General features: G+C 32.1%; 7 protein-coding genes and 1 non-coding gene across 11 annotated transcripts; 5 read left to right on the top strand and 3 right to left on the bottom strand.

Annotated features, from left to right (window-relative positions):
• The first annotated feature begins 44331 nt into the window (after nt 1-44331).
• On the top strand, nt 44332-62250 carry LOC25484310 (myosin-11). Of its 3 annotated transcripts, XM_024779855.2 has the most exons (27): nt 44332-44726; nt 46073-46201; nt 46626-46769; nt 46882-47027; nt 47103-47259; nt 48283-48341; nt 48793-48952; nt 49046-49195; nt 49309-49448; nt 49539-49685; nt 49835-49936; nt 50454-50511; nt 50602-50703; nt 51657-51694; nt 54364-54490; nt 54580-54750; nt 54851-54982; nt 55263-55372; nt 56806-56866; nt 57155-57332; nt 57575-57789; nt 57875-57979; nt 58273-58551; nt 59847-59986; nt 60986-61215; nt 61658-61678; nt 61749-62250. In XM_024779855.2, the coding sequence occupies exons 1-27, from the start codon at nt 44724-44726 to the stop codon at nt 61802-61804; spliced, it is 3360 nt and encodes a 1119-aa protein (XP_024635623.1). In that variant the 5' UTR covers nt 44332-44723; the 3' UTR covers nt 61805-62250. The 3 variants fall into 3 exon arrangements, with proteins under 3 accessions (XP_024635623.1, XP_024635629.1, XP_024635630.1); XM_024779861.2 differs by lacking the exons at nt 61658-61678; nt 61749-62250 and having other exon boundaries at nt 60976-61210; XM_024779862.2 differs by lacking the exons at nt 44332-44726; nt 46073-46201; nt 46626-46769; nt 46882-47027 and having other exon boundaries at nt 47230-47368.
• Nucleotides 62251-81002: 18752 nt separating this feature from the next.
• On the top strand, nt 81003-82117 carry LOC25484309 (transcriptional regulator SUPERMAN). The gene is made up of 2 exons (XM_013613085.3): nt 81003-81212; nt 81313-82117. Exon 2 carries the CDS (start codon nt 81356-81358, stop codon nt 81917-81919), a length of 564 nt encoding a protein of 187 aa, XP_013468539.1. The 5' UTR covers nt 81003-81212; nt 81313-81355; the 3' UTR covers nt 81920-82117.
• A 12191-nt stretch (nt 82118-94308) lies between these two features.
• On the bottom strand, nt 94309-95751 carry LOC112420441 (uncharacterized). Its single transcript, XM_024779822.2, has 2 exons — nt 95208-95751; nt 94309-95119 (listed from the first exon to the last, which is right to left on the bottom strand). Exons 1-2 carry the CDS (start codon nt 95721-95723, stop codon nt 94343-94345), a joined length of 1293 nt encoding a protein of 430 aa, XP_024635590.2. The 5' UTR covers nt 95724-95751; the 3' UTR covers nt 94309-94342.
• Nucleotides 95752-102952: 7201 nt separating this feature from the next.
• On the top strand, nt 102953-104071 carry LOC25484307 (zinc finger protein GIS). Its single transcript, XM_013613083.3, has one exon. The coding sequence runs from the start codon at nt 103181-103183 to the stop codon at nt 103754-103756; it is 576 nt and encodes a 191-aa protein (XP_013468537.1). The 5' UTR covers nt 102953-103180; the 3' UTR covers nt 103757-104071.
• A 2780-nt stretch (nt 104072-106851) lies between these two features.
• TRNAG-GCC (transfer RNA glycine (anticodon GCC)) lies at nt 106852-106922 on the top strand. Its single transcript has one exon. It is a non-coding gene; the product is annotated as a tRNA-Gly (tRNA).
• A 3855-nt stretch (nt 106923-110777) lies between these two features.
• LOC25484305 (bet1-like SNARE 1-1) lies at nt 110778-114172 on the bottom strand. The gene is made up of 6 exons (XM_013613082.3): nt 114044-114172; nt 113857-113926; nt 112492-112651; nt 111558-111614; nt 111409-111468; nt 110778-111015 (listed from the first exon to the last, which is right to left on the bottom strand). Exons 2-6 carry the CDS (start codon nt 113871-113873, stop codon nt 110926-110928), a joined length of 384 nt encoding a protein of 127 aa, XP_013468536.1. The 5' UTR covers nt 113874-113926; nt 114044-114172; the 3' UTR covers nt 110778-110925.
• A 1335-nt stretch (nt 114173-115507) lies between these two features.
• On the bottom strand, nt 115508-119533 carry LOC25484304 (outer envelope protein 39, chloroplastic). The gene is made up of 11 exons (XM_024769838.2): nt 119420-119533; nt 119052-119118; nt 118906-118944; nt 118656-118800; nt 118205-118363; nt 117421-117491; nt 117248-117326; nt 117045-117160; nt 116783-116930; nt 116568-116637; nt 115508-116210 (listed from the first exon to the last, which is right to left on the bottom strand). The coding sequence occupies exons 1-11, from the start codon at nt 119451-119453 to the stop codon at nt 116053-116055; spliced, it is 1086 nt and encodes a 361-aa protein (XP_024625606.1). The 5' UTR covers nt 119454-119533; the 3' UTR covers nt 115508-116052.
• Nucleotides 119534-132619: 13086 nt separating this feature from the next.
• LOC25484303 (LOB domain-containing protein 16) lies at nt 132620-135503 on the top strand. Of its 2 annotated transcripts, XM_024784144.2 has the most exons (3): nt 132620-133171; nt 134858-134952; nt 135058-135503. In XM_024784144.2, exons 1-3 carry the CDS (start codon nt 132869-132871, stop codon nt 135176-135178), a joined length of 519 nt encoding a protein of 172 aa, XP_024639912.1. In that variant the 5' UTR covers nt 132620-132868; the 3' UTR covers nt 135179-135503. The 2 variants fall into 2 exon arrangements, with proteins under 2 accessions (XP_024639912.1, XP_013468532.1); XM_013613078.3 differs by having other exon boundaries at nt 132626-133171; nt 134858-135503.
• Nucleotides 135504-144179: the final 8676 nt, after the last annotated feature.

The raw sequence follows: 144179 nt of genomic DNA, 5'->3' as shown, positions 1-144179 counted from the left end.
AGGGTTTGGGTTTGGGTCGACAAAGAAGGGAAAGTCTTTCGAGTGCCAAAAATAGGATAACTAGCTACCCAGCTATTAGTGATGCAATATTAATGAATAAGACTATGGGGTGGCTAGCTAGCAAAAATGATCATTATCAATGTCATCTTTTTTTTTTTTTAGTGAATCTTCCATATTCACTATTCTAAAGATATCTTGAATTGGCCTTTTATAAATAAAAAAAGATCTATATATAGATATCTTGAACCTGAATCATGAGATTCTTGCAATTTATTAATTCATTGAGCATTTAAGCTGAGTAGACCACAAATAATTTGATCATGAGATTCTACCGCTACTACAACACCTAAGCTTAACAATGTTGGCTGAATAGCGTTTCCTATGATGAAACGTTTAATTAACAAGTAATAAGATCTTGTTGGTATATCAAATGTGTAATTTATTAAGAGACTCGTTTGTATGACTTCTCAAAAATCAATGTGAAGATATCTTCTTCCCTTGAAGACACGAAAAACGACGAATACTTAATCACTGTTTATCTGTATTTTGATGAGTAAATAGGCAATTACCCCTCACTCCCCCTCTAAAATTGTAAGTTTCGTCAATTATCCTTCTAAAATTAACAAAACTTCAATTACTCCCTTGCAAAACGTTAATCAATTTACCCTCTCCGTCAAATTCTTCTGTTAGTCAACATGACGTTTTGCAAATACCCCCATAAAGTTTTGCACTTATTTGCAAAATGCCCCCTGAACTTAAATTTATATTTTTTTTCCTTAATGCTCCAACTTATATGCACACATGACGTTTTTTCTTAATGCTCCAACTTCTTAATGATCATTAAAAGGAAGGCTTAATGATGTGTTTCGTCCTTGCAATTAGACATCATTTAAAAATTAGTCAATGTAATCGATAATCTTGGCAATTTACCCTTGCATTGTTTAATCATTTAAAATTTCGTATTTTGACCAACTTAATCACTGCCACGTCATCAAATTAGCAAAATGGCATGGGAATGGACAAAAATACCCTCGTCATCCATTCGCGAAATGACATTTTTACCCCTGTCTTCATCTTCTTCTCATAATAAAGACGAGAGTATTTTTGTCCATTTGTTAGAAATTTAGGTCTTAATATAAACAGATTTCATAATACATGTTCAACAATCGTAAATCAATAGCGGAAGCAAACAAAACATTGAACATGATTATGATCGGATCTACGACATGTTTGATTTATCAAGATATTAAGAATTAGGGTATTAAGAATACTTGGATAAAACTTTTGTAGCAACCCTCTCATCAACAACGATAACCAAAGAGAGGAGATGATCTAAAACACACAATAGAGTTAGCGGCGACTGATTTGGTTCTTCCTTAACCGGTACCTTTATGCCTCAAGTTCTCTTCAGATGGGGAGAAGAGAGAGTATTGTCGTGTACGGTATATTGGGGATCATAGCCTCTTTTATATTGTATGGCCATTAGGGTTTCCCATTATTCCGTTAATGGGTCATCCGGACATCCACTCATTGAGTCCATATCAACTAATTAAATATTTAATTAATTATCCAATTAGAAATCTAATAGCCTTATTACTTAATTTGATCACTAATCAACTAAGGCCCACAATTGATAAATAGCTAATATAATTATTGTTACGATATTTGCCCACATAATGATATTGGAATATAATAAATAATAAAATATTCCAACAATCTCCCACTTGAGCTACATATCTTAATAATTATATCAAAATTCTTTAGGCGCGCAACTGAATGCTACTTATCTTTAGATTTCAACTTTACAATCTGGTCCACCTCATACATTAATAATGGGACCACCGCGGCTGTCGTCACTGACGTATAACGTGACGGAACCCCGACGACCACCATATCAATGCAGTTGATGACATAGATTGATATGGATGAGTGGCATGGAAATTTCATGTAATGTGATCTCCGAATCATGCCTATTTTCAACTGATCCAACTAAAGTCTTTAATGAGATCAAACTGAAGTTTTGCAAATTTAAAATTTGCACAAATGATACAGAAATGGTTATAGCAATAATAACCTCATGAATTTTATTTCTGTAGAAAATCATAACATAAAGTCTGTATCAATATCAAAACAAAAGTATAGAACATAAAATAAGAGACTCCCACTAATCCAAGACATCCTTAATGACAACAACCACATGAAAGACCTTATGTGTCATGTCTTTGATTAGTGGTATAGCTAGCATAAAGTTTGTCTCTTTGTGTTCTATCATTTAACAACAAAAGGTAATGAACCTTGTAAACTTTGTTATCAAATAAATATACAACTGAATTATGTCACTATATAACTTTAGTGGTCTTTCAATACCTTTAACAATATACAACCAAGTGACATAAATACTTACAGTAATTTCCTGAGTTGGATGTGTATTATATACAAACATCCAAAAGCAAGAGTCTGACACACTAATGATCTCCAAATTGTCAGATTTCTAATGTGAGTAATAACTCTCTTGTTCTCTTTAATAATCCTTATGGTTGCCTTTTCAACAATTCAAACTTTGAATTGCTCAAGTATCTGCCAAACAATCTTATTATATACATTATTTTCAAATGTGTATAATAAAATCATACATAAAAATCCTATAGGCAAAGTGTAGGAAAATACTTAAATTTCTGAATACATAAATTTCCTAATGGGCAATATTTGACACTGAAAAGTCTCTCTCGATGATTGAGATCATCCAAAAAATTATGTCATTTTATTTTCAACTTTATTGATATAACTCTTTTGTGATATCCGAATAATACCTTGAGAAGAATCTCTAAGTATTGAAATGCCTAATACAAAAGAGGCGTCCCAAAGATCTTTCATCACTAACTTTTATTAGAGATTTATTGGTTTCACATGACAAACATATATCATCGTTGACTAAATAAAATATAATTTACACATTAAACTTGAAATATAAATTTTCTCCCACTGAGCTTACTAAATCCACAATTCTCCATAATATTATCTCAAAACTAAATGAGACAATTGCTTCATGAGAATTTGTGGTTACACTAAAAAAAACAAATTTCTTAACTTATAAGTGGATTTCATGCCTTTTTAAACCATCTACTTTGTATCAATTGATCCAAAGTTTGATTCAGTTGCACCATATTGCATCATTAATGTCATCATTAAGAAACACTATATTGAAATCCATCTTATGCAGTTCCAAAATTATAACAATCAAACTAGTATCATGACTGTCCTAATAGAGTCTTTCATTTAAACTAAATAGAATTTCTCTTTTCAGTCAATTCTTGATGACACTAGAATCCCTAGTTCTTGAGGGTGTTGAGTTGATCTATATGAAATAATTTCTTAACTTGATTGAGAGGAAGAACAATAATGTCCTCATGAGGATCCAAAAATAATATAATAATAGTAACTATATGAATTAGTTTAGAACTAATTCTTCCTCATTCAATTTTGTTTTAAAACCATATCTCTCCCTCAAACTCAATATCCTAAAGAAAGCTTAACAATTTATGTCTAAAAAAATTTCTTAATTTGTGGGACGAAAAACTTATAGTATTCAAAATCTTAAACAATATAGAATGTCACAAGTCATAACTGAATTGACTCTAATAATTGAACTTAAAAGACACATTGAATCATCATTTGAAAATAGAACTCAAAATATCTTGACTTATTCAAAGAAAAATAAATAAATAAAATTCAAACGATGATTCACCAAATTGTCTTTTAAATACAAAAAAGCTAGTAACGACAATCTAAAATTGGTTCAAAAAAAAAAAAAGAATAAAGCAATCTTTATCGACTTTGTCCATTCTAAATTGATATATCTTTCAACATCATTGGACATAAGTCAGTCAAGACTACCTTTCTTTATTTGACCTTATCTTTTGAGGTATTTTCCGAATGAGCACTATTTTATTTTCTCTTGCTTCAGCCTTTCCTTATTTGCACACTTTATGAATTGATCATTTAAATGATCCTTTCTAACTGTAACAGTTATAAACTTAATTGTGCAAAGATAATACTAAATATTGAATTTTCGAACAAGTCATATGATAGTCGAATTTTTAGCGTCTTAGCAAGATTAAATGTTTACATAATGTGCTCCTAACATTTTCTTTGCCTAATAATCTTAATAGAATACTCACTCTCCAATGAGAGCTTGTCTTTCTCTGTATTGCTTCAAAAGCACCTTAGTTTAAGCAAAGGAAATATGACAAAAGAAATTTGTCATCTTAAACAACACCTCTAATATATACAATATTTTAGCTTAATGATCACACGTGACCTACGAAATTTGGTGTATACTCACTAGTCAAACTTGATTCTCACATTAGGTACTGAATTTGTGAGAGAATGTGAGTTTCACCACCCTTATCTAAGGTCTAGATCCAAGAACAATATTAATATTATTCTTTAATTCCTAAAAGAACTTTTAAGAGTTAAAATTTAACTCAAATTAACAGATACATAAACTATATTAGTTTAAAGAGAATAAGAGAAGCAAAAGTACTCACCAAAATACCTAGTGCACCATCAATATCAAGTCTTCTGACATTAATATCAATTGCTAGTGGTAGTTTACAACAATGATCAAACAATGACAATTTACTTTGACAAAGAATAAATTCTTATAATTGTCACATGTTTATCGTAATATATGTGAATGTAAACTCTTAAATAATTAAATAAGTTTACACTAACACAACATCAACACAGATGTCAGTAAAATATTAAAGAAACGTGCTTCTTTATTTGTAAATAAAAGACCTTAACAAGATACCAAGCGCACCATTAAAACACAATCTTTGGATTGCTAAGAATTAACTACAAGCGGTACTCTCAATGTAATGATCAAACATTGGTGATAAGTCCTGTCAAATAATAGTCACCTTTGGGCATCCTATTATCCACATGGATAATTACGTTATAATCACCACATATTTACCATCACAGGTATGTAACTATCCGGCCAAGTTGTGCCTTCCTTGGGGCCGACGACAACTCGCATAAATGATTACACACTATCTTTTGTAACTTCAATTAAGTCGAATCTACGCAACAGAGGTTACTTGGGCAACATTATTGTTTCAACCGCAGTCACTAGATAATCTTAATATATATTAAATGAGGTGATAAGTCCTGTCAAATAATAGTTACATATAGGTATCCTATTATTCACATGGAAAATTACTTTATAATCACCACACATTTAATATCACACGCATGCAACTATTCGGCCAAATTGTGCCTTCCTTAGGACCGACGACAACTCGCATGAATAATTCCATACTACGTCTTTTGTAAGTTCAATTGAATCAAATCTACACAACAGAGGTTACTTTGGCAACATGTTGTTTCAACCAAAACAACCGCAATTACTAGACATTTCACAGCAAATTAAATGGGAATGGTCTTAAATTTACAAGGCACTGCCGACATAATGTAAGCTAAATTAGTCCATTATGTTGCTAAGTAACCATAAGGTCACTCGACAACCCTTAAGTGTGAAGACAAATTCACGAATTTGAAAAAAATGAAAGTTACAAATCACACCAATGTGAGTATGACAATACTTTAAGTGTGAAGACAAACTCACAAATTTGAAAGAAGATGCAAGTCACAAATCACACCAATGTGTGTACGACAATACATTGAAATATATCGCATAAAAGCAACAACAAACATAGCATGAAATATATTCAAAATGCATGATAAGACAATATTATTGTAGAAAACTTAATAACAATAAACTCTAATATGATAATCATACTATAACCAAATATTCAATTTCAAAACAAAAGAAAATTGAATTTTATATGTATCAAAAATATTCAGGCCCACAATTGATTCACATATACACTTAATGATTCTTTAAATAAAGGAACAAATAATTCTAGAACCAATTATTTCCAACATAAAGAAAACAAATCTTTATATGCTTAAAAAAAAATAAACAAACAGCTCTAGACTCCATATTTTCCAAAGTTAGAAGAATCAAATCTTTAAATCATGTAATACAATTCTTACATAATATTTTGAGATTCATAAGTAAAAGACGACAAATCTTCCACAAGTATATATAATAACCAAATATATATAACAAATTTATTTGTTAATTTCTCAAAATAAACTGTTAAGTGCATAATCTATGTCTTGTCAAAAAAAAAGTACATAAATTATGTGAATCAAAATCAATTTCAAATAGAAATCAAACTACAAAATATGATAATGATATCTGAAAATCATATTAACTAAAAGATTTGATTTAAAAAAAGAAAATCAAATTACCAAAATAAAAAAAAAAACAAAATAAAAATTCAAATCATTATCAAATCCAGAGGTATTTAGCCAAATAATAACACATGATAACCAAAATCATTGCTTTCCAAACAAATATTCCAAATATATTTATAGCCAAATAGCATATGACAACCCAAAAATCATTGCTTTTCAAACAAATAATATAAGCAATATTTTCAAAATATTTGGAAAATAAAGATTTGCCTAAATTCAGTGTTGCATAACATAGAACTCAATCCAAAATCATAGATTGTTGCTTTATAGACAATCACGCCCAAAATAAGATAAAATTTGGCCTAAATATATGTTATATTATATGCTATGAAATATACTTCATAATCACACCAAATTGAGATTAATCGAAGCAACAGATAAAGTAGCACAAATTCCATAACAAAAAAAAGTAGAAAACCAATACACGATTTTGATTTATAAATATATATATATACCTTGAAATTGCTGGATCAAGTGAAGGAAAAATTGACAGTATATATGTTACTATAAAGGCAAGCTGAATCATCATCAATCCAGTATCAACAGTCGCAAAATATTTATTTATGATGATAAACTAAATTAATTAATACTGTCCAAGACAAATACGTGCCGGCAAAAACCAAATACGACACAAAGCAAATAATTTTCTCAATTTTTATCGAACAAAAGTAAATAACAATAAACACAGGCACATATTCCAAAAGTCAAAGTATGGAAACTCAATATTTAATCAAGATGGACATCGAGGACCGAAATTAAATGCACAAATGTTTGTTACTCAGGATCAATGAATATACAAAGGCATCAATGAATTAGAGAAACAAATAGGCAATTGATAAAGGCTTGACTCGGAAAAGAAAAAAAAATATTGACACCGATAACCAAAAAATCAATCAATCATCTATCAAAATTATGCTCTGTAACCGAAACAAGCAAAGGTCCAAATTAAAACATATTGGTTCATGAATATATTAGAAATATATGAAGGAGTATCAGTAAAACCAAGATTTCACATGCATAGGGCTTATAGCATCATGGTTTTAAACTTCTTAATAGCTACGGCAATATATATATAAAATCATCGATTAATAATAAAACAACAATCATCGTCGAAAAAAAATATCAGCCAAAACAATTAAAAGCCTAAACCAATTTGGGATCGATGATGGATGTATATATCAACCGATCGTGAAGGAACGAAAAATCTCAATAGATCAAACATGAAGACCGCTCTGATACCACTTGTTAGGAATTTAGGTCTTAATATAAACAGATTTCATATCATAATACATGTTCAACAATCGTAAATCAATAGCGGAAGCAAACAAAACATTGAACATGATTATGATTGGATCTACGACATGTTTGATTTATCAAGATATTAAGAATTAGGGTATTAAGAATACCTGGATAAAACTTTTGTAGCAACCCTTTCATCAACAACGATAACCAAAGAGAGGAGATGATCTGAAACACACAATAGAGTTAGCGGCGGCTGATTTGGTTCTTCCTTAACCGGTACCTTTATGCCTCAAGTTCTCTTCAGATGGGGAGAAGAGAGAGTATTGTCGTGTACGGTATATTGGGGACCATAGCCTCTTTTATATTGGATGGCCATTAGGGTTTCCCATTATTCCGTTAATGGGCCATCCGGACATCCACTCATTGAGTCCATATCAACTAATTAAATATTTAATTAATTATCCAATTAGAAATCTAATAGCCTTATTACTTAATTTGATCACTAATCAACTAAGGCCCACAATTGATAAATAGCTAATATAATTATTGTTACGATATTTGCCCACATAATGATATTGGAATATAATAAATAATAAAATATTCCAACACCATTCCCATGCCATTTTACTAATTTGATGACTTGGTAGTGATTAAGTTGGTCAAAGGACGAAATTTTAAATGATTAAACAATGCAAAGGTAAATTGCCAGGATTAGCGATTACAGAGACTAATTTTTAAATAACGCCTAATTGCAAGGACGAAACACATCATTAAGCCTAAACGGAATTATCTACTCTTGAGCTTGATTTATTTGATAGTGGAAAGGACTCTGATGAAGTTCAAGAAGCTGCTAAAAAGCTGGAAATGACAGTTAGAGTTCATCCAGCCCGTGATCATGTTGATGATCTATTTCATGAGTAGTTCAAGAACTACTTCAAACTATCAGTCTACCCATTATATTTGCAACAGACAGTAGAGGATGCATCAGCATTTGTACATCATGTAGCTTCTGAGACATAAGGTATTAAAATTATGTGTTATTAACAACAGTAGTTAAAATTTGTTTAATTTATTCCTAAAAGGTTGAAAGTGGTTTGCTCATTCAAATGTTCTCTTTCTAGTCAGGATAGGAATTAAAAAGTTTAGTGCCTTGAATAGATGTATGTTAAATAACGCATCTCTATTTAGCATCAATAAATGTTTGAGAATTTGACTATTTCACCTGAGTTGAGATGACCGGTGTAATTCATATTGTTTGTAGTAATAAGTTCAACTCTAGCCCCATTTAAATGAATGTGATGTAATAAATGATCCAAATGTTAAATTGTACTCCATCAAGTCCTTATTATAAGAAACAATTGACTTTTTAGGTTTATTGTGTAAGTGATGTATTTAGTCTATATTTACAACAAAATACATTAATTACACAATGAATCTAAAAAGTCAAAAGTTTCTTATAATAAGGACCAGAGGGAGTAATATTTATGAGTTTAAAATATTAAAGTTAATTGTTTGTCCTTAATATCTTTTTGAGTCAATGATAAGAAAAAAAATATAAATTTTCAAATTCGTGGGGCATTTTGCACATAAATGCAAAACTTCATGGGGGTATTTGTAAAACTTCATGTTGACTAACAGAAGAATTTGACAGAGGGGGGGTAATTGAAGTTTTGTTAATGTCATGAGATAATTGATGAAACTTACAATTTCATAGGGGTAATTTTTTATTTACTCGTATTTTGATGTTAGCCTTGTTTTACTTTTATTTATTTAAAAGGATATTAAAGCACTGCCAACTTTTACCGTGCCTGGGTCATGTGTTAAACTTTCGCACCATATAGCTAGTCCCTTGATAAACTATACCCCATCTGTTCCAAAATACATGTCACAATCAACGACACAGATGCCAATACATAATTTTGACCATTAATATCTTTAATTATATATAATAAAAAATTATAAAAATTTGATATTTTAAAAATATTCATCGAGACAAATCAAACAACATCTTTAGCCCAGCTAAACTGACACCAGAGAGAATCGAAGATGAGATCTTTAGGAGGAGCACACTCCTAGATCCCAAGCCAATATCAATAGCTAGGCCAACCTAAGTGGGTTTCATTTATATTTATATATTTGTTAAAAAAATATAATCAAAATAAGTTATGTTAATAGTGCATATCGTAAAATTGCGACATGTATTTTAAAGTGGAGAAAATAAACGAATAACATATAGATGTATATATCAAAAATTAGTCTCACCATTCTTTCAAAAATAAAATAAAATTAGTCTCAACATGCTCTTATATGCTGTGACCGTTACAAGACTTGGTCCTGTCCTCTCTTCTCTTTCCCGTGCTGTGCTACTTTCTTTTGTTTTCAAATTCAATTCAACAACAGATCAATGAATTTCTTTTACCTTGTTTTGAATTCCCCAAGTTTGTGTGACCAATTCGACTTTAGAACTACGTACCATTCTTTCTAACTCCATTCAATTTCAAAAGCTATAAATATGGCTCATTAGTGACGCAGTCATATTGCTACAACTATTATATTCTTAGTAAACTCACTCTTAGTTTAAACGTAGCAGTCAAAACAAAAACATACGTACAATTCGACCTTTTCTTAATTAAATGTAAATGAATTAATAGTAATTCTTCTACGTAGAATAATCCGATTATTGAAAGTTAAAACATCTCACCTAATTAATCAAAAGGATGATTTGGTCATTGAATTATTGAAAAAATAAAACTTCAATGAAATGTTCTTCATAAAAGACAAATACTTTTGTACAAGAAAAATGCTTCACTTGGGTGTATAAAATAATATATATATACAGAGATTAGGGAGGAATTATAATAAAATTTTAGTTGTTTTGTTCAAATTGTTGGGGTTTAGACTTGAATATCCTGTTATTTAGTGTAATCTTTAATATTTTAAGGATGAAAAATATAATGTGACACTTTCTCTCCATTAAAATATCTTTCATTGAATGAAAATCTAGAGCCCAATTACGTCTCATGTTTCATGTATATTCATTTTAACTTCAAAAATAAAACATAAGAAAATGTAGAATACTAATATTTTCCCAAACATATTTATGTTGGGCATTGGGCTCCTGTATGTGGAGTAAGATCCAAGTATTTTAGTTAAATATGTGAATGTCATATTAGATAGAATTGCATGAGAGATAGTTTTGGTGAGGAGAATTGAATAGCCACCAAAGAGAGAACACAAGAATAAAAAGTTATTCATAACTTCTTACTAAGATGTGACTTAGGATTAGTTCACTGTTGGATTGAGTTTATACTGAAAAAAATAGGACTAGAGCACGTGATTTTTTGTTTTCAGCAGTTGGATCGTCATAATGCAGTTTGGATTGTGTATTATATTCAGATTTTCTTGTGCCCATGTTTGATAGTGGAACAATTTCTTTGGTTGGGATAATTTGTGGGGTTTTCTCTTACTTTGAGAGAATTTTTCCCGTTAAAATTTTGGGGTCTCTTGTGCGTTTTATTTATTCTGTTTGCTACCATAAAATTGTTGTTGCTCCTCACAAGTGGGGAGAATTTTATTTTCGCTGCATATTTTTTGTTATTGTGTTTATGTGTTAATCTCCATCATTTCATCTACAATGTTTGAGAACAAAATCCAGCATTTTCATGATATTTGAAATTATCAAGAATGCTGTTGTATTAGACTCAAAATTGATGTTTTAGAATTTGTCAAAATTGACCTATGATTTGGAGAAACTGGACCCCGATTTTGGGACTAGTTTTGAGACTTTTGTCTCGTGAACAATCGGGCCCCAATTTTGCGCTGAAGGAGAAAAATAAAAGCGTATTTTCAGCGTGAGATTTGTTCCAAATTTTGAGGGTTTTATTTTTTTATAAATAGAGATTGTCAGATGAAAAAAAGGATGTAGATAGTAGAAAACAAGAGTTTAGAAGCCAACAACAAAACTAGGTTTGTAGAGTACTCTCTTGGCAATAAACACTAATATGATTGAGTCTCTTGGTCACGAGAAGAGAAAAGATTATCTTATATGTTCATATTTTTGGGTGTTGAGTTAAAGTTTAAGAATTTGATTTATAAATAATTATTATTATAATAAAATCTTAACCCAATTAAGTTGTTGCATGTGATACTGAAATGCTTAACATTGATATAGTAGTCCCTAAAAAAACCATTATTATAGTAGTAGTAGAAAAAGACTATCCCCGTTGCCCGTTGGAACCAAACTTTGAAAATTTTCTGGTCATTAAGTTAATTGACAAAAAATAAATAAATAATAGAAAGACATTTTATTTATTTTTTTAAATAATAAAAAATATAGATTTAAGAGGTGAATTTTTAACCACTAAATTATTTGACAAAAAATAAATAAAAATTGGGCTCATTTGCATGGGGCTCGGCTCGGCCTTGTATTTTAGTTTCATATATTAATTAATTAACTTTGCTATATGTATTTTTTAATAAAAATATTCAAACTAAAATATTATTAATAAAATATATAGAATTATTAGAAAGAAATTTTTTAATGTACTTATTTATATATTATATATTTATGTACGCATTGATTATGAAGACTTCCACTTCCACCGTAAATGTAAGAAGACAATTTACCCTCAAAAGTCTAAAATCTAAAATGTTGCCACATATGCAATTGTGATATAAATAAATTTTAATTATCAAAATTGTACCAAAAAAAATTAATTATCAAAATTCTATCACCTGTACTCTTTACTTTCTTACTTTACTTTAAAAACACATATTTTCTTCTATCGGATAAAATTTAAAAAACAGATCAAGATAAATATTCGTTACCGTATAAAAAAACACAACGCAAATCGTTGTCACTAACACATAAAGAATACAAAATAAATATTTGATATTTAGAAATATTAAAAAACACGTGTGACAAATATTTGTCATTGATAAACAAATAAAAATAGATAACAAACATTTTTAAATGTAAAGTAATATAAAACAAATATTTGTTATTGATAAATATTTAAAAAATAAAAGACAAATAACTTGTTGGTAGGTTTGTGGAGAACAATGTTAATTAGTAACTTGTTGTCGAGGTGGTTCCTCGGTTTCCCTTCCACGGGGTCTCATAGTCATTATGAATTTAGGACTGGGTATTTCTTGTATACTTAAGATCGCTTAAGTTAAGAAGAGTGCGACGATTAAGATCACCTTTTTGCCTATGTGGTGATTTTAATTCCTTCCCTTCCGGTCGACAAGGATGGGCAAACCATTATGAATGTTGAGATAAATCTTGATACGCCCGCAAGTGGACGAATATATTGTCGAATTAGAAAGTTAATGATTGTCGAAGACTTCTAATTATCAAGGTTGTTTTTCTACTGAGTTTAACTAGAAGTGGTTTTATCCTTAAAAAAAAAAAAAAAAAAAAAAAACTAGAAGTGGTTTTAATTGTTGAGAGTTTTGATTTGGTTTTGAAAATATGCAATTTATAAAATAATGTCTTGAAATCATTGGAGTTCATCACTACGGTGAATAATACTCTAAATCACAACCTTTTCTAGTCTTGTGGGAAATAATTGTCTAATAATAAGGTAACTCTTAAATAGCATATGTTCTCTTTCAAGAAACAAGGATGTACCTGACTATTATCTCTTGATTCTCATAGTTTTTATGTTGGTTTAGATTCACCAAACCGAAACCCTATTTACCTCATTTCATCACAAAAGTCTTTAAGATGAATATGGGAGGTTAAAATTGACCATTAAATAGAAATGACTTTATTTTTTTTGAAAGGGAAATAGAAATAACTTTAGTAATTATTCATATATGTATTTCGACATATATGATATATTAACCTTAAAAATAAAGAGAAAAAAAATTAATACCCGTGAAAACTTTTGGCGCTAACGTTGCTATATTTAAAGTTTGATTCGTTCAATTTTTCCACCTTCAACTTCAAACCATACGTATTACTAAGTCAAGCAATAAATGAGTTTTCTTGAAAATAAAACAAGTAAAAGCTCCGGTCAAGACACAATATATATACGTCCTTGAGTTGAGTACTATCCCCATCTCAAATCAACAAAATATATAAGAAACGCTCACCCAATACTCCCTCCGTCCCAAATTTTATGTCACTTTAGAAAAAATATTTGTCCCAAATTGTATGTCGCTTTACAATATCAATGAAAAATTAATGTTACTTTTCCTATTATATCCTTAACTATTTATTACTCTCTTTTCTTTTAATTCCTTCATTTATCTTTCTCATATCATTTATTGAGGACAATTTTGTAAAACAATTCATAATATCTCTTTAACACACAATATTAATTACATTTCTTAATATGTGTGAAATGCCCAAAACGTCATACAATTTAGGACGGAGGGAGTACTTACCAACCAAGCTAGTTAATTACCATTGTTGAAGATAAGCTTAAATTGATCTTAATTATAGTACATGTTTCACCATTCTTTTTCCTTGTACGTGTAATTTTTATTTTCTAATAAAAGATTATTTTATATATTCATATTTTTGGGTGATGAGTTCAAATCTAAGAATTTGATTTATAAATTAATCTTAACGCAATTAAGTTATTTCATATGATACTAGATTTTATTAAAAATAAACGATATTCATTGCTTTATTTAAATTTCCCTTAATTATAATGAAATTTCGCATTGTGATGTTAGTTTGGGATTTTGGAATGTGTTTCTCCCTAAAGACTCATGTTCAATTCTCCTTGGTATATGTGAAAATCACTTATTAAATAAAATGAACAAAAAAAAACGTTTTAGAGGGGGAGATTACAATAAAAAGTTGAACTTAAATATCATCTTTAATGAATGAAGCAGAAGAAACGCAACTAAGATTATAAAAGGGGTTACGTCTTGGAGAATTTTTCTTGCATGTAATACCTAAAACGCATGCATGTGTAATGATATCTATTGGAAAAGCCAAGTTAGCTAGCGAGTTTGTTATAACAAAGAAACACGTGGACACAAAGACAGTGAGGAGTATATAGCTAAAGTTGGGTAAGGAAAAAGGGTATGAAATGTATGTAATTTAGAATCATTTTAATTCAAATCTCATACGTTTAAATTTATGAGATTTCAATTTAGCCTGATTGGAATTTAGAATCATTTTACAATTTATATTCAATTCAATTCAAAAACAAAACAAAAAAGTTCGTCCTTCACTTTCAAAATCCACTGTTATAATAAATTTGTAAACCTTTTCTTCCGAGTAAGAATACGTTTGCTTCAAAAAAGATACAAAAAAAAAAAAAAACTAATAATCTTAACGCCATTTACTTGTTCAACACGGGAGAAAAATGGTTTTAAAAGGGAGCATGGTAATATTTTTCAAACTAAATGATTTTATCATCATAGTCAACAAGTACTGTTTCATGCACCGTCAGATGTGTACTAATAAATAATTTAAAAGTAACATTAAGATTTTTTTTTTTTTTTACGTTAACATTAAGATAATATTTAAGACCCTTTCAAAACAATATTTAAGATATAAATATTCAAATTATAAAAAAAAAATCATGTAAGAATCTTAGACATTCATGATTAAAAATGAATCTTGTTAACGAATGTGCTAAAAACACTGATTAAATAACTCATAAAAAGAAAATTTATCTTCAAAACATAATTTGAATATCTAACAATATATAATATTACATTTTCTCATATAAACTTATTTCTTTGATTGCTTAACTAATGCCGAAAGGAATCATTGGGTATTTTCCTTTAAAAAATTATGTGATTGTCTAAATTTAAGCAATACAACAAATTAAAAGTAAAAGGAAACAAATCAGTACAAAAATAAAAGATGAGATGGTGATGGAAATTGAGAGTCAGAAAGACAAAACCCATCTTTAATTTTGTTAAAGTGTGTTTATTTCAAGTTTACTAGATTTATTTATATAAATAGCTTTCCTAGGAATATAAGGATGATATTTTTTCTTAGCAAGGATGAGAGTTTTAAAGGTATTTTGTAAATAAAAAAAAAAATTGGTTTCGGACCTTTAAGTGTGATCCTTTCAATGTCTCAGTTTTGATTATCTCTTGTGTCAATTTTAACGAGTTAGTTTCGCTTTTTTTAAATAAAAACTCCAAGAAACTTTTATCATAGAGAAGTTAATATGTAGTTAGACATGAATTTATTCTCATATTCATGAGAACTTTATTCCAACCCTTTATTTATGAAACTTGTTTCATTCCCAGTAACATTATAGACCCAAAAATAAAATTTAATAAACTCAATGACTATTCATCACCATTCTAACCACTTCAATTAATGTTGATCACCCTTCAATCACAAATGCGACCACCATCGGCTACCACTCTGACCATCGTGATGATCACCATCATTATTAAAATTTCAGCACATAAGGTCACCAATCTTGGATCGATGTGGACACATTCCCTCAAAAAAAAAAAATCTTGGATCGATGTGGACACATGTGAAACATTAAGCCAACCGTTAGCTCTTCAATGGGCTCAAGATTTACATTTGACCAATGTGGATTTCAAACTAGATTCGAAGAATGTGATGACCGAATTTCAAGTAAAACTTTATGGGAAATGTTAACTAGTGCCCCGGGCATTAGTTAAGCATCTCAAATAGTATATTTCTTATGAAAGTTTGTGTAATCAATGCATTGAAAATTGAAAACTTTGACATTTTTAAAAAATAATTACTTAATTTAGAATGCTTAAAGACTGTGCCGGGGACATTCGTTAACAAGACCCAAACTTTATTACTCCCTCCGTCTCACAATATTAGTCATTTAAGGTTTGTGCATGATTATTAAGGAAATGATTAATTGTGTTGATTTCAATGGTAAAATTAGTATCATTTACTGTAATACCCTTATTAATTGTAGGTAGTGAAGTAATTAAGTTGAATGAAATTCAATAAATAAAGATATCATAGTGGAAAAAAATAATAAATGATGTATTGATATTCTAAAGTGACAATTATTTTGAGAAAGAGAAAAAATGATAAAGAGACAATTATTGTAAGACAGATGGAGTATATTAAAAACACAAACTCATTTAATATTTGTTTTTATATGAATTTACATGGTAAAATTAAATGTGAAATAGCCCAAAATAAAATAGATCATATCTAAATGCATTAGCATGCGGAGTAACACTAGCTTGATCACAGCCCAAAATAAAATTGATATGAACATACATAAAAATACGTATTATATAATCATTTTCCGAATCAAAATATAATGCAATTATTTTAAATGTGTATATTATTTAATTCATTTTGGTTTTACCTTTTTTTTACTTTATATATGTGTGCCAAATCTATTTGATATTTGAGATTGTGACCAAGTCAGGTATTGCATTGCATGCTAATGGTGCTAGCTTTCTGTGATTAATATCGATGTATTCATAACATAACAAGATTGAGCATGATACGACCATTTTGACTTTGTATCAGTTTAAAAATAGTTGACCACAAGTACTTTTCAAATGAAGAAAAAGGTTTTGTTTTAAAATGTAAATACTAAATAATACATAAAGTTTATTTTAATTTCCGTTTCCTTCACTTACAAGAATTGGTCTTGGAACAATCATGTGTGTATACCACTTTTGCTCAATATATTCAATAAACTCAGCATAATTATCAAAACACCGTGTCAGTTTGGAGGTATTAAAATGTGGGTATACATATCATAATATTTGTTTTCGTGTGTATAATTTGGGGCACAAGAAGTTTGATTCGTTCAATCGTCAACTTTTTCAAGTTCAAACCATAAGAAATTACAATTAGTCAAGCTCAACGAATTTCAAAACTTGTGCTTCATTCATGGAGTCACTATATATATCCATATATATGTTTGCTTCTTCCAAAACATACCATTCCCATATTAGCCAAGAAACTTGTCCTAAAGATATTATCAATAAGGCACAAAACTAGAAGGAAATTTTTTAATTATTTCATCCAAAATAATTACATTACTTTAATACAAATTAAACCTATATGGCTTTTTCTTATAATAACAAGAGGATCCTTTTTACGGTTCTAGTCATCATTTTCTTCATTCTGGTTGTTTCTTCTCAACATGGATTTGCATGCAGGCCTTTGCAAGATGAACAAAATTCGAAGGAATTTGATGGACTTTTGTTGCAGTTCCTTCCACGTGGTACTCCATCAAAGCCATCAACACCCAGTACAATTCACCCCTAAACAATGGACCATGCTTGCTGCAAACCGCAATTTAAAACCATATATGTTATCAACCTTACCGATACTATTAGATAGACTTACATTCTTTTTGTAATTAATCTTTAGTTTTTCATAGTTCACCAAATGCAGCTATATGTTATTTTCCCTTACAATGATTCTTTCATTCATATTCTTGTGTATGTCTAATTTATATTATTGAACAAAATTTCTTGACCAAACATTTTGATTTAGAGTTAATTATACTTTCACTTATTGAATTATTCTTAAATTACACCACAATCTCTCTTACGTTAAAACATACGCTCTTCTCTTCTTTTGTGCACAATATATTAAAAATAGTATATATTCTCCTTTGTAATGTTAAAATTTAAAATTTCCTCCCTTAATAAACACTTTATTCCATTTAATATTATCAAACTTTTTTTCGAACAAGCTAAAATGATGTATTATAAAAGGACAAGATTCACCCTGCACGAGAAATGCAAAAGGGGAACCCACCAAGAATATTTACAAAGTCAACGTGGCATAATAAAGAGGCACAATCAAAAGCAGATAACAGTTATATTTGGACACCCATACAAAGGAGCGGATGTTTCCACCAAACGTAATAACTATAACTAAAGGTGACAACTAGGGTACCCATGGAATAATGGTGGGTAATTTACCTCAACCAATACACATTAGCCACATAAGCATATTTTTAAGTGGTATCCATGAACTATCTTGACCCCACCAACAAATTGCTCATTTTCATTGGTTAGTGGGTAAATTACCCACCATTCTTCAAAGGTAATCTAGAAAAAACCATAACTAAAATTCACGTGCTTTACTTTCAACCAAAGAAAAGAATGTTGTTTAACTTTGTTGATGACAATAGAAGGATTTGTTACCGTATTTTGGAATATTCGGTTGTTCCTCTCCTTCCAAATCACCCACAGGGAAGTAAACCAAATAATTTTAAAGAATACATAAGTAGCTCGAGGTAATCCTGCCAAGTTAGTAAACTGATGGAATTGAAGTTTTAGATCACTAGGTTGAACCTAGGAAATGCCCAACCAATTCCACACCTGATGCCAAAGCGAACCAAAAATAGCACAATCCAAGAATAAATGTTTAGCTGTTTCCGACTGTTGACATCCTAAAGTGCAAGTCGAGTCATCTAAATGAAGCACGCGCCTTCGAACCAAATTGTCTTTAGTGGACAATCGATTGCGAAGTAAACAAACAATGACACTTTTGAGGGGATACACTGATGCCAAACGTTGTCAACAAGAGACCTGTCCGGTAGTACCTATGGAGTAGTAAGGAAGCGATAAGCTTTCCTCACCGTATAACCCTTAATAGGGTCTAAAAGCCACCTCCAAGTATCAGTGATATTTTTCCTGTAAAACAACATTAAGTAATAAGTATAAACACTCCCTCACGCTTTCCTCCTCCCAAGCTAGCAACCTACGGTGCCAACTCCAAGCCCCACCCCCCTCCAACCACCCTAACCTCCACATTTCCTCCACCATACTCTCTTTGTTCATGGCCAAATCGAAAAGGCGGGGAAATTTAATACTCAAAGGAACTTCCCAGACCCAAGTGTCGTACCAGAACAAGGTATTCCTCCTGTTTCCCACCTCCCTCCGAATGTTATTATCGAACCACCTACCAACACCCTCACCGAACCCTTCACGCACCCTACACAACATCCGCTACCAAGACGAACTAAACCTACCTCCCTCCTGTAACCTCCCCATACTCTCCGTAACGAGCTTTTAAAACTCGGTACCACAAACTCTCAAGTTCCATCAACATCCTCCAACACCTCTTGCCTACCAATGCAACATTAAAGACTCCCAACCTACCTCCCTCCTGTTATTAACGAGCTTGTAATGCGTTTTTTCTTCTTTATTTTTTATTTACATCATTAACATATAATTTTAAAGGCTATCATGAACTACAAATAATATAAGATAAATTAAAAAAATTGGACAAATAACTATTTAAAATTGATTTTTTATTCTAAAATCATATAATTAATAATAAAATTTAGATAGAAAGAAAAATTAATTTCTCATATGGTGGTTAAATATTTTCTTGATATAAAGTTATGAGTTAAAGTTAATTGCTAGCATAAAAATATTTTTTTATGTTAAAATAGATTAAAGTGTAATACATACTTAATTTTTAAGGGAGTATAGTGCATTTTTTTTTTTAAATCTAGGAATATAGTATACTTTATATATTTATTTCTCAAGGGAGTGTTGTGCATATTTTAACATAGTTGAGAGAAGAGTGAAATTTAATTTAAACTATTCTCAAGCGATGAGAGAATAAATTATTCTTATGATATAATTATCACTCTCTCTTACGAATTACTGCATTTTCATTTGATTCAGACTTGATACCATTGTCTAGGAAAGACTCGTATCTGACTCAACCATTTTTGTGTGGTTGCTTTTTTTGCTAGCAACCGCCCAAAGAGCGGTCTTTTTTAGTGTCCTTGTGTTTTGAGGTGACAAATATTGAACTCAAATCAGCGTCGTCTTAAACTTTCTTCTCCCCTCTTCATCCAAACACTAAACAATCAGATGTAGCCTTGGTGTGGGTGGTGCGATGTCTTTCATGGTCGTACCACCGGTTCTTTTCGTCGTCGGCTTTGACCCATCGCGGCAGGTGTTTCTTCACCCTCACCCTCGCGGGTTGAAGGGTAGCTTTTCAAACAGATCTGGTGGTTTCATCACCTTATCTTTTTCCGTGTTGGTTTGATTGAAACCCGAAAGGGTCTGATGCTGTTTTGGACTTTAAGGCCGCCGTGTGGATGGGTTCTGGTGGGTTATGGATTGTTAGTACAACCTTTGGTAGATGGTGGTTTTTGGTCTTTGAATTCTGATTCATTCCGGATCTGTTGATGTCCGTAGTTTCAAGGCGTTATGATTGCTGCCACCGCACCAAAGGGTTTTCACGTACGGTTTTATCAGATCTGTTGCTGACTTTGGTTCACATTTTTCGACTCCGATGTGGTTTGTTGTTTTATGTGTAGTTGAAACAGATTCCTATGGCTAGAAATAGCCCATGTTGCTTGCTGGTTGTTTTTTTTTTTTGTTTTTGCAGAGAGCTGACGGACCTTAAATCGGTAACCATGTTGGCGATCTGATTCATATGTCGTTCTTCAAGAGATGAGTTCTAGCTCTTCTTTGGTGTGATGAAAATCCTCATCAGTCTACCTGATGTTGGACTGTTTGGCTCGAAAGAGACATTATGCTTGTTGTTGTCGCAAGGAGTTGCTGGTTCTTGGATCCATTGCGTGCTGACGCTTTGTCCATACACCTCTTGTTAGGCATTCACCAGTGTTGTTTTTATTTCTTTGTATCACCCGTTTGGGTTGGCATACACTTTGTGTCGATTGACTGGTTAGGTTTATGTTCCCCAGTTCTATTTTGTATTTATTTTTTCGTTTTTTTAATAATATATATGAGCACCTGACATATACTGGAATCTGCAAAACATTCTAACTTTTGGTCTGTTTTTCTCTATTATCATAAGACAATCTTAGACCTTTAACTCCTTAACTCATTAGCTCACCATCTCGGTTGTATTGGTTTTGAGTAACATCATATTCATACTCAGTTTTTATATTGCTATATTGTCCATAACATAAACATTTTTAGGCATGACATTTACCTAGCTATTGTATTGTCAATCAATTTATATGGAAATATATTGACTATATAATTATTCAGCACTATTTAACGATACTTATAACATAATGATGTCGAGAGGAACTATGACTCTTCATTTAAATATCATTTAAGCTAGGGTTGAATATGTTTACAATATGTGACATGCAGAAATATATTTAAAGCCAAAAAGATGAGGCCTAACAATTTAGGGACCTAAAATCCTTACTTTAGCGGCAGTCCCCTTGAGCTGGCTCTGTCCGACATAGATTAATCACTATTAAGCGGCATAGATTAATCACTATTAAGCCCTTTAACTTGTTTGGGTATTGACTAACTACTTTTGTGTTCTTCTTTCGTTTGTGTTAAACTCTGTTATACTGTATTAGTTATCTAGGCACACCTTATGCTTGATAACTGCTTTTGGTTTCTTAAAAAAAAAAAACGGCAGTAAAAAATTTGTACTAATATCATGGTAAAAAAAAATATTTGCCGAGAATAATTTTAAAGTGTAATTCATAAAATGTTCATAGAGTTTTCAAGAGCACATGATATAAAATACACTATAATACTCAAAAATTAATTTCTAGTACTTATTTCGTGCTAATTGTTTTATTTTGCATGAAATGTAGTAAAAGGTTGAAAATGAAATGATGAATAATTGAACAAGTACGAAAAGAATCATAAAATATTAGGTGACTTTTTCTTAACTAGAAAATACTCCGGTAAATAGAATGGGTCTCCATTTAGCCGATTTTGAGACACAGGACTAAATGAATGCAAAATAAATAAATTGTCACCGTGCCTGTTTGGAGTATTAAAATGGATAATCCACGGTAAAAAAAGAAAATATGGGTATACATATCAACAAATAAATATATCTCATAATACTTGTTTTCGTGTGTATAGTTTGGTGCACAAGAAGTTTGATTCGTTCAATTGTCAACTTTCAAGTTCAAACCATAAGAATTGCAATTAGTCAAGCTAAACGAATTTCAAAAACTCGTTCTTCATGCATGGAGTCACTATATATATATCCATATATATGTTTGCTTGTTCCAAAACATACCATTCACATCTTCAAATCTCAAGCAAAGAAACTTGTTGTAATAAGGATATCATCAATAAGGCACAAAACTAGAAGGAATTTTTTTAATTATTTCATCCAAATTACATTACATTAATACTACAAATTAAACCTATATGGCTTTTTCTTATAATAATAAGAGGATCCTTTTTACGGTTCTAGTCATCATTTTCTTCATTCTAGTTGTTTCTTCTCAACTTGGATCTGCATGCAGGCCTTTGCAAGATGAACAAATTTCAAAGGAATTTGATGGACTTTTGTTGCAGTTCCTTCCACGTGGTACTCCATCAAAGCCATCAACACCCAGTCCAATTCACCCCTAAACAATCGACCATGCTCGCTGCAAACCGCAATTTAAAACCATATATGTTATCAACCTTACTGATCAATACTGTTAGATAGACTTGCATTCTTTTTGTAATTAATCTTTACTTTCATAGCTCACCAAATGCAGCTATAAGTTATTTTTCCTTACAAGTATTCTTTCATTCATATTTTCTGTGTATTTCTAATTTATATTTAACAAAATCTCTTGACCAATATTTCAATATAGAGTACATTATACTTCCGTTTCTTGAGTGATGATTAAATTACACTACATTCTCTATTATGTTAAAACATACAATCTTCTCCTCTTTTGGGCAAAATATATTAGGAAAAATATATATTTTCCACCCTTAATAAACACTTTATTCCATTTTAATATTATAAAATTTAAGAGCCTAAAACCCCTTGCTTTAGTGACAGCCCCCTTGGTCGTGACCTACCCGACATAGATTAATCACTATTAAGCGGAATTGTTCAAAAAATCACTATTAAGCGGAAGTAAAAATTTCGTACTAATATCATAGTAAAAAATATTTGGCGAGAGTAATTGGAGATTAATTTTAAAGTGTATTTCATAAAATGTTCGTAGAGTATAAAAGAGCACATGATATAAAATACAGGCTTAAATATATAAAAGGTCCTTATAAGTTCGCGTGTTTTTGCTTTTCGTTCATGTATTTTATTTTATTTTTTCAAAACCATCCTTGTAACTTGTTAACCGTTTGCTTTTAATCCCTCCGGTTAACTTCCGTTACAAAAATGCTTTGTTGACAAACAGAGCCGCACGTGGTGAAATGTGAGTTGGTAAAAACAGGCTTATGTGTACTTAGAGATGACACGTGGCTAAAACGGATGGACCAAAACCAAAAATGCAAATGTGCAGAGGGATGAAATTAAAAAAAAAAAAAAAAAAAAAAACCTTAAACATCAAAATTTGAAATCTAAAAACAAGAGATTTCATCTTCTTCATCCTTTTGTTTTTTTCTTCTTCATCTCTCTCCCAATTTCTTCTTCATCTTCATGCTTCATAGTTCATGTCAATCTTCATATCTTCATCTCTTCCAATCCAACCCAGAAATACCAACTCTCAATAATAGAAATTCATGATCTGCAACAAATTAACAAATTCATCATTCACCAGGAATTTGTACCTCTTGTTCATCTAGTTGTCTTTGATACCTCATGTGTTGTGGAGTTAATTGTGGACAATTCACGGTTACGACTTAAACATGATTGTTAACTACACACTCACAACAACAACAAATCTTCAATCGAGTGAAAGCCTTTCTCTCTCCGGATGAAATTACCCTTCTTTATCTTCAACACAAATATGAAAAAATTACACGGTCCACACACCATCAACAACCTCACCACAACCTCTTTCCATCACCATACATCATCCATCTCTCAATCGAACTCACAACAACAACTTCCTCTGAAATTGAAGAACCCATAATTCATCACTCAATTTGAAGAACCAAGAACACACAACAACAACTACCCAAATGAATCTAAGTTTGCAAGTTTATATTTTGTTTCGATTTTGAGGTTTGTTTAGTTCAATTTTGTAACACACAACATCAAGTTTAACAACAACAACTTCATATGAAATTGAAGAACCCAAAACCCATCTCTCAATTAAAGAACACAAAATACTCAACAACAACTACCATAACGAATTGAATTTTGCAAGGCTGGTATTTTGTTTCAATTTTGGGGAATATTTTGTTCGATTTTGTTTCAATTTCCGGGTTGTAAGAAAGTGTTGGAAGGAAGCCCATCGATTTTGGGGTTGTTCGATTTTGTAAGGTGGGGAAGAACAAAGAGATGAACAAGAAAAAACAGACGGATGAAGAAGATGAAATCTCTTGTTTTTAGATTTCAAAATTTTGATGTTTACGGTTTTTTAATTTCATCCTTCTGCACATTTACGTTTTTGGTTTTGGTCCCTCCATTCTAGCGACTTGTCATCTCTTAGTACACATAAGCCTGTTTTTGCCAACTCACATCTCGCAAACTGTGACTCCATTTGTTATCAAAGCATTTTTGTAACAGAAGTTAGCGGGAGTGACTAAACGGTTAAGAAATTACAATGATGGTTTTGAAGAAAAAAAGATACAGAGCAAAAACATACGAACTTACATGGACTTTTTACATATTTAAGCCTAAAATTCACTAGTACTAAAAAAATTAAAATCTATCTAGTACGTATTTCGTGCTGATTTCTTTTATTTTTTTTTGGTGCACTTCGTGCTGATTGTTTTATTTTGCATGAAATGTAGTAAAAGGTACGAAAAGAGTCATAAAATATTTGGGTGACTTTTCGTGACTAGAAAATACTCCGATGACTTGAATGGGTCTCCATTTATCCAATTTTGAGACACGGCTAAATGAATGTCAAAATAAATAAATTTTCTAGTTGTGTTAACAAAGAGCTTTTAAAAAAATAACTAGTATCCTCGAAGAAAATATTAAAATGTTATACAATAAATAAAAAATCAATGAAAATGTATATCTCAAATAAATAATTTTAAGAGTGTTCGACTCTCTTTCAAAAAAAAAAAAGTGTCTCCGACTCAGTTTATTTTAGGCATAGACGCTGCTTTAAATTAAAGGTATTCCATTTGATATATTCTAAATAAAAGTTCTTATTTTATAAGTATCCAAATAAAAAGTTCTTATTTATCATAAATTTATATAAGCAAGATATTTTAAAAATGAAGTATAAAATAACTCTTAGTTCATTTTTGTCATATGATGTTAAAATATTGGGCTGATCTTTCAAGATATAAAGAGTATGTCACATAGAAATGGACGTCTTTTCAGGTACATGGGTGGAGTGGTTATGTGTTGAAAGAGAAATTTAAACTGATAAGGGATGTCTGAAGAGTTGGCATCAAAACCATACCCAAAACTTAGAAGGTAGAATTCGGTTGGTTAAAGATCGTATGTCTTTCTTGGATATTAAAGGGGAGGTGCAAATGATTCAAGCGGATGAGATGGAAGAGTTTCATTCTTTATCAGCAGATGAAACAACTTTATTCAAATTGCATTCAGGTATTCAGTCGCAAAAAACTTAGAATAGATTGGTTAAAGGAAGTTGATGTCAATTCTAAATTTTTCCACGGGATGATGTCCTCTCAGAGAAGGTTGAATGCGATTATCTCTAATAATGTTAATGGTGTTCATATCGAGGGTGTGGAAGGGGTGAGGAACACAATATTTCAACATTTTCAGTCACATTTTATAGAGGTAATGTTGTCTAGATCAGGTGTAGGGGATCTATCCTTTAAAACAATTTCTATGGAGAATGGAGCTAATCTTATTAGACCTTTTGTGTTGAAAGAGATTAAGGCATAGGTGTGGGATTGTGACAGTTACAAGAGCCCTAGACCGGATGCGATTAATATTTGTTTAAGCAATGTTATATCTCTAGAAAAATATCATCAAGAATTCTTCAAGAATAAAGATCAGTCAATCACAATGCACTATTTGCCACAGTTCAAGGAGGTGTGGCTGAAAAATAGAAAGTGAACAAATAAATCATGCAATTAAAACTTGTCAACTGTATCTTGAAAAATTCTTGATGCTATTTTTCTAGAAAAATAACATTTTCCTATTGGTTTTATCAAAGTTTTTTGGGATTTGTTGAAAATTGATTTGTTGAATTTCTTTGTTGAATTCTATCACAACTAAGCTCACTAAAGGTTTACATAATACTTTTATACTCCATCCGGTCACATTTATAAGCAAAACTCAATTTTTTAGGTTCATTAAATAACTAATGTATTTGGTCTATAAATGTGACTAGATACATTAATTATTTCATGAATCTAAAAAGTTGTTTTTTGCTTATTAATGTGACCGGAGGGAGTAGCTTTGATTTCCAAAGTCGTAAGTCCTCAAAAGCTGGCAAATTTTCGACCTATTTCTTTGGTTGGCTGCTTATATAAAATTTTATCTAAGGTTCTTGTTAATAGGCTAAGGAAGGTGGTTGGTAAGGTTGTGTCAGAATCTCAGTCGACTTTTGTTCAATGAATTTTTTTTTGGATGATATTTTGATAGCCAACAAATTAGTAGATGATGCGCGTAATAATAAGACACAGTGTCTGTATTTTGATAGCCAACGGGGGAAAAAAATATGGGTATACATAATACATATATCAACAAATAAATGTAGGTTTTTTCTAGATTACCCTCTCTTATTTAGAGGGTATTTTACCCTCTCATGATATCAACCAATCAAAATGTAATATACATTGGCAACATGTCATAAATGAGTCAATTCTTTTCTAAAAAAAGAATCAATTATAATCATAAGGTAACTTTTAATACTTTTAATTTTTTATTTAATTATAGACATGATTACATTAGAGATCTTTTATCTTATTTATTTGTTACACTTGGGTCCTTTATCTTTATTTTTTCCCGCTCAGGTCTTTTATCTCTTATAAAAGCACATATACATCGTTTTTCTCATTTTTTTTAATAAAAAAAACATAATTTTATTTTTTAAAATATCTTTTTATTAAAAATGAAACAAATCCAGAAATATGATGAAGATGTTCATCATCTTCATCTTCTTTCTTTGAATCTTCATTATCTTCATTGAATCAAAAAAATTTCTACACAAATATATCTCCAAATATCATAAATTAATGTTATATTCACCTCAAATCTTCTTTTAAACACAAAAATCAAACCCCTATAGAGAAAGAGATTTAATTTCATCACAAAAAAAAAATTAGTTATATAAATTGTCACGCTGTATATTATTATTATTATTATTATTATTATTATTATTATTATTATTATTATTATTATTATTATTATTATTATTATTATTATTATTATTATTTTCTAACTCAATATTCAAGTCCGACATAAAAATAACCCTAAAATTGATAGTAGCTTTACACATCAATTTTGTTGTTTCTAGAACAATCTTAACTTTCGTAAAGCCTATCCCTTCCGCCAGTGACTAAGCCTCCACCATTCGCCTTGCAACATTTGTGAAATTAAAGTTTTGATTTTTGTGTTTAAATTAAGATTTGAGGTGAATATAACATTAATTCACGATATTTGGAGATTTATTTTAATAGATTTTTTATTTATTTAAAGAAGATGATGAAGATTCAAAGGAAGAAGATGAAGATGATGAACATCTTCATCATATTTTTGAATTTTTTTTTTCAGTTTTAATAAAAATATATTTTTAAAAATAAAATTATGTATTTTTTAATAAAAAAAAATGCGAAAAAAGATGTATATGTGCTTTTAAGAGAGATAAAGGACCTAAATGGGAACAAATAAAGACAAAGGACCAAAGTGTTACAAATAAATAAGATAAAGGACCCATAATGTAATATTGTCTTAATTATATTTAGGTGTTCAATCTTAATTAATTTACACTACATGACTGGCTTAGAACAATTAAAATTTCACATCAAATTTCTTTCATCTGAATGTCCTTAAATTTATCAGTTATATTCATAAAATTTATTCCTCTCATTTTGATTGTTCAATTTTGTCGTTCCCAACTGCCGCATTTTTCAATTTTCGTGAGAATCATCATGATTTCAAATATCGTGAGAATTGCCGTTATTTCCAGTACAACGTCAGGTATGATGACTTGATTTTTCTTTTTGATTTGATTTTTCTTGGTTGTGAGGTAGTTAATTATAACAATTGACTAAATCATATGTTGTACTTTGAGGGCTGCTAGCAGGTGTCGCCGCTGTGATGTTGTGGGAGTTTGCTAGCATTTTTTTTGTTGCTGCTGAAATGGTTATGTGATGATGCTTTTGTTCTTTTATTTGGACTTAAAGGCTTTTGCTGATAGTGAGACAGGCCTATGCGTGTTAACAGATTTTATTAGGTTGGCTGCTTAAATTAAAAAAAAAAAAAGTCACGATACCTGACGCGGTTCTAGAAACAACGACAATTCTCACGATAATTGGAAATTGCGGCAATTTGGAACGACAAAATTGAACAATCAAAATGGGAAGAAGAATGAAAAAGAAACAAAAATTGATCAATATGGAAGAATAAAGAAGAAGAAATTTGAAAGAAGGAGATGTTTTTGTTCTCACGTTCGGGGTTCTGGAATTGAAGAAATTTTATGAATGTAAATGATAAATTTAAGGACATCGAGATGAAATAAATTTGATGTAAAATTTTATTTGTTATAAGTCTTGTAGTGTAAATTAATTAAGATTGAACACCTTAATATAAAAAAAAAAAAATCATTTGTTTTTTGAAAAAACAAATTAAATAAAAATTAAAAGTATTAAAAATTACCTTATAATTAACATTAACTCTCCTTCAAAAAAAATAAAATTAAGAATAACTCTTTTATTTTTAGAAAAAATTTACTCATTTATTTGACATTTAATGTTACCTACGTATATTACATTTTGATTGATTGATATCATGAGAGGGTAAATTACCCTCTAAACAAGAGAGGATAACATAGACTTCACCATAAATGTATCTCATAATACTAGTACTTGTTTTCGTGTGTATAGTTTGGTGCACAAGAAGTTTGATTCGTTCAATTGTCAACTTTCAAGTTCAAACCATAAGAATTGCAATTAGTCAAGCTAAACGAATTTCAAAAACTCGTTCTTCATGCATGGAGTCACTATATATATATCCATATATATGTTTGCTTGTTCCAAAACATACCATTCACATCTTCAAATCTCAAGCAAAGAAACTTGTTGTAATAAGGATATCATCAATAAGGCACAAAACTAGAAGGAATTTTTTTAATTATTTCATCCAAATTACATTACATTAATACTACAAATTAAACCTATATGGCTTTTTCTTATAATAATAAGAGGATCCTTTTTACGGTTCTAGTCATCATTTTCTTCATTCTAGTTGTTTCTTCTCAACTTGGATCTGCATGCAGGCCTTTGCAAGATGAACAAATTTCAAAGGAATTTGATGGACTTTTGTTGCAGTTCCTTCCACGTGGTACTCCATCAAAGCCATCAACACCCAGTCCAATTCACCCCTAAACAATCGACCATGCTCGCTGCAAACCGCAATTTAAAACCATATATGTTATCAACCTTACTGATCAATACTGTTAGATAGACTTGCATTCTTTTTGTAATTAATCTTTACTTTCATAGCTCACCAAATGCAGCTATAAGTTATTTTTCCTTACAAGTATTCTTTCATTCATATTTTCTGTGTATTTCTAATTTATATTTAACAAAATCTCTTGACCAATATTTCAATATAGAGTACATTAGACTTCCGTTTTTTGAGTGATGATTAAATTACACTTCATTCTCTATTATGTTAAAACATACACTCTTCTCCTTTTTTGGGCAAAATATATTAGGAAAAAAAAAAAATATTTTCCTCCCTTAATAAACACTTTATTCCATTTTAATAATATAAAATTTAAGAGCCTAAAACCCTTGCTTTAGTGACAGCCCCCTTGGGTGTGACCTACCCGACATAGATTAATTACTATTAAGTAGAAGTAAAAATTTCGTACAAATATCTTAGTAAAAAATATTTGCCGAGAGTAATTGGAGAATAATTTTAAAGTGTATTTCATAAAATGTTCGTAGAGTATAAAAGAGCACATGATATAAAATACAGACTTAAATATGTAAAATGTCCTTATAAGTTCGCGTGTTTTTTCTTTTCGTCCTTTCTTTCAAAACCATCCTTGTAACTTGTTAATCGTTTGCTTTCAATCCCTCCGGTTAACTTCCGTTACAAAAATGCTTTGTTGACAAACAAAGTCACACGTGGTGAAATGTGAGTTGGCAAAAATAGGCTTATGTGTACTTAGAGATGACAGGTGGCTAGAACGGATGGACCAAAACCAAAAACGCAAATGTGCAGAAGGATGAAATTAAAAAAAAAAAAACTTAAACATCAAAATTTGAAATCTAAAAACAAGAGATTTCATCTTCTTCATCCTTTTGTTTTTTTCTTCCTCATCTTCATGCTTCATAGTTCATATCAATCTTCATATCTTCATCTCTTCCAATCCAACCCAGAAATCCCAACTCTCAATAATAGAAATTCATGATCTGCAACAAATTCATCATTCACCAGGAATCTGTACCTCTTGTTCATCTAGTTGTCTTTGATACCTCATGTGTTGTGGAGTTAATTGTGGACAATTCACGGTTACGGCTTAAACATGATTGTTAACTACACACTCACAACAACAACAAATCTTCAATCGAGTGAAAGCCTTTCTCTCCGGATGAAATTACAATTCTTTATCTTCAACACAAATATGGAAAAATTACGTGGTCCACACACCATCAACAACCTCACCACAACCTATTTCCATCACCAATAATTCATCACTCAATTTGAAGAACCCAGAACACACAACAACAACAACCCTAATGAATCTGAGTTTGCAAGTTTATATTTTGTTTCGATTTTGACGTGTGTTTAGTTCAATTTTGTAACTCACAACATCAACGTTTAACAACAACAACTTCATATGAAATTGAAGAACCCAGAACCCATCTCTCAATTAAAGAACACAAAACACTCAACAACAACTATCATAATGAATTTAATTTTGCAAGGCTAGTATTTTGTTTCAATTTTGGGGAATATTTTGTTCGATTTTGTTTCAATTTTCGGGTTGCAAGAAAGTGTTGGAAGGAAGCCCATCGATTTTGGGGTTCTTCGATTTTGTAAGGTGGGGAAGAACAAAGAGATGAAGAAGAAAAATACAGAGGGATGAAGAAGATGAAATCTCTTGTTTTTAGATTTCAAAATTTTGATGTTTACGGTTTTTTAATTTCATCCATGTGCACATTTACGTTTTTGGTTTTGGTTTTGGTCCCTCCATTCTAGGCACTTGTCATCTCTTAATACACATAAGCTTGTTTTTGCCAACTCACATCTCGCCACCTGTGACTCCATTTGCTATCAAAGCATTTTTTTAACAGAAGTTAACGGGAGTGACTAAAAGCAAACGGTTAACAAGTTGCAATGATGGTTTTGAAGAAAGAAAGATACAGAGAAGAAAAGCAAAAACATACGAACTTACATGGACCTTTTACATATTTAAGCTTAAAATTCACTTGTACTAAAAAAATTAAAATCTATCTAGTATATATGTATTTCGTGCTGATTTTTTTTTCTTTTTGGGTGCACTTCGTGCTGATTGTTTTATTTTGCATGGAATGTAGTAAAAGGTACGAAAAGAATCATAAAATATTTGGGCGACTTTTTCGTGACTAGAAAATACTCCGGTGACTTAAATGTATCTCATAATACTAGTACTTGTTTTCGTGTGTATAGTTTGGTGCACAAGAAGTTTGATTCGTTCAATTGTCAACTTTCAAGTTCAAACCATAAGAATATTACAGTTAGTCAAACTAAACGAATTTCAAAAACTCGTACTTCATGCATGGAGTCACTATATATATCCATATATATGTTTGCTTGTTCCAAAACATACCATTCACATCTTCAAATCTCAAGCAAAGAAACTTGTAATAAGGCACAAAACTAGAAGGAATTTTTTTAATTATTTCATCCAAATTACATTACATTAATACTACAAATTAAACCTATATGGCTTTTTCTTATAATAACAAGAGGATCCTTTTTACGGTTCTAGTCATCATTTTCTTCATTCTGGTTGTTTCTTCTCAACTTGGATCTGCATGCAGGCCTTTGCAAGATGAACAAATTTCAAAGGAATTTGATGGACTTTTGTTGCAGTTCCTTCCACGTGGTACTCCATCAAAGCCATCAACACCCAGTCCAATTCACCCCTAAACAATCGACCATGCTCGCTGCAAACCGCAATTTAAAACCATATATGTTATCAACCTTACTGATCAATACTGTTAGATAGACTTACATTCTTTTTGTAATTAATCTTTACTTTCATAGCTCACCAAATGCAGCTATATGTTATTTTCCTTACAATGATTCTTTAATTCATTCATATTTTTGTGTTAATTTATATTTAATAAAATGATCTCTTTACCAATATTTCGATGTAGAGTACATTATACTTTCAGTTCTTGAATGATGCTTAAATTAATAAAACTCTCCCATACGTTATGACATACATTCTTCTCCTTTCTTGTGAAAATATATATTAGGAAAAAAATAAATAAAGAGATATGTTACATACTGCAAAAAGGGACTTCGTGAACAACTCATGAATTTGTTGGTAAATTAATGGCCATTAGATTTCATAGTTATTTGTCTTCTTCATAAAAAAATAAAAAATTAAGAACCTGACCCATGTTTTGTGGCCAACAAATGCTTTAATTGGTTGGGATGTAATTCGTGACTCCTTCACTATAAAAACCTTCCGGATATATAGCATTGCTCAAAAAATATATTCTCCTATGTGATGTTAAAATTAACACTTTCAACCCTTAATAAACGCTTCATTCCATTTTAATATTATCAAACTTGTAATGCATTTTTCTTCATTATTTTTTATTTTAGATCATTAACATATTACTATAGAAGATAAATTAAAAGTTTTGGACAAATTACTATAGTCAATTTAGAAAAAAAAAAAAGTATCTAAAATTGATTTTATATTCTAAAATCATATAATTAATAATAAACATTTTATAGAAAAAAATAGATTTCTTTAATGGTGGCTTAAATTATTTCTTGATATAAAATGGTGAGTTAAAGTTAATTGCTAGCATTAAAAACATTTGTTTAGGTTAAAATTAGGGACAACAAAATGGGTTAGACCATCTAGAGGATTGGAAACGGAAGCACTTAAATTTTTTGTATGGACCTTTGGGTGGGAGGTGCGCCCCTTATAGAGCGGTTCCCATATTTATATTCTCTTTCAAGTCAGAAGGAAAGGAGTGTTATTGAAGTATTGGAGTTGGTGGAGGATAGAAAGGTTTGGAGATTGCTTTGGCGTATGAAGTTGTTTGTTTGGGAATTGAAACTTTTGGAGCAAATGAGATCTGTGATAGATAATTGGGTGGTGTTGGACGAAGAAGATGGGTGGGTATGGAAACCGGAGGAGGGGGGAAATTTTACGGTGATTTCTTATTATTTGGTGTTGGGAGGCATTTTCGAGGGTGGTTTAGGAAGCAGGGAGGAGCGAGTTTCCGGGGAGATTTGGAAGAGTTCGACTCCATCAAAGGTTGTCCTTTTTCGTTGAAATTACTATGGAACTAGATTACAACTAAAATGAACCTTGCTACTCGTAACATTATTTATTTGAAATGTCTCAACAGATTGTGTCAGGTGCGAGGGTTTGGTGGAAACGCCAATTCATATTTTCTTGCATTGAGTTGGCGTACTATGTGTCGAAAAAGATTATGTTATGAATGGGTGTTAATTTTATAATTCCACATAATCGTTTTCCTCGTTTTGAGTATTGGATGGGGGAAGCGAGAGGAAAGCCGTTGCGGAGAGGTTTTTGGTTAGTGTGGCATGCGACATTATGGGTCATTTGGCATGCACGAAATGATAAGGTGTTTAATAATGTCTCCAAGGTGGGAGAGGAATTGGTGGAGGAAGTGAAAGTTCTCTCTTAGACGTGGAATATACACAGGCTTAATACGCCTCATTGTCTTTATTAAAAATGGTGTTGGGATTCGAGAGAATGCCTAAAGAGACAGGGGAGCAAATGAGTGTTATTCTGGTCAAGTATTGGTGGTTTGGCCCGAGTGTGAGCTATGTTGTGGGTACTCTCAGCAGGGTGTGCAACAACTGTTTTGGTATTTGGTATGTTGTTCTGTGCGCAGAGGCGTATCCCTTAAAGTGCATGAGGTAGCCAAGGCTGCCCCAAAAAATATATTTTTCTTGAATAGGTTGGTATATTTTCATGGGTTAAATATGTTTTTGATCCTTATCAAATTGGGACTTTCAATGTTTAGTCCTTACTTAATTTTAATAGTTTTTTTAATCCCTAAAAAAAATTATGCACTCAATTTTAGTCCATACTAAATCCAAATTTGTTCAATTATGTTTAAACTCTTATGTTTTTGAACAATTTCTTGTAGACGTGTTAAGACCATTACTAAAAGTTCATCCGTAACAAATTATCTTAAAATTTGATTTCTATGTTCATATTTTTGTTAATTTTATCTTGAACTTTTTTCGTTTAAAAAAATTCATATTAAATACATTTCATGTTAAAAAAATCCTAGATTTTAGTAAATGAACCTTTCGTAGTGTTCTAAACTTATCCCATAAAAATCGTTAAAAAAGTTAAGAGCTTGAGGATAATTATACAAAATTTGTTTGGCAGGGACTATAATTCTAAGTAAATTTTTTTTTTAGGAACTAAAAAAGCTACCGAAATTTAGTAAGGAATAAACTTAAAAGTTTCTGGGTTTTTAAGGACCAAAAACATATTTAACCATATCAAATATATTTATGCACTCTTTTACCATTTGAGTTGTATGTAAGACATATTTTATACTACTCTCTTCGTCCCAAATTGTATGTCGTTTTGGAAAAAAAATTGTCCCAAATTATATGTCGTTTTACAATATCAATGAAACATTAATGTTACATTTTCTATTATACCCTTAACTATTTATTATTCTCTCTTCTTTCATTTCTTTAATCTATCTTTTTCATATCATTTATTAAGGACAATTTTGTAAAACAACTCATAATATATTTTTCTTATACAATATTAATTACATTTCTTAATACTTGTGAAATGCCCAAAACGTCATACAATTTGGGACGGAGGGAGTATGTGCTAACAATTAAAGAATGTCAATTGTGTTAAATTCTTTTTTGACATTCATAAATAATTTTGCTAAACAACAATGGATTGGTCCAAGTGATAAGAGATTTAGATTCATTAAACTATATGTTTGATTCATGATTATGTGTAAGGAAAAAATTTGATTAAAAGGGAAAATCAATTATATGTGTCGTACAACTTTTCCGATAAAGATTAATCACTACTAAATATCACCTTGATCTAATGGAGAATAATCGTATTTCATAAAATGTTCAGAGTTCAGAGGTGCATGATAAATACAGTAGTACTAAAAAATGAACATCTATTATTTCGTGCTGATTGTTATATTTTGCATGAAATGTAAAAGGTTGAAAATAAAATGATGAATAGGTACGAAAAGAATCATAAAATATTAGGTGACTTTTTCTTTACTAAAAATATTAGGTGACTTGAATTGGGTCTCCATTTCTCAACTCAGGACTAAATGAATGTCAATATAATTAAATTGTCTATGTTTTCGTATTTTCACCGTGCACTATCTGGATTTGGATTCTCTTTTTTTTTTTTTTTTTTCACTTTAACATCACATATTAACTCATAAACCACGCTAGCATGTTTAATGTCTTCTCACGATATACTCGTTTTCGTGTTTAGTTTGGTGCACAAGAAAGTTTGATTCGTTCTACTTTCAACCTTCAAGTTCAACCCATACGAATTATTCTTAGTCAAGCCAAACGGTAGCTGTATTCTCTCTTATATATATCTTCTTATATATTAAAGTTAACAAGTAAGCCCTAATTTTAACCTAAACCCTATTGCATAATTTTACTGTTTTAACCCTAATGTTCACACCTAATCTCCTATTTTCATGAACAATCCTAATGCTCTCTCCTAATCTTCTTATATATTAAAGTTAACAAGTAAGCCCTAATTTTAACCTAAACCCTATTGCATAATTTTACTGTTTTAACCCTAATGTTCACACCTAATCTCCTATTTTCATGAACAATCTTCTTATCTTCTTATATATTAAAGTTAACAAGTAAGCCCTAATTTTAACCTAAACCCTATTGCATAATTTTACTGTTTTAACCCTAATGTTCACACCTAATCTCCAATTTTCATGAACAATCTTCTTATATATTAAAGTTAACAAGTAAGACCTAATTTAAACCTAAACCCTATTGCATAATTTTACTGTTTTAACCCTAATGTTCACACCTAATCTCCTATTTTCATGAACAATCTTCTTATCTTCTTATATATTAAAGTTAACAAGTAAGCCCTAATTTAAACCTAAACCCTATTGCATAATTTTACTGTTTTAACCCTAATGTTCACACCTAATCTCCTATTTTCATGAACAATCTTCTTATCTTCTTATATATTAAAGTTAACAAGTAAGCCCTAATTTTAACCTAAACCCTATTGCATAATTTTACTGTTTTAACCCTAATGTTCACACCTAATCTCCAATTTTCATGAACAATCTTCTTATATATTAAAGTTAACAAGTAAGACCTAATTTAAACCTAAACCCTATTGCATAATTTTACTGTTTTAACCCTAATGTTCACACCTAATCTCCTATTTTCATGAACAATCCTAATGCTCTCTCCTAATCTTCTTATATATTAAAGTTAACAAGTAAGCCCTAATTTTAACCTAAATCCTATTGCATAATTTTACTGTTTTAACCCTAATGTTCACACCTAATCTCCTATTTTCATGAACAATCTTCTTATATATTAAAGTTAACATGTAAGCCCTAATTTTAACCTAAACTCTATTGCATAATTTTACTGTTTTAACCCTAATGTTCACACCTAATCTCCTATTTTCATGAACAATCTTCTTATATATTAAAGTTAACAAGTAAGCCCTAATTTTAACCTAAACCCTATTGCATAATTTTACTGTTTTAACCCTAATGTTCACACCTAATCTCCTATTTTCATGAACAATCCTAATGCTCTCTCCTAATCTTCTTATATATTAAAGTTAACAAGTAAGCCCTAATTTTAACCTAAACCCTATTGCATAATTTTACTGTTTTAACCCTAATGTTCACACCTAATCTCCTATTTTCATGAAAAATCTTCTTATCTTCTTATATATTAAAGTTAACAAGTAAGCCCTAATTTTAACCTAAACCCTATTGCATAATTTTACTGTTTTAACCCTAATGTTCACACCTAATCTCCAATTTTCATGAACAATCTTCTTATATATTAAAGTTAACAAGTAAGACCTAATTTAAACCTAAACCCTATTGCATAATTTTACTGTTTTAACCCTAATGTTCACACCTAATCTCCTATTTTCATGAACAATCTTCTTATCTTCTTATATATTAAAGTTAACAAGTAAGCCCTAATTTTAACCTAAACCCTATTGCATAATTTTACTGTTTTAACCCTAATGTTCACACCTAATCTCCAATTTTCATGAACAATCTTCTTATATATTAAAGTTAACAAGTAAGACCTAATTTAAACCTAAACCCTATTGCATAATTTTACTGTTTTAACCCTAATGTTCACACCTAATCTCCTATTTTCATGAACAATCCTAATGCTCTCTCCTAATCTTCTTATATATTAAAGTTAACAAGTAAGCCCTAATTTTAACCTAAATCCTATTGCATAATTTTACTGTTTTAACCCTAATGTTCACACCTAATCTCCTATTTTCATGAACAATCTTCTTATATATTAAAGTTAACATGTAAGCCCTAATTTTAACCTAAACTCTATTGCATAATTTTACTGTTTTAACCCTAATGTTCACACCTAATCTCCTATTTTCATGAACAATCTTCTTATATATTAAAGTTAACAAGTAAGCCCTAATTTTAACCTAAACCCTATTGCATAATTTTACTGTTTTAACCCTAATGTTCACACCTAATCTCCTATTTTCATGAACAATCCTAATGCTCTCTCCTAATCTTCTTATATATTAAAGTTAACAAGTAAGCCCTAATTTTAACCTAAACCCTATTGCATAATTTTACTGTTTTAACCCTAATGTTCACACCTAATCTCCTATTTTCATGAACAATCTTCTTATCTTCTTATATATTAAAGTTAACAAGTAAGCCCTAATTTTAACCTAAACCCTATTGCATAATTTTACTGTTTTAACCCTAATGTTCACACCTAATCTCCAATTTTCATGAACAATCTTCTTATATATTAAAGTTAACAAGTAAGACCTAATTTAAACCTAAACCCTATTGCATAATTTTACTGTTTTAACCCTAATGTTCACACCTAATCTCCTATTTTCATGAACAATCCTAATGCTCTCTCCTAATCTTCTTATATATTAAAGTTAACAAGTAAGCCCTAATTTTAACCTAAATCCTATTGCATAATTTTACTGTTTTAACCCTAATGTTCACACCTAATCTCCTATTTTCATGAACAATCTTCTTATATATTAAAGTTAACAAGTAAGCCCTAATTTTAACCTAAACCCTATTGCATAATTTTACTGTTTTAACCCTAATGTTCACACCTAATCTCCTATTTTCATGAACAATCTTCTTATCTTCTTATATATTAAAGTTAACAAGTAAGCCCTAATTTTAACCTAAACCCTATTGCATAATTTTACTGTTTTAACCCTAATGTTCACACCTAATCTCCAATTTTCATGAACAATCTTCTTATATATTAAAGTTAACAAGTAAGACCTAATTTAAACCTAAACCCTATTGCATAATTTTACTGTTTTAACCCTAATGTTCACACCTAATCTCCTATTTTCATGAACAATCCTAATGCTCTCTCCTAATCTTCTTATATATTAAAGTTAACAAGTAAGCCCTAATTTTAACCTAAATCCTATTGCATAATTTTACTGTTTTAACCCTAATGTTCACACCTAATCTCCTATTTTCATGAACAATCTTCTTATATATTAAAGTTAACAAGTAAGCCCTAATTTTAACCTAAACCCTATTGCATAATTTTACTGTTTTAACCCTAATGTTCACACCTAATCTCCTATTTTCATGAACAATCTTCTTATCTTCTTATATATTAAAGTTAACAAGTAAGCCCTAATTTTAACCTAAACCCTATTGCATAATTTTACTGTTTTAACCCTAATGTTCACACCTAATCTCCAATTTTCATGAACAATCTTCTTATATATTAAAGTTAACAAGTAAGACCTAATTTAAACCTAAACCCTATTGCATAATTTTACTGTTTTAACCCTAATGTTCACACCTAATCTCCTATTTTCATGAACAATCCTAATGCTCTCTCCTAATCTTCTTATATATTAAAGTTAACAAGTAAGCCCTAATTTTAACCTAAATCCTATTGCATAATTTTACTGTTTTAACCCTAATGTTCACACCTAATCTCCTATTTTCATGAACAATCTTCTTATATATTAAAGTTAACATGTAAGCCCTAATTTTAACCTAAACTCTATTGCATAATTTTACTGTTTTAACCCTAATGTTCACACCTAATCTCCTATTTTCATGAACAATCTTCTTATATATTAAAGTTAACAAGTAAGCCCTAATTTAAACCTAAACCTTATTGCATAATTTTACTGTTTTAACCCTAATGTTCACACCTAATCTCCTATTTTCATGAACAATCCTAATGCTCTCTCCTAATCTTCTTAAATATTAAAGTTAACAAGTAAGCCCTAATTTTAACCTCAATCCTATTGCATAATTTTACTGTTTTAACCCTAATGTTCACACCTAATCTCCTATTTTCATGAACAATCTTCTTATATATTAAAGTTAACAAGTAAGCCCTAATTTAAACCTAAACCCTATTGCATAATTTTACTGTTTTAACCCTAATGTTCACACCTAATCTCCTATTTTCATGAACAATCCTAATGCTCTCTCCTAATCTTCTTATATATTAAAGTTAACAAGTAAGCCCTAATTTTAACCTAAATCCTATTGCATAATTTTACTGTTTTAACCCTAATGTTCACACCTAATCTCCTATTTTCATGAACAATCTTCTTATATATTAAAGTTAACATGTAAGCCCTAATTTTAACCTAAACCCTATTGCATAATTTTACTGTTTTAACCCTAATGTTCACACCTAATCTTCTATTTTCATGAACAATCTTCTTATATATTAAAGTTAACATGTAAGCCCTAATTTAAACCTAAACCCTATTGCATAATTTTACTGTTTTAACCCTAATGTTCACACCTAATCTCCTATTTTCATGAACAATCCTAATGCTCTCTCCTAATCTTCTTATATATTAAAGTTAACAAGTAAGCCCTAATTTTAACCTAAACCCTATTGCATAATTTTACTGTTTTAACCCTAATGTTCACACCTAATCTCCTATTTTCATGAACAATCCTATTGCTCTCACCTAATCTTTTTATATATTAAAGGTAACCCGTAAGCCCTAATTTTAACCTAAATCCTATTGCATAATTTTACCGTTTTAACCCTAATGCTCACACCTAATCTTATATTTTCATGAACAACCCTAATGCTCACACCTAATCTCATATTTTCATGAGCCCTAATTTTAACCTAAACCCTGTTGCATAATTTTACCGTTTTAACCCTAATGCTCACACCTAATCTTATATTTTCATGAACAACCCTAATGCTCACACCTAATCTCATATTTTCATGAGCTCTAATTTTAACCTAAACCCTGTTGCATAATTTTACCGTTTTAACCCTAATGCTCACACCTAATCTTCTATTTTCATGAACAACGCTAATGCTCACACCTAATCTCCTATTTTCATGAACAAAGCAAATCGGCATCGCTTTATTTCCCCTATTTCTTCAAAACAAATCGCCCTATTTCTTCAACAAAACAAATCGCCCTATTGGAATAAAAGGGTTTTGAAAGATTATAGCAACATTTTTTTTGTTAATATTACACTTTTCATCCAAATTAGAACTGAACTCTCTTTGTTAAATATTTACCACAAAATGCACGTGAATTTTGCAATCTATATAAACAGGTGGAAGAAACATTTCAACAAACAGTTAAAGGGTATCATTTACGGTAAAGGCCAAATATTCGATAAAAGGAAAATTATTTAAATAAAACATTTTACATGTTGAGGTTAAGAATGAACTATTTTTAGGTACATAATATAACATTAACATATAATTTTTACAAAAGAATGAAGTAACAGTTTTTCAAAAAAAAGAAGAAAAATATGAAGTAACATACCAATAATATAATATTGACATATAATTTTAACAAAAGAATGAAGTAACACACGATTGATAAAAATTAATATTTTTTTGGTGAATAAGCGTGGTGTCTGAGGTTCGAATTCCAACATCTGCATATATTTGGGACCACATATTTCATTCTCTTTGATATGCATTGAGATTTGTTTTTGTCTACTATATCTACAATGTATATGACCCGTGCGGCAGCACGGGTGGAAAGTCTAGTGTGTACATATTCCATAACATTAACATGCCATTCCCCACCCTAGCTAATATATCATTTCTATAGAAACTTGTCCTAATTAAAGATATCAATATTTTTAATTATTTCATTCTAAGTAATTAAAGAGATCAAGGGTATGGCTTTCTCTTATAATAACATGAGTATCCTTTTCACATTTCTAGCGATCATTTTCTTCGTTCTGGTCATTTCTTCTCAACTTGGAGCTGGATACAGACAATTTACAAGATGAACGAAGAATTTCAAGAGAATTTGATGGGCTTTTGTTGCAGTTCCTTCCACGTGGTCCATCAAAACCAACAACACCTGACGGAATTCATCATCCCTAAGAAATATTGCACGTGAAGGATTTGAAATGTGGAGAAGTGAGGTGTATGATTTTCGAATACATATGCATATATTATGCATGTGGAGGATTCGAAATGAGAGAAGTTGTTCATAACAATTAACAACTATACTCAATTCTTTGCGTAAATCTTTACTTTTTCGTAGCTTAACCATGTATTATTTTCCCTCATAATAAAGATTGTTTCATAATAAATCTTATTACATGATACACATTTTGTTGTTGATTAATTAATTAAATGGTCAATACTTCAAATAGCTCGTTTAATTTGGGTGAGGTCTAAAAATAGAGCTGTAAAACACAAATTACACCCATGTGATTTTGGATTTTTCATACTAGACCACTTTTGTTGTGGTTGGACTGTCTATATAATACTGGTTTGGGGTGATTACTGCATTTTGTTGTAGTTTGACTGTGTCAAGTTTATGTCTCTACAATGTTTTATATTTTCTTTTATCTTCATTTTAATCTTTTTTTTTTTTTTGACAATTCATTTTAATCTATTTAAAATGTTGTAAAGGGTTTTCACACACATTATAAAATAATTTGTTATTTGTAGTCTAGACTTGGAGAAATACTTGTATATACGCATCACCAAATCAAAATTATTTAGGTACACACTCATTAAAATATCTATCATTTAATTAATTAAAAATATATATTATTTAATTCTTTTCACTTTCATACTTGTTATAATCAAGTGTTGTGTACCTAAATGATTTATATTTATGTTTGTGATCAAACAAGTGTATCTCTTAAACTTGTGTATTGGAGTCTTGATGTCATCGTCCCACAATTAAAATGGAGTGCATCGTCTTGAACTAAAATATACCTATAATGAATTGTGTTGGCACCCTTATACCATAATTCTTAAACTCCACCACACTTCAAAATTTAATTACATCCTTCAAAAAAAAAAATTAATTACAATTAACTCAACCATGTAACAGTAATCTCCCAAATATTTTCTATCAATAAATTTGGTTCTCATTGTTAAAGGTTGCACACATATGACAAAGGGACTAAGAATAGAAGATAATATATCTATAAGGAAAGAAATTCGATGCATATAAGTATATCAACTTTCATGTTTATCCATACAATATTGCGCTAACAAGATAACCAAATTTATTGATATAAAACATTTGAGGGATTGATTGAAGAGTTTTTATTTTGTTTAGGAGGACTTTTTTTAGTGAATTGGATCTTCAAGGCTTACTAGAGTCGTGATAAAGTTTAAGATTTAGAAAATATATCCTAAATAATCCACAATAAAAGGTCATTAGACAACAGAAGTTGAATTAATAAAATACAAGTCAATTCCTTGACCTAAAAAAAAAAAATACAAGTCAATTCATATATTTATAAATAAAGCTAAACTCATATATTTATAAAATACGAGTTTAATCAACAAGCTACTACAATTTTTTTAAGGAAAACCACAACAATTTTTCTTTTTTGTTACCAAGGGCATACTAACTACTCCCTCCAATCATATTTATAAGAAAAAGTTATTTCTTAAATCGGATAATATGATGTCATGCTTCGGGGCCGGGAAAGTAGAATGACAATTACATTTTGAAGAAAAACAATAGGAAAATTCTATGGTACATCCAATAAAATTAATAATAAATGTGTTGTTTTTTTGAAGAAAAATAATTATTTTCTATCATTGACAACTAAGATAATTAAATTTTATTTACCAAAAACTTCGACGAAATAAAATTTAATTTTTAAGAATTTTTATTACTCATAACAATGAATATTGATTATTTTTTATGATAAAATGCAAATTTTTTAATTTGATCCTTATAAACAATGAAATGATGTTTTCTAAAATATAAATATTAACAGATACCTTTTTATTTCATTAAAGTGATCGTTAATTTTAAATTTTATGAAACAAGAGTATCGGTACACTTAAAATTGTGAGTGTACCATAGAAGTTCCGAAAGCAATATTCAAACTTTGAAATATGTTGGTAGCTTCTTCTATTTCTAAGTCCAAGCGCCACGGAGAGGGAAAAGTGCGAGCCACAAGAATGTCCACAAAAATGGCGATTTTGCAGGGTCTTCGGATCTCAATTTCGATTCCACAAACTCTTCCACCACTCCTCCAATCGCGCAAAACAAAGACAAGCAAAACTCCCTCATTCCATCATTCTCATTTTCTTTTCTCTCATTTTTTCTTTAGCGAATTCGAATCTGTTACGAATTTCATTTTTTGCACGATTACTATACTTCGAGTTCATGTTCAATGTGTGTTTGATCGATGATTTCAATTTGTTGAAAATGTACACACGCATGATACTGTTGGACGGTGATTTCTGTTCAGCCTAGGTTAAAATCCAGGAAATGGTAAGTTAGGTCTTAATTGTTCTATAATAGTTTCAGTATGCAGCCTAGTGGATTTAATTTGGAGCAAAAATGTGTGCTATTATGTTAATGTTATGATATTGAATAAGTAGATGATTCTCGCTTCTCTCGACTTGACTGTATGTTAATTTTCTTACTTTGAATTGAATGAGATCAGGCCGGAAAATGTGTTTATAAGTGGAGACAGTACTCACCATACAAGTCGATTTTGTATGGGTTGATTTTGGCTGAACTCAAATTCTAATGTGGTAGCAGAGCCTATCCAATATCCATTGGACCAACTGAAAATATGTTTATAGGTGGGGGCCTATGAAGCACTGATCCTCCTTGGATTAGGCGTGTCCCGATGTCAGACACGTGTCGTGTCCGACACTTGTAATTACACTGAATTATGTGATTTTCTCAAATTATTAGCTGTGTAGGCGCGTCAGTGCCCGTGTCGTGCCCGGTGTCTGTGTCCGTGCTTCATAGGTGGGGGCTATCCTAACGTTACAAGTTGGTTTTGTAGGAGTTGAGTTAGGCCCAACTTGAATTCTAAGACCGTTTGTGATATCTTTGTATGATTTGATTTAATTCTATTTTGCAGATTCAGATCTTTGTTACCTAGGAGTGTGACTGTGTGTTCTTGTTTAGGTTGGTTTTGAAGTTAGCTGATTTGTAACCATTGCATGTAGATATTTTATGATTTATTAGAGATTGTGACTTCTGTGTGTTCTTGTTTAAGTTCTTTCTGTTATGTACTCCTGCTGGTCCGACTGAGATGCTCATCTGAACTGATGATGGGCAGAAGACAAAGTAAAATGCATACCGGGAACAATAATCACTGCAAAATAACATTGTCTTATGTCAACACCTTTTCATTTTCATTTTATGTTCAAAACTATTACTGCAGAAAATATACGCAAACTTCAAGTACGTCCCTGCACATCAAATGCCTATAACATTGATATAAACTACACTGCAGAAACTATTTCTTAAATACATATAGCACAGTGGATATAATGTTATTTTCTTGAAGGATATGTCATAGTCCCTACAAAAGATAATTCAAGCACAGAAATTTGACCCTCTTTTGCTCTTTTGTTGTGCCTATGGATCTATACTTATGTATGTTGATAGAGTGTTGTTTTATGACATCATGAAATAATTTAATGATTGTTCTTTGCTATATACACTGATACTAATGATTGATTAATCATTTTGGAATTTGTATATTGTTCTTGGTTCTACATATTTTGCTATCCAAAATATAGAAATATAAATGTTTTAATATTCAAATATGTAAGATCTAAGAACTTTCTTAATACTTTTGATTACAAATGATACAGGGCATGCCCGAAAACATAATTGTTGGTTCTCACGTTTGGGTTGCCGATCCAGAATTAGTTTGGATTGATGGAGTAGTACTAAATATTAATGGAGAAGATGCTGAAATTCAAACTAGCAATGAGAAGAAGGTAAGTTGAGATATCCTCTAGGTTAGAACCTTTCAGTCTTATGTTTTTAAATATCTCTAGTTCCACTTTATGATGGTTTAGTTTTAATGATGCTAGATATTTCAACCTCCTTCTACATTTTGTGTGTTTGGCATAATTATTTATCTACATTTTAAGATAGATGTGTGTTTGCAATGATTCTTTTGAGGAGGGCCTTGCATTCAATTAAACATAAAATGGTAGACTTAAAAACTTACTACTAAAAAGCAAATTAAGAAAGTGGTTAGAAACATTAATTCGAACATGTCTTTATCTTAAAAGACACTATGCTTTATAAGACTAAGAACACAATTGATTTTACTTTACATTAGCAACACTGTTGTTCACATTTGTGGTCATATAATGTGTGTTTCAATTATCTTAAATTTTATTTTCATGTCCATAGGTAGTTTCCCGTTTGTCAAAATTACATCCCAAGGATACAGATGCTCCTACTGATGGTTTTGATGACATGACCAAGCTTGCTTATTTGCATGAGCCAGGAGTGCTTTATAATTTGGAAAGCCGATACAAGATCAATGAAATCTATGTAAGATTAGCCCCAAGTTCAGTTGAAATAAGCATGTTAACCTTTACGGAAGACAATGACCTATTACTGAACCTATGACCATCACTTTTATAATAATTTGACATTATGGCAGACTTATTCTGGAAATATTCTTATTGCGATCAATCCCTTTCAAAGTCTTCCACACCTGTATGATGCTAATGCAATGAAAAGATACAAGGGAGAGAGAATCGGAAATTTAAGCCCACATGTTTTTGCTATTGCTGAAGCAGCATATAGGTGAGTTTGGTCTGCTTTTACCGTAAAATTGTCTTTTTCAAATGGTATTCTTATTGATTATTTTTCTTAAATAAGGGCTATGATTACTGAGGAGAAGAGCAACTCTATTCTTGTTAGTGGTGAGAGCGGCGCTGGTAAGACAGAAACCACCAAAATGCTTATGCTTTACTTGGCATATTTGGGTGGTCACACTGCATCTGAAGGACGGACTGTTGAACAGCAAGTTCTAGAAGTAAGAAGGTTATCTAACTCTGGATTTTGGTTGCTACTGCATCTACATGTTTGGTTGTGGCTCATCCCAAGACATATTGTTTATACCTGCATGCTTGCTCTTGACCAAAGTAAGAACCACATAGTGATGCCTAAAAAACATATTATCAAGGACATTTGAGAACAATAATGAAGGAATGCATAAAAATATATAATGAAGACCAAATATTTAACCGATTAAGGAGTGAAATGTAAAAAGTGAAAAATGTATTCATGTGTGAAATGTGTTTAAATAGGTATCAGTTAGCACATGATTTGATATTATTTTATTTATTGATAATTTGGTTTATCTTCAATATTTCCTGGGACCTCTCGCTGCTGTATCATTTAGGAAACTCAGGTACCACAGGTTTTTATGAATTTAACAAGTTCAAAATGGATTTGGCCTATTTTAGGACTTTCTACTATGAATTTACTAGAAGAATAGGTAACATACTGCTGTTCAAGAAAATAAACACCAGCAACCAAGCCTTATCCCACTAAGTGGGGTCGGCACTGCTCAAGAAAATAAGGCTAATTTAAATAGTTTCAAGAAATGGCTGAAATAGACTTGTATTTTAATAGTTTTTAGATTTAGGTTGCGATTTGATCATCCAGTAAACTAGTTCAAGCTCCTCCTCTAGTCTTTTCATCTTCATTTTTCATATCTTATAATCTTGTCTGTACTCTATTCTTATTTATAATATATTTTTGTATGAATAAAATAGAAAGCTTAGCATATTTTCCTATTATAAAAAATTATGGTTTTGAATATTTTGATTTCTCTTATTTTCTTTCAAACAACCAATGTTAATATCATTAGTAATTGTTTGCATTATGCTGGGAGTGGAGACTGAACCCTCGACTTCACTCCTCAACTCCTCCAGCCACCAAACCAACCTTGTATCCATTCCTTATTTTGTTTTGTTATTTGTTCTTTTGTGGTTTACATCAGTGAATGTTACACTCATGATTCCTTACAAATTTTCAACTCGTAATGATGCAGTCAAACCCAGTACTTGAGGCATTTGGTAATGCAAAAACAGTTAGAAATGACAATTCCAGGTAAGAAAATTTATAGTTATGCTCTATGATGCTTTGGCTTTTGAAATGCTACAAAACAAATTTGATAAGTATATACTCTAATAGGTGTATTTTATTGAAACTGTACCTACACTTCCTTGTATGTGATTACTAGTATATTGTTCAATTTTGAATTGAATACTTGATTCATTTTTTTTCTTCATCCTTTTGACTTGACCATCATATACTTATCTTGTGGTTGTTAGATGGTTATGAATCTTATTAGGAGAATTTTAGTTAATTATGGAATTACAAATGGCGATATTTCTCCATTTGATAAAAGATTTCGTCATGATTGATTTCATCATTTCATGTTTTTTATTTTCAAGATCGGAGAGAATTAGCTAACGCTGAAAAGGTTCTTGCTCATTATAAATTATTGATTTCAATAACAAGTAGCAGCTTCACACCTACTTCTGTTTTTTTCCTGCAGCCGTTTTGGAAAATTTGTTGAGATTCAATTTGATAAGTATGGACGAATATCCGGTGCAGCCATTAGAACTTATCTTCTCGAGAAATCTCGTGTTTGCCAAATCTCAGATCCAGAGCGTAATTATCACTGTTTCTACCTTCTCTGTGCTTCTCCTCCTGAGGTAGCCAAGTCAAAGCATGATATTTTCTATTGGCTATTCCATGAATTGTATGAATTTCTTGGCGGCATTCTGAATTTTAACTGCTATTGTTAGGAAAAGGAGAAATATAAGTTGGGGGACCCGAGATCATTTCATTACCTTAATCAATCCAGTTGCTATGAATTAGCTGGTGTTAATGCTGCTCAAGAGTATCTTAGCACCAAAAGAGCCATGGATATTGTGGGAATCAGCCAGGAGGAGCAGGTATGACTTTGACCATTGTTGGTGACTCAAATATTTCTTATATCTGCCTATATGCTTCATCAAACAACTTTAAAGTAAAATTAGCAATATACCTCCTTCGGCCTTGCTCTCAGGATGCAATTTTCAGAGTTATTGCTGCTATTCTCCATCTTGGAAACATTAAATTTGAAAAATCAGAAGAAGAAACAGATTCATCAGTTCTAGCAGATAAAGACTCCAAGTTCCATCTCGAAACAACTGCAGAACTTCTAATGTATGACCAAACTTTTACTATTATCATTGTGAAATATCTTTCTTAATATTGATACTATTTATTTTTGTATTGAATTTATTCTTATTTCAGGTGTGATTCTAATGCTGTGGAAGTTGCACTATGTAAGCGTGTGATGATCACCCCTGAAGAAATCATCGAAAGAAGTCTTGATCCTGTTGCCGCAACAGTTAGCAGGGATGGTTTGGCGAAGACATTATATTCTCGTTTGTTTGACTGGTAATATGATTTTTTTCATGTGTAAATAAAGTGTGAAATGTCTGATTATTGCAATGCTATTTAAGTTTGAACTATTTCTTATTCAACCATAGAAAGAGACGAGTAAACAAAAATGTCAATTACAATCATCTGTTTTTTTGTTTGTCCAGGTTAGTCCAGAAAATTAATCTCTCCATTGGGCAGGATAGTAACTCGAAATGTCTCATTGGTGTTCTTGACATATATGGCTTTGAAAGCTTTCAAACTAATAGGTGAGAATATATCATGTTAGTGTGAATCTGTGATCTTACTATTGTATTATTATGTTTGCATACTAATTTAGGAAGAAACAGACAAACACACACTTACACAGGGTCTCACACATTCAACATTCCTTCAGTCATTCCTGGTAATATATATGTGCATTTATATAACTTCAATGTCCCTATTGATCCCGAGCTTCTTTATATTCTTAGGTGCTCGAACACCCTTATTCTCAATATAATATTTATCCCTTAATACAATTGACATTTTGAGTTAGATCAGATGTATTTGTACAAGTTTTGCTTTTGGTTCCTCCATAAAAATGAGATCACAAGTCTTTCCTTTACAGATAAATGTCAGATTATAATAAAAAATTGTGAATTGTTATGATTGAAAATTGATCACTTTTTTCTAAATAATGAATTAACGATCTATAAAAGAGGGTCATTGGTGTATCCTTTCCAATGAGGTACACCTTAGACCAAGGCAGATAAACCCAAACTAATATTAGTTTACTCTTGGCAGTTTTGAGCAGTTTTGTATTAATTTTACGAATGAAAAGCTGCAGCAGCACTTCAACCAGGTATGAGGTTAGTTTTTTTTTTATATATTTGACAATTTCAACTGTCTCTTTTAGCTTGAAATGCAATCTGATGTTGGTTATGTCCTGCAGCACGTTTTTAAGATGGAGCAAGAGGAATACACAAAAGAAGCGATTGATTGGAGCTACTTAGAATTTGTAGACAATCAAGATGTACTAGATCTCATTGAAAAGGTTTCTACAAACTTTGATTTTGGCTTAGTATCTCTTAGTGGAACTTATGAAAATATGATTTGTACCTGTGTATTTTTTAGTAACCTTTCTGAAACGAGACAAAATTACTGACCTAGATTCTAGTGCAAGGAGCACTACCAAGGGGGCGGTTGGGTAAGAGCTTGTGTATAAACCTTAGTTAAGTACTTATTCCTTAAGTGCTTATTATATGAGAGCTTATGTATAAACAATTTTCATACGATCTAGTATTAGACCATAAGATAAGATAAATCTATATAAGCTAGTCCGAATGCTCCTCAAATTTAGTACAAAGCTTAATGAAAATTGTTAGGTTCCGATCATTTAGTAAGACCAAATCAAATCAAATATTGACATGTGTTGTGAGTTGCATGCTTTGTTATGCATTTTGTATTTGAAGTATGCAAGTGAAAAGTACAAAAGATATTATTGAGTATGAAATTTCAATAATCTATAGGCATCCCAAATTTTGATCCATTTGGTGCTCAGCACATTCCTACTTTAAGGGCATCAAGAGTTATAGAGTGGAGATTTTGTTTGGATCGTGAGATTTTGTGGTTTTTCTTTTACATCTTGAGGGTTTTCAATGTTAAAATATTTGGTTTCACTCTTTTCTTTTCCCCATTGCCTATCTTATCACATGGAAAAAGAAATTGGTTCTACTATTTCACAACATTAACTTAATACAAATGAATGTGTTTTATTACAGATGTATCATGTTCTATAATTTTTTAAATTGGCCATATTCTGGTGTCTGCAGCATGTTGTATTTGTGCTATATATTTGTGATAAATGCTTCTCACATCATGATTTTTCTATCTGTAAAAATTATGTTTTTGATATCTGTAGTATATTTCTTTTGGAATTTGATGATTTAATCATCTTAATTTGCTTTCAGAAAGTTATAACACATGTACAAATTTATCATTTTGCAGAAACCAGGTGGAATAATTGCTCTGCTCGATGAGGCTTGGTATACACATTTTTTCCCCTTCTTATATTGATATACCATGCATGTATAAGTAAATTCGGAAAAAGAGATAGCAGATTAGAGAAATGGGAGGACTTTTGGGCTTGCAAGATACACCCTCCGGTCATTAATATAAGCAAAAATCCACTTTTTAGATACATTCAATTAATGATGTATGTAACATATAATAAAGACCACATACATCATTAATTAAATGTATCTAAAAAGTAGATTTTTGCTTATATTAGTGACCGGAGGGTGTATAATTTAATATGTTATCGGGCCGACTTACCAAGTGATAGACTAAGTTTCATAACTTTACTATGCCCTCTATTTTGAGTTGATGGTTACTGTTTAATAAATGATATCTGCAAGTAATGGGATGTGTCAAATTGATATTTGGCAGTAATAGGAATATAAGATTTGATATTTATTCATATAAGGTGAAGGAATGTGATCGGATACTGAGTTTGGGCTTAAGCCCAACAACTAAGATGAATGGGGAAGTCAGAAAAGAATTGATGATGCGGTAGTTATTAGGGGGAATACGATGTAGTTATAACGAGAGCACATCACAAGGGGGAACTTATTTTGTATTTTCCGTTAGAACATTAGAGGTTTGGGCATAGAAAGAATTACCTTTTCTCAGAGGAGCTTATATGTTGGGATTTTAAAAGGTTTTCTTTTGTAATACGAGCTGCTAGACTTTATGAGGACATATTCAATTTGGGTTGACCGTTTGGCTGAGAGTTTCTTTGAGTAGCATGAATTTCACTTGATGATGAGTTGCAGTGGACATTCATGAGTATGGAAGGTGTATCCATGCTTTGGTTATAAGGAAATCAGAGAAGAATTGATGACGCAAGAATTGTTTGGGGTAATGCAACATAGTTATAACTTATAAGGAGAGGGCATCACAAGGGGGAATTCATTTTGTATTTTCGGTTAGAACCTTAGAGGTTTGGGTATAGTGACAGCTATATCTTCTTTAAGGAGCTTAGCTGTAGGATTATAGGGGGCATATTCTTTTGTAATATTTCTTATCTTTTCACTAATACTAATACCATTTATCGTCATGCTCAAGGGGGGCACAATGTTACTATCAAAGATGGAGGAAATTTGAGCTACAAAAGTGGAGTTGCTAGACTTTATGGGGACATATCCAATTGGGTGGATCGTTAGCGCTGAAAGGTTCTCTAAGGAGCAAGAATTTAACTTAGATGATGAGTTGCATTGATTATTCATGTGCATGGAAGGTTTAGCCATGCTTTGGTTTCATTTATGGTGCCAAAAGAACTTAGATTTAGACTGGAAGTCATTTGTTGTGGCTTTGACCAAAAGTTTAGGAGACAAGCACGGCGGCTGTCTTTAGAGTGTTGACAGCCTTAAAACAAGAGAACCAAAGTGAGATTGCATCACACAGATTTTTTTTTAGCATTCACTGGAGAAGCATAAGAGGAAACAAAGGACGACCATGGGAGAACAAAAGAGCAATGACCAAATCATTGGCAAAATGAAAAAGAACAACAATACGTTTCTTTACAGTGGGTCAAAGTACGATGGTGTCGAGACCAGATCTTGGCCTTGAGCCGTTGTTGGAATCGACATATCTGAAATTTCAAGTAGCAGCAATTGGGACCCCGGTTATGGGAGGTCGACTCTTCCACAGCGACTGGAACATCCAGACGCTAGTTCACAAGCTGTGGTTATCCCTCCGCCACCAAAGCTTCCGGAACCATCAGAAGCGGGAATTTCGCAGGCTGCGGCTCTTCCACAGCCATAGATGTCGACCTCCAGCTTACTTGTGGTGAGAAACAGTTCTATCTCAGCTGATCCATTTGGTATGCAGTATGCACACCATTTGGATTTTGGATCACCATTGTCCTCGGGTGGGCCAGTGCATTGGACCGAAGAACAACTATTTTTCTCTTTTGGGAAGTTGAGAAGCCAGTGAAAAGTCCTCTGTACCAAACAACCACCATGATCCCTCTGTCTTAACATCTATGGCCTTTGTATGCTGAAAGGAAATTCTAGGGAAACCTTTTTTGCTGATTTGGAATAGACTCTGTCAGTCAGTTTTTACTTCAGTGGAAAGGGGAGGTTGTGGAAGAAGAAGCTCTGTGGGAGGAAGAGTTCAATGTTAAGCTCAGGTTTAAAGACAAATATGTTTTTCTAGTGGCAATTAGTGATAGGACACTAAGTTTGGCCTAAACCCAACAACTAAACTGAATAGGGAAGTTGGAGAAGAATTGATGATGTGGTAGTTAGTTGGGGGAATGCAACATAGTTTTAAGGAGAGAGCATGACAAGGTGAATCCATTCTGTATTTCGATTAGAGGTTTGGGTGGAGAGAAAATACTCTCTTCTCTGTAGAGCTATGTGGGATTAGAGGGGATTTTCTTCCTAAAATATTGCCTATCTTTTTAATCAATAATACCATTACTGTTTCTTGTGAGTTCGGATTCTTAGAATGTGTAAGTTTTTGTCTCTTGTTCACTGGTAACTTTTCCTAAAGTCAAATGTAAACTATGTTAAGATTGTGTTCTGATAAACTACTTTTTAATCAATAATACCATTAATGATTTTTTGCAAAATTGTTTATATGCAGGTATAAACTTCTTTCAATTTTTCTTTTTTCTTTTTGTATTGACATGATCATTGCCTGCATGCAGCATGTTTCCCAAATCAACTCATGAAACATTTTCAACAAAGCTTTATCAGACATTCAAAGATCACAAACGCTTCATCAAGCCAAAATTGGCACGCTCAGACTTCACTGTTGTTCATTATGCAGGAGTGGTGAGTTTGATTCTTCATCGGGTCTGTGCAAGATGCTATTTTTCACTATGGTTTTTGCTTTAGTCTGTTATTTGTGCATTTCTTTTCAGGTCCAGTATCAATCTGAGCATTTCATAGACAAAAACAAAGACTATGTTGTTCCTGAACATCAAGTCATGCTAAGTACTTCCAAATGTTCATTTGTATCAGGCCTTTTTCCTCCACTTTCTGAGGAGACAGCAAAATCTGCTAAGTTTTCTTCTATTGGCTCTCGTTTTAAGGTATCTAAAATATAGTTCTTTACCTTTTAAGAAGAAAATATGCTATCTGATAAGCCTTACCACAATTGAAAGGTGGATACCATTGTACTTATTTGTGCAGCTACAATTACAACATTTGATGGAAGCGCTCAATCTGACAGAGCCCCACTATATTAGATGTGTGAAGCCGAATACTCTATTAAAACCTGGGATATTTGAGAATATGAACGTTATGCATCAATTACGTTCTGGTGTAAGTAGAATTTGAAATTAAGTTCTTCCATTATTGCTTACAGGGTTGGACTACATGTTCTTCCATTGTCTCTTCACATTCTCCACTTGCTAACATTTTTCCTACATTTCTTTCAATTAAATAATGATTTTGTTTAGTGAAATCTTAATTGTATTTAATAAAGGATAATTTGCTATTAATGTAGTGTTATGAATGTGAATGAGCAACCACAAGTGCCAATATCCCTTTGCTTTCTCTGAACTAGTGTTTGTAGAATTTATCCCCGTTGTTGATATTGTAGGGTGTTCTTGAAGCAGTGAGAATAAAATGTGCTGGATTTCCCACTCACAGGACCTTTCATGAATTTTTAACTCGAGTAGGCATTCTTGCTCCAGAGATTCTTCGAGGGAAGTAAGTGTAACTTAACACTTATTTTAGCCAAAGCTGTTTCGTAGCTCCTTCCTTTGGTAATTTTCTTTGCAGGGAATCTTAAAAAGTTAGGCAAAATAGGATTTGAAGCAGAATATTTTGCATATGAAGTTTCATAATGTAAAAGGAATATCTTCAGTTTGATATAGTCTATTCCCATCACCCATCTAAAAATGGAGAATCCTTATCTGTAAAATTGGAAATGTCTAAGTAGAAATTACTTTACAAAAACATTAACTATGGTTCAATACTGTTGTATTAGAACAGTTAAAGAGTCCCAACCACACAAGAAAGCCTGAACATGTGTTTATAAGTGGGGGCAATCCTCACCTCACAAGCTGGTTTTGTTGGGTTGCGTTAGACCCAACCACAAATTACAATTTTTAAGAACATTAATTATTTTTTATCTGCATGCAAATGAATAGTGATTTGTACTTTCTCCCTTTCACAATATTTGTCGCTTTTGGGGTGCGTTTGATTTGCTAAAAAATGAAGGACAGGACAGAACAACTTCAGTTGTCCAGTGTTTGATTTGTAAAACTGTTTCAGGTACAGGACAAACTGGAGGCACGGGACAGGACAAAAACTGATGTTTTTGTCCCTCACCAAACCACAACACAACTTTTTGTCCCACGTACAAGTTGTCTAAAATACCAAAATAGTATTTCGTCCCCCAAAAATCCTATAAAACAAAAAATTATTCAATGCCATAAAAATTTGTCCTGTGATGTTCTCCCTTGTATTGCGCTGTTCTTTCTTGTACTGTTCTGTACAGTACTTGCTGTTTTGCAAACCAAACGCACACACCAAGAAATCAAATAAATTTTATTTTTAATGAAAGTATGTGTATTTTTTCTATAATACCCTTAACCATTTATTATTTAATTCTATTATTTCTCTCTCTACAATAAATAGGTAAGGGTATTATGGACAAACCAACAATTAATGTTGCATTGAAACTTGAAAGTGGCAAGTAATGTGAAACAAAATTATTCTCCAAAAGCGATAAGTATTGTGAAACAGAGGGAGTAGTAAACTTTATCTATGTACTCCCTCCGGTTATTATAAGTTTTCCAAAAATAATCGGTCCTATTTATAAGAAAATGTCACAACTTTTAAGGTGTAGTTACTGTTTAAAAGATTTTCTTAATGTTTGTTTTTTTTTTTTTTAATATTAGCGAATGTATTTAATGTTTAACAATTTTCTATAAAGGTATATTTGTAAAAATATTCAAAAAGTTACATGATTAATGATTGCATTGGTTTTGATGTTTTTTGGTTTTTCTTCTTATAATAAGGACCTGAGGGGGTATGATTTTTTAGCCGCTTTTTTTTTAATCCAATATCATGACAATTGGTTTCTGCTTTGATATTTACCGGGTTTCCCATCCTGAAAATTATCTGCATGTGTGCAGCTTCGAAGAAAAGGAATCGTGTAAAATGATTTTAGAGAAGATTGGGCTGACAGGTTATCAGGTAGAACTGGAATTCTATTGAATTTAATTTGTTACTACCATCTAATATTTAAAAAATATATATATATATTTATCCTGTAACATTAAACTTGCTGTCGTTTAGATTCTGCTGTTGTTAGTATTTTGGTAAAAACAAAATCTGGTTCTTAAACATTTGTAAAGGGCATGTAAACTGCTCATGCTGAAAAATGTGTGTTCTTAACTCACATATTACCAAAACTCTTTTTAGCAAGATGCTCTTGTATGGTGAACTGAACTTTTTCATAATCGTGTTAAATTAATTTTCCAGATAGGGCAAACAAAATTATTCCTAAGAGCTGGTCATATGGCAGAATTGGATGCTCGGAGAGCATACATGCTTAGCAACTCTGCAACAATTATCCAAAAGCATACTAGAACTCATTTTAGTCAGAAAAGATATACTACACTGCGGAAGTCCTCTTTGTTTTTGCAGTCTATTTGCAGAGGTTAGATATTTGTATTTTACAACTGTCCTTATGGTGTTCGTATTGAAATGGTTAAATCATGAGGATTTTTATAGTTTTGTCCTCCCTGACATTTCTTTTTTTTTGGAAGCTTAGTCATTTCTTTCTCTCTACATGTTCAATAGGGCACCGAACCATAGATTTAAGAAGTTCTACATACAGAATTCCACAAGCATTCATCCAATCAATATATTCCTGAAATACTTTATTTTTGTGATTTTTAGGAGAACTGGCACGGAGACAATATTATCACATGAAGAGGAAAGCAGCTGCCATCAAAATTCAAGCCTATACACGTGGAAGAATAGCCAGAAAATGCTATTCTGAAATGAAGACTTCTGTCGTTGTCTTACAGTCAGGTTTTCAGGCAATGGCTGCTCGACGTGCTCGTGATAAATTCAGACATATAAGGCAAACTAGGTCATCAACTATTATTCAGGTTAGATCCGTGTCCTTGTAATGTTAATATGTTTTTCCAAAACATTTTTGTTTTTCCTGAAGTTTTAGGAACGAAAAATATGCAGTCCTATTGGCGGCGACATAAAGCTCTCGTGGACTATCAGAACCTTAAGAAAGCATCAATCATTTCACAAAGTGTCAATCACTCCAATGATGAACAAGAGCAGAAGGTTCTATATAATATTTACTCTTTTGTTAGATTCCTCTGTGTTTGCTTTTCTTAAATTTCTCGCCTTGAGAACTATTATGATTTATATAAAATAGGGGAATATGTTAGAACTTTAAGGTGGACTACTTCCTTTTCACTAAGAAAGAAACATTATTAGGATTTTCTTTGGTCTTTAAATGGCACTGACAATAATGAATATATAAAAACCTGAAGAACCCTCTTTTACCATAATTTTCTTGAAGACCTTGCTGCTGACATAACTAAATGAAATGGTTTGTTATCATGGATTGCCAGGTTATGGAGATATCAGTTGAAAATGAAAGTACTGCCATGGAAGAATCTTCAAATTCACTCCGCGAGGAATCCTCAAGTTCTTTCCAAGATAATGAACGCATTGAAGCTATTAAAGATTTCTCAAGTCCCATCATAGATGCTGAAAGAAATGAAGCTATTAGGGATTGCTCTAGTCCCCACAGAGACACTGAAAGCAATGAAAATATTAGAGATTTCTCTAGTCCCCTTGGAGACACGGAAAAGATTGAGGCTCTTTCTGCAGAAATAAAAACTTTAAAGGTAAACTTAGGTTATATATTAACTTTATTAGAATATGTAATTTTTTTTGGCCTCGAGAGAGAGACCAAGAATGGTAAGGTTACCTCTTTTCTGGCTGACAATCAGTCCGGTAGCCCACTTACAATCATACCAGCTGTGACTTTTCTACATGAAGACGATCATTCTGTCTTTCCCCACCGTCTTCAATCCCAGACTCCCTGGCCCTGTCTATGTCACAGATGCTGTTTGGCCTCTGTCTCTAGTCGTAGTCACAGACTGGCCTTGTCTCCTTCCTCAATTGATCTAGCCCTTGCTCCAGTCAGAGGCGCCTGCCAGTGTGTTGTATTTTAATTCTATTTTATTTGTGTGTTTAGTTGTAGCAAGCTTAAACCTTAGTAAGCTTTAATTTGAGGTTAGTGTTAGAATATCTCATGATATCATTATTGTGCCTTAGGTTTTTTTAAAACAATTTTTTTTTTTTTAAAACATCTATAAGATGACCTCATAAAAGTGATTCCACATGTCATTCAATTTTTTTACTACTATTTGTTTCTATATTTAACTAGGAGTTGGAGTCCACTATTAGTATATACATTTGTTTGTGTTTTGCCTTTTGCAACACGTCATTATACATCATATGCTATTAATATACTTTATCACTTGGATTTTGTTTTATCTTTTTCCCCTTCTCAACCTAAATCCCTATAGTTTCAATAACTTTATCAACCCTTTGAATTTTAAGGAAATCTTTATTTCTATAACTCAATTTCATTATTCTTCTAATTTTTACTACTTAAGATATTCGTAAAGTAGTGAATTCATAGTGTTCCAGTATAAAATACCAACTGTTCTTGAATTACATGAGAAATATATATATAAAGAAGTAAAGTACAATATTTTTACTTTTTTTTGTCGTTGAATTTTTCTATTGATCATAGATGCAAGATGAAAGTAATATATATTTAGTTTGATGTTAAATGAAAACAAAGTTATCTGTAAGTTAAAGGTGAAATGCATGCAAATGGTCTGTAAATGCAGAGATTAGTAAAGCCAAGAACTTCTGTACTTGTACTTGATAGTTAGTGTATGATTGTAGTTAAGAGTCACAGAATGTGTGACGTAAGACCTAGACCTATAAAGGCGACAAGAGCTCTTCATAGAATTGAGTCAAGGATGAAAAGTGTTGTTCAAAGCATCATTTAAAAGTCACATGGTCACTTATATGTAATGTCATAACCTATTATAACAGGTTTGGCATATGGTTTTAGTAATACAATTCATGCTTACCAAGTGTTATTTGATGTTGCGTTGCACAGTTCATGTTGCAGGAAGAAAAACAAAAAACTGATGAATATGAAAGGAAATATGTAGAAGCTCAAGGATCCAGCGAAGAGTTACGCAAAAAGTTAACTGAAACCGAAAAAAGAGTATATCAGCTTCAGGACTCATTGAACAGGTAGTATTAGTATTATACCCTTGAGGATTCATGTAGTCTTGCAATTTTGATTTTCCAATTCCAGGATCCATCAATACTGGTTAAATCATAAAACAGCGACAAGGAGAGAAAAATGGATAGCGTGATAAAAGGAGTGAAATGGGACTAAAATAATTCATGTTTTTTTTTTTACTTTTATATACTTTGACTAAGTTATATATCATCTTTCAACTGAATACAGGACATAAAAGGAAATGAAGTTGCCAAAAGGATCGTAGTTAGTCTCTCAAGAGTCTTAACGACTATTTAAGCATTAGTAGACATACTATCAAATAGTTTGTCATTAAACATGACTCGTAATAGGACATTTTGTCATCATGTTACCCATATACTTGACCCCACCCAGTGAGTAAAGGGTTTGGTTGTTGTTGTACACTTTATCAATTGACTGACCTATCAAAGCTAGAGGATTGACCTTCAATAGAAATAGCTGACGATGTATAAACAATTCTATCAAAGCTAGGGTTTATTATTTATGTTAGTAAGGTAACTTTGGAGTTGACCTTTTAGAAGATTTAGAGTCGGCCTTGTTTTACGAGGAAGTGGGATAATGTTACTTATAAAAGATCTACTTCCATAACCAAAAGAGTTTGCTGGAGTTTATATAACCAATTGTACATTTTCAGTATCTGGTGGAAAGAAAATGTTAATTGTACAATATTGTGCGAGTCAATGCAAGTTGTATTCAGGGACATATATTGAACAATTAAAAATAGCTAAGATGTACCACATAATGGATTAGAAACTGCATTCTTTTGGGCATTGATTGGCATAATGGTTTAGAGTTATATAGTATGAGGGGGATATAATCATTTTGGGTTTAACTGTCGTGAGAATCAATGGATTTTTGTTTTTTTTCCTTCCCCTTGTTGGCCTTTTATGGACACTGCCCCGATAAATTATGAATTTTAAAACTGAATGCTATTTGATTAATGCTAGATCTGAATTAGTGTGTATCAGGATGATATCTTCCATGTCAAGTCAAGTTGCCGAGCTGAAGACAATCTTGAGTACTTCATCAAGATTGAGTTCAACTTTTCGACCTATTGCTAGAGTTGACGTTGCTTCCAGTAACTCTGATTCTTCATCTACAGACTCTGATTTCACATTTCCAGCACCTGTTGCAAATTCAGAAGCATTATCTTCTACCCAACTAGTAGTTCAGGATGTCACTGCAGCTGAAGGATCAGGTCAGTCCAAATTTCGTCACAAATTTCAATGTGCTAGTTATCTTCCTATTCGACTTGCGTACTCTGCTTGAGGAGAAAATAATTTGTCAGATGAGTAAAACAACCTTATACAAAGATCCTAGCATGTATATTATAAATGGAAGTTTTCAAATAAGAATATAAGTACTCTTTTGAGACCTTTGCAGCATTTAATCTAGGGTTTACTATGTATATCACAGATAAGGTAGTGAAAATATAGTTTAACTTGTTCGTATAATAGCACCGTTGCATGCATCTGTGACAATGTGATTGCCATAAAAGATAAAAAGTAAGAATGTAGCTTCTATTTTGGATTTACTTTCTTATATTCTTGTTTAAGTTTCCCTCTTCTTATTCACAGAAAGACGAAATAAGATGGAAAAGGCAATATAATTTTTCTTATCTTTATCATTGCATTTTTCAGGATCTGGAAGTGAAAAAGAAGGTTCGTTTGATGATTTCTTCTAGTAAAACTTGTGTTTCTTCCATCTGGCTTAAATTTTCATCTCCTCCAGCCTCTGGGGAAACAACGAAGAAAGTCCGAGAAAAGGATGAAGGTTGCATTGGCTAGGCACGATCACTCCTTCAGTCACATACCCGACGTACAAATTTGTAGATACACGGTTCATCTCCGGATTTTGTAGATCAGTCAGATAGAGGTAGCAATAAGAGTCGATCAAAGATGAACTTGTGGGTCGGTATTTCATCTTGCTGTCACCCCTTCCGAGTAAAAATCTTATTAGATATCCAATGACACCTCTAGGGACAATTTTGTATATAACATATTTTTATAGTTTATCGCCCCTTCTTGTAATGCCATCTACATGGTGCTTCATCTTGATCAAGATATCATTTCAATTTACTCAACTTCGGCCACTGAATTGATTCCTTTCCATGGATTATACGGGTAGACTTATCCGGCGACTTTCGTATGCAGTTACATGTTTAGCATTATATTGTACAACATTTGTCATAAGCATGATCAGGGATGGTTCTAAGGGTATATATGTGGAATAAGTGTCCCACACTATGTTTTTTCCGAGCACTATATACTAGTATTTATTTATTTATAGCAAGAGGGGAGTAACTTTTTCCACTCCACATTTCTGAAAATTTACCATTGACTTTATAAGCATATTTTCGGACAAAATAGTTTGTTTGGAATGTACTTCACTTCTAGACGATACAAAAATAGTGTTTTTCATGTGTATATCTGACATGATCTTGGGTTGGAAAAAGATCCCCATCCAAAAAAAATATTCTCTTCAAGCAACTTCATATGCTCATAGGCATCTCGAAAATCCAAAAATTCTCCTATTGGGACTTACGACCTGATTGCTCCCGTTTGGGATTTAAGCCCCTATCCATTGTTCATGAGTTATGAACCGATATATGGATTGGAGACAAATTATAGAACACAGAACAGAAGAGGCTGTGAAGATATGCTAGACACACTCAACACACAAATACACGGAAACACTTTCAAACACACTATTCAACATTTAACACTCAAAATTTATTCAACGTTCATAATGACATAAAATTGTGTGTAATTCATTCAACATTCAAAAGTGAAAATACTCATACACATTCAAGAGGACATGATTGTTGCGGTATTAAAATACCAATATAGATCATTTATGAGAAACAAGAAAAATCAAAATACCTTTAAATTCATCAAAACACCCTCCTCAGCGACTCAATACGGCGTGGCTGACTATATTTCTTCGACAATTTGATGTAGATTACCAAATAGATTTTATGGTCCTAACCCACCAACTACAACATATGAAAGGCACCTCTGCCATGCTTCTTGGAGCCGGCCTAACGCATATTGAGATTGAGAGGTTCAAGGGGAAATTTAAAATGAGACCTTTTAAGTTATTACTAGTTTCTAAAAACAAAACTTATTAATAATATTTGTTTTATGAGAGTACTACCTCGTCCCTAAATATAGGAGTCTTTTGCCAAAATTACGGAGACTAAGAAAGTTGATTGTAATATTAAATTTGTATATAATTACTATTGTTTTTATAATTTTATCCTTAAGAGAGAGGATTAATTTACGTTTTCAACATAATATTTATTGTTGATTGAAGAAAAAGATGCAAAATAAATAAGGATATGTTGGTAAAGAAATAATTAATGTACTTGGAAATACCAAATGGATCTTATAAAAAGGGACAAATTATTTTTTCAAAAGAGTCTTATAATTCGGGATGGAAGTGTAATATTTTTATTCAAAATTTCACTGTTCAAACTTTTTTGGACGAAAATTCTATTATTGTATGGGAGCTCACATGATGGAAAGCTAATTGCAAAATAATAAAATGTGAATAAGGATTATTCTGGGGATATAAAGCGGAAAACAAGCACCAAGACTAGTGCATAATTAAAAATTAATTAGTATAAGGTCATTTTTTTTTTTTTTTAAGAGAATTATAAGGTCATGATAACTTGTGCTTTTATGATACATATTATGGATTTCATAAATGAAAAATATTTATTACAAAACATTAATTTTTAATTTTTAAGAGCACAATTTAGCATTTTCCTTACTTATAAACCATTTTCATAGAACACAACCATAGAAGTGTCCTTTCGGTACCCATGGAGTGTTGAGTAGGCTGGAAATGATGTCCACGATTAGTGATGTTCGCAATTAGTATCTGATTATATGATATCCAAATGAAAAAAAAAAAATATTGAATTTAGTTTTTATTTTTATTTTGTTTATGTAGTTTAGTGGTTAAAATTTCATCTTTAAACTGAATAAGTGTAAGTTTGATTCTGAGTTGACAAGAATTGATTATGACTAAAAGTGTGTTTAAAATTAAATTTTTTAGAATAAAAAATAAGTTGAACTATAAATGTGTGGGTAAAAACTAATTCTATAATAAAAAACTACTAATCATAACTTCAAGTAGAATCAATTCTTAAAGAAAAATCAATACTACTTGAAACCAAACAAACATGTTATAATCAATACACATTATTTGTTGTTTGAGTTTGACGAAATTTGTTGGGGTTTAATTGTTGGAGTAAGGAGGAAAAATGAGTTTAAAACAAAATTGAACACAAATGACAGGATCTCTTTATGTTATCATATGTAAGTTGTGTATCATGTAGTAACTCCCAAACGGGAGCGATATAGAGTTAAAAAGTGGGGATATTTCAATGCATATTTTGGTTGTTGGAGTCTTATTTCTCCCTTTGTTGTTGGACTTTATGATAAGTAAACAAAAAAAAAATTGAATTTCAATTTTTTCACCTTCAAACTTCTCGCATGTCCTATTTTCAAATTCTAAAATTTGAAAAAAGAGGATTTTCTTAACATATTTTACACTTTTGGAATGTATATTCGAAAATATCATGGGGCACATGAGAAACAAGTAGCGTGCTAAGAAACTCTCAAAAAGAAATATTATTATTGTAACACTGGTGTATTGTGTGTCTATATTTATTGTTTTTTTTTTAATTTGCAGATTTTGTCAGAAAATGATAAATAAATATTATAAAAAGTGGTAATAAAAGGGCGTTGTTGTTAAAAAGTTACTTTTTTGCTTAGTATGTTTGCAATGCAAGTAACTATATATGGAGACCGGTATGCAATTACTACAATTAAAAGATGATAGTTAAATTATGTGTTCTAAGTCTTTCTCAACGGTTTTCGTGGTTTGGATGATGCAGATTCTTGGAGGTGGATGATGGAGGAGGGTGGTATTTTTTCGGTAAAGTCTTGCTATATTTTACTTGAGAGGTTTTGCTTATTAGATGGTGGTGTGAGCCTTGCAGAGCAGATTGTATTTGGGCGCCTTTGAAGCAGTCCAGCTCAGTTTAAGGCAGTGGCTTTCTCTTGGAATTTGTTTTTTAATAGAGTCTAACTCAGTCAAATGTTGCGAAAAGACATGTCTTAGATGTGAATACTTCGATAAGTTGTGATTTTTGTGGTTTCGTAGAAGAAACAACAATCCAACTATCTTTGCATTGTGAGGTGGTTTCAAAGATTTGGCTCAAGGTGTTGTGTTTATTAGAAATGAATTTCGTCAATCCTCCTAAAACTATTTGTGCATTTAGATTGTTGAACAAATGATGCGGGAAAGAAGAAGCTTAGGCGTGGTTTGTGGATAATTTGACATGCCGTAATTTGGTTGATTTGAAAGGAGAGAAATGGTAGAATCTTTAAAAATTATGTTAAGGAGGTGGATGAGATTCTGGAGAATATAAATGTTTATCTTGGCATTGGAGTTTAAGTAGGTTGAACATTGTGCAACATCTTTGTATTATGAGTGGTATTGAAATCCTAAGAAGTGTTTAGGCAGGTAGTTTGGAGGCGGTTTAATTTTTTGTTGCCTTTGCATGTTGTTTGGTGTTTCGTTTGGGTTTCATCTTTGTTCATAGGTTGTGTTGATGGGTTTTTTTGTTGGCATTTTCATGTTTGTATTGGTTGTGTTTTCTTGTTTTATTTTGGTAGCCTCTTTGTTAGACTCTCCTTGATTAGATTGATCTATTTCAATAAAATTTGGCTGTTCAAAAAATAAAAATATAAAAGAATTCTTTAGTTTAACAAAATTTTGTTTTTTCTCAAATTACAAAAAGGTTAATCAAGATCATTTTGTATAAGAACTTTTACAATAAAGATTTATAATGTGGCTGGACAAAGAACTTACTTAAGCTCTTATTGTATAAATGTTAATTACTATATAAACAGCTTATCCAAAAACTATTTTTATAATAATCAAATAAAGATATAATTTAACTCTTTTAATATAAACTCTCTAAAATATATAACAATTATAAAATAAAAATAAAAAACTCAAATTGAAATACTTAACCACTAGTTATGATTGTTATAAGTGATGAAATGTGCAAGAGATATTAAATTGTGATAGTAAATTAATTAATTATGAATATAACCACTTGGGAAAATATTTTCTGGAAAACAATTTAACTAAGCACTTATTGCATAAGTTTACATTAACTTATAGTGGATGTCTAAGATGGACCTGGTTCAAAAGTAGACTACACACTTTTTAGTAAATTTTTAAAAATTGTTATATTTAGTTTTCATTTTTTATTATTAATTGTAAAACTCATTTTTTACCAGAAATGATGAAGGTCCGTCTTTAAACAAATTTTTAGAGGGTCCATATTAGACACATACTAATTTATATGATACTAAGTTATTAATAACATTGTATATGCCTGCCCATAACAAAAAAATATGTACTTGACAAAAAAAAATCGTCTTATATAAATTTTATTCATCTTTTACCAGTTAAGACATAACATCTGAGGCAGTCCTAATTTTTATACTAAAGTTTTGGACATAAATGTACTCATTATATAAAGGATATTACGGTGTTGGAAATTGGTGATGAACCCCAAAACTTGTTTCATTTGTTAACCATAATAATAAATAATCACAATTAAGGACACAAGATGCATCCCAAATTGTTAAACACGTGTAAATCAATAGCAACATGGCTACACATGTGAGTATGTCAGAGTGTTGTTGTGTGCCAACCAAGAATGAAAGTCAAAATTCAATGTACACTAATCAAATTAATAAAGAAAGAATAAATAACAAAAATGTGTTTAATTGAGCTAAATGAGTTAGACTCTCACTGAAGCTGCCCTTGGTAGGGGTGTGCATAAAAACTGGATCAGCTGACCCAAACTGAAAATTTGGTGAACCAAATTAGAAAAGCCCAAACCATTTTCATTTGACCTGATCCAGTTCATTTTAATCCAGATTAAAACGGGTCGGTTGCCAAATAAAACGGGTCGGTTACCCATTTACTATCTCAAACCTGAATTTTCACAAACCGTAAAAAGCAAACGCGATTCCATTCCAAAAACGCAAACGCGATTCCAAACCGTAAAACGCGATTCCATTCCAAAATCTTCAAAACGCAATTCCAAAATCTCCAAACGCCATGTAGACTGTCATTGGGGGAAAAAGCGATTATCACAGAATCTGAGGTAATCACCGTCCTTCTCTTTTCTACCCTAATCAACAATCTTTTCTACAACATCCTTTTTACTGTTCATTTTGTTCTGCAATTTATTCATCCAATTTTGTTTCTGGGTTTTCGATTTCTGCTAGTATATTTACTTGGGTTGGTTCTACTTCACTGTATTCATGCTTAAATTTGCGTTTTTTTATTTGATTTTCATTTTTGGGGTTTTGGGCCATATTATTTACTTGGGCCATATTCATTTTTGGGGTTTTGGGGTTTATTTTTCATCAGAAAAAGAGTATGACTGTATGTGTTAATATGCTTATGTTTAGGGTTTTGATCTGTGTTTTAGTCTTTTGGGGCTGTGAATAATTTGAGCTGGAATATGCTTCTAATCATGATAACTTTTTGCATGTCATATTTGTGAGTTTAGATTTTATAGGAAGAACTTTGAATTATTCTCTCACTTTTTGCACTATTTTATGTTTATAGAATCATTGCAAGATGACAAGTGATGGTAACCTTCAAACATCCGCAACATCAGAGCGTACGGTGTCTACACCTCCACCCGCAATGTCAAATAGTGCAATGCAACCTCCGAATTCTAAGAAGCGTAAGAATCGGTCGGAGTCATGGGATCATTTCACGGTAGAATGTCAGATAGAAAAGAAAGCTAAATGCAACTACTGTCCACAAATCATTAGGTTTGGTGGTGGAACTACTTCAATGGGAAAGCATACAGAGAGATGTGATGGTTACAAGAGGTCATTGATGAGTGCTGATGAACATCTGGACTTTCCCTTAGTTCCCAAGTTTGACCAAGAGGCTATTCGAAGAGCATTGGTGAAGATGTTCATCAACATGGAAATTCCATTCAGGAAGGTAGAACATGAATCTTTTCATGAGTTTATGAGTCTTGCCTCACCTAGATTTAAGTTGATATCACGAACTACACTTGCACGAGATGTCTTGAAACTCTGGGACATTGAAAGATTACAGTTGAAAAATTTTCTTGCTGAACATTGTCAGAGGGTTTGCCTCACCACTGATATGTGGACTTCTTCTTGTCAGAAGATGAGTTATATGTGTGTGACGGCTCATTTTATCGACAATAATTGGCGTTTGCATAAGAAAATTTTAAATTTTTGTCAAGTTTCAAGTCACACAGGGGAGACTATTTGTGCAACAATGGATAAGTGCTTGAATAATTGGGGCTTACACCGTGTGCTTAGCTTGACAGTAGACAATGCCTCCTCTAATGATGTTGGAGTTAGGCGTCTCAAGAAAAGGCTTTTGTCTCGAGGTAGCTTAGTCATGAATGGAAACTATTTTCACATGCGTTGTTGTGCACATGTCTTGAATTTAATTGTAAAAGATGGTTTGGAAGATATGGATGAATCTATTTTAAGAATCCGTCAAGCTGTATGGTACGTTAGGTCTTCTCCTTTGAGGCTTTCTAAATTCAAAGGGCTCATTGATGAGCAGAGCGTTGGTGGTAAAAGTTCAGTTTGCTTAGATGTTGAGACTCGCTGGAACACAACATATTTGATGGCAGCAGCTGCACTTAAACATGAGAAGACATTTGAAGAGCTGTGTTTTCTGGATCAGAAGTATGTGAATGAATTGACAACGAAGGGAAAAGGTGTGCCGACTCAAGATGATTGGAAACGTGTCAGGGAAATCCTTCCATTCTTGAAAATGTTTTATGATGCTACTGTACGCATATCAGGTTCGTCTTATTTAACAAGCAATATTTATATGTTTGAGATCCTTGGTATTGGGAAAAGGATAGTTGAAATGTGCAGCTCTGAGGATGTTCATCTTCGCTCTATGGCTCAAAGAATGAAACTGAAATATGATAAATATTGGGGAAATTACAAGAGCCTTAACATGATGCTATTGGTTGCTTTAGTATTCGACCCTAGACGTAAGGTGAGATTGGCTGATTGGATGATAAGGCGGTTTTATAATGAGGATGATTCTGATGCTTTGATAGCAATGTTAGAGTCTTGTTTGAAGTCTCTCTATGAAGAATATTATGACAGAGTTATGCATCCTCGAGGTAATTCAGAAGCGCCGCAAGCTTTTAATGGTGATAGTGACCTCTACGGTACTTCAGAATTTTATCTTTCAGATGGGTGTGGCACATCAGATAATGAGTTGAATACTTATTTGAATGAAAGCCTTGAGCGCAATATGGAGATTAATGTTCTAGAGTGGTGGAAAGTTAACTCTGGCCGATATCCAATTCTTGCAAAAATTGCAAGAGACGTTTTGGCTATACCTATTACAACTGTGGCGTCTGAATCTACATTTAGCACAAGTGAGAGAGTTCTTGACCCATACCGTAGCTCTTTAACACCTACCACAATTGAGGCACTTATATGCACTCAAGATTGGCTCAAAGGAGCATCTTCATCCTTGATTACAACCGAAGATTTTGAGAATCTTGAATTGCTTGAGCAAGGTATGATAGAACAAGTTGACACATGAATTATTTTTATTATTACTTATTATACTTGAGCATAATGATTTTTTTTATATCCTCTATAGACATTTGTCAATCAGAAGAGGGCCCTAGTTGTTCAACTACGTCTACTTCTATTGCATTTGAAGATGATTGAATGGTAATTCATTCATTGTGCACCACTATGTCTTCTCTCCTATAAAATTCAGCTTTCATGCCTTCTTACTTGGAAATCTTAAAATGCTATTCATCTTCAATCTCGTAAAACCTAATGATAGTTTCCTCTTGCAGATTGTGTTGGTCTATGTCAAGTTCTCAATGATGTTTTGGATAGCATGAGCAAGAAGGGCATTTCTGGACCTATTTGACTTCGATAAAAAACCAGTTCATAACAAAATTTGGTTTAGGTAGCATGAACCGGTTCTGAACTGGACTGAACTGTATCGAACTGGTTTTTAAAAAATCCATTTATTTTGTGAAAGTAGTTTTTTGATCCAAATTGTATCCATAAATCTAGTTTGGATACAATTTGGATAACCATTTGCACACCCCTAGCCCTTGGCATTGGAGTTGTTTTGATCATGTTTGATTAAGACTAGGTATTAAGTGTGTTGATGATGTTTATTATTTACATGTTTATAGTAATTAGTAATGATGTTTATTGTTTACATGTTCATAGTAATTAGTATATGTTAAACCACCTAGCCATCCATGATCTTAATTTTCTTCAAAGCGTCTTGTGCGTCAAATTTCATTTTGTATTTCATTTTCATTCAAGATCTTGTGATTTTTGGAGTCAAGTTTTGTGTTCCATACGGTCAAAATCTATTTTTAGTGATTTGATTCGATTCACATATTGCATTCAAGCTCTTGTGTGTTTGGCTCATGAAAAATTGTTTAAAAACTATTTTTAATGTTTTGAATTGATTCATGTATATTTTGAATCGATTCATTGAAGTTCTCGGAAGTTTGGCTCATGAAAACTGCATTTGAATATATTCGAATTTGTAATGAAAAGTTTTGATTTGAATCAGAGTTTTTATGATTCGATTCAAATTATGATTCTCTTCATTTGAATCGAATCAAAATATTTTGAATAGATTCAAAGTTGTTTCTTGAACTATTGATTTGATTCAAAGTTGTTTGAATATATTCAATCTTCATTTGGAATTCTTTGAATCTATTCAATCTTCATGACAACTCGGATTTCATATTATGAACTATTGAATCGATTAAAGAACTAATAATTCATATCAAACCCAATTTTTTGATGTTATTTTGTGCCAAACTAGCTCCTGTCTCACTCACCTATGTATACCTAGACACACGCGCGCGCGCGCACGCACACACACACTTTTCTACTTGGTGAATCAATTGCAAATAACATTCTAGAGTCTCCAAACCTCTCTCTCCTCTTGTTCTTCAGATTAAACATTTTTTCTAAGATTCTTTGTGCATTTAGAGTCATATATTTCTAGAGTACTATAGGAATTGTATATTGGTTTCTTTGTGCACTAGTATCATAGATACATTGAGAAAAATGGGCTAAAGCATAGTAACAAAAACCTTATAAACTTTAGGAGAGCTATTCTTAAAGGAGCTAAATTCAAGAAGGAAGAAGATGTACCCAATTATTATGGATGTGGAAAATCGGGCCACGTGAAAAATGAATATCTGGAGTTGACCAAAGCAAGTAGAAAGTCCAACTTTAACCACAATGGAAATAGAAAAGGAAGGAAAGTCTATATTGCATGGAAGGACAATGATAACTTATCCACTCAAAGTGAGTCGGGAAATGGTGAAATTGCCAACCTATGTCTCATGGGACACTAGCATCATGAGGTAATCCGTTCTGACTCCGAATCCGAATCTAATCCTTCCTACGAGGAAATACAACAAGCTCTAGTAGACATGCATGGTGATGCTATGAAAGCTTTTGAAAAAATAATTGCTCAAAAGAAAATTAATCTAAAATTGGAACCCGAGCTTTCACAACTTAAAAATGATTTTAAATGTTTAAAAAACGAGCATGCATCGCTAGTAAATGAGAAAATTGTAATTCCTCGCATTGAGTCACCTAAATAAAATTCATTCAAATATGATTCAAATTGGATGGATTTAGCAAGTTGTGAAACTTGTCCTAGTTTACACGAAGAGATTAAATCTCTAACACGTAAACTAGAACAAGCCTTCTAAGCTCCCATAGTTTTTGGTATGAATTCAAAAGATGAAATGGCTCTGTCTAAGAGACCTTACAAAAAGTACTCTTATGTTAAAAACAACAAAAATCATAGCAAATTCCATGGACCTCACATTAGGTGTCAGTATTGTGGAAGAAGTGGTCATACCACACCTCATTGCCACATTAGAAAAGTTGAAGTTCCTAAGGGGGTAATGATGTGGGTGCCTAAATTTTTTGGTTGCACAAATAATCCCAAGGATCTAACATTTGTTGGAAACTTAAAGGCTCCAAATTGATTAGTGCAGGAGTGTCTTGCAACCATGGTAGACACTTTTCCTTTTTGGTTTTTGAAGGCACTTAATTGGTGATGTATCTATGATTTCCTAATTTTTTCAAATAAGGAACGCGGACATATCTCAATATTCACGCATCAATTATGGAGGTCCTTTGTTTTTACTTATTCCCAGAAGTTGGGAAAAGTTTGTTTGTTTTGATTGCATTATAGGATTGTTGGTCATGAGTTAAGTCGATGATGACACTTCACAATAAGCTCCATGCTTTGCAAGGACATTAACAGAAAAAGTGTGTTGAAGGCATATATGAAGATATCAAACAATTGACCTCACCATTAACCTTATCACAATTGAATTGCCACGAGAGACCTCTCATTGATCATTATTCTTGAAGTACTTGAAAAATGGAGTAAGTATTTGGTTATAGGTATTGAATTTCCATCGGAAGTCAATGTGTTTCGACACTTCTTTGGAAATTACCGTTCTTACGCTATTTGTGTTTATTATATTTTCTCATGTTAAAATTGCGATGTTATGCATGAGTATTTATTCTTAAATGATTTTATATATCCATTCTCGCATGCCATCATTTTTCTATGTTTTTACCTTGCATGCTTACTTGTAATTCAACTGCGATTGTTTACATATGTTGTTTGTTTGAGGGTGTTTTTTATAAAATATTGTTTGTTCAAATGTATAAAAAAAATTAACTATATATGTCTTATTTCTCTACTCATTCCCATGTTTTATCTTCATGTGAATTATCATTTCAATTATTGCCGCGTGCTTGTTTAATTATTGCACCTCACCAATAGTTTGGTTCTTTGAAGTGCATTTACTTACCTTTATATGCGTTGTTATGTTATTATGCATCACAAAAGTTCTATATGTGTAGAATCCTTTTAGTCATAAATGTAGCATTCCTTAATTACAGTTTTGTGCATGTGTTTCGTGTGTATGTATGTTTCTTGTTGCATGTTTTCTCATATCTAAAGCGATTATATTGTATGCTTACTTGTATTCAATTGTGATTGCATACTTGTATATTCATACCCTCTTCTACTATCCTTTGTCAAATGTTTACTTAGTCATTTATCTCCTTTTGATATTGTCAAAGGGGGAGAGATTATGTTGATGTACATGTAACTAACCTAAGTTGTTGGAGTGTTGCTTACTTATATGATATGATTTGCATATGTATATGCATATGTAACTATTTTTGCCTTCTTCCCTCTTTGCATGTATGTCAAGATTCATGGGAAGCTAAGTGGCAACATCAGCAATATTGGGTTAACATCATCAAAAGGGGGGAGAGTGAAGCTGCCCTTGATGTTAGAGTTGTTTTGATGATGTTTGATTAAGATTGGATATTAAGTGTGTTGAAGATTATTATTGTTTACATATTCATAGTAATTAGTGTAATGATGTTTATTGTTTACATGTTCATAGTAATTAATATATGTTAAAGCACCTAGCCATCCTTAATCTTAAGTCTCTTCAAAGTGTCCTGTGTGTCAAGTATCATTTTGTGTTTCATTTGCATTCAAGCTCTTGTGATGTTTGGAGTCAAGTTTTGTGTTCAATACGGTCCAAATCTATTTTTAGTGATTTGATTTGATTCGATTCACATTTTGCAATGAAGCTCTTGGCTGTTTGGTTCATGAAAAATTGTTCAAAAACTATTTTTTAATGTTTTGAATCGATTCATTTAATTTCTTGGGTGTTTGGCTCATGAATACATTTGGATAGATTCAAATATGTTCTGGAAAGTTTTGATTCGAATCAGAGTTTTTCTGATTATATTCATTTGAATCGAATCAAAATATTTTGAATAGATTCAAAGTTGTTTATGGAAGTGTTGATTCGATTCAAAGTTCTTTGAATCTATTAAATCTTCATAAGGAATTCTTGATCTTTGAATCGATTCATTTAATTTCTTGGGTGTTTGGCTCATGAATACATTTGGATAGATTCAAATATGTTCTGGAAAGTTTTGATTCGAAACAGAGTTTTTCTGATTATATTCATTTGAATTGAATCAAAATATTTTGAATAGATTCAAAGTTGTTTATGGAAGTGTTGATTCGATTCAAAGTTCTTTGAATCTATTAAATCTTCATAAGGAATTCTTGATCTTTGAATCTATTCAATCTTCTTGACAACCTGGATTTTATATTACGAACTATTGAATCGATTCAAGAATTAATGATTCAAATTAAACCCAATTTTTTGTGTTATTTTTGGCCAAACTTGCTCATGTTTCACTCACCTATATATACACTGGCACGCGCGCGCGCGCGCACACACACACTTTTCTACTCACTAAATCAATTGAACATAACATTTTAGAGTCTCCCAACCTCTCCGTACTCGTTCTTCATATTAAACACTTTTTATCATATTTTTTGTGGATTTTGAGTTTAGATTTCTAGAGTCCTATAGGGATTGTATATTGGTTTCTTTCAAGGAGCTTAGTTGAGAACCAGGGTCCAATGGAAAAGAGGAATTTCTTTCCACCTCCAAGGTGAATTGGGAAGGTCTTTCTAATCTTCTCGAGTTCAATGGGATCCAAACTTCGAACATTGAAAAGAAGAATTCAATGTGAAAGAATTCCAATGATTGCATAGGAGCTTGAGTTTAGAAGACTTAGAGAATCTTCAATTTCAAGGGTTACTTGAAGATTGAACATTAGGGATATCGTGGGAATTCTTTATAATGATAACAATTTGTAAACAATTGTCAATAATAGTGGACCCCACTTAGTGGGATAAGGCTTGTTTGTTGTTGTTGTTGTAGTGGAATTCCTTGATAGAGACGTTTACTATCAAGAAGTGTAGTTGTACCCTAAAGCGAAGACGAAAGGAGGAACTACTATAAAATTTCAGTGTTCTTCTCTTCCTTTTCCTTTTAGATTTTTGTATATGAATTATATGTTTCAAGCTATTTGATTTGATTGTGATTAATTTTTACACTTAACCTAATTTTGATTCATTGAATTAGTAGGATTCTTTTTAAATTCAATTTTATCACAATTAAACTTCAATTAAGTTTCAAATCATTAATTCATATATTTTTTGTGCTTTAGTGCTAGTGTGGTTTATTGCAATTAGGTTTGGTTTGAGTTTGTCTAATTTTGTGATTTGTATATTGGATTATTGATATTTGATGTGCTTAAAAAGATTCAACATTTGAACCTCTCAATTCAACTTTGAATCTTAGATTTTAATTATTGTCTTAAGAATTTGTTATCGTTGTTGGGCACGAATCCGATAAGTCATAAGTTTTCTCGCAAACTCTTTTTAAAATCGAAAAATGCTATTCACCCCATTTCCCCTTCTAGCGCACTTCCTGTTCGCCATATAGACCAACACTCACATCGTAGCGAACTAAAGTTCAAGTTATGATTGAGAAAAATACTCATATTTAATGTGCAATATATCTCTAATAAAAAAAATTATGCTAACAAGTGGCCTAACCCTTTGGACACTTGTTAAAGTTTCAAAAGATGAAATGATTTATAAGTTTTATGTAGAAAAAGTTTATTTTTGAAGTTTTAATTTGTTAAATACACAATTTTCAAAAAAAATAATTCTTCTTTTGACTTCTAAACAAGTGCCAAATGGCACTTGTTAAAATTCCCAATGAAAAAATTGTTTAGCATACACTCTAAGTTGTCATATCTTAACTTAATTTTCTTTATTCGTAAGAGTAAAAGTCGAATTTCTTATCATTTAGTGAAACTGTTTGATTATTTTTATTTTTGGCAGGGAACGGGGGTAAAGCCCTGAGCAAAAAAGATCTGCATAATTACATGGATACCTTAGGCATGGAAGCACCGACAGGCCCATAATTTTTTAGCACTATAGGCAACATTTAATATTTTTGTTTGGCTTAAATATGCAATCTGTCCCTGTAATTTGGACGCGTTTTGATTTTCGTCCCTGTAAAAAAAAAAATTAAAAACATCCATGTAAATTTTTTTTTGTTTTAAAAAGGTCCCTGACCCCACTATTGAGTTGAAGTGGCATGGTTTTGGCCACGTGGCGCTGATGTGGCATGCCACATAATTAATTAATTAATTTTTTTTCAAAATTCTGAAAATTCATTTTTTTTAAATTAAAAATCATAAAAAAATCTAAAAATTAAATTTCCGATTTTTAGTTAAAAAAATATTTTTTTTCAAAATTCTGAAAACTCATTTTATTTAAATTTAAAAATCGTAAAAAAATAAAAAAAAAACTGAAAATAAAATTTTCGAATTTTTTTTTTTAATTCTGAAAATTAAATTAAATTTTCAAAAGTTATAAATTTTGAGATTAAATAATTTTTAATTTAATTTTTCAAAAATTTATTTCTAGACTTTAAAACTCTAATTTCCAATTTTTTTCTTCATATTTAAAAAAAAAATTGGAATTTTATTATGATTTTTTAATTTATTTTCAGTTTTATTAATTTTAAAAAATAAATCAGTTTTTTTAAAAAATAAAATAATGACGTGGACTGGCACGTGGCCAAAGCCATTCCATGTCAGCAAAAAAGTGGGGTCAGGGATCTTTTTGAAACAAATTTTTTTTTGCAGAGATGTTTTTAATTTTTTTTTTTACAGGGACGAAAATCAAAACGCGTCCAAATTATAGGAACGGATTGCATATTTAAGCCTTTTTGTTTTTAAAGCATATACATATACCTAGTTTTTGAGAAAAAAGCATAGATTTACATCTATGCGCTTTTCATATCATATCGTGATCTACTTGAACAAAAATAAAAACTATAAGAGTTTACCTTTCAATTTTTTTTGTTAATATAAAAGTATTTATTTCAATATAACTAACGAAATAATCATTTAAAGGTTCATCTCTCATATGATTTCCCATTCGATTCAAGATAATATTCATATAACCGAAAGACATTAGCGAAAAAAATAGACTTTTAGTGTACTAAAAATTAGTGTATTGTTTTTAGGGTTAATTATAGTTTAAGTCCCTATTCGCGTTTCCAACATTAGTCCCTACTTAAATTTTATTAAATTTTTTATCCCCAACGTTCTTTTCCGTTAGCAAAATAGGTCATTGTTGTTAATTGTTGCTAATTGAGCAAACGGTGAAGCACACGTGGATGCCATATCTGACTTTTTTTTGTTGGGTTAAATAAATTTTTAGTCCCTATAAAATTGAGGCATTTTAAGTTTAGTCCTTACTTAATTTTAATAGTTGTTTCAGTATTAGTCTATACTCAATTCAAATTTGTTTAATTTATGCTTAAACTCTTAAGTTTTTTAACAATTTTTTGTAGACGTGTTAAGAACTTTACTAAAAGTTCCTCCGCTAAAAATTATCACAAAATTTGATTTATATGTCCAGATTTTATTACTTTTATCTTTAACTTTTATCGTTTTCAAAAATTCATATTTAATTCGCTTCATGTTAAAAAATTCTAAATTTTAGTAATTGAACCTTTCATATTGTTCTAAACTTGTCTCGAAAAAATCGTTCAAAAATTTAAGATTTTAAGGATATTTAAACAAACTTTGTTTTAGCAGGGACTAATATTTGAAGTAATTTTTTTTTTGTAGGGACTAAAAAACCTACTAAAATTAGTTATGATAGTATTTTCATCATGAAAAGATATTTTTGACTAGTAATTATTCCAAAAAAAAACTATCAATTCGGCAACAAAACCACCCACGCCCGCAATGCAAGAGAAGTCATCGATAAGATAGTGAAAATTGTGAATTTTTTTGGCATTGGGATAACCACTCCGCCCATTTCGTCAAGATAAAGAAGACGTAGTTTATCATAACTAGTTCCTGCCAAGAAAAAAAGGGTAGCACCAATAAATCCATGAGATATTATTTGTAAAACGGTCTCGTTGAGCCCAATATCACTTTTAGAATCAATTCCTAAAATTATGAAACCCATATGAGATACTGAAGAATAAGCTTTTTTTTTTTTTTTTTTTTTTTTTAAATTACGTTGACCAAAAGATGTTGAATCAACATAGATTATTTGAATAGAACCTAATATCATTAACCAAGGGCAAAATATTGAATAAGTGTGGGTAGATAATTCCATATTAATTCGAACCAATCCATATGCTCCCATTTCATGCAAAACTAGTGGTAGTATACAAGAGTTTAAGCATAAATTGATCAAATTTGAATTGAGCAGAGACTAATACTACGTGCATAGTATTTTTGTAAGGACTAAAACAATTATTAAAATTAAGTAAGGACTAAACTTAAAATGCCTCAATTTTACAGGGACTAAAAACATATTTAACCAAAAAAAAAGTCAGATGTGGCATTCATGTGTGCTTCACCGTTTGCTCAATCAACAACAATTAACAGCGAGGACCTATTTTGCTAACGGAAAAAAACGTTGGGACCAAAAATTTAATAAAATTTAAGTAGGGACTAATGTTGGAAACGCGCCTATATATCGGGACCTAAAACATAATTAACCCTTGTTTTTATAGAGTGAGCTATAGTCAAATTTTATTCTTCCCTCCTCGTGTTTTTTTTTTTTGGTTGAGGAAAAGGTGCTTATAACATGTCATTAATAATTAAAGTTTCAATACAACTGGGTATAACAAAATAAGTAACGGAACTAGCGAGAAATGTGACCTTTCCTGCGAGAGTATGAGCAACCACATTTATTTGTCTCCTAACAAACTCCACTTCCCTCCTCATGCTTTGATTTGTTCTTTTGGTGCATGAAATATAAACATTATTTTTTCAAAGCCAAGTGGGGGTTAAGACCCACACACCCACAAACCTAGGTCCGTTATTGCATGCAAGCCTAAAAAATATCATAAAAAAATGAGACATATATATTGAAAGAACAATCCGTACATATTTGTCCTTAACAATTTTGTTTTTTTTGGAGATTTAGATGAAAAATAATATGCATACTGAAATTGAAAATTAAATTTAAATGAGTTCAAATTAAATAACAGATGAAAGTGAAACAAGCAAATTAAATAAAAATGAATGATAAAATAAAAAAAATATATATAACAAAAACACAATAGAAATAAAGTAGTGTGTTGCACGACTATTTTTTTTCCTTGTAGTCGCACAACACACTAGTACTTATTACTTACCCAAGAGGTTCTGGGTGCAGGTGCATATTTTTTGTAGGCAGTTGGGTGCAGGGATGGGAAAGGCAAAATCCACCTTTGATATGCTCTATTGATGTCTAATACTTATTCATGAGTGTTTTGATGTATGGTTATATGGCCTTTTAATTTCCAACTTAACAAGAGGTTTTACATTTGAATTATAGTTTTGAAAATGCAGCAACATTAAATCTCTTGAGGGACTAAAGTTTTGCCGCCCATTATTGTAGTCGTGTCTAATTTGAGAGATTATTAATAATAATATGTGCAGTTGCATGCAAAGATTATTGGCTTCACGCCAATAGTAATTCGGTAACTGATGCCAGAGATTTTTTTGGGAAGAAAATACCAAAATTGTTATAAGTGACGAAATGTGAAATAGATAGACGTTTTTCTACTTATTAAATTGTGAGAGATTTGTAATAATATGTGTAGTTGCACGCAAAGATTATCGGCTTCACGCCAAAAGTAATTTGGTAACCGATACCAGAGATTTTTTTGGAAGAAAAATACCAAAGATCATTGTTATAAGTGACGAAAATGTGAAATAAATAGATGTTTTTTTTTATTGATTAAATTGTGAGAGATTAGTAATAATATGTGTAGTTGCACGCAAAGATTATCGGCTTCACGGCAAAAGTAATTTGATAATTGATACCAGAGTTTTTTTTTTTTTTTTTTAAGAAAATACCGAAGATTGTTATAAGTCACGAAATGTGAAATAGATAGATGTTTTTCTATTGATTAAATTGTGAGAGATTAGTAATAATATGTGTAGTTGCACGCAAAGATTATCGGCATCACACCAAAAGTAATTTGGTAACCGATGACAAAGATTTTTTTGGAAGGAAATAACAAAGATTGTTATAAGTAGCGAAATGTGAAATAGATAGATGTTTTTTTATGGATTAAATCGTGAGAGATTAGTAATAATATGTGTAGTTGCACGCAAAGATTATCGGCTTCATGGCAAAAGTAATTTGATAACTGATACCAAAGATTTTTTTTTAAGAAAATATCAAATATTGTTATAAGTGACGAAATGTGAAATAGATAGATGTTTTTCTATTGATTAAATTGTGAGAGATTAGTAATAATACGTGTAGTTGCGCGCAAAGATTATCGGCTTCACGCCAAAAGTAATTTGGTAACTGATACCAGAGATTTTTTTTTACAAGAAAATACCAAAGATTGTTATAAGTGATGAAATGTGAAATGGATATATGTTTTTCTATTGATTAAATTGTGAGAGATTAGTAATAATATGTGTAGTTGCACGTTTCTTCAAAAAAATATGTGTAGTTGCACGCAAAGATTACCGTGCTTCACGCCGAAAGTAATTTGGTAACTTATACGAGATTTTTTTTTTTTTTAAGAAAATACCAAATATTGTTATAAGTGACGAAATGTGAAATAGATATATGTTTTTCTATTGATTAAATTGTGAGAGATTAGTAATAATATGTGTAGTTGCACGTTTCTTCAAAACAAATATGTGTAGTTGCACGCAAAGATTACCGGACTTCACGCCGAAAGTAATTTGGTAACTTATACGAGATTTTTTTTTTAAGAAAATACCAAAGATTGTTATAAGTGACGAAATGTGAAATAGATAGATTTTTTTCTATTGATTAAATTGTGATAGTAAAGTAATTAATCAGTTAAGGATGTGATGTGAATAAGTGCAAGTGTGTGAGTTGTGCATCTTCTCTTATACTATTTTAAAGTCATATATATTTCATATTCTGTCCAAAGCTTTCAAGGATCAAAAGAAAAGGAAAGACCACTTTCACACAATTTCTCTATTTAATTTGCTAAGCAATATCCAAATACAGTAGTGGCAGATGAAGTACACCTGATGAGATCTTCACTTTCACCCTCAAAATAAATTTAAAAAAACTTCAACATGAAGCTATTTTTGGATCATCAGTTTCTCTCTCTCCCTCAACTCTGAATTTGTAAGAGATCCACACATCTTCCTCAATATTTATTATTACTTGAACATAATCAAATTTTACTTTATTTTTTTTCAATATTTTATTTCTTCTCTCTATTCAGGTTTGAAGAAGACCATTATAATACATAAAGAAAAAGCTTCAACATGGAAGGAAATTACTACCTGAACAGAAACACAAGAGATCATGATCATCATCATCATAACTTGGGATTTGAGGAGCATTCATGGGGAACATCATGGCCAGCAAGAAACTATTCTTGTAGTTTTTGCAAAAGAGAGTTTAGGTCAGCTCAAGCTTTAGGTGGACATATGAATGTCCATAGAAGAGATAGGGCAAGATTAAGATCATCATTAATATCTTCTTGGGTTAATTCTGATCAATGCCCTAATAATAATAAACCAAACCCTACCCCTAGCTCAACTACTCCTTGTTCTTCTCCACTTTATCTCTCTTTATCTTCTCCACCTTCACCTTCCTTACCTCATACTATCCATGATGATAAGAAACCAAGATTAACACCTTCTCTATCTCTTCCTCTTTTAAATCCTCAAAGAAGTGAAATCATGATGAGTAAGAGCATCAAGAGCTATGAAGAGGTGAAGAAACACAATGTTTTGATGAATAATGAGCAAAACATTACATTGGAGTTAGGAATAGGGTTGTTTAAACACCAAGAGGAAAAGTTAGATTTGGAGCTTCATCTCTAGCTAGTTATGTAACAATCAAGGTGCAATTTATCAAACAAATTTATATATATAGTTCAGTGACTAGCTAGTACTGCAAATGATGTGCAACTTCAGATATATTTGTTTTAACTTTCTTGCATTTTAATTAGGACTTTTTGTATTATTATGCATTTCAAGGACCTTATTGTTTAGTATTTCTTTTGTAATTTGTTGTTTAAGTTGGATGAGTTCTTTTGTCAAAAAAAAAAAGTTGGATGAATTCTAAATATATATCTTGTAATGATCAAGTGATTTAGAAATTTTTCAAACCATGATTCAGAAAATATTGTAAGTGATGAAATCTTCAAAGATATGCATTATTTCTTTTTCATAATGTTATATATATGTCTTATCAATTAGCAATCATATTTTGATTTTGGTCTTTGTTCTTCTCACCTTAAAAGTCTTACAGTCAAATTTCAATGATTCTTGTTTAGTCTGACTGATGTAAATATTGAATTTGTGTGATTTGACTGATTTTATAATTAAACTCAATTTCTTGGACCAGTCTTGATCTTTTAGATTTATATAGATGATGAGCATGTGACTTGCATAAAATATTCCTCATAATAATACTCTTTATCTTGATGAAATTTTCTGTCATATGTTCTTTCTTGGAAACAGTATACCAAGTTGAACCAGATTTCAGTGAGAGCAAAACATTTCATCATCACAAAATCCTCAATTAGATTTATTAATTAACTGTATATTGCATATAAAAAAACATCAAATATATGTAATAGATCAACATAATTTTCTTTCAAAAAACTATAAATCCAATGAAGAACATGCATGCTTAGACTTTCATATGTTTATACAATCAACAAGTTTTCCTCAAAGTATTCACATTTGCACCTCTTCTCTGAATTTTTTCACAAGTTTTTTTTTCCTCCTTTTTTCTTTTTTAATATTTCTCTATTCCCTATATGCCCCCAAAAATGGGATGTGGGACAGTATTTACTCAAGTATAAATAGGTGTAGAATAAAAAGGAAGACTCAGAAATGATGTCATGAGGGTCAGGAACATTCAACAAGTTATGAATTCAAGGTCCTTTTCAGATGTATACAACTGTTTGAACACAGAACAAAGAAGACAGAGAAAACAAAGGCTAGAGATAGAGAGTTATGCAAACCATCAACTCTCTTTCTTTGTGCTACTTCTCAATAAGTCTCATTTTTCAAAAAATATGTTCTCCTATATATATAAATTCCTTTTCAAATGATTCCTAATTATTCAAAAAAAATATTGAATGGCAAATGATATGTTAAAATAAAAAAATACTCATAAATTTGAACATATGATCGATCACAATTATTGACCGTCGTAAACATCATACATATTAACATGATGTTCGAGAGTTGTTAACATGTCTCTCCTCGAAAAAAGAATTTAAACTGTCATTTTGATGATTAGTCGAAATTATATGGTTACTTTAAAGCAGTTATTGGAAAGGAAAGACTCTAATCATGATGGATTAAAAAAAGAAATTACAGTCAACTAATAAAAAATAGACAACATTGTAGCCAAATTAATAAAAAAAGAAAAAAGTCAGAGAGGTGGTACAATATATTCAAAGTGGTACTAGTGTTGGTGTAATCTAACGAGACCATTATATTAGATATTTTGCATGTTCCCTATGTAATACATAGCTCCATGCCATGATGACTTTTCCCAGTACAGAAATTCTTGGCTATTGACAATACCTACCAAAACAAGAAATCCATCATCATTCTATCCCTCCCTTAAATATAAGTCTCTTAAATTCAGTACCCAAGATAAAATTTAAAGTAAAATAAAATAAAATAATAAAATCCATATGTCATTATAAATTATAATTGTAATGCAAGGGATTTTAAGGTAGCTTTGAAGAAATTGAAGTAGATCAGAAATTAAGTGCAATGATGTCATAAAAGTATATGAATGAGGAATGAAGGGTTGAGAGGAATGGACATAAAACAAAAACTGGTAAAGTGCAATTTTAGTGAAAGAAAAGAAGGAAGAATGGGATAAAGTAAGGTAGTCGGCGGACGTCACTATCTTCTACCATTCAATATTTAACTTTCATTCACTCAAAACTACCTTTGCCATCAATTAATTCAAATGAAAAACTTCACCTTTCCCCTAGACAAGAAACTAAAGAAACTCCCTTACAAAATAAATAAATAAAGAAACTAGTATCTTTACATAATGAATCATGCCATATAGTTTTTTTTTTTTTTTAAGGAAAATCATGTCATATAGTTATACACTTCATATATACATTTTCTAATATGTTAAATTATTATTTATTTAACTATATTTGAATGTAGCATTGAGGAAAAATATATTTAATTACTTATATATTAATTATTTATCAATTAGAAATTTTAGTGCATACATGATCAAATTAATAGTAAGATTGATTTGTCTTTGTGAGCTTAATTTAGTTGATATGTACATTACATAATATATAGAGGTAGGAGTTTGGACCCTAAACCCCAAACATTCCTCTTATTCACCTAATTAATAAGTGAACTTCTAACCGCTATGATACTTGATCCAAAATAATTTAAAATTGATTAGATTTATAATTTAAAAATTATATTTTAGGGATATGAGTGGATTCATCCCAAAAACACGCCTTTAAGTTTCTCTAAAAGTTTTCTCCTTTGGTTACATGAGATTCACAAAAATAAAAAAGATGAATAAAGTCTTGAAATAGAGTTTCAGATACATGCAAATAGTGCCACGATTTGACTGTCACGTGCCACATTTTCAGGTTAGCACACAATACGATTTATTCCTCCGTGCCTTTCCATTACCACAACTCCAAAAAATGAACTAAAATCGTGCCACGATTTTGCTGAAACTTCAACATCAATTTTGAGCCAAATTTCAAGAAGGTACATGTTGGACCATTCATTCAATATTAACCTTATATATGAATAAACTATATATTGTACATTGTCATTAAGTTAGTTAAGCCGAACACATATGATCTAATAAGGTTAGGCTAATATGATTCTATGAGTATCTAATAGAGTGTAGGCTTTTTAATGCCTTGAGACTAAATAATAATTCTATTTTTGTGATTGGATAACGTAGGAATATCAATGGATAACCCTAATTTGGGCTCTGTAAATAAGGTGATCATGGTATGGCCTGAATCATACACACTTTGTGGTTGTCTGTTTTGACATATTCCAATTATCACAACGAAACATGGAGAAAGGTAGAATTCTTTCATATACAGCATGTGTTGCTCTGGAAGGCCACGTCACATCACAATTTCTTCATCATGAATTTTGGTATATATGCTTTCACATATTATTTCTAATGATTAACATGATTCATTACGAGTTTTAAGAACTAACTTCGGGTTTAACCATATCCACATTTAGTTCTCGAAACACCTTGAATAAGATCACCTCCATTGGAAGGAACCTATGGAAAATAGAATTGTTGCCTTGCTCTTCACCAAGGTTGTCAATCCGAGTACAAAAAAAAAGGCGGTCAAGCTCTCAAGTTAACTCTACGACCGAGTTTACAGTTCTAGGTTACAAAATCGAGTTGATTGGCCTTAAACCCCTTTTTTTGGTAAACTCTTATGAGTTCAAGTAAATTATGATAAAATCTAACCAGACAATTGAACTCAAGTGGTTAATTTTCTCGTCATTTTTCCTTCGATGACGATGTGTAGAAGACACATCACATCATTCAGTGTGACAGTCATCTCTCCAATAGGCAAATAGAAACTACTGTTCTCCTTATGCTATCTCTCTGAAAATGCCATAACCATAGCAATACTGATGGTCTTGATCCCAGTCTGAAGTAGTGGGAAAATACCGGATCCATGAACTCGAGTCCAAAACTACGCCAAATGGTCTGCTGGCAACACAAGTGTAGCAACCTTCGTCCCATTTTCGGCTACCTTTAGATTACACCCGTGAATCCGAAATACAAAAAAAAAAAAAAAAAAACGAACCGTTAAAAAAGTATTAATTAAAATAAACATAGCGGGAAAAGCATCGGGTGCATGTGGGGATGTAGGTAAACCATTGCTCAGGCTCATCAGGATCCTCATCCTGGCAGCGCTCCTCAATGGTGTTGAGTAGGGTCTACTACATGGGATGCACCCGTCTCTGAGGTCCCCTTCATGCCACTCCTACGCTCCTCCCCCCTCTAACGTATACGGTTCGCCGCCACTCTCTTTACGGTCACAGTTTGTCACTGCCACTTTGTCAAGTCGGCGCCTTTTTGGTTTTTCAGACATATCTACACAACAAAAAACAATGAAAAATTCATTTAACCATTTTATCAAACACTTGGAGTGTAGAATATAAAACATTAATTCACTGTGTTATTTCAACTTTTAAACTATCACATTTAAGTTAAGAGTAGTGTTATTTGAACATCAATTTGCTTGACAACTAAATGGACAATCACATTTTTACAAAGAAAAGTATGTATTGACACAAATATCAAAGTAATAGAGAGAAAAAATAAAAATATAATATGAGTATGAAAGAGAAAGTTGTCACAAAAATTGTTAGAAAAGGGTTGTACAAATATCATTTCTCTTAAGTTAAACCTGGTCTAAACAACATTGGCATTGCAAACTGACAATCATATAATCATTTACCACAAAAAAATCAACTTTTACATAAACCATAAACACTAACATTTTATCAATTTAAACAAAAAATGTAACATATAAAACAAAAAACTAAATGTTGAAGGATCATGAACACTTAATTGTAGTTGAAGTTGATTTGTTAGAAGTTGAAGAAATTCGTTTTTGGAAGTTTGGAAAGAGAAAAAGATTTGTTTTTTAAGTTTCGAAGGAATGAGTTAATTGATGTTGTTGTTTTGGAATAAACCAGAACGCAACGACAGTTAACTGACATTGAAAGATTTAGCAAGCATCACTTAATTGTTGTTGAAAGATAGCGTCATTTAATTGTTGTTGAGGGTTGTTAAGGTGATTTTGGGGTGTTAAAGAGCGGTTTTATGAGTGAGATGAGCAAAATCCAATTTACAATTGGGTTAAGGTTCAGTATTACTGTTTCAACCAGTCTCTAACTCAACCCACCCTTAATTTTTAGTATATTACTTTGGTGCTCCTAAATATAATATTTCAGGTAATATCAATATAACTTGTCACCGCAAGCATAACTTAGTTGGTAGGGATAATAGGGTCGGTGTTTAAACCCAACATCTCATTTATTCACTGTAGGTGAGCTCAAGTCATTAGACTATATGACAGGGAAAAAAAATCAATGTAACTTCATTTAGATAATAATCTTGAAACGAATTGTGCAACCGTAACAACCAAATTTTGAGTTTGGGTTTCTTTTTTTTGGTAGTGCTAGGTTTGGGTATCTGGTGTAATACTAAACGATGTTGAATCTTTCACGTTAATTTTAATCATAATTGAAGATTACCTTGGATCAACTTGCTTTCTTCTTAAATAGATGGTTTTTTTTAGATCACTTTTAAAGAATTGTGTTTTTTGTTTTTTTTATAAAGCATACAATTAGTTAATGTAACAAGTTGGAAACTGAGGATAATCTGTTCCGGTGTGAAGTTATTAACAATGATTCTTAGTTTTGTGTTGGTTGGTTGCGGTTTTTTGGAAACAACATTTCATTTTTTTTACATTGCTGCAGTTTTGGATCTATTTGACACTAAATTCACCGCTGGTCGGGTATTTTTACGGTTGCTCAAGAATTTGTCGTAGACCATTTGACTCAGTTTGGAAATCTGCGTGGAGGTTCTCGGCAATCTATTATGCACGCGCCCTTGATTTCGTTAGCTAGCTAGAGTGTGAAAAATTTGGAAAGAAAGAAATAACAAAATCTTTAATGGTAAAGAATGTTCAATGTTGCAGCTTGTGGATAGGATTAACTCTCCTTTTTATGGTTGAAAGCGAAGTTTTTTTTTTTCCTTTCAATTATCATAGTTGGTGGCTTAGTCCTCTAATAATTTTGGGCATTGGCTAGTTGTTATTTCTTCTCTTGTTTTTGTTTAAAATTCGGATTGACAATATGGTTGATGAAATTTAACTTATTTAGAAAATTAATTTTAAAACATTTTTTTAATTTTTTTTGTTTTATTAAACTCAATATCATGTCGCGGAAGGGAGTAACTTATTCAAATGTGAGTAACGTTTAACCAACTTAAAACTTTTAAAATGTAAGGTACTAACTTAAAACTTTTAAAATGTAAGGTAATAACTTAAAACTTTTAAAACATAAAGAAACAACTTAAAAACTAAAATAAACCTAAGGGATCAAATATACATACAATTAAAACATTTTTATTAAGCGACATGGTTCGGGAGGGAGGGACGGGGAATATCAACATTTTGAGAAACTTATTTTGTATCAAAAGAGTCATTTGTTTCAGTTGAGAAGAATATTAATCTGTCATAACTTTCTTTTGAACATTTGAAAAAATAAATTGCATTATCTTGTGTCTCCAAGCCTGAGACGAGTAAGGTAAATTTTGGTCATGAATATCAACTCTAAAAGGTAAAAATTTGTACTCACCTTTAAAATTATTTATCTTGGCTATGAATGGATGGGATGTTAATTCTACAATATGGGAATGTGTTTCACCAACTTACCATATTTGATGACATCTCTCAATTTCCATTTGACCCCAAGGAAAGGGTAAGAACTTAATATTGTATTTCATGTGTTTGACTTGTGTTTTTTTTTTCTTCTTTTTCCATGTAGGTTATGATGGACTAAATTCGAGGTCGATTATTTCAACTTTTTTTTCCATAATGAGGGAATGACAAAAGGAGTTAATTAGGACAAAAACAAAGAATTTTTTTTTTTAACAAGCCAAAATAATATAATATAACCACAAAGCAATCAATAAAGCACAAGATGTGCCTTAGAGATTACCAAAAGTATACAAAGAGAACATAAAACACAAGTAACCCAGCAAATCAAAACATTAGCCTATACCCAAGCAAGTTAAAGGGCTAGACCACCACTGCTGAGTTCCAAAAGTAAAAATGACATTTTTAGCTTGCAGCCAACCTAAAGACAATAACTTAATCTTATAAAGCAGACAGGGAATGGGAGTAAAAACATTGTTAAACAATCGACTATTGCGCTCATGCCACACAACCCAAGCACAAAGGAGCCAGATGAGTTGCATGAAAGAACATTTAGCTTTACCGCCACCTGCCATATGAGTGAACTGAAACAAATGAGCAGAAATAACATCAGAGTCCACCCCATGAAAACCAATCCAAGCTCGCGCTAACTGCCAAATAGAACCAAAAGTTAAACACGACAAAAAAAGATGCTTGACCGATTCAACAAGGCCACAACCAGCAACACAAGACACCATATCTGGAGAAAGAACCCCTCTAGCCATCAAATTGGACTTGGTAGGTAAACGATCACGGAGAAGCCTCCAAGCAAAAACAGAAACTTTCAGTGGAACCTGTTTATGCTAAACCAACTCTGTTACCGGATCCACCAAAGGAGCTTCCTTTGTTGTTAGAAAATCATAAGCACCACGAACTGAATAGCCTCCTGAGGGGTCGGGAAGCCACACCCATTTATCTGAAACATTAGGAGACAAAGAAACATCAAGAAGTAAGGCCCTACACTCCGCCACCATCTCCTCCTCCCACGCCCACAATCTACGCCTCCACCTCCACACATCCTCCCAAAGATTCGAACTTACTGAAAACAAGTTAGCCACCGTAATGGATTTACTCTCAGTAAGATCAAACAACCGACTAAAATGCTCACAAAGGGGAACACCCCCAATCCACCTATCATAACAAAGAAAATTACAAAGTGACTACTTTAAAATAATTTTTAGTTTTCTTTAAGTTTAATTTAGATTGTATTTGGTTTGGATTTATTTTACTCGTTAAATGGTGTAAGTTCAATATGGATTTAGAGAATTGACCTTACGATTTTATTAATAAAAAGAGTATTTCTTTAAATATTATTGTAAGATTTTCATTTTTCAAATATGAAATGTAAAATTTTAATGAGAACGTCGAGTGAGAATTACTCATCTTTGATTCTTGGATTATAATCTTAATTGAATATTATCGATTAATTCCTTACTATTATGGTGAATAGTCATAGATCGACTTATCAATCTTCTTGTGGCATCTTCTTTTCCTTTTTCATTTGCAACTTTGTTTAAAGAAATTATTTGATTAAATCTTTCATCTCTTATGAGTTTCACTGCCCTCTTGATCATAAAAGATACAAGAAGTCAAGTGTATGAGAAACCACTTTCAATCAAGCTAGTTATCATAAGGAAGTTATTAATAATAATAATTTTAATCAAGAAGCTACAAAATATGTGGGACCTCTTTATTGCATAAAAAAATGTGGGACCTCTTTATTGACATTTTCCTTAATTTTTTTTTTTTTTTGAAAGAATTCTCCTTAAATTTCGTAATGTTGTCTTATGAGACATATGTTTCGTCTTTCTTCAACATAGATAGTGGTGTGAAAGATCTTTATGTTTAGTTCACACGAGAAAAAAATCACAAACAAATTAAAATATACATATTTGATTGATTCAATGGATATAGAAGCCAAGCCAGTCATTGGTCTAATATTAATCAAATTTTACTTCTAAGGTCGCCACATGCTAAAGATCTATCTTTTTCCTCTCATTCTCTTTCCAAATGTTGAAAAGAACTCATCTTGCGACTTAAAAAATTGGTGGCATGTGAAAGGACTATGATTTGGTTAATATCAATTAAATAAGTAAGTAGTTAATGATAAATAGTGGTATTATGTTTATAAGAATTTAAATTTCAACTATTGTTAATCTCTACAATCTAGATTTTCACTTGCAGAATGAGTTCTTTGATTCGTTCTCTATATATTGTAGCCACTAATAAATTTAATAGTATGATAAAGTGACTCGATGGTTTGGAGAAGAAACATAAAAGTTGAAGTGATAAAGAAATTACGACTTCAACTCCACTTACTAATAAAATAACAACTAATAATAATTAAAAGTTTGAAACAAAAACAAAATTGTTTGCACCTTCAAGATTGAGAATACTTAAAGAAACAAATGGTGAGAGTAGAAGTAGAAGTCGAAATAGGTCGGACCATCTAACAAGAGTTTATAGTGTAGCCTACATCAACCTTGTTGATCTAGAGTGATCAGAAAGCTCAGCCTCTATCGAGCAGCAACCTGCTGAGATGTGAAATGAGGGAAGGGAGGGTGCTTGCAAGCACTTCAATGCTTAAGAGAGTATAAGACCTCACGGTGCGATTCAATTTTTTATAATCAACTTCACCCCCTTCAATTTATCAATTACAACATTTCCCCACCAACCTTACAATGTTATAGACAATCAAGAATGGAGCACAAGATCATAAAGTTGTTTTCTTACGACCAATAGTTATTAAATCATATTGGTTTCGGTCTCGGTCAATTGATCTAGACCTAAGAACCAACAAACAATGATCTGACACATTTTTTAAAAGAGTTCACATACCAACGTTCTCCTAAACATCCAACTACCTCTCTGATACAAGAATCCGATCCAACCGACTCATATATAGCTTACCCATTAGGTTGGAACCATGTTAATCATCTACCAATTATACATCAGTGAATTACACCTTTTACAACGATTTTAAAACAAGTGTGATTTTGGACTTTTCCACTAATTGTAAAACTTGTGTGTAAAGTTCTTATTTAGAACACTTGGTGCTTTTTACACCGGTTTCAAAATTGGTGTAAAATCCCCTCCTTACTAATCTATTATACTACTACGTTATCAACGACTCCAATTTTTTGTTGATAGAATCAACGACTCCAATTCGCACCAATATATTAGTCCTAAATGCATTACTTATTATAAAAAAAAAAAAAAAATCATAATTAATCTCGTTTTTTTGTTAGTCCTTCGGTTCTTATGGAAAGAAGATCTTGATAATCTGAAGTTCAGTCGTGAGAAATGTATAATATAAAAAAGGCTAAAATATGACATTGGTCCCTGCAAATATGCTCAATTTTGGTTTTAGTCCCTGCAAATTTTTTTTATAGTTTTTAGTCCCTGTAAATTTTTTTTTTTTTGGAAATGGTCCCTGTCCCCAATTATGTGATGATTTGTCACTTTTGTGCATATGTGTCACATGATGATTGTGTTTACTTGTCCAGCTGGCATCCACGTGGCAAGACACTCATTTTAAAATCATTTTTAATCATTTTTAATAAAAACAATATTATTTTTTATAATTCAAAAACAATAATTATTTTTTAATTTAAAAATAATAATAAAATAGATACAAAAGGGGAAAAACGTTAGAGTTCCTCATTTTCCCCCTTTCTTCTGTCGATCTCCTCCAATTTCCTTCCTTCAATCTTCAATCCAATCTTCAATCTTCAATCCAACCTGTTCGGAAGCATAAATCGAATACAATATTTCGTTTTTCTTCAATCATCCTTCCATCTTTGCTCACTGTCATCTTCGCACATCCTTCCTTCCATCTTCTTCGCATTTCCAGACGGCCAACCAACAATGAGCAGTAGCAGAGGTTATTCGGGTAGTAGAGGAGGTTCACAGTCATATTCGATTTCAAGGAATGGGGAGAGAGTCATAGGCCAGTTCGAACTCAACCAAACGGGTTGGAACATTTTTCGGTTATGTTACCTGCTTGTGGATGTTGTTTGCCAATGAAGATTTACGTTGATAACACTTATGCGAATCAAGGGAGAAGGTTCTGGAAGTGTCGCAACGGCGGATGGAAACCAAGCACAAGTCTGCACAAAATGTGAAACCATTGATGAAGGCATTCGAGTCGAAGGAAATTGCAAAGTGGAAGGCGAGATACGAGGATGAGAAGAAGAAAACCATGCTCATTAGTTTGATTGTCTTTGGTTGGTTTGTTAAGAATTGATGTTAGTTGAATGTTAGTTGATTGTGTTTGGTCTAGTTGGTTCTCTGTGTATGTATTATATTAGTGGGTTGTCTGTGTTAGTTGATTTTTAATCGAGGTTTATGAGTAAGAGTTGTATGAACCCTGATGTAACCTTGTGTTTAATGAATGAAAAATTTATGTTGTTTGTTATATTGATTGTGTTGAATTAACATAACATTAAACTAAAAGGCATTGTAGCCATAACATTGTAGCATTAACGTAAGCCTTGTAGCATTAACATAACATAAAACTAAAAGAAATGGCATGAGCCAAAACATTGTAGCATTAACTTAAAGGCAATGTTTTAAGCCATAACATCAAAATAGCAGACAATGTTTAAGCCATAACATCAAAATAAAATGCATTGTTTCAGCCATTACATTAAGATGAAAATATGTAAATAAAGTAGCAGGTTCTTCATGGATGGTTCTCCTGACTTAGCACTCCATCTCCCTCATCTATTCCAATTGGGTTGGTCTCTAGAGTCCCTAGTGCACCTAATTTGGGTTGTGGACCAAAGTAGCAGGTTCTTCCACTCCTTCTAAGGTTGTTAAGGTTGTAAATTGGCACCTTTGAGCTTGAATTTGTTCTTGATCCATCACAAGTTCTCCCTTTCCATGACATGGTGGTCCTTGCCTTGTTTTTAAGCTGAGTAACATCATATATGATTTCAGATTTTTTCTGTCAAGAAAAGATACATGATTTAGATTCAGATTAATCACACCATAAACTTAGAAGTAAACATGTTAAATCGGCAAGATTAATCATACCTTTGCTGGAACCTTGAAATGAGGGTTAACAGACATAGAAGTAGCAGCATTAGCACTTGTAACAAACATAGAAGTAGAAGTAGAAGAAATATCAGTAGCAGACTTAAACTTGTAACTAGGCTTAACGGTAGCAACATGTTTATGAGAAGCTTTATGAGCAGGTTTAGCAGCGGGCTTATTAACAACTACAGGCCTAGTAACAGCTGCACCCTTAGTAGCAACAGGCTTAACATGCTTGTATTTAGAAGACACAACTTTAGCAGACCCCTTAGTAGCAGCCACAACTCTACCAGACACGTTTTTAGCAACAGGTGCCTTACCGGAAGGTGCAGTTTCATTTTGTGCATCTTGTGCATTTTCATTTTGTGCATCTTGTGCAATTTCATTATGTGCATCCTGCACATCTTGGACATTCTCAGAAGGTGCATTTCGTGCATCTGGCACAGACCTTGGTGGTTTCCTCTGTTGAATAACAAATCATTAGGTAAATAAATTACATAGTCTAATATAAACTTAAATCTAACAAAATATTGTAAACAAATTATACCTTCCGCTTTTGTGCAATTGGGTTAACCTGAGTACTTTTGCATGATCTGTGATTATGTCCAGCCTCACCACACTTGGTGCATCTGTATCTAGTACACTGCCTCTTATATTTACCAGCTGTCTCTTCATCAGCTTCCCTTCTTCTCAATTTTTTTGGTCTTCCTGGACCCCTCTAATAAGTTGGTGGCAACATTTCTTCCACATCAACAACTGGCCACATGTCTTCTCCATTAATGGCACTTACACTATAGCTATAACATTTTTCATAAGTTGCTCTTGAATAACAGACATCCACATAATCCTCGGGTTTTTGAGACCTTTTACCCATTGCAGCAATTGCATGCCTACAGGGAATACCCACTAATTGCCAAAAGTTACAAGTACATGTTCTCTTTCCAATATCAACTATGTACTTAAAACCTTCATAAAGCTTACTAACTTCAAACTCATCATCCATCCTCCAAATAGGAATCCAACTTCCACTATTTTCAATCTCAACATCTAATCTTTTCTTAGGCATTGGCATTACCTTTTGTTGCCATGAAGTTAGTTTATACCTAATAGTTGCAATCCTATTCATCAAATATGTCCTAATAAACTCACACATGGTAATTGGAGGCTTATCTCTTGCACACAATATTGTTGAGTTAAAAGCTTCAGAGAGGTTGTTCATTAAAACATCACACTTAGAATAGAAAGAGAAGGCATGCTTACACCAAAGCTTGGTAGGCACAAGCATAAGCCACTCCCATGCTGGTACATCAATTGCCTTCAACTGTTGCATCTTTTTTTCCCAAGCTTGGTAATAAGTTGCCTTGGATGCCCCCATCATCAAGTCTCTAATTGCTGACCCTCCTCCAAATTTTTTCTTAAAATTTGCATACAAGTGCCTGAGACAAAGTCTATGTTCAACAACCTCAAACATCTCATCAAAGACAGACATAAGTCCCTGACAAAAAAACATATAAACAAATTAGTAAATGTTAATTAATCTTATTAGATAAACAAATTGATTGATGTAGAATTAATATATTTACTTTTTGTTGATCAGATATAAATACCCATCTCTTCTCAATTCCAATATCCTCCAGTAAAAGAGTTAAAAACCACCTCCATGATTCAGTATTCTCAACTTCAACAATTCCAAAAGCAAGAGGATAATATTGGTCATTAGCATCTCTTCCCACAGCTATCAGAAGTTGCCCGCCATATTGTGTTTTCAAATGACATCCATCTACACCTATGAAGGGTCTACAACCATTCAAGAACCCTTGTTTACAACCTTCAAAGCAAAAATAAAAAGATCCAAATCTGGGTTGGAGGGTTGGTATAGATCTAACAACATTAATTTTCACTGAGTTAGCATCAGAGGCCCTCTTAATTTCAGCTGCATATCTCCATAAGTTTAAATATTGTTTTGCTGAATCTCCATCAATGATGTTTCTTGCTTGCACCTTTGCCTTCCAACCCCTCCAAAAGGTGATACCAACACCATGATTCGTCCTCATATCTGTTATGATGTCTGTGACTCTCATACTCTCAGTGCACATCATTTTAGGTACAATAGCTTTTGTAACCCACTTGGATGTAGCAGATCTATTTTCACATGTCCTTGCACATGTGTGGTCCCCACCCAATGTTTTAATCCTATAGGTGTGCTGCTCACCCACTTGGCTACATAAAGCCATCCACTCACAGTTTGTGTTTGACTTACAAACCACCCTACATCTTTTCTTGTCGTTTTTCAAAAACTTACACTCATACCCATTGATAACTGTCCACTCTCTTATAGCATCTTTGAACTCCTCTAAAGAACTGAACTCCATGCCTATCTTGAACTTAAATTTTTTATGCATATGTTCCATTCTAAACCTCTCATACTCTGGAGCTTTTTCAATGTCAGAATCATCAGGGTCACTACTACCCAACTCATCACTTACATAATCAGCCACAATCTGAACATCATCTAACAACAACATTGCACCATCAGCCCTGGTTCTTGCATCATTTTTGGTTGGACTCTTCTTTTTGTTTGGGGCCTTCTTTTTGGATGGGCTCTTCTTTTTGGTTGGGCTTTTACATGCTCTCTTTTTCACTCTATACCCATTACCTTCAATTATCACTCTATTTGTACCATTCATAGGTGGGGAAAACTTAAAGTTAAAACCATCATCCTTTCCTAGCCCTCTTTCTTCTTCACTATCATCTAAAGTTATACCCCTAACATCATCATCACTACTTGACCCTCCATTAACAGATTCCATTCCATCCTCTTCCCACTCAACAACCTTTTCCTTCCCCTTCCACTTCCCATTATCCTTAGCCAGGTCCTCTGCAACAACTATTTTATTACCTATATCTTTAACCAATTCATCTGCATCAACAAAATTAGGCAGACTAACCAAACCATCCACATCATGCTCAACATATATGTTAACCTTGCATTTTTTTCTAGTTGCATATTCCTTTATATTAGCAGCATCCTCATCCACCCTAACCACTCTAAAACCTACTTCTTCTTCAATCTGCCACCACATCCTAAATTTATCTCTATACTTAAACGCTTTGACTAAGTCTTTCACTAATCCATAAGCTTCAAAATAACACCATTTATCATCTTCAAACTCTACTACTGACTCTTGACCACCATTGTAATAGATAATCCAGTCCTTTACAAAAGAACCCCCATGATGAAACCCTACAGTAATTGCCATACTACCACATGCAAATCACGAAAGAAAAAAAATTCAAATTAGAATCATGGTGGTCCCCACTAAGAAAACGACAAAACACATGTATACACACAACTACTTCAAATTTTAACCATAAATATAGGTTTTTTTTTTTAGTGAACTTACACTTTACAGCTATCTCAACCAATCCCAGCCGTCGATTGTTGCTTAACCCAAAACCCAGGCAAACCTGCAAATCAAAGCCGTTGATTACGAAACCGCAACAGTCCAGGAAACGAAACGAATGGAAAGGAAACGAAATGAACCAAACAGTCAAGACGAATAACAACCATAATAGGATCGAATGAATAGAAGAATAACACTTACACGATTGATTTTGAAGAAGCAGAAAGGATGGCGATTGAGATCGACAGAAGAAAGGGGGAAAATGAGGAACTCTAACGTTTTTCCCCTTTTGTATCTATTTTATTATTATTTTTAAATTAAAAAATAATTATTGTTTTTGAATTATAAAAAATAATATTGTTTTTATTAAAAATGATTTTAAAATGAGTGTCTTGCCACGTGGATGCCAGCTGGACAAGTAAGCACAATCATCATATGACACATATGCACAAAAGTGACAAATCATCACATAATTGGGGACAGGGACCATTTCCAAAAAAAATTAATTTTACAGGGACTAAAAACTATAAAAAAAAATTGCAGGGACTAAAACCAAAACTGGACATATTTGCAGGGACCAATGCCATATTTTAGCCTATAAAAAATTGTTTTACCATAAAATCAAAGTTATCACAAATAATTCGTCATTTAGTGAAGCTAACCACTCGAGTTCAAATATCCAATAATTTATCTGAAGTATGCATTAGTTTATAAATAACACTTATAATTATAGAGATGGAGTAAATCGACAATCAAAATTAGCCTTTTTTTTATGAATAATTATACATGGACACCTTCTTTCCTTATACCATTCATACTCACTCCTTATGTGGCATTTATTTATTTTATTAATTAAAGAAGAAAATCAACACAACAGCTTGTCTGCATCGTTCTAGCCATTTGATTAATCTGACGGTTCAAATAATAAGTATTATTGAATACAATAAAACACACTAAAAAAAATACTGAAAACTCAGGGCTTTCTTTCTCACGTCTGCACACAAATCTTTGATGTTCTACAGACAAATCTTTAAGATTGTTGAACGCTTGAGAGAGTGCCAATTTTTTTTCTTTCAGTTTAATGAATTTTATTTATTCCAACAATTGTGACCTATGTGTTTTCAGTTTCATTCTGATTTTTGTTAATATTATGCGAAATTTGGGTTTGATTTTGTTGTTAATTATGCTACAAAACTTTTTTCAATCTGTTGTGAATGTTTCCAAGTAGAACTTTTGGGATTTATTTGTTACTGGTATGTTATTTAGAATGAGGAGATAAAATGAAAAATTTGAAATCTGGTTGCGAAGAAGCGTGATGCACAAAACCTTTGGGAAGAAAATGAAGAAGCCTTGAAATCTGTTTTTCCTCACACAGCTCATCTCTCTCTGCAATTCTCTCTCACAGAGCTCTCAATCTCACCTTTGTCCTGTGTTGTGTTCATGACCGTCGGCGTTGCATGTGTTCCGGTGGTGAGTTTGATATACCCAACGACGGTGGTGATGGTCAGATCCGAGGATGAGACGAAAGGATACGACGGTTGTGAGATCTAACGGTGAGATCTGACGTTGATATGGTGGACAAAGGTGGTGGGCGGCGGTGTTGACGGTGGTTGGTGAGAGAAAGGAGGAGGTAGGTGGTGGTGAAGAGGAGTGAAGAGAAAAAGGTAAGTGGATGGAAGGAAGAAATAACGTGTTTCAGATAAAAGAGAGAAGGTGAACGCGAATTGACAAAATTACCCTTGATAAAATTAATTAAAAATGCCACATATTGGGATGTAAAAGGGGGTTGGCCAGCTCAGTGTGTATATATATCAGTTCTCTTTTTTTATTGTACTGAAATCAATGCAAACACTGTTACCCAATCAAATGCAGATGTAGGCCTAAACAATATAGTTAGGCTTTATAGTACTATCTAATTAGAGGAACTTTAGCTTGGCTATTTTAATTTTTTAACCCCTTGATTACTGATATATATGTTGATTGTGATATAACAAAATCATACGATTTGGTCCCATGTTCTCTTCCATCTATACGTCCCTGCAGGAAGGTTCCTACATGTTTCCATGCAAATTCATGTGCTAGTTATATAGTAATTTCCTGTACTTTCGAATCTCTTTCATCACATTATCAAAGTTAGCAACTAGTGTCATCTCAATGAGTGCGTCATGCCTATGAGTTTTCTACATGTAATTAATTGGACCCTCAAAAGGCAATAGAGGGGTAAAAATTTCAACTTATATTACTTTGTACAAATAGAAATTTAACGTATGTATATATATGTGAAATTTATATAATTAAGTTACCATAGTTCAATTTTTCCAGCTTGTTGAGGGACCTTAATTTGCACGTAATCCTTTCGGAGTATTGTTGGGGTTGTAAATCTTTGATTGATACATTTGCTAAATTGTTCATGTAAATAAAAAAGGGTCACTTGTCATGTAAATTACCAAGCACCGCAGTTTCATATTTTATAATATAATGTATAAAACAATTTTACTTTCCTTATGAAGCCAAATTAATTATATAAAATAATAGTTAAAATCTAAAGGAGATCATTGTCAGAAAGTATAAAAATATAAAATTATTCTTGTGAATTTACCTATGTCGTATGAATCCTAGCATCATTGACCAAATAGTTACATTTGATTCCATTCTTACAGATTAATGAGTATATTAACTTAGTTAATTATTCATAAGAAACGCAAATTAGGAGATATACATTCAAATACCTATAAGGCCTTAAAATTTTTATGTAGCAAATGTAAGTTATGAGTTCTTTATTGCTTGAAAAGGTAGAGCTTGGAAACTTTACGAGGATCTATAGACAATTCCTTATTGGTTTTGATAAAGATGTGGTATACTACTCATATGTGTGGTTGCTCTTGGCCTAATATGGATGATCCTCGTGCTCATTGAACAATAGTATTAGAGTCGATAGTTAGACAAGGGTTGGACAAACCCCTTGAGTTGAAAGTCTTTTTGACAAGGTGTTGATGACGTGTGTTTCGCTGAGTACCACAACGGCGAGTGTAAGTGTATTTGGATGAAAAAAAACGTCTGCTTAAGAAGAACATAATAGATATATGGAATCGCCCTTGAGGGGGAGATTGTTTGATAGCAAGTGAGTTAGAAGTTCCACATTACTTTAAAAAATGTAGGTTTCACTTTGTAAGTGAGATGATTCATAAGAGGGGCAACACGAGGTGGCTCAAACTCAAGGGATTTTTTTTTGGAGGGCGTGGTTAAAAGTAGTATGTTTGATGGGATTAATCACTTTTTAACTTATAAGTGTTAGTTCTCACATTACAAGTTAACTTTGTAGGGATTGATTTAGGAAAACCTACATTCTATAATTAAGATTAGCAAAATCGTTCGTTTAAAGATTGAATTTCTATCTTGTATTTTTTTTTAAAAAGATTTATGTTACCAAATCATTTTCAAATATGAAAGTATCATATTATTAACGTACTAACATTTTTCATTATATTGTATGGACCTTCCAAAAAAGAGTTCAAAGGTTAAGAAGAAATGTTTAAGTATCGCACTAACCCAAAACACAAATGCTAAGATTTGCCAACATCTTTTGTTTAAAGACTGAAGTGTTTTTTTTTTTTTTAAGGAACAACACAACCAATAAACTTTATTACTTTTGATGCAATTATTTATATTTTTTAATAATATCCTTAATCATTTATCATATCATCAATGTATTTCTATTTGTAATAAAAAGACATCTAATATAAACATGGTTCAAAGGGGGACCTTACTATTTTAAGTAAATTGTAATAAAAAATTTCCTTATTATTTACTATTATAAAATTAATTTTTTACTAAAAATAGTAAGGTCCATCCTTTGACCTTTTTGAGAGGTCAATATTAGACAAACCCCTACACAATAATTAACTAAGTCTAACGTTGACAAATAAAAATACTTAATGTTACGTTGAACTAAAAAAGAACTAAGGGAGTTTTTTTAAAGATTTCTTATCACTGGCCAAATATTTTCAAGGTCATCGAATATGGTCCTCTCAAAATTAGTCTAAAGAAAGTTTTTTTTTTTTGACAAATAGTCTAAAGAATGATCTTTACTGTTTTTATTAAAAATTAAATTTTATTTATAATTATAAAAAATATATAGAAAGAAAAGAGAAAAAGAAGATTAATATCTTATTCACCTTTGGATCTGGTTTATACTAAACAACCCTTATTTTTAAATATGAAAGTGTCATACCGTTGAAAGTTGGGGCATAACTGATCATGCTTACAAAACTGAATTGTAAATAGAGGATTGTCTTCTTTATATAAACTATTATCAAAAGTCTTATATATCCGATGTGGGACTTTGGTTTTTTCCAATACATAGTACCAATTATACTAATATTTTCCCTTTCAAAAAAAAAGAAGTTATACTAATATTTTCCGGTTGGTAAAAAAATCAGGGTTTGTCTAGTATATACAAATTCTTATATTATTTAACAAATTTTAATAAAATGTTAAATCTCTTCATTTTTGACAGTGAAAATCTTCACGGTGCCAATGTATCAAGTATCAACATTTATTTCAGTAGGTTTGAATTGACAGTTTATTCATAATCATTAAAATAGATTAATAAAATACACGACCGTTATGAAATTGTAGTGAGAAATCCAAAATACATGAAACAAACCCACTCCACCTGCTTTCAGAATCAAGCTCCCAGGCAACCAGGTTAGTTTTTTTTGATAAATAATACAGACTGTGGTCTGCATATTAACATAAAGAAGCGGTCAATTATTTTGGCTAAAAAACATTTTTGTTTACTCCATATATATGAAGAAGTTAGGCACTTTATAAAGACAAACAGAAAGATGACAGATACTTTTTATTTTATTTTTATAACATTTATATGCTATCTAAACTTTTTTAATTCTACTTCAATATTTGTATATTGTATGCTATTATATATGATATAAATTTAAATTTAATATTGAAAAAGAATTTATATTTAAATTTAATATATTTCTAGCACAAGACGTGCTAAAATGACTAAAAAAAAGATACAATCAATCAAGAAAAATATATGAGAAATACTTCAACCATAAGAAGAAAATAAAAACTTAAATAAAGACCCTAAATTCAACTTATCTCCAATGAGGACATTCTAGCGGATTGATACACCACTCTTAGAATAAACAAGAAACACCCTTATATCCCTAGTTAATTAAGAATCACTAAATATTGAACCTTGATATAATATTTGTATGAAAATGTTTGTTAGAAACCTCAAAAGTGTATACATCTCGAGAGATAGAGATAATAGAGAGTAATGTGATAGATTCGATAAGTTGATGATTGATATAAAGAGAGATAGAGAGAAAATAAAGTGTTGAATGAGTGTAGGAAAATTTAGAATATACAAATATCATTGTTGATATTTGTAAAAGGCCATTTTATCATGAATTTCATTTGGAGAGATACGATCATTGTCCAAGAGGTGTCGGTTTGTTAGCGAGAATTTGCTTAGTAACATCAAAGATCAAAGTTCAAATCTCATATGAATGAAATGATTATTAATGACACATTATTAATATTTAATTTTTTTATTTTTAAAAAAGAAGATACAATCAATCCTAAGGATGGGGATCAATTATATTCCATTCTTCCTCTTCCTTCCCCTTTCTATATAATCTTGATAGAATAAAATAACTATCAATACATTGACATCGCTAGTACGGGTTAAAGAGAAGTACTAGCTACAAAGAATGGTTTGCAAATTAAAGTTATTTTAGCTAGCTAGATGAAAAGCACAAGAGTCCAAATGAGAGACAAATAAATCACATTTAATATAAAAAATTAATCATCAAGATAATAAAATATTAACCCCACAAAAATAAAAAATTAAAAAACTCAATATGTCTTGCTATAGAGATGAATCCAAAGCCGGCTAACAGAATAAATCTGTAAGCAAACTTCTAAGACTTTTCCACTTTACACCACACATTCACTTGACCATACATCTTTAGGTAATGCCTATGCCCTTCATTTGTCTCTTCCTCAAACCTTCTCCACTTTCTTCTTTCTATATTACTCTTCCCTCTCATACTACTTTCTTTTATCTTCTCATAGAATTAAATTTCAACAAAAACAACCTAGGTTTTGATAACTAATTCACCATGGAATTCAGCTACCTTCAAGATGATTCAAAGAGCTCGAGCGATGAAAACATCGATCGATCATCTGACCAAAACAACGATGATGATCATGATCATCACATGGGAATTGGTAGATCCTATGAGTGTGTGTTTTGCAAAAGAGGTTTCACAACTGCTCAAGCTTTAGGTGGACACATGAACATTCATAGAAAAGATAGAGCAAATAACAACAAAAGTGCCACTAAAACCAATTTTGCTCCTCCTAGTTCAAGCAAATTAGTAGTTGATCATGATAACTATGGAGATCTTGGATTTTATTCAACAATTAATCCAAGTCATCTTGCAAGAGGGGGTTATTATTCTTCAATTTCATCCACAACAACTACTCCTGAGGTAGATTCTCTTAATTATCATCAAATATATTTTCCTTCACATGTTCAATATAGTGAGATGTTGTGTGTTGAAAATCAAAGGATGTTTGGACAAGATTGGAGGGGTTTGAGCTTGTATACAAATCCATTAAATAAAGACAAGATAGAAAACAACAATGAAGTGGGTGAATTGGATTTGGAGCTTAGACTTGGTCATTATCCATAGCAAGAATTAATATATATTGCACTTATTTCTCTACCTTTGTGTATATATATATAATTGCATGTTTTATGTATTATTTCTGATGGCATGCAATTGTATATATTGAGAAGTAATTAAGATTTCTATGCTGTGGGAGCTTTTTCAACTAAGGAGGGTTATATGTATACACCCTGCCCCTTATATACTACTAGCTAGGGTTTTATATTATTATAACCCAGAAGTTTTTACATATTTCAATGTTTCTTTTGCTACTACTCTCATGTTTAATTTTTGTATGCATCTTTTGCTTGTTTCAATGAAAATTAGGTTATTTATGTATATGCAAGTGATTTTTATTCTATTTTGTAAGAAATTATCTAATTAAATATATTAATTTAAAAACCTTTAACTAATCTAAGGATACAATAGTGAACAATATAGAGGAGTGGTTTCTCACTAACTGTAAAAACTGTATAGCTATATGAACAAGTAGGATATATTGTGAAGCAAACTTTTCAAATATAGAATGGTGGCCTTATGGATTGTCTAAGGGCATAGTTTTGGGGTAGTTAATTTCTCTTATGTGTAACCTTATTGCTGCTTCAAAATAAAATGTGTTGAGTACAATTGTATACTGTTTTGTGTTTTGGAGAAGGGTTAAGATTGTGTCTTGTAGATGGTTTTTGGTTAGAGCTAAGGTATTGGTCGTTGCCAGTATTGTGAATGATATATGTATATATATGCTTTGTATTATTAGAAGAAAAACACAGTTGTGTGTGATTTTTTTTTTAAGGAATGATGCTTATAGCTTCTCATTAAAAATAAGATTGTCAATACAAAGGGCTACTTGATAATAAATGGTGGGACTGGATACTAATGTGGTCTCTTGTGCTAAAACATGAGAGACTTCGTTTGCTTGTCTCCGAATAAACTTCACCCTAGAGTTTGTGAACTTTGTGGAAAAAAATGCCACGACATGATGTAATTACATTATCGAATTTAGAAACATCATCTTTACGCGCGTAAAAAGCCAACTACGTTGTTCTTGAATCCACTTCAAAGTCAATATTATCCAGTTGCGTGTCACTTAACCACTCTAACGCATCATACAAACCCAAGGCTTCTCCGACATCAACCGCATTTTATATATATATATATATATCTTTTGTATTTATTTTATTAAAATATTTGTCTTGTTTCATTCCTTTGATTTGATGTCAATATATACAATCTTTTGGCCAATCATATTAATTAACTTAACTATAAAAATATAACAAATATCATATAAAATGATTTTGTAAATTTGATTTAGATTAAAAATGGGTTGAATATAAACTTATTTATGTTTAAGACATTCATATACAAGTTAAATGATAAATTTGGTGTTAAAAATAAACTGTATATGCCAAAACTCAAAATCATTTAAACTTCAAGTTAGAATAATATGAGGCAAAAATAATTTTATTCAAGAATAATCACATATCAAAATCAATCATATGCTTTTAAAATAACTTGTTTCTCTACAAAATTAAATTTAAACATGAGTTGGCCTCATACTCTCACCTTAGTTTACTCTCCTTATAGATGAGTTGGAGTACAAACCTAAAATCAATCATATATTTATTGATGTAACCAAAAAAAAAATCATATATTTATTGATTGTAATGGAAAAAAAAATCTTTAGCTTCAAACATTTTTGACCATTTTTATAAGTTTATTTTTATCGATCTGTATTGAATATGAGTTTAACTTCGATTTGTATTGAATACGAGTTTTATATTGTCAAGGTTTTCAAACTATTGATGTATATATGATCAGACACCTTTATTTTTTAAGAGTATGATTCAATCTCATTTAAAATATGTCGGAGCTTTTTTTAAACAAATGTGAATGGAACTACTCACCTAGTATACAAACAAAAGGAACAATATACCCACTCATAGACCCATTTTTAGTTTAGATTTTATATAAAACTATTTCTACAAGGTAACCTAAATATGATCCCCCACCATCGTCACATTAGGAAATGAATTCAAAAAGATCCATTCATTATTTCATTACCAACCTCTATTTTATCGTAACACACATCACAAAGTGTCAAATGAGAATAACTCACATGTTGTATCATAGCCCATTTTGATGTGTATGTGTTTGGACACACACTCTCATCCTTCGAATTAATTAAAGATGTCCATTTCTAGAATTTTATAGATCAGTGAGAGGCTGAGAGATCTTAAAGGGTTTGCTTAAGTAAAAAAAAAAGATAGTACTCATACAAAAATTATTCCTAATCTTGTAAAAAAGTACAAAATAATCATACTCGTTGCGCTAAATGCATTGCTTAGAAACTTTCTTTTCAATGTAAGTACATTTATGTCTTCTTCCCCACCTCCTCAATGTAAGGAATTACTATCTCTGTGCTTCAATATGATTTTGTTCTCAAACTACTAGAATATGTTAATTATTTCTTTAGAAAAAATATCCCAATTTTATTTTTAACGTGGTTTTAACAAGAGTTGACAGAAAAGAAAAACAGTTAATGCAGCTTCAGTACAAGAGCTAGCTAATATATGTCTGTGCTTCTCCTTCACATATTGACCTGTATTGTTAAAACTTAAAAGAACCTGTGTTGATTCATCAAACTTTATGTAGAATATAAATGAAGAATGAGGAATCAAATGAAAAAAGAAATTCAAGAGATTGAATAAAAAAGAAAATATTATTTTTTCTATTTCTACCATTTCATTTTTGTGTGTGACCAAATAATTTAGATTTAAGTTTGTGACCACTTATGTCTTGCTCGGATAAAATAATATTGGTAATCGGGGTGGCCAATAAGGCCATAAATTTTTGTTAGATCTCACTCACTATTAAAAATTATTAGGTCGATCTTAATAGGTAACAACTAACAAATATATCTTATCTTTAAAAATTTGAGCAGATCATGAAGTCTAATTCTTAAATTTGTTTGACTTAAATTTCGTGAAGAAACCATAGGTTTGAATTCTAGAAGAAATACACTTCTAGTCTCCATGCCAGAAGAAAATTAATTATGAAAAAAAAATTGAACTCATTCTATTTTAAATAAGTAATTTTATTACCGTGACCAACCAATAAGAGCACCAGTGGTCTAGTGGTAGAATAGTACCCTGCCACGGTACAGACCCGGGTTCGATTCCCGGCTGGTGCAAATATGTTTCTGTTTTTTTTTTGTTATTTCTTTTAGTATTTTTGTAACAAAGCAACAAAAGGGTTTTCTGCAATGTGAAGCAAAAAAGTTTGAGAGACAAATGGATCCAAAGAATAAGAAACCCACCAATCCAACTAGAAAAAGACGTGAGTGCTTTGGGGGTTAGTATACCAGCTACATAATAAGTACCACTGTACCAATACCAAATGATGTAACCTTCCATTCCATGCCATAAAAATTAATTACTAGAATGGATGCAAATTTGGCAGCTGGCTGGGTGAAGCAACACCTTAGGGGTTTTGGCCTAACACCATGCCACTCTTTGGTTTTGAGTACCAAAAAACAAACAGAAAGAACAAGGAATTGTCCTTAACCTTATGTACAAATTCATTATGACAATGTAACTAAACGTTTGGCTTAGGTAAGGTAAGGAGCATGATTAAGGCTGTCATTGGATTATTATTATTTATTTATTTATTTATGTTGAGTGGAATCAAATAATGTATAAATTAATTGGAAATTGAAGTTATAGAATGCAATTAAGTCCACGTGTGATCTCATTTGGATGTTTAGTGACAAAATAAGAAGAGAAAAATGTTTTTTCAACTTCAAATATTATGATAGGCATGTATAGAGAATGATTATGATTATTATAATCTAGCTTGAACTTGTCTTTGCTTAAGCTGTTATTGTTCCATTTGTTCATTTCCATATCATTGTCTAGATAAAGTCAATAAGCAACTTCGGACAGTTTGCTAAGGTTTCTGTTTTCCTATCTCAAATCTAGTTACCTATTCAACGTCATAGCTTCATGTGTATCTGTAAGATCTCCGTTCATATAGATTATAAGGGTCCGTTTGGTGCGCATGATAGAATAGAGACATGATATGATATGAAATTGGATAGAGACATGATATGATATAGATATGATAACATTTATCCTATCATGTGTTTGATGCGCACATGATAAGCATCAGGATAACAATATTTTATCATATTAAATTACAAAATTACCCATTATAATCAGTAACATTTTTAATAGATTTTCATATTATACATTTTATAACAACATCACAGAATAGATGAAAAAATTAAAATACAAGGCCATAAAAAAACAAAATTAAAAGGAATCTAAAAAGAAAAAAAAAATAAAGAATAGAGATCTAAAAGTAAAAGAAGAGGAAAGTTCAAATCCATAAAAAAAAATAAATAAATAAATAAATAAAAAAGATGAATTTAAAAGAAGAAAAGGAAGACAAATCGATAAAAAAAAAAAAAAAAAAAAAGACGAATTTAACAAATTGAATTTTCAAAATGATTATCGACAACATACTGAAAGATAGAAGGAATAGAAATTGATCATGATAAACAAAAAATTGAAGGAATAGAAACAATAAACAAAAAACTAGAACGAATAGAAATTGATGAATAAAAATAGAAGTCCAAAAAAAAGAAGAAAAATAAAACGGAATCTATAAAAAAAATTGAAATCGATAATAAAATTCGAGAATTTAGAAAGAAAAAAAAATAGGAGGAAGAAGATGATAGGAATGGATGAATGATTATATGAGAGGTGCAAGAAGGATAAGGGTGAAATAAGGGTTTATTTTGTCAAATCGGATAGGTTAATTTTAACCTAACTTAAACTTAGGATAGAAAATACAAAGGAGCGATAGCATATGATAAGTAAAAGGAATAATTTATCCTATCTCATTATTGCACCAAACAGAAGATTAAGATAGGATAGGATATGCTAATCATATCTTGTCTCTCTATCCTGCGCACCAAACAGACCCTAAAATAAGATCAGTTACACTGTTAAAGAGTATTTCTTTTAGAGGTAGGTATCGCATGTTTGGACATATTTTAAAATAGACTTCTAACAACCTGGTTGACCTAGTAATGTTGGTTGGTTGAGTGTGTTTATCTCAAGGTCTCAAGTTCGATTCTCTTAGTGGCAATTTCGATGGGTTAGTCTATATAGAGCTTTGTTCTGGCTTAAATGGGGTCCCGCGAGTGGACGGTGGGATTAAATCATTCGGATTAGTCGGTCTTTCAGGTGCACAGGGGCGCAGCCCTTCATTGACAAGGGGTAGCCTTGGCTACCCCAAAAAATATATTAATCTTTAATAAGTTGGTGTAAATTAATATTCGAGTACCCCAAATAATAAACATTGAGCATCCCCAAACAAATTCAGTTGCCGAAAATTAACATAAACAAATTAAATGGACATTGAGTTTCTTGCAAATAACCTATTTGTTTTACATTGAAAAAGACATTATTAATCTATTTAGTAAACGGTCAATTATGGATAAAATTGGTTTCTTGAAATGCATTTTACACAACTTTTTTAAATAGCTATTGTCAATTTTTATCCTTTGTTGATGTTTTAATTTACATTTCATATAAGTAAAAATTATTGTCATTTTTTTTTCATGTATTGATTAATTTTCGAATTAAATTTGTTTTTAGTCTTTAGAACACTTGCGATTTTTGAGTTGTGTTTATAAGATTTTGTTTGATTTTTGTCCTTAATTTTTTGTTAGAAATTAAATACAAGACTAAAAACACTTTTTTAGTAAATTTTTTAAAAATTGAGACAAAAATTGAATAAATTTTTTGTAAGGACTAAACCTAAAAAATTATAATCTATGGGACTAAAATTATTTTTATCCTTAAATTTAATATATTTGTTTTAAAAATATTTTATTCTTCCTTTATATTTGGCCCCTGCATAAAAAAAAATTTAGCTTCGCCGCTGCAGCTGCATAAAATACCAAATAGACTACTAACAAAGAATAACCTTATGAAGAGATGGGTGTAAAAGGATGGAGATAAGTTGGTTGTGATATATTTCTCTAACATTTGGACAGTATGGAAAGTCAGAAATACTATTGATATTTTCTCATAAAGGTTATGATTGGGATAAGGTTGCGGAGGAGACCAAAAATTCTATCTTAGGAGATGCTTAAAACCAAATCAAGAGGCTACAGTTATGCAAAAAATAAGTGGATTCTGAATCCTTTGAGTTGTTTGGGTACATCAGGCGAGGAGTAGTATATGCTTGGAGAGGTGTTTAAATTGTCCCAGTAGTATATGCGAGTGATGAGGTTCCCCACGGCTTCTAGGCCAGTTCTATTTGCTTTTGTTGTGTTTTTCACGTGTGAATGCGTAACAGGTTTTGATTGCAGGGCTGAATGTGGCAGCATATGTGTGCGCGCAACTTACTTTCAAAGACTTGATGGTTTACAAGATTCTACAATTCATATCGCATTTCACTACGTTTGTCTTCGATGCAATAGCCTAGATATCCGTTGTTGAGTGTCCTATATCATGTGTCAAAACACAACCAACACGAAAACCATCTCCAGTCATGCATTATGAGGAACATTGTATTTTTATTTTCTTTTCACATCCGAAGTATCCCTTATGCAAATAATGAAACAAAATCTTAAACTGATCAACATGGAGGTTGTCCATTGTTTGATTTCGAAAATATTAAAAACCAACTTCATCACAATACTAGTGTCTTGTTTTGACCTTTAATCAGCAATGAATCGGGTTAATTTGAGCCATGATTTTCAGAAAGGGAGAAAAAAAAAAATCAAAGCAACGTATAAAGTTCAAGAAACAAGTCATTTACCATTCAGTTGTTTTTGAACGAGAGTTGAGGTTCAAATTTTAAATCTGTTGCATCAATCAAGTTATGATCTTTGAAATTTCAGACCCAAATCCGTACGGTTTGATTTGAGCTACGCTGTCACCAAGGGTTCTTATCATTCATTGACTAAATGAGTATTGACACAATCAAAAAAGTACAGGTGAAAGCTTCCCAAACTAAAGGATGAAGCATATATAAAAGGAATGAAAAAATATATTAAAAAGTAAAAATCTTTATACAAACATAACGGAACATCTTACAAGTACTGACATTTAATTACAGTAACAGAGCAAGTAGCCTTCTTTCAGATTCAACATCAAGCTGATTGAATGAAAGACCAATTACCTAGTTAGATAGTAAATGATAAGAAAAATCACAACAAAGGATGCTACCAGCGAGAACATTCTTCGGCTGGATTTTGTCTCAAATACCTGAAACATCATCATACAGAAAATTAAATATTTGAACTTGAGAGGAAAAGGACACCACTCCACCCCATCAATGTGTTGTCATTCTCCCAAACAACAAAGGAAAGCAAAAATCAACAAGTACATAAGCTAAGAAAAACTAAATGGCATTGATCCTTAAGAGGGCATATATATAAGGACTACAGAAAGTAGAACTATCCAATGTTGTTGATGGCGGAGGGTTCCATAATATGGCAGAAGACCAAAAATCCGTCATATATTGTGGCTTATGACGGAGCCAAGGTAGACATCCCTTCACAAATTGCCTATGGGGCGGTTGTCAAAAATCTGACACGCCATTATGACATGGAGCGCCATGGACGCCATTTAACAACACTGGAACAATCAAGTACATACCATTTTGAATTTGTCCATAGTTCCTGAGAGGACTCCCCTTGAAGAATCCATATCATTGCCCTACATAAATACCAACAGACAGTTAAAGCCGAAAACAAAAAAGCAGAGCTATTGTGAAATACCTTTGATAATTGCAATATATTACACACCATATGATCCAGCATGCGGTTATGATTATCCACCTCCTCATGTATATCACCTGACAGCTGTTGCAAACAGACCCATTAAAACTGTTTCTAGCTGATACAGGGGAAAATTTTAGACCATCACAAAATTGCAGAGTTTAAATACATGATACATCTTCATGAAATTGAATACAATTGCAAACATTCAAGGTCTTTAAATAGTCTACAGAAAGAAGGGTTTCGGGAACCAAATAAATATCATACTTACAGTAGTCAACAAAGTAAAACTACAGCAACAATACTAGAGAATAAGATCATTAATAATTATGATAAACAGGGAAGATGTGATGCAAACATGGAGGAGTTCTGATAGAACCAAGGAATTTAAGTAAGCAAAGTGTATTATTGAATGTAAACGTGTGAGCTCAAAGCTATACAATGGTGGAAAATCTGAAAAACAGTAGGTAAGCCAGAGTTCAATGAACTTCTAGTCCAGACCAGAGCTCCTAAATCAGAGAGTAACTCTCCTAACAGACTTTGCAACAATATTTCTAAATGCATTCCTCACTCCCTGCGCCTCTCTTTTATTTCCTTTGCTTCTACAATAATGTAGAAATGGTGTTTTGTGTGAATAGGGCCCAATGATTCGGTCATCAAATGTATTGGACCTTGGTGTCCTATCAGGTTCACATGAAGATGGACAGGGTATAATTTTTCAAAGTTTAAATGCATAAACGACACAATTCCAGGAGTAAGTTGTTCTTTACTTCCCAACAGAAACAATATCATATTAACATGACCTTGAAGAAAAATTTGAAGAAAAAAAAAATAACTGATGACTATCAATAGTTGAAACAAAATGAATGAATAATTACAACGCATATCAGGTATTTTTATACAAGATAGCTAGGTGGGATTCTATGGCATGTTACAAGTAACAGTAAACTACTAAACTTACTCTTTTCAGCAGATTAACTCTATCTTGCAATCCATCCATTGCTTGTTCATTATCATGCTCATCAATTTCATGGGAAGAACCTGAGGAATACATTGATGATGCTCTGATTCCACCCTCCTCAATGCCATCAAAAAGAGCAACTCTGTTGTTTCGGGTGTCTCTGAAATAGGAAATAATAATTCATATAAAGAAATTAGTAAAATCCAATATGGTCAGGTAATAAACACGAGCAAAATAATAACCACTTCTCAACATTTGAACAGCTTTATACTGATCAGAGTCACGATGCATCTCCATAATTGCATAAAATATCAAGATAAATTAATCAGATTGAAATATGTCTATCTCAACATTTCTAATAGAGTAATATCTTAGGCAAAAGATAAATACATTAAACATTTCTTAACAATTAACTTTTACACAGATATCAAATAAACCTTATTGACATGAATAGACAAGGAAAAACTGAAGGACTGAATTAACACGAATAAAACACTGTATGGCACAGATGATGATTTAATGACACATACAAGGAAGTATTCATCTCAGTATATAACACCTTGCATCAGATTTTTTACAAGTTTGTTACAAGAATCTACATGCATGTATGAGGATAGTTTAGTTTACTTGCTCACATATTTAATCTAATTCTTTCTATTACCTACTATCGATTATTATTACATTACTAATGAACACTCGCAAGCACCTCCCCCTTTGTTGAATCCTTCTCCTCTTCTCTATTCATTTCCGTTGGCTCTGACGACAATTGGGAAGGGGTAAAGTTGTAATCTGTACAATAGTATTTAAATACAAGATCTATCTTCTAAACCCTAATTTTCCATCAGTGATACAAAGGAAGTGAAGGTGCTCTGTAGCCGGAGCCGGAGACGTAGGCAGAATAGACCGAACTTTGTTACCAAACGTGTACATTCTTTGTTTGAGTTTATCGTTTATTCAATCTTCCAAACCTATTGTTGCTCTAACAATTTCTTTCATCTTAACAATCATATGATCAAAATTATTCTTATACTTTGAAAGATGCCACGGATCATTAACAAGTGGTTGTATCGATCAATACGCTCACTGAAACTCTACATATCCCCAATTCACCTCCTTTAACACTTAAGACACAAAAATATGAATCCAACATAAAAGCAAAACCTCAAACAGTAATTCACCAATGAATCACACATCAAAATCAGCAAGAAATAGAAATTACAAAACCTTCTACTACACAGTATCAACGGATCTGAAGTAAATCATATAATAAACAACAATTTCTACTATATTTGAATTGAATAACAACCGATGCGAACCCGAATTTTCAGAATTTGAAATAACAGATTAATTAATCTTGGAACTAACCTTCTAGAATTCATCATATCTCACCACCACCAGATCACGGATTCTGCAACTGTTTACTCGATCGTGATTCCTAATCAAATACAAAAATTAATTAATGAATGAATAGAAAATAGTAAGAAAATGAATCGAGATTAGTAGATCTGAAGAAATGAAACTGAAGAAGATTCGAGAAGGTACGCGAACGAACCTGTTGTTCTGTATGTAAGTAAATGTTCTTTGGAAGAAATATAGAAAGAGGTTTGTTTGTTTATATAAGATGCGAGCTGGCACCAGTTTTACACTACACTTACGGTTATTGCTGGTTAGTGTTTATCTATAAAGCACATACACTCTTTAAATTAGATGTATCCAGATATCCGACACGTGTCGTATTTGACGTCAATACGATACCGACACTTATTATTACACGAAACTATGTAATTTTAACAAATTTTTAATGATGTCGGCAGGCATATTAATGTCTGTGTTGCGTCCGTATCCGATGTTAATAAAGAGGTAGGCCCCACTTAGTATCGATTTATCTGTTTTCTCTCTCCTTTTCTTTTTCTTCGGTTTTAAGCCAAAATACATACATGGTAAACGAGTGTTGTTGCTTCTCATTTTGGATTTTCAATAGACTGCATTTCACCAAGGAAAATTGTGAAATAATTAACTTTTTCAAGGGTTTAGCACGTAGTAAGTGCAAATTCTCACTTTTGTATATGTAACTCTTTAACCTTTCTATCACACTTTGGGACATTTGGATGAGCATCCACGTTTTTTTAAAATGATAAATAAATTCATTCATATTTTTCTTGAACTAGAAGAAACTAAATAATTTGATGACCAACTCATCAAGTGACATTAGATCAATAAAAATTGTCCAAGGCTAATCCAACATAGGAGTGGATCACTACAAGATAATCAATCCACCGCCGCGAGTAATCAAGGAAGCAAAAATGGAAAACTCCACGACGACAATGGTAAAACTTTTTTATTAGAGGAGGGCAATGGTAAAACTTATCAACTGGTAAATGCAACTTATGTAAATAAATAAATAACTTCAGTTATATATGATTTTGGCGGTGGTCGAGGTTCGAACCTCGATCTTGTATACATTATGTATTATCTCTATCAATTAAATTAACCTCACGAGCACACTTGTATATGTCATCATGCATTATTTTCTATCTTTTTTTTGTGTAACGAAAAATTGTAGGATATTTAACATGTTTGGATTTGAGTTCAAACACACACTTCACAACACTTATTGCATGTGAGTTTTGACGCTAGACTCTTTTAAAGAAAAACTTCCATAAAATTGTTCTTTTAAGTGCAAATTCTCACTTTTGTATATGTAACTCTTTGACCTTTCTATCACACTTTTGGGAATTTGGATAAGTATCTAGTTTTTAAAAATGATAAATAAATTAATCAATATTTCTTGAACTTGAAGAAACTTAATTCATTTGACCGACTCAAATTAGATGAATAAAAAGTGTTCTGAATTGGACCAAGGTCAATCCAACTTAAGAGCGGATAGCTACAAGGTTATCACTCCACCGCCACAAATTATCAAGGAAGAAAAATTCGTCATCTTCCATCACTTGACCGCATGTGACAATGGTAAAACTTAGCATCTAAAAAGACAATATGTTAAATGCAACTTATGTAAGTTAGTGTAGGTAATTTTCATGCGATTAGCTTCGCACATATATGACATTGTCAAAAAAAAAAAAAACTTTACATCTTTGCGATCATGCATTTATTTTCCATATTTTCTTTTTATTCGTAGGAATTTGGGTTCAAACCCGCACTATCACACTTCACAATACTTAGACGCTAGACTCTTTCAAAGAAAAACTTCCATAAAATTGTTCACTTTTTCTAAAATTGGCTTTTTTTTTTTTTTTTCATTGTTTATAGGATTAGATCATGTTTCTTCTGACCATGTTAACTTGCAGATCCTCCCATTCACATAGCAAATAAATAGCATGTGAATGGTTTGTGTCACGCAATCTTGTTACCCCATGGTGAAAAACGTGTTTTAGATACTCACTCAACCTAACCTTTTTAAGTTTCCTAGTTATTCAGGTCTTGTCTTTTACTATAACAACGTTGGTCTTTCACGTTTATTTGAGTGAATTAATTACAAGAAATTCAGCACTGCTAAAAAATGGTGGCACACACCATGAACGACTTTCTTTAATTGTAATGTCATAGAACCAAATTGCTAATTCCAAAATATAAAGATCTTTGATGAAAAGCATTGATGGCATAATCAAATTTTATTTGAGCCAGCTTGGTTTTGAACCGAATGCCACACCCAATCCCATATCCAGATCCTGGTTTACCATGCCTATGTCCTGGATTTCCTGCAATTCTCATTAGATTGAAAATTTTAAACCAAAGTACTATGATATCACTATACATACTTAAGCAAATTCTGGAATTAAGAGTTAAATAAATGATTTTATATGGAGGATATAAGGTTGGCTTGGTGGGTAGTTCCGTGCTATGTAGCATTGAGACAAACACGGACCTCGACAATGACACAAACACTTTGAAATTAGTAAAAATTTGAAGAAAAAAAATTATTAATCGAACGTAATTGTATTTGCCAGTGTCGTGTCGGGGTTGGTACAAATAAATTTATTGACAAAAATAACATTAGCGGTTTCAAAATAAAGTTATTTTAAATTTATTCAAATTGATCACTGAATGAAACTTACCAGGAACCCTATGACTACTATTCAAGTCAGATCCACAGTCAAGGAAAAAAACACCTTCTAGTTTCTTGTTCTGCAAGAATTGAGTAAAGAACATGGTCAGCATGGCATCAATGATTGGTAGGATTGATAATGTTAGAAATGACTCACATACATATGTTTCATTATTTTTATCAGTATCATGCCAAATAAGGAATAATGAGCATTATTATATATACCAATGGGATTGCCAATTCAGTTTTAGATGCCAAATATGACTGTCCAGAACCAACTGCACCTTCACCATAGCCTCTAACACTGTTGGGACCACCAATTGCAAAAGCTTGATGTGGAGCGATAGATCCTACAATTGAACCACCACTCAACCTGCCAGATAAAATTTGAAAAATGGTGTAGATTTGTATTAAATCACTAAACCGGCCAGTCCGATCCGGTTTGTAGATTTCATAACTACAATGATAAAATCCTTGAAGAACTCACCAGGAAGATAAAACGGTTGGTCCAAGTTTGACTCCTTTTGAAGCAAAAAATTTAAATCTATTGAAGGTTAGCAAATTTGGTTGGAGTGGAATCCCTTGTTCCATTTGTAAACTGAACTGAAAATAGAATATAAGTTATACATATAAGTAAATAAGTAATGGTTACAAGTTTGCATGTATCAAAAATCAATGAAGATAACTTACGTGAGTGAAACTGTGATCATTTACATCTTCAAATTGAGTTTTTTGATTAATCACTATCATGTTGTCGTATGGTTCTCCACTACATGAGATTTAAAAATACATTAAGTCCAAATTAATTATTCAAACAGGTTGCTTCAACATGTTAGTCCTGAATCAAATAAATTTCATCAAACCTGCAAGTTAATGGAAAACCATCTAGATCTCTGCTTATAGAGCGGCCGCTGTCATTGCTAAATCGATTGTGCTGCACAATTGATCGAACCAATTAATTATCTCTACCTCAAGAATTATACTTCATCTGTCCTATAATAGTAGTCCATTTAGCAGATAAATAAATAATATCATTTCATTATGTATGTTGTGTTGAGTATATATAGTTCATATAGACACAAAAGAGGAGCAAGGAGCGAGGAAGATGAGCGAGAATAGTGACCTTCACTCTTGCTTCTGCGTTTGTCTCAAAGGTGCATTAGGCCCAATTGTTATTTGTGTGTGAGGAGCGTAGCGACCTATGCTCCTGCTTTTTTTCTTTAAATATTTTTTCCGTAAGTTTGTTGATAAAAAATCGTTTAAAAAATTAATGAAATCGATTTCGTTTATTTTTAAGTCAACTGATTTCATCTTTGTTGTGTTGGGACAATATTAATGTTAAAAAAGATTTTATTAACTTAAATTTGAAAATAGTATAATACAAGTCTTTTTATTTCACTCGAAAAGTATGTGGCATTTTTATCAAGTAAGATTTCAAAAAATATTGGAGGTTTAAGGCGATTGCCTTTGTTGCCTTACCCTTGGACCGACCTTGCTGCTTTGTAGCTGCAGACGTAGGCATACTTGGTCAAATTACGTAAACAAACGATCGTGTTCATTGTCTTGCAATTAATCGTTTCAAATTTTCTTCTATTAGTAGTGTTTGTTCTAACAAGATGAAGTATTAATTTTGTTTCTTCAACCAACCTTAAAGTATACACCGGTTGAAGTACTCCAATTAGAAGTTGAAGGCTCATTAAAATCCAATCCAATTGACAATTTTGACAACCTCAAACCTTGGCTTACAGATTGGGAAAAATTGTTCATGGGAACTCCATGGATTCCAACTTCAGGAGAAATTAAATGCTGTGAAGGAAAAACATAAATGACATGAGTTCCTTAATATGTTTCTTGCTTTATAATAATTTAATGAAAAATGCTAACCAATGCCCTTGGGGCATTGGTTAAGCATCCAGAACAAGTAAGTTTACATGAAAAAGTTGTGTAATTATTGTTTGATAAAAAATAACATGTTATATTTCCAAGACAAAAAATGTATTTGAAGATTCCTTAACCATCGCCCTAGGGCACTGGTTAGCGAGACCCTAATTTAATTAATTTACAAAAATCAAATTTGATCCAATATGTATCACTTAACCTGAATAGTTAGAGAGTGCTGACCAAGACATATAGGTTTAGGATACCTATAACCAATCAAGATATTTGAATCATATAGTCCCTTGTGCCACGATATATCAAGCATGTCACTGTTATGAAATAATTCACGTTGCTTCACACAAAGGCTGCAATGAACAAAAATGAAATATTGGTTATGCAAAATCCTTTTTCTTTGGTACAAAACAAGAAATCCAATTTAATGACATTGAAAATAAAATAAAATTGTCTACCTGCCACTAGCTAGAGAAAAAGGATTAATACTGGATATCCTGTTGGAGTTTATGAGAAACATTAATATATAAGTATCAGATAATAACTAATTAATTTGACCAAAACATTCTTTGTTTAGTTTTTCGAAGCATAAAGTTGTACACACCTTAGAGGGGAGGGCACATAAAAATCACATAGCTTTTGAATGAAATTAGCTCCAATGTCAAATTTTGCTGCACGGCACAAAATTCATTGTCATCAAAATTATTCTAGAGTACTAACACAAACACGATACTAACACTTACACGTAAACATGGTTAATAATTTGAAAAAATGATTTAATTGAATGCAATCATATATGTCGTTGTTGTGTCAGTGTTGGATATCGACACTATGAGACGCCAAACACGACTTTTATAAAAAGTGTCGGTGGTACGGTGAAATTGATAGGAGAGAAAAACGAAAAAATAAATAGAATAACATCTTATGAGCAAAATTGAATATTTTTTGGAGGAGGGAAAGTTAAATATGAACATTTGCCAGCAAGGATGGTTTTGCGAGCTCCCATTTCTGAGGGGCACTATTCTACATTCCACAATTGTAACAATGATTGGAAAATGATGAAAGTGCAGAGAAGCATATATAGTATTGGTATTTCGGGGTGGAAATATGTAACATTTGGAAAAGGTGAAATGAACATTCCAAGCTTTCTAGCTTTCACATTCTTTGTTTGAGATATATGATAAGTTTGTCACTTATGCCTCTAAGAACAAAGAAAGGAACCTTTGAACCATTTATTATTAATCTTCGATCTTTCACCAATTAACTGCATCAAGATGATTCTTTTCTTTTTGTTCATGCTCGTACAAATTAAATATCATACCTTTATACAATAAAATACTAATCTACATATACTGACGGTGTAAATTCTTTTACACGTGCATCCAATCAAACCACACCAGATAAATGTTTTTAAAGATATTTTAGAAAGTAAACTAAAAAAGTGGCATCATGATATGATTTGAGTGGATGCATGTGTAAAAAAAATTAGTATAGAAATTAAATCCTAGTTTACATTAAACAAGGGTACATTCAACGGTTATAAGCAAACAAAAATCATGTGCGTTGCCGTGACACGAAGGAAATGTGAAATAAATTAAATCAGCTGAAAGAAGATTTAAGTGCAATATTGATACTTCTTTCTCCCAGCTTTCAAATAAAGTGGGAATAAGAGTTTGTATAAGGGATGATACATGCACTTTCGTTTTGGCAAAAACTGAATGATTTACTCAAGTCTGTGAGGTATATGTTGACAAAGCTCTTTTATTGTTATCCGTTTTAGAATAGGTTCATCAATTACACTTGAGACCTATCGATTTTGAGCTTGATGCCAAAAAAGTGATGAACAATTTTTCATCTGCACATCAAGATGTTACAAAATTTGGGATGATTATTCATAATTTTAAAACTATCTTTGATCAATATTATACCAACTCTAATAATGAGTTTGTGATGAGATAAGAAAATGAGGTAACCTATAGATTAACTAAGGCAGCCAGGTTCTCAACTAGTTTCCAAAATTTGGTATAAATACCAGATTGTATTGAACACGTTTTAAGTAATGAAATGATATCAACTCCTTTTCTTAAATGCACGGGATGAAGTTGTGTGTTGGATAGTGCATTGGAGTCCAAAATTTTCTTTCATTCTTCAAAACTTTACTATTTGCTTGACTTACTCATATGTAATTTCTTGAGTGTAAGTTCACTTCATCCACTCAACTTGTCAATCTAAAAATCAAGAGAGAATCAAAATAAAAGAATTTGTTTGGTTTGAAAAGATTAAAGACAAGAATAACCAAAACAACTGAATATTTTCAAAATTCTATTTTTTTTTATTTGACTTCAAAAACTATCTGAAGTTATGAATCAATTAAAATTAACTAAAAGCTACTTAAATTGGCTTTAAAAATACCAACTATTGATGATTCTTAAACCCCCATCCTTGCATCATTCTTTTGCATGACAATTTCGGCCTTTGATAAAGCTGAATAAGTTCTTGCTTCTCCCTAACATTGATGGAAACCCCAAATATTTTCTGATACCCACCTGAATTCCATGTAAGTTTCCCCTCCCTTTATCCTTATTTAAAAGCATTTTTAAGAAGCTTGGGCATAAGATAAACAAATAGGGAGATAAATGGTCATCTTCTGTTAGTCCCCTCTTCTGGTGTTTCACCATCTATTTCATGATTGATTAATGATTTATATTTTACTGAATCCACACATATCATGATTCATCCAGCTCACTTCTCATCAAAACCCAACCTCAGCACAACGGCTCTAAGGTGCCCCCAATTGATTCGATCATAGATCCTACTAGTGTCTGTTTTAAGTGCCTTGACCCCCCTCCATTCTACTAAACTTACTCTTCAAATTATAATGAATAGTTTCAATTGATGACATGTTCATAGGGATTAGGGGTTGTAATCTTATAAGAGGATCCTAAGTCAAGGGATTGATTATGACTATTTTAGTTAACCATCGTGAAACTAGATAAATATTCATAGAAAATAGGTGAGTATATCAAACAGAATAAATCAGAGGATTCGAATGATCTGATCTCATCTCTCCATATATTTTCTAAACAAGCTTTATATTCCGTTTATTTAACTTTTATGCACACAAACCTACTGCCTCGGGCAGTAAAATAATTTACACATCCTAGATAGTAACCTTATTGTTAATCTAAGATTAACGCAATCTTTATAGATATGAACTTAATTTTTATTACTTCAATAGAATTAGTACACTTACTAAATATCTATCATCAATGGTGATCATAACATTATGCATAGACCGCCCTAGAAGAAAAGCGGATTGCACATCAAAAATACATTTATGCAAACATATATGAAGTCTATTGACATATGCTTTTGATATTACCTTATACATTTGCACAATAAAACGGGTCACCAATGTTTCATAGAGGCATGAACATGGGTGGATCCAAGGCATATAGAGGGTGTACACAGTGCACCTACACATTCTGAACTTTTAAATTTTCACTAATACCCCTACTTTTTTTGCATTTTGTACACCCTCAATATTTTTATTTGCATCTTAGGCCCAACACAACCTAAGTGTCAAAAACTACTCTCACCGTCTAATTACAAAATTCTCTCTAACTTCCCACTCTAGACATAAAAAGAGGAGCAACAGGAAACAACGACATGCCAAAAAAATTATCCGGTGAGGGCAAGATTATATATATACTATATAAAAAGCACAAACGAAAAAATAACACCACAAAAAAAAAAATTAAATTATCGAGAAAAAGATAGAGGAAAACAACATAAAGTCTCACTCTAAACCGTCACTAAATTTAGTGACAATGAAATTAAGGAGAGTTTATTTTATTATTTGATTCCTTTACTTTTTTTTTTTTAATATATTTAACACTATCAAAAACATTTTTTTTTCACGAACCTTGCATATATTATACGTTGTCCTTATCAGCTGAGCTAAACTTACAGAAACTTATCGAAAACATATTTATCTATGTATAAAGTGAGCAAACGAAATTTCATTAATTAATTAATTTTTTTTTATGGTGTCCGGAGTTCGAACCCCAGACCTTGCATATATTATACATTGTCCTTATCAACTAAGCTAAACTCACGTGAACATTAATTAATTTATTTTTCTATTGTTGCACGTTGAATTCTTCACAAATCAAATATTTGAATAATTTTAATAGGGGCAATACGTAACTTTTAATTGAAAAGTGATTACTCAAAAACTAAGACTGATTTAAAAAACAATAGTGGGTACAGTTGCCTTGTTCTAGTCGGTGACGGATCCATAAATTTTAATAAGTGGTGGGGTCAAAGTTATATCATAAAAACTTATGTAAATGCGTAAACGTGCAAAAGTTATATAGGTTATGTTTATAATTGCTCTAAAATGTTGATTTTCTTAAGATATTTTTCCATTTCTAGCGGAGTATAAAAAATATAATAACCCGAATTAATTATTTTTTCAACCACCAACGTTAATCACAGAGCATTTTTCAACAAATATAAGAATAATTTAAAATATAATAGTAGTTTTATGGTCTTGCTAACGATATGCTCTAAGAGAATTGGTTAAAGGTTTCATAAAAGAAAAATAGATCTTAAAAATAAGCGTTATTTTTGTCGATATAATAATTATAATAACTTTTTATAAAAAAATTACTATTTTTTAATTTCTTATCTAGTGCTCTTAGAAGACTCATTAAGATCCTTCTTAGTTTTATAATTTTTTATAGTGTTATGAATGAATTATGTGAAGACAATAGTATTATATAAGTAGAGTCAAACCGCATAAATATCAAATTTTAGGTTAAAAATACAACAAGTGGAGGCAAGTGGGGTCGGTTGACTCCATTGCCCCCACATTGGATCCGTGTCTGGTTCTAGTGTGCATGCATTCTTCCATGATAGAAAAAAAAAAAAAAAAAAAAAGCTTAAGTGCATTTTTGACACATTAACTTTTAAAACGTTGTGATTTTGGCCTCATGTCCCAAACGTTGCAAAGTTGCTGAGAAGAAGCCACATATCCCAAGACATGGGCTATAATCACAACTTTTTGTAAAGATATCGGACCAAAATAACATATTTTCCCTAAGTTAGACGGTCAAATATTTTCTTAAACATGAGATCACTTTTACCGTTTTTTTAAAATGGGGTCAAAATCGTTACTTTTGCAAACTTAAGGAGTAAATAGTACGTTTAAGCCTAAAAAAACAAACAGAAAGAAAGAAGGGAAAAAATAATACAAATTCAAAGTCACCATAATAAGATTACCCCTCTATTGTTAAAATAATAACATTTAAATTATTTCTACAAAAGTCATATGCAATATCTTTAAAATATTTATAGTAGTCAAAATACCAATGATCAATACAATACAAAATTAATGAACATTGAAAAAGAAGAGAAAGGGATAAGAGGGAAGTAAGAATTTAGTCAAAATAAAAAAGAGGGAGGTAGTAATTTAGTCCCAAAAAAAAAAATGCGAGGGAAGTAGAAATTAATTCAGTCAAAATAACAAAGATGGAAGTAGGAATTTAGTCAAAAAAGAGAGAGGAAGTATAAATTTAGTCAAAAAAACAAAGATGGAAGTAGAAATTTAGTCAAAAAAGACGAAGGGTGAACTAGGAAAAACAATGAAAAAAAGTGAAATTACGATCCAAAATATCCCTATAAAAGGGAGAAAACGTCTCTAAATATTACATCAACTTTCTTACCTCAATAGAAGAGAAATCAAGTAAATTAAAGGATATTGTGAATTAGCTTAGGTTCCATTGAATATATGCAACACTGCAAGAGATGAAAGAACTGATTCTGATTGATGCATGTGTTGCATATATTCATTGGAGGCTAAGCTAATTCACACTTGGTACTGTTCTGACGAACTTAGTTTAAGTGAAACTTTTCTTACTCTCCATTGTAAGAGGTGAAGTAAATTACTCTCAATTTAATTGATTGATTCCTTATTTGTTTAGTTTTAAAATTCAACGTGGTGTTATGTGATGATTTCAACAAATTTATGTGAATTGATATGATATTTTGTTTATGGATTCGTTTATTTGGTCCCACGAGGAGAACGTTCGTCTTATGCACGAAGCAAGAGTTAGATATAATGGGGTTTATAGAATTGAGAAATGGAACACATAATTTCTTTATCTTAGTGTTTTTCTTTTTCTTTTCTGCATAGTATAAAAGTTCTTACTTTGCTTTTTTTTTTTTTTTTAACAGGTTATAAACTCAAGGAAATGGTGGGTGTTGTAGTCTGATAGAATCATTCCAACAACATCTCAAGCTGGATGAAGAGACAAAGGCTTCAAAACCCTGGTTCAAGTAAAAAAAGTCTTCGAGGTAATAAATGAGAATGATGTTTATCCTCCACAAAAGTTGTTTTATACCGTTAACGTTGAAAATAGATGTTGTATTATTGCATTAAATGGGACATTCGGTCCCTTAATTAATTTATAGGTTTCACTTTGATTCCTTAATTAATAAAAGTTATACTTTGGTCCCTTAAACATGCTTCCATTAGTCAATTTGATCATTTTATGTTAATTTTAACTTAAAATATCTAAGGTGCACCAACATTGTTGGTGGTCCGCCGTAAACCTTATTAATTTATTTCATTTTATCATTTTGATCAATTTGAAACAAAATAAACCCCTAGATCATGCAAGATCATTGAATCTAATAAAACCACAACATATGACTTTTCTCTCTTTTTCTTCACCTCCTTCTATTTCTTCTTCACCTTCATCCACATTCATACACATTCAAACCCAGAAAGAAAGAAAAAAACTCAAATTCATTTTTTAATTTTCATCTCTTCTTCCCCCATATATGGGCTTTGAGAGAAGAAGATATGAAGAATGAAAAATAAATTTGAGTTTTTAATTTTTTTTTTCTTGATTTGAAAGTGAATGAAGATGATGAAGATGAAGAAGAAATAAAAGGAAGAAGGTGAAGAAAAAGAAAGAAAAATTATATGTTGGTGGTTTATTACTAGATTCAAAGGTCTTGCATGTTCTAAGGGTCTATTTTGTTCTAAAATAAAATGATCAAAGTGTTAAAATGAAATAAATTAATAAAGTCTACCGTGGACCTCATACAATGTTGGTATACCTTAAACATTCTGGATTATAATTAACTGTGAAGGACCAAATTGACCGATAAAAGCATGTTTAAGGGATCAAAGTGAAATTAAACCTCTAAATTAATTAAGCGACAAATGTCCAATTAAGCCAATGATCTATCTATATCTTAAGAAAAGTCTTCACTCTAAAGAGTAGTGGCATGTGACAGAATTTGATGTCCTCAGCTGCTAGTTGTTGCACTATTTAAATTTGAAACTGAGAATTAGTTTGGTTTATTGAGCACTGTGGCTGCAAGGATTTATGTGAATTTGTTTGAACTAACAACATTTGCTTCGTCTAAGCTGAATCAATTCAATTCCTTTAAAAGCTAGATATGATTCAGTGAATTAATGATTTAGCAAGCTGATTAGTAATATCTTTTATTACTGTGAATTGTTATTAATGTTGAGAATCTGTCCTTCAAAGTTTCCAAAACAAGTTGCAGAAACAGAATATATAGTAAAGGCATATATGTAAGTGTGTGATTACTGAGTATTTATTTATAAACAAAAGTTCCATATACAACTTACTATCATTGCATGGTAAGTCTTCGGCAGGACACCTCTACAACAAGAAGTTGTATCAACAGATGAAACTACATGTATTAGTCACCACCGGCAGGACACCAATACATGTAATTGGATTAAATTATATTATATGTGTCTACGTGTAAGTTTTGCAAACTCGCTTGTTGGGTTTAATTAAAGATAAGCAAACGACGTTATTCAAACCTTAGCAAAAATAGCCACATGCCCACATCTTTAACCAGCTCCAATAATTTCATTTACGTATCTTTCATGTATTAACTATTTGATGTTGAATATAATGCTATAAGCATACTTTCTCAAAAATAAAAGTGACCAATATTAAAATGTTAATATTTCATGTGTTCGTCTATCCACAATTTTTATTGTATGTTATCTATCTTAATTTTTTTTAATATTATCTACCTTAATTTGTTTGTTTCTATTTTATACTTATGTTATTTAAATTTTACATTTTTAAATTCAAATTTAGTTGAAAAGAAATTTTGTGTTAAATATACACTTGTTATAGAAAAATACTCAATTAAAGTTGACAGTCAATTTTCAAATTTCCTATAATTCTATTGTAGATTTAAATCTATACCAATATATAAAAGGGGATACACGCCCTTTTTGGGCTGAATTTTTCTGTTTTAAATTTTATTTTGTGTGTGTGGCATGCATGTGCGTGGATCAAATTGCATAGATGTAATGTTACATCAATGTTATATCGGTCAATATCATTTCTGACGGTGCATATTTATAAAATTTGACCTATGGATCGTAAGTTTATATCATATATATCATCTACGCAAAATTTTTCAAAAATCTAAAATAATTTGATACGTTATTGAGATCCATCAAGACTAATGGTGTACAATAAAAGCATAAAAACTAATATTCTTAATGAATCTCAATAACGTATTAAATTTATTTTAGCTTTACGTAAAATTTTGCATGAAGATCTAAATGATATAAACTTCTCATCCGACTGTCATAAAAAATATTTATCGGGTAAAACAATATTGAGCCGTGAAATACTACATCTGTGTAGTTTGATCTCATATATATATATAGAGTGAGGATCCGTTGACACCAGGTGTCAACGGATTCGTTGGCACCAAATCTCAACCATTCATTTAAATTGATCTAAGGTTCACATTTATTCATTTACAAACCTCACATGATCTCTCGTTCCTTGATTGTACATGACTAATCCTCTCTCTGGTATCTTTTATTGCCGAAATCTGTGGCCATATCCTTCTTCATCGTATGATGATCACTTCCTCAATCACAACGCAGATTCTTTGACTTTGATTGTGTGGTGCAGTACAAAAAATTAGTTTATCAAGTAAGATTCAATTGGTGTCAACGAATTTATTTTTATTTAGAAACACTTGTTCTTTATTATTGTAAAGACGTGTATTCCAGGATAGTAACCAATTAACCATTAACATGAAATTGTATATGTTATCTATGGAGTTTGTGGAAAAAAGCTTTCTTTTCTTCTATGATATAATTGTTTTAAAAACTAATCCTATCAAAGATGAGGTTTTTTTTTAGAAACATATTATATATACTATCAATCTTTGGTCTGTCATGTTGCCTTCCACAAAGCAATAGAACTATTTAGGGCACATAAATTGGAGAAAAATCAAAATTGGGTAAAAGAAAAAAATCAAATACCAACTTATAGTGAGGAAACAAACAGGGATAATTGAATTGAAGCTTGATTTCATAACAAAATTTTCACGCAAGACTATCGTCAATTTATTCATGGAGGAAGAGCACCAACCTCGACAATGAACAAGAGAGAGCAAAAGCATATACAAAATTATCAGTTTTAACCCAGATCGACGAGAAGATTCAGTAAGCTTATTACGGTAATTGGGTTTTCCAGTTGTGGATGATAATAATCGTATACACGACAGAAAAGGTGAGTTGGTTTAAAAACTATTATGACCTTTTGATCAAATAAATTAGATGGTTAAGATTTGGTGTTAACGAATCCGTTGACACCTGGTGTCAAGGTGTCAACGGATCCTGTCTCATATATATATATATATATATATATATATATATATATATATATAGACACACACACAAAGGAAATAAAGGACATTGCATTGACTTTTTTTTATTCTTATAACCATGTGTTTAAGCAAATTTATCTATAAAAATGTTATATTGTTAGTGTCGTTAAAGAAGATAAGAATTTTACATCACAAAAATATAAAAGAATTTTATGTTATCGATGTTATTCAAAGAGTTAAGAATATGACCAAACAATTGGACTCAAGTGATTAACGAGATTCACCAAATGACGACTTATTCAAGAAAACTTGAGTTCGATTCTTGGATGAAACAATTCTTAGTAAGCCTTTTATTTACCTCTTGACTGAACTACGGATTATCATTTGCTCTAAGAACCGAAGAGTTAACATAAAAAAATTACAAAAAAGAAATGAATTTATTTGCTATATTATTAGTGTATTAAAAAAGATATAAACATGATTTTTTACAATGTGAAAGTTACAGAACATATAATTTAATCAAAGTCAAAAATTGATTAAAAAAATATCGTTCATAATTTATATACATAGATCCAATCTGCTACCTTATCAACACCATCAAAAAAATGATGAATTCCTTCTGGTGGGGTCATGGGCGCACTAACCAAAGAGGAATAAACTGGTTAAGTTGGGAAAAATTATCAATGCATAAAACCAACGGAGGCTTAGGATTTAAAGACCTTACAGCTTTTAATCTTGCTATGTTGGGTAAACAAGGGTGGAAATTCTTGACGGAGCCGGACTCCCTTGTTTCTCGTATGTTTAAAGCTAAGTACTTCCCTCGTAGCACCTTCCTCACCGCCGCTATTGGTCACAACCCCAGCTATGTCTGGCGAAGTATCCTTCGCGCCCGTTTCATTATCCGGGGAGGAGCACGTTGGCGTATTGGTGTGGGAGAGAACATCCGTATATTGGGAGAGCCTTGGATCCTAAATGGTGAATGTATTGACAATAATATTGTGGGTGTACATAGGTAACAATTGACAATTTGATGATGCCACATGAGAAGAGATGGAATGAGGATATTTTCAGACAGGTTTTCAGTGTCGACTTAGCAGATAAAATTATGAACACGCCTCTTGTTGCTCAGGTACAGCATGACCGTCTGATTTGGAAAGCTGAAATACACGGCAAATATTATGTGAAAAGTGCTTACCGTTTGTGTATCGAAGAACTAATTGATTCCTCTCATCTTCGTCGTCCAGGTAATTGGTCGTGTATATGGAAGCTTAAAGTACCTCCTAAAATCCGAAATTTAATTTGGAGATGTGTCGAGGCTGTCTACCTACGCGCATTCGTCTCCAAGACAAAGGAGTACAATGTCCTAAGAATTGTGTGAGTTGTGAGTCCAATCATGAGGACTTGGAGCACTTATTCCTCGCTTGTCCGTTTGCTATACAAGTCTGGCGTTTATCAGGACTTTGGCCTCAAGTTAGTACTGTAATTGCGGAAAGTGCTACTGCTATTGATGTTATTTTTGCGTTGCTTGCTGATCTCCCTACAGCGCAGAAACAAATTTTTGCCGCTACTGTGTGGAGTCTGTGGAAACACCGGAATTTGAAGGTGTGGGAGGACGTGACCGAAGTTGCTGCAGTCGTGGTTGATCGTGCGCGTGTGCTGATCACAGACTGGCAGATTGCAAACAGCAGTACACCAGAGAGTCGCACAGCTGATGCAGCAGTACCATCTACGCATCAGCCTTCTAATTCGGCAGCAGTTACTGATCCAGCAGTAGGGCAGAATGTGTGGCAGAAACCGGCTCCCGGGAGGCTGAAATGCAACGTTGTTGCAGCTTTTTCGTCGAACTTTAATCGTACGGGGATTGGAGTGTGCATTCGTGATGAGGAAGGTGCATTTGTTTTGGCAAAAATGATCAGTTTTCCTTGTGTTTATCAGGTGGCAGTAGGTGAAGCCATGGGCTTATTTGAAGCTCTCCTATGGTTTAGCGATATGTCTTTTGATAATATCGATTTCGTGCTTGACTCAAAAATTACATGTGATGATTGCTACTCCCGTCGAGAAGACATTTCAGAGTTTGATAACATTATCACATCTTGCAAAGCTCTATTTTCCGCTTTCTTCACAAACTCTTGGGTAGAGTTTATCCGACGACAAGCAAATGCAGCTGCTCATGTCCTTGCCGAAGAGGCGGCATTTTTAGCTAGTCCCATTATTTATTATCATATTCCAACTTGTATTGAAACAATTATGTTTAATGAATGCAATGAGCATGTTTTCATAAAAAAAAAAAAAAAAGAACGTGAAGAAAACTACGGTAAAGATAATAGTTTTAGACTTTAACATATTAGTATATAATTTTAAAGAATGTTATCCTCTTCTTCTTTTTTTATAAATAAATTATCTTTTATATAGACAAGAAACATAAATAAATATTATCAGTAGAAATACTATTTTTGGTCAAAGAAGCTGTCGGTAGAGTTAACCGGCAGATGGCAACATAAGAAAGCGACAACCTTCTTAGCTGCGGCATTCGGCGGAAAAATAAACCAAACATAAACAATTAATCAAACAACGAATCTAGCCATCAAAATTACAATATATATTAAACTAACCAATCACATAATCATGATGCAACAACTGCACACGAACTAAGCTACTTTATTCAAAAATATATTCATCATTTAAATTGAGAAAACACATTGAAACCAAAATAAACTCCTCAAGTTCCTTGAAGGATAAAATATCTATAAACATGCGAACAAAATCATAACATCTAATTAATAGTATAAAAGATAAGATACCTATGAATTTGACAAAATAGTTGTATGTTATTCTGAGACCATATGTTTAACTTTGCTCTCCAAGTCTCTTTGATTGTATTAGTAATTGGTCGAAATTGATTTGATAATTTGATTCAAATAAATCAAACAATAGTGCAATAAGATAAACAAAACAAAGTCGTATTTGAAAAATAAAAGTCACTAAAAAAACACGAAAGTAACACAAAAATTGTGAAAACGACTTATTTTAGATAAAATGGGAGTAAAAAGAATTTTTTTTGGATGTAAACCGGATATCAAATTGATTTCCAAACACACACAAAAACTTTATGCTATATGTTTTTTACCATTTAATTAAGGATTTAATTTTACACTATCTATTTAAAGATATTTTACACTGGAAACTGATCATAAATGTTCGATAATTAAAAATAGGTTTAAGTGCACCTTTGATCCCTTAACTTTTAAAAAGTTGCGATTTTGAACCCCTGATAAAAACATAAAAAATTGCCCACTATTTTTAGAGAAATATTGTTAGGGAACCAAAAAATTGCAACTTTTTAAAAGTTAAGGGGCACTACTAAAAAACAAAAATTAGTGAGGAAAATTTACTGAGTGAAAACATGAAATTTCTCTCTAATTCTCTCACTAAATTTTGCGACCAAGGAATTTGTTAGAGATTTTATTTTTTCCGTCACTAATTTCCCTCTCTAATTTTGCTTTTCCTTGACCCGGGTCACAAATACCTTTAAGCCTTAAAAATATTTGACTTTAATCATAAAGTCACACCATAATATTAATTGTGATTTGAACAGTTCATTTTTGTGTGTATACAAATCAAACTTTTATTTAAAGTTTTTTTTTTTTTGACAAAAACTTTTATTTAAAGTGGTTGAATTAAATTAAAGAGACAGAGAATATATTGACATTTTAAATTAAATATAAAATACAGTATCAAAATATGATGTAGCACAGTTGTAAATAAGGTTTTTATTTTTACCGAAGAGAAACATCGTTTCTAATTAAGCATAATATTAACTATTGATGTGTTTTCTATCACCATAAACGTAATAAAAGAATTAATTATACATTAAAGAATAAAAAGGGCATTAATTTTTTTTTTTTTTAAAAAATCTTTTTTGCTAATCTCACATTCATTGTGAAACGGATGGTGATAAGAGTTTTGATCTTTCTTTAAAAACAAAGAGTTTTGTTCTTAACCAAGTTGTTTTGGACTCCAGTGGCAAGGAGCTCCTTCCAAGGACGTACCTGGGAAATATCGGGTTCGATTTCCAGAGGGAACAACGCTTGGCCAATGTGCATGCCTCTACGCATGAGCCGGATTAGTCGTCCACTTTTGGTGGGTCAGAAACCGGTGCAAAAGCAAAAAAAAAAAAAAAAAAAAAAAGAGTTTTGTTCTTATACATATGTTTATTATAAAAGAGTAACTGAATAAAAGAAAAGTAGTTCCTATGAGAGTTTTTCATTTTTTTGTTAAACAAGGTAATCTCGTAAGTATGCAAAAATTGATTCTTCAAAGTTAGAGATTTTTTTTTAAGGGTTGATTTTTTTCAACAAATATTTTTTTATATACACCGACTATAGATCGGATCTTAAACTAAATGATTAAAAGACAGAAGTATCTCTCACTTGCATCACACTTTGTTGATGATAACCTAATCCTGTTGTCAATTGAAAAATCAGTCACCATTAATAAATGTCCCCTTAGAACCAGACACATGTGCCTCCCATGTCTCCTATTCACATTTCTTGCAAGACAATTTCCTCCCTTTCTGTCCCTTATTCCCAATGCCCCACACCCCTTTCTTCCAACTTTTGTACCCTTTTTCTAGTCTACCCGTGTGCCTCAAAATTTTATTCTCTTTTAGTTTCACACACAAATATACTTACACACACTTTCTCCCAAAATTAAACTTAATTTATGGCTTCTGCAAATGGTTATAGCCCTAGATCCTCAGGATGTCCATGTGGGGCATGCAAATTTCTCCGTAGAAAGTGTACTTCTGAGTGCATATTTGCACCTTATTTTTGTTGTGAAGAAGGACCTGCAAGATTTGCAGCTATTCATAAAGTGTTTGGTGCTGGCAATGTTTCCAAGATGCTACTGAATTTACCTGTTCATGATCGTCATGATGCTGTTGTCGCAATTGCTTATGAAGCTCAAGCTCGTATTATAGATCCTGTGTATGGTTGTGTATCGCATATTTTTGCTTTACAACAACAGGTACGTTTTCAAACCTTACAATTAACAGTTTAACACAATAGTCACAATGAAATAATTAATATTAATCTTCATTTTACGATCTTCTATTAATAGAGTTAAATATATTCTTTTGAATTTACAATCTCCGATTCTTATACTTGAGCTGACATACGTTAATAGAGAATTTTATTAATGAACTTTGAAAAAATAACAAGCAAATTTTTCAAAAACTTCCTATATAAAAATAAAGTTGCAGTTTGTAAATTATAATCTTTCATTCAGTTGTTTTCAAGGGCCAGAAATTTTTTTCACAATTTAGTTTTGCTTGTTTAGTATATATGATGTGAATGAATGTTATATAATTAAGGGTTAAATATGTTTTTGGTCCCTATAAATATGTCAACTTTTTGTTTTAGTCTCTCTAAAATTTTCCTTCAACTTTTAGTCCCTATAAAATTTTCAATCACTACTTTTGGTCCCTATTTTTAATTTAATTTTTGCATTTTTTAATGAAATTGTGCAGAAATGTGTCAAATATTCTAAAAACAATTCCTAAAAAAAATATAAAAATTCATATTAAATTCATGTTTTGTTAAAAAATTCTTAATTTTTTTTGAAGTCATTCTTATAATATTTTGAATTTTTCTGAAAATTTTTATTAAATAATATGAATTCTACATATGAGTTTACTTTAAAAGAGAGACCAAAAGTGAAGATTGAAAACTTTATAGGGACTAAAAGTTGAAGGAAAATTTTAGAGGGACTAAAACAAAAAGTTAACATATTTATAGGGACAAAAACATATTTAACCCTATAATTAATATATAACTTCTTTTTAAAGAAATTAATATTTAATTTATACATACATATATGTGTTCAAATTTTGGAATCGATTGAGTCAGATTGATTTTTCATCATACTCATGTCTTGTCTTTTTCTCCCTGTGGCTGTTGTTGTATGCATAGATAGTTAGGTTTGGCTGCTATATATTAAACATCAAGATCAGCTAGCAGTCCATTAACAAATTTTAATTTATTATAAATTTACTTATGTCAATTATCGACTAGTAAGACTTTTCTTTTTAACAAGATCGACGAGTAAGAGTTGTTTGGACAAAACCCCAAATTAAAATGATATATTTTTTGTGAGTGTTTAAGTTGTGTGGTTCGAAAGTAGATCAAAGTGTTTAAGGTATATTTTTTAGGGTTAATTAAGTTTTTAGTCCCTACAAAATAAAATCACACTTTTTATTTTCTGTGACATTTTTCTTAAGCATTTTAGAGACCAAAACTGTTGATGAAAATTTTTGACAGGGACTAAAAGTGCTGATGAAAAATTTTATAGGGACTAAAAATGCTGATGAAAATTTTTATAAAGACAAAAAAGTGTGATTTTATTTTGTAGAGACTAAAAACAAAACTATGAATATTTATAGGGACTAAAAACTTAATTAACCCTATTTTCTATATAATACAATTAAAGAAATCTAAATTTTCTAGTACTTCTTTTTTTCTTCTTTTACAATTTTCTTTGATTAAAGCAATTCTAGTCTTTTTAGTTTTGCTTAAAATTCTAAATAATTCTTGATTTATCTATCTAATTTCAATTACTCCTTTATATTACGTTTGCCTGCGGTGCGAACGTTGAATATATATTAATTGTTCATATGGGTTTTATGTTTGACTCCCGTTTTTGTATTTTGATTAGGTAGCAAGCTTGCAAGCACAGCTGATGCAAGTGAAAGCACAACAAATAATTAGTCAAAGCCTAGAGGAGGGGACAAAGAACTTGGAGAATCAATGGTCAGGGAATGTTGTTAAACAGCAATTAATCAATCCATTTTGTCCCACAAATTATATGAACCCTATATCTCCTAAGAGCTCCCTTGATTCAATTGATTTTAGCAGCTGCAGCATCAATGATGTAATGACCATACAATGCCAATCTTACTCTAATAAAAGAATGACGTCATATCATTTGGGTGAGCGGCAAGAAACATCTCTGGGAATGACCGGAAACTATCATTAGGCGGATTTGAATCCTCTCTTGCCTTTTTCGTCCAACCTCTCATTTTCTTAATTCAACGGATGAATGGTTGAGACAACATGAGAAAATCAATATGATAAGATCCATCGGTAGTCAACACTAAAATAAAGTGAAGTTTAACCCCGGTTTATTTCGTGGCTGAATTACGGAAAAAGCAATGTTTAACTACTATTGTAATATAATTATTATTAGGTTTTATATTTGTGGATTTAATCCAAAAGAAATTACTATATTTTTGTAAACTACCAAGTCTTTCTCTCCTTTAGTCCTCTATATGCGTTGTACAAACATGAATCCCTTATTTTGACTTGGTATAGTATTGCCTTTTTCAGTCAAATGTTGAAAATTATTATAGTGTTGAAGATCCAAACGTAAAAGTTAAAAAATATACGTTGTTAATTGTTAGAACTTGGTGGATTTGAAGGTGGATAGATACGAGGAGGAATAAGGTGAAACTAATGTTTGCAGAAAAATTGAATGAAAAAAATAAGGGTTTTGGCAACATTAATATTGGATAAAACTATTAGAATATGCAAATATAATTTGTTTGTATTTATTTAGGAATTATTACTCTACCGTAACGATCTGGTAAAGATTTTGTAGTCAAGACTTTGGCTATTCTTATTGTATATAGACATGTTTATGCAATGAATAAGCAAAGGTACATAATATATTATCTTACAAAAGCATCAAGACAAACACCTTGAGAGGAGGTTTCAAGCATTAAAGAATGGTCATGGAGTCTCATACGGGTTGATGTTGGTGGTGTAACAACTTATACAAGCATATGATATTACTTACATCGGGCGCCATCCGATGTGAAAAGTGTTTCTCAACCGATGTAAAAACCTCTTTTTGTAGTAGTAAATATGTCTGTGTCTTGACAAAAAAAAAAAAAAAAACTAAATGTGTCTGTGTTAAGGACTCACAGTGATGCTAACAAAAAAGACACATGAAAAGAGTTTGATCATAACATATTAAATTGTGGGTTGATCAATTATCGGGTGAAACACTTTTTTTACCTCTTTGTCGAATTTATGAATAATAAGGCTTATTCATCTAGAAACCGGTCATTTACCATTAAAAAAATGAAGAAAAAAAATCATCTAGAAACTGAATTGTTAACCCAAAAATAATATTAAACTCAAAATTTACAAATCAAAAATATATAAAATGGAGATTCTATAATACATTCAAACAAATTTAATTTTTTTGGTACATTTTTTATTTAAACTAATAAATTAACGATGATTTTTATTAATCAAAGAACTAGTTGTCGATTTTTGTATTTTAAGAACGATCTTTTTATAAAGTGTTGTAAAGTGTTCAATGAAGATAATAATTTTGTATGATGTAAGAGGGTTGGGGGTGGCAAAGAAAAAGGAGGTTCAAAATTTCGTTAGAGATAGAGGTCCAAATATTTTACGAATTCAAGAAACTAAGCTTGAGATGATAGAAGATTTTTTGCTAAAAAAAAAAGATGATAGAAGATTTTATTGTTATGTTGTTAACGGTAATTTGGTTAAAGGTTCTAATTGTATTTTTATTGCTTTGATTTCTAAAGTTATTTGTCCCTTGGAAGTTGTCAGATTTTCGACTCATTTCATTAGTTAGATTTATGTACAACATAGTGGCTAAGGTATTGACAAATAGATTAAAACTGATTATTGATAGTGTCATCTCAAAAGCTCAATCTGCCTTTGTAAAAGGAAGATAAATTTTAAATGGTATTATTATAGCCAATGAGGTAGTGGATTACGCAGAGAGGAGAAGGAGCTTATTTCGCTTAAAGTTGATTTTGAAAAGGATTATAATTCGGTGGAGTGGGTTTACCTAGAGTCAGTGATGGTCAAGATGGGGTACTTCTTCTGCAGGAGGAGGATGTGGCTCATGGAATGTATCGACACAACCACTGCGTCGGTTTTGGCTAATGGAAGTTCTACATATGAGTTTAAGTTGAATAGAGGTCTTTTTCAAGGTGACCCAATCTCACCCTTCTTATTTCTTATACAGCGGAAGGGTTGAATGTTGTTATACCCTGTTTTTGGACCTAAAAATACTGGGCCCAATTTCATTTCAAACTTTGTCAAATGTCAAATTTCAACTGCACAGTTCAAATTGTCTCTGCCTCGCAGTATTTTCAATCACAATTTTACCTATGTTTTTCTTGCATAAAACCTTTTGAAATGTCTTTACTTGTCTTGTAAGTCGTTCAAAAGTGTCTCTGAATCATTACATTGCTTTTTCTACAGTTTATTTCAAAATTTGCAAAAAAGTCATACAGAAGGGTATTTTGGTCATTTCCTGCAGTGGGACCCATTTTTCATCCTTGTGACTGTCTCTGAGTCTTTTCGGATTACTTTTAAACATTTCATCAGTAAACTTTGTTAAAATTCATTTCAAACTTGCATCTGAGTCAGTGTCAAGTCAATTTGATTCAGTTTAGGTCGTTTTTAACCCTAGGGGCATTTTGGTCATTTCACATGAAATTTTGGCATGGGGAGGTTACTTTGAAGTACCTCATTTAAGCCATTGGTTCGTTTTAGTCCGTTTTGTCAGTTTTATTTTTGTTTCACTTTACGTTTGGTCAAATTACGTTTTTTATTCAAATTTTATTTTTAATTGCATTTTTGGTCCCTCAATTGAGGTCCAAAAATTGCATTTTTGTCCAAACTGCTTTTTTTTATTTCATTTCAAGTTTTTAATTTTGCAGTTTAGTCCTCAATTTCTTTGTTTTTGCAGAAAGGCCCAGAAGTCCAAAATTACAAGGCCGTGCCATTTTTCTCCATGTCCAGATGTCACAAATCCATTGGCTCAAGTGTACACATGTCAGCTATAAATACATTGAGTCAGATTTCAGAGCCATTAACTACACGCCAACTCATAAACACAAATTCAATTTTCTTTTTTCAGCAACAGAATCAAAACAGAAAAGTTTCTCAGATTCACCAAGAACACAAAACCCTAACCGTTTTCCAGAAAGCAAGAATCATCAAAATTCATTGAATTTCCCATTGATTCTCAGAGATTCCTGAGGAATCATCATCATAGAACCAATTCCTCTGCAATTCAAGCGCAGCTCCGTCACCGTTTGGCAACGAATCCAGGCGCGATCACAGAGACAACAGCGAGAAGAAGAGGGAAAGAAAACGAAGAAGATTGAACCGGTGGAGAAGAAGAAGAAGGTGAATCAGTGAAGAAACACCGTGTTGTTTCCAGTTTCAAAGCAACAAAGTCACAAAAGAACCAGATCAAAGTTTCCAGAAGCTCTTCCTACAGAGTCTCCGAATCGAAAATCACAGGTAAACAACTTCAACATCATTTTCTTTGAAAAAAGCATGAATCAGTGAAGTAAAACAAACCGAATCCAAAGATTTCCAGAATTCAAAGCCAAGGCCGTAACCGTAAACACAAAACCTAGATCCATAAGGATCTAAGTTTTGAAAGCAAGAACGCATACCAGAAAATCAATCAAACGACGAAACGATGTAAATCTTTAAAGATCTAAACGTTTTGTTAAAAAAAAACAATCAAAAAATCATTTCAAAACCGTATGAGTCTTTTCCCGATCTACGTCGTTTCAAGAATCGTTTGAAAAAACCAGTGCCAGAATCATACTTAGAATAAGAAGACGAATCAGAAAACGTAGGAATCTTAGAATTCTGGAAATTTCTTCGCCGGAACCCTAGGAGGTTCATCGGAGAAGATGAAGTTTCCGGTCACCTTCATCTTCTCCGGCGACATAGCCAGAAACCGGTGGAGGTGAGAGAAGAGAGAAGAGTGAGTTTAGAGAGAGAAGCTCTGAGAGAAGAGAGAGAGAGAATTTGTAAAAAATGAAAAAACCGGTGCTAGCTTGTTTATATAGGCAACTGAACCGGACCGGTTCAAGACCGGTCCAATCCCTTCAATCCTGAGCGTTGGATCTAGGGTTTCCCCCTCTGGATCAATCCAACGCTCCCTGTGCATCCGGATCTTTTGGTTTTTTGGGCTTGGGCTTTATTTCTTTGCTTTTTACGTTTTTGTTTACTTTTCTGCTATTTGCACTGTTTTTGTTTGCTACCTGCACCTATGTCTTGATTAAAATTGTGATAAAATTCCTAGAAAAATTCATACATGTTTCTTGATATTTTCTTATTGTTTTTATGACATTTTTGCACATTGAGGATTCATGAAATTTTGGTATGATTAATTCATAGCATTTTAATTCTCTTTGAATTATTTATTATGGATTCTTCTTCACACATTTGTCCTTGATGTGAGAATATGTGATAAAACTACTTGATGTGTTAATATGAGAAATTTGTGCCTATAATCTCATGTTGATTTGCTGTTTTGATTTGGTTCATAAGTTCTTGATTTTATGAACAATATATGCCTATTTTGAAAGATATAAAATGCCAAGTTTATTCTAGAAAATATGGCATGAAACCATGCTTGCATATTTCCAATAATTCCATGCTATAACTTGAGATAAAGAAAACTCTTTCAAAATTTGTTAAAGCATGAGAATTAGAGGCCAAGAATGCTTTAGGTTTCATACCTAAGTTTTTAGGGTTTAATGTCATTTTGTTAACTTTTTGTGCCATCTTGCATGCTTTTATTTCTTAGTACTTGTTATGTTTTTTTTCTTTTCACTAACAAGTTTATTTCCATGTTTCATGCATCTCATTTAGCGTTCCCTCCACCTTCTTTAGTCTAGCATTTATTTTTGCAAGTTTTAATTCATTTTAGAGATGTAATTTACCATTGGTTTGTAGCTTGGCAAAGAGGCCATAGAATGTATTTAGGAAATGTTGTAATATGGACTATGGACACTATGGCGCACCGACACGCACACACTCACCTTAGATGTATGCATAGGATTGTATGGTTAAATAAGCGTTTAGGTTTTAAACACTTAGAGAAAATCCATCTTTTTTCCAAAAAAAAAACAATTGAACTTCACTTCAAAAAATTTCATAATAAATATGAAGTCAACACTTCATTTTTTTTCTTTTCTTTTTCTTAAGGAAAATTCAATTCATCTTAACCATTTAGACTTTCTTTCTAATCACTAATCAAACCTCACTTTTTTGCTAAATCTAATGCTCATGAAGCCTCCCAATCTCCTTCTTCAAAACCATTTTCAAAACTTAAAATCAAACAATTAAAACAAAAACAAATTTTTTTAGCAAGAACTACGAACGGTTTTGATCCCTTAAAAGGGTACGTAGGCAATGAGTCAAAACTCATCCAAGCCGAAATAAAATCAAATTCTACTTCTTCTCACCCCCATTCTTCACTCAAATAAAACTTCTTTTCTTTCAATAAGTAGGCAATAAAAATAAAGCGTAGAAATCGACTTAGGAAAACGGCTCCTATAGAGGACTATAGTTACTCCGGGTGCCTAACACCTTCCCGTAGTAAAACCGACCCCCGAACTTAGAATCTAAGGGTTTTTTCTCAATTTTTCCCTTCCCAAGAAAAAAGAGAGAAATCAACGGTCGAAAGGTACAAGTCCAATTAAATGGCTTGGCACCCAAAAACCATGATAACAGAAATGGCGACTTCACTGGGGATTCTTTTTAGCGGGTCGCGCCTAGTTTTCCTTAGTTTATATTTACGCTTTGTTTTATTGCTTACATATGTGAATACTTGTTTACTTTCATTTGACGTGTGGGGTGAGAATATCAAAAGTCCTATACCCGGGCTGAGTGAACTTATGTTTAGGTAGAGATATAATCGACAATTCGATCCGGGGGTTGCCTCGTGTATTGGATTATGCGATCAATCTCACATAGCTGAGGCATTTTGAAGGTGATATTGTCGGCGTGTGTTGTCATGCTTAGGCACTTCACTTTCAATTGTTCGACGAAGCTATGAACCGTAGTTACCAAACCCATCCTAGCCTTTTTAGGACGTAGTGCGGTGGCTAAATTGAGTGTTGTCTCAAACTTTAGTCGTCACGCGATACTACACTCAAACTAGACCTTCTCACAAATAATCATGGAACGGGTGTCGTCCTGTACTACCATGATATATGTGAGAGAGGTTGCAGTTTGGGAACTGTGTTAGAACCTTGGTTACTACTATCCAAAGCCTTAGTTCACCGGACGCCGTGTCCATCTGTTACTTTGAATCTCAACCCACCCTGTTCTTTGTAACTAAACAAAACAATCATGCATACATGCATTCATGCATAAACATTTTTCATGCATTCATCGAAGGGTTTAAACAAATGAGAATTTTTGTAAATAATCACAGGTATGAAGAAGACTAAGTGCTACAAGTTCAAGGAAGTGGATTTGGTTAGCTTGAGAGAGTTGGCACTCAAGGTCAAGAGTCAAACAGGGTTCCGACTCCGGTACGGGGGATTGCTTACTTTGCTCCGAACCGATGTGGACGAGAAGCTGGTGCACACTCTGGTGCAATTTTATGATCCGAGCTTCCGCTGCTTCACTTTCCCGGACTTCCAGTTGGTTCCTACTCTCGAGGCTTACTCCAATCTAGTGGATTTACCTATAGCCGAGAAGACACCTTTCACCGGTCCCGGGACTTCTCTTACTCCTCTGGTTATCGCTAAGGATCTCTACCTCAAGACTTCCGACGTCTCCAACCATCTTATTACCAAGTCTCACATCCGGGGGTTCACTTCAAAGTATCTTCTTGATCAGGCTAATCTCAGTACTACTCGTCAGGATACACTCGAGGCTATTCTTGCTTTGCTTATCTACGGGCTCATTCTCTTCCCGAACCTCGACAACTTTGTGGACATGAATGCTATCGAGATCTTTCATTCCAAGAACCCAGTTCCTACTTTGCTAGCGGATGCCTACCACGCCATTCATGACAGGACTCTCAAGGGCCGTGGGTATATTCTTTGCTGCACATCTCTTTTGTATAGGTGGTTTATTTCGCACCTTCCGAGTTCCTTCCATGACAACTCGGAGAACTGGTCCTACTCTCAGCGGATTATGGCTCTCACTCCTAATGAGGTCGTCTGGCTCACTCCGGCCGCTCAGGTAAAGGAAATCATCATGGGTTGCGGAGACTTTCTCAATGTACCTCTTCTTGGTACCCGTGGAGGAATTAACTACAACCCCGAGCTTGCTATGAGACAGTTCGGTTTCCCTATGAAGTCGAAGCCCATCAATCTTGCCACATCTCCAGAGTTCTTCTTCTACATGAATGCTCCCACCGGACAAAGGAAAGCTTTCATAGATGCTTGGTCCAAGGTTCGAAGGAAGAGTGTGAAGCATCTAGGTGTGAGATCTGGTGTCGCTCATGAGGCCTATACTCAGTGGGTGATAGATCGAGCTGAGGAGATTGGTATGCCTTATCCAGCTATGAGATACGTGTCTTCGTCTACTCCATCTATGCCTCTACCTCTACTCCCCGCGACTCAGGATATGTATCAGGAGCATCTAGCTATGGAGAGTCGTGAGAAGCAAGTGTGGAAAGCTCGGTACAATCAAGCCGAGAATCTAATCATGACTTTGGATGGTAGAGATGAGCAGAAGACTCATGAGAATCTGATGTTGAAGAAAGAGCTAGCTAAGGCCCGGAGGGAACTAGAAGAGAAAGACGAGCTGCTTATGAGGGATTCCAAGAGAGCCCGAGGACGACGAGACTTCTTTGCCAGATACTGTGATTCAGATTCCGAGTCCGACGAACCTCCGACTACTTCCTATGCTTGAGGGCTTCATGTGTTTATCTTGTTGAAATTTCAAAGTTTTCCTGTTAAAGATACTATGTAGTTTTGATTATTTGCAAGATTTCTAATTTGTTTTAAAATCCTTCGACGAAAAAATAAGTCTTTTGCATTCGCATTTGCATATCATGCATCATATGCATCATGCATTGGTCACAAAGGCTTCCAAGTGCTTACTATCTCCTGGTTCCTCTGCCGCAGTGTGAAAAGTGGCTCGTGCTCAGAGAGTTTACGAACCAGATAGAATTGATCGAACCAGAGAATACAGAAGAAAGAAAAGGGCTATGGAAGAAGAGAACGCTCAGCTTCGCACCGAGTTAGCCTCTCTAAAGGAGGAATTGGCTAAAGCTAATGACGTCATGACTGCTCTACTAGCTGCTCAAGAGCAATCAGCTACAGCTATCCCTACAACCACAGCTGCACCAGTAACTACAAGCGTGCTCCCTACCACTTCTGCAGACAATCGCTTTACTATGCCAGTGGGGTTTCCGTATGGGCTTCCACCGTTCTTCACTCCCGTTGCTACAGCAAGCACCTCGGGCACTGCTAACAATGTTCTGATTCCTGCAACAAATGCCGCCTCCATCATTGCTACTTTGCCACAAACAACCGCAGCTGTCACTGAGCCTCTGGTGCACATTCTGCCTCAAGGTATTAACATCAACACACAGCACAGAAGCATCCCCGTAACCAAGACTATGGAAGAAATGATGGAGGAACTTGCTAAAGAACTCCGTCACGAAATCCAGGCCAATCGAGGGAGTGCAGACTCTGTCAAAACTCAAGACCTTTGCTTAGTGTCAAAAGTGGATGTTCCTAAAAAGTTCAAGATTCCGGACTTCGACCGGTACAACGGGCTAACTTGTCCTCAAAATCACATCATCAAATACGTCCGGAAGATGGGCAATTACAAAGACAATGATTCCCTTATGATCCACTGTTTTCAGGATAGTCTGATGGAGGATGCCGCAGAGTGGTATACTAGTTTGAGTAAGAATGACATCCATACCTTTGATGAGTTAGCCACCGCTTTCAAGAGCCATTATGGGTTTAACACTCGACTGAGGCCAAATAGGGAGTTTCTCAGGTCCCTATCTCAGAAGAAGGAGGAAAGTTTCCGTGAATATGCGCAAAGGTGGAGAGGGGCGGCTGCCCGTATCACTCCTGCTTTAGATGAGGAAGAAATGACCCAGACGTTCTTAAAAACGTTGAAGAAAGATTATGTTGAGAGGATGATCATCGCTGCCCCGAACAACTTTTCGGAGATGGTCACCATGGGAACCCGTCTTGAGG

The sequence above is a fragment of the Medicago truncatula genome, chromosome 1, assembly GCF_003473485.1.
Source record: "Medicago truncatula cultivar Jemalong A17 chromosome 1, MtrunA17r5.0-ANR, whole genome shotgun sequence".
Taxonomy (NCBI): Eukaryota; Viridiplantae; Streptophyta; class Magnoliopsida; order Fabales; family Fabaceae; genus Medicago; species Medicago truncatula.
This window is presented reverse-complemented; position numbering and strand designations above follow the sequence as displayed.

Excerpts from the sequence above, each read along its gene's own strand:
- LOC25484309 (XM_013613085.3), top strand. The coding sequence starts at position 81,356 with ATGGAAGGAAATTACTACCTGAACAGAAACACAAGAGATCATGATCAT.
- LOC112420441 (XM_024779822.2), bottom strand. The coding sequence starts at position 95,723 with ATGATGTGCACTGAGAGTATGAGAGTCACAGACATCATAACAGATATG. Across the intron at positions 95,120-95,207 it reads TTATATCTGATCAACAAAAA|GGACTTATGTCTGTCTTTGA; the intron begins GTAAATATATTA and ends TTTTTTTGTCAG.
- LOC25484307 (XM_013613083.3), top strand. The coding sequence starts at position 103,181 with ATGGAATTCAGCTACCTTCAAGATGATTCAAAGAGCTCGAGCGATGAA.
- LOC25484305 (XM_013613082.3), bottom strand. Across the intron at positions 111,615-112,491 it reads GAGTTAATCTGCTGAAAAGA|CTGTCAGGTGATATACATGA; the intron begins GTAAGTTTAGTA and ends TGTTTGCAACAG. Across the intron at positions 111,016-111,408 it reads CTATGGACAAATTCAAAATG|GTATTTGAGACAAAATCCAG; the intron begins GTATGTACTTGA and ends ATGATGTTTCAG.
- LOC25484304 (XM_024769838.2), bottom strand. The coding sequence starts at position 119,453 with ATGGGAGCTCGCAAAACCATCCTTGCTGGCAAAT. Across the intron at positions 119,119-119,419 it reads AACCATCCTTGCTGGCAAAT|CAAAATTTGACATTGGAGCT; the intron begins GTTCATATTTAA and ends TGTGCCGTGCAG. Across the intron at positions 118,945-119,051 it reads TATGTGCCCTCCCCTCTAAG|GATATCCAGTATTAATCCTT; the intron begins GTGTGTACAACT and ends AAACTCCAACAG.
- LOC25484310 (XM_024779855.2), top strand. Across the intron at positions 57,790-57,874 it reads GGTCATCAACTATTATTCAG|TCCTATTGGCGGCGACATAA; the intron begins GTTAGATCCGTG and ends AAAAATATGCAG. Across the intron at positions 57,980-58,272 it reads ATGATGAACAAGAGCAGAAG|GTTATGGAGATATCAGTTGA; the intron begins GTTCTATATAAT and ends ATGGATTGCCAG.
- LOC25484303 (XM_013613078.3), top strand. The coding sequence starts at position 132,869 with ATGGCTTCTGCAAATGGTTATAGCCCTAGATCCTCAGGATGTCCATGT. Across the intron at positions 133,172-134,857 it reads TTTTTGCTTTACAACAACAG|GTAGCAAGCTTGCAAGCACA; the intron begins GTACGTTTTCAA and ends TATTTTGATTAG.